Source organism: Phaenicophaeus curvirostris, chromosome 9 (genome assembly GCF_032191515.1).
Source record: "Phaenicophaeus curvirostris isolate KB17595 chromosome 9, BPBGC_Pcur_1.0, whole genome shotgun sequence".
Taxonomy (NCBI): Eukaryota; Metazoa; Chordata; class Aves; order Cuculiformes; family Cuculidae; genus Phaenicophaeus; species Phaenicophaeus curvirostris.
In genome coordinates, this window is record NC_091400.1 from 2,645,635 (window position 1) to 2,789,813 (window position 144,179).

At 38.7% G+C, this 144,179-nt stretch overlaps 2 protein-coding genes across 2 annotated transcripts in view; both read left to right on the plus strand.

Annotated features, from left to right (window-relative positions):
• The window catches only part of LOC138724361 (protein NDNF-like), a 7,010-nt gene extending 5,499 nt beyond the window's left edge, over positions 1 to 1,511 (plus strand). Inside the window, exon 4 of the mRNA XM_069864349.1 lies at positions 1 to 1,511. This exon is cut by the window's left edge and continues 184 nt beyond it. Within this exon, the coding sequence (XP_069720450.1) occupies positions 1 to 1,168 (1,168 nt within the window). The 3' untranslated portion in view covers positions 1,169 to 1,511.
• A 24,760-nt stretch (positions 1,512 to 26,271) lies between these two features.
• BICC1 (BicC family RNA binding protein 1) lies at positions 26,272 to 118,625 on the plus strand. Its single transcript, XM_069864348.1, has 21 exons — positions 26,272 to 26,683; positions 59,727 to 59,773; positions 72,677 to 72,746; positions 93,576 to 93,655; positions 93,947 to 94,105; positions 95,000 to 95,053; positions 96,034 to 96,228; positions 97,186 to 97,437; positions 99,525 to 99,656; positions 100,789 to 100,975; positions 102,372 to 102,530; positions 102,907 to 103,103; positions 103,386 to 103,527; positions 104,633 to 104,789; positions 106,161 to 106,326; positions 107,479 to 107,518; positions 108,192 to 108,346; positions 110,501 to 110,657; positions 113,155 to 113,315; positions 114,473 to 114,572; positions 116,330 to 118,625. Exons 1-21 carry the CDS (start codon positions 26,272 to 26,274, stop codon positions 116,458 to 116,460), a joined length of 3,153 nt encoding a protein of 1,050 aa, XP_069720449.1. The 3' UTR covers positions 116,461 to 118,625.
• The last annotated feature ends 25,554 nt before the right edge of the window (positions 118,626 to 144,179 follow it).

Here is a 144,179-nt window from a genome sequence, read left to right on the forward strand (position 1 = left end):
CACAACATCTGGGCACCTCTTTCCAGAACTTCCATCAGATCCACGCTTAGATGTTATTGGCATTGGGCATACAACAGTGACTCTGACCTGGAAACACAGTCCTTCTGTCTTGCAACACAGAGAAAACATCCAGTACTGTCTTCTAGTTAATGAAAAGCACAACTATAAGAGTTTATGTGCTGCTGAGACAGCAATCAGATCCTCTGGAATGAAGCTGCCACCTACATTAGCTTTGTCTCTCTCCCCATATCTTCTTGAACCACAGCAGGTGATGATATTGTCCAACAGTGAATTGAGCATCATCAGCAAAGCAAATAGTGGGGAAGTCAGGCAGATATGCATGGGTACCAAGAACACCTACACAGTGCCCAGCCTCACTCCCAGCACTCAGTATTATTTTGATGTTTTTGTTGTCAATCTCCTCACAAATGCCAGTGCTGCTTACACCGGGACGTTTGCAAGAACCCTGGATGAACCTGAACCTAAGGTGATGGAGCTGAAAGATGGGAAAGTGATTCAGGTTGTCCTAGATGGGAAAACCCAGAAATTCAGTACCTTGCAGTACCAGGCAAGGCACAAAAAAATACAATTTGCCTTTCAGTTGTGTCGTGGACAAGTACAGGTTCACATAACAAAGAACGGTAAAACAGTGGTGTCGGAAAACATCTCGGGGCTAAAGTACTTCTCACTGAAGGGGAAGTTTCTAGACACGTATTTGGTGCAGCTGAGGTCCACAGAGGAAACTAACTCTTCTGTGAAAGTACAGGTGTCCCCCCCTTTCTACAAGCCCTCATTCCCTCTTCTTCCAGACAGCTTAAAAATTAAGTCCTTCAGTAAACTGAGGACCTGCAACTCTGTTACCATTGCCTGGCTAGGAACACAAGAGGAGAGCAAGTACTGTGTATATAGGAAAAAGATTGAAGAAGAACAGGTCTGGACAGAACTGCGGAGTGTGGACAGGTGCTCTGGACCCGAATCTCGGCACAAGTCAGAAAAAGTGCTGTGCAAATACTTCTTTGATGTGAACCTCCAACGGGCTGTCACCACAGAGACCATCAAAGGACTGGACTCGGGGACGCTTTACTTGTTTGACGTTTATCTCTTTGGACCATCTGGCATCCCTGTCAGATATCACAGCAAAGTTGTGAAGACCAGAAAAAAATGTTGAAGGTTTTTAAAGAAATGTTTTGAAGTGAGTGAATGGACTGTTATCAAACCCAATGCCAATCCATGCCATAGCCCATGCAGTTTAAAATACACTTACTCACAAAAAAATCTAAAGCTGTGAGATGGAGGACATGTCTTAGCTGTCCAGATTGTTATGTTTACATTTGCATCTCCTCTCCTGTACAGGGTGGAATTTTTCCCTTCATCTATCTCATTCGGATATCAAAAACAGATCTGTGAAACTAACCCATGAACATGGAAACAAAATACCTCTAATGGCACCTGGGTGAAACACATTCATTAACTAAAATGCTTCTGAAATCCAATACAGAAGTGATGGGAAATGCCTCTAAAATAATGATGTGTGCTTCTTGGAAGTCCCAGAGAGTTTTCCATTTTGTGCAACTCCATCTGCTAACGAGGAACTGAGAGACCCCACAAGTTAAGCTGTTCTTGAGAAACTGAACTTCCCCACTGTTCAAACAGGGATGGAGGCAAATTTTAAAAAAAGCCAAGACAGTGGAACTGGTGCAAAGCATCACACCTTGAGTGATGCAGGCTGAAATTCACCTTCCCCTACCACCTGCATGTTTGCTTGACTTTCTTTTCTATAGAGGAACTGTGCTTGGTTAGAAACAGACAAAATTCAGACCAGGAACTGGCTCTGCATCCCACTTTTCTAGGGAGTATACAAATACACTGCTGTGCTGCTGTCCGTTGAGGCAAGCAGTAAGTAAGGAATCTTGCCATGGTAAGGAGGGTTTTATCTATAGTTTCTGATACTAAGCCCATGTCTCTCACTGTGTGACTCCTGAGTGTAACAGACTCACTCTTTATTATCCTTAACGCAACCTATATCAATGAATGTTTTGCTTAGGAAAAATTAAATGTGGTTTTCCTATTAAGTATAAAAGAGGGAAAATATTTGTAGTAAAGATCCTGATAAACTTTTTGTTGTCTTGTTCCCATGATTACCTTCTTTAGATCACAAGAGACAGTATAAAAAATAAAGTCTTTATAAAAAAGCCCTTATGCTCAATTTCAGTTATCAGCAGAAAATATTTTGCACGTAGGCTCTTGGCAGGTCTGGAATTTACATATAAAGAGATACCATAGATTCATTGACCCAGAAGTTGCCAGAGAAATCTTGCCTGCTGTATTTTTTTTCCTCTACAATTACACTACGCAGAGTTATAAATGATTCATTCTGTTATTGTATATCTCAGTAGTTCGCTTGTAATTCAGAGTTGTCAAACTTCTAATTTACTTTGAATAATTATTCCCTCTAAGCATGTTTGGAGGCATTTGGTAAGGACTGAATAAGTCCTCTGTGCATTCTGCAATTCTGTGCTTCCTGCTCCAAAGACTTCACAGTGTTGCACACCCTGTTCGATGCTCGCTGTACATCAGCGGACTCATTAGTCCCAGAAGAAGGGTTCTGGCCTTCGCATGGGATCAGCTGCAATATCTGGGCTTTCCATTCCTGCAGGCACTATTCTGGATTGAACAGTGCCATGGCAGAAGCCACATGCTCTATGACCTTCTCCCCACACTCCGGGCCTTTTGGCTAATTACAGGGGCTGGCAGATGCACTGCCTCCTTTCCAAGGGAAGCCTTCTCTTCATTTTGCTCCTGCCAAAAGTAGCTTGAGCTCAAAGAAGAATCGAGGTCATGTCCACCTGGAAATCTTAACGTTTTCTTCTGCCTTCCTCCTCAATTTCAGGTGGTTATATTCTGGATGAACTTCACTTACATGCCCTACAAGTGACTGTAATAACAATTGTAATAATAATAGGGGAGAAACAAGAAGGACCCTTTTAACTGCAGATACAACACACCCTTAATCCACTGCCCTCAGCCTGTCAGAGCATTAACCCTTTTGTCCCCTCTACACCAATGCCACAGAAATGTCACTTGGAAGAGGAAGATACAATGCACCTTACCCAATACTAATGCCTCTACTGAAGAGCATCTCTCACAACAGAACTGGCTTTAAACTTCTCAGCAAAACCTTGGTTTAGGGCTGTAGCCAAGGGTTCTGAGGAAGGGATAGAAGGACAATCTGTGAGAGGGCAGAAAGAGAGCTGAGCTGTCAGAGGTGACAGAAAAGCAAAGGCTCAGCACAGCACTGAGTTGACTGACAGCTAGTCACAATCTGGAGGGAAGGAAGTGCAGGTTTGCGGATCAGCAGATATTTCAGGTAGATTTTGAGAAGAGACAAGAGATCCTCCTCCCCCCAGCAATACCCTCTTGACTCCACCTCCCTCTGACTGTTGCCACATGCAGAATACTGGCTGAAGCTGGGACAAGCAGAGACCTTTGGAGACCACAACTTACTGTGCCTGCAGTGCAGTGTGTAGCACAAGCAACTACTGCTGCTGCTGATGCCAATCTCTCACTCGCAGGAGAAGCTCACCCACGCATCCCAGCCCTTCCATCAGCAACAGCCCTTGTGCACAAAGGGGACAGCTTGGCTATGGAGAAGAACATGTTGATCTGTCAAAATTCATAACCTTGAATACATGCAGGCAGGCAACCTGCCTTCCAGGTAGCAGCCCACTTTGTTTATGTGTGCAACCAGCCATGGTCTGTAACAGATCCTAGGAGCAGGGAACATTCCTCTTGGCTGATTTTTCTTTTCTGCCTGTATGCGCCAGACTGCAAACATGTTTTCAACTCACTCACTACCATAACCTTCTTAGGAGGCAGCCTGTGGGTGCATTGATCTTTAAATTGGGTTTCACTTTACTGACTGCTGTCCTGGGAGTGAAGAGTCAAAGGCTTATCCACAACAAAACCAAAGGTGCTGCATTAGACCCCTGGTGCTCTTCCTACCCCTACAAACTGCTCACATGTACAGCACCCCGTCTTCAACAGTCAGAAGCCCTTCCCTTTCAAAAGTGTTTGGTGTCTTCCCATCTTCTCCTCCGCCCATTTGACTATGCTTGCATACTGCAGCCCAACCATAAACATTTCTCTAGCTACATTTACCTTCTTTCTTTTCTTTATGCTTTCTGTGGTCTTGCTGAATTTCTAGAGAAGCTTAGTTCCTTCAGTCCAGCCTGCCCTAATCTGTCATCAGCTCTTCCCCATCTGCTCCCCATCCCCACTCAATCTGAGCCACGTAGGACATGCAGACATATATCTTTATGAAGAACATTTCAAGAGCATTGTTTTGCTTTTTTTAATCATCTAAAGCGAACTCTTAGTGTTATCAGGCCGAAGTATTTTTCCTAGTGTTCAGTGGTGGTTTCCAGTTTTTGTGGGATTCCAGCTATCATATCTCAAGTCCTGTCACAGTTAAAATAAAAGCCTGAGGCCATGCATCTCTTCCCAGCATTTTTACAGAACTATTCCCATTGCCAAACCATCCCTCCACACAGGAAGCGGAGGTCAGGGATACCAAAATCAGAGAGTGCACATAATAAAAGAAAATAGGTTGCACATACACATCCCCTTCCCTTATGGGCTCAGCCTCACAAATGATCACTTGCATTCTGGAAATGAGGTGCAGGTATCTGAAACAGTAAAATAAAGCATGGGCTTTTAAGTTTGCTGTTGTGTATGCCTGTAAGCTGCAAAACAGTGCAGCAAGGGGCTGATCAGCATCACTTTCCAATATTACATACAAATGCTATGAAAACTTTGAAATGTAACTCAAGACAGTGATAGTTCTCATTTAAGTTATACACTTGAAAGATACTGCTACCTAAAAGCAGCATAGAGGTTTCTGACACTGGGTTCAAGGGCTGATGACCTTTACGAGTTAAATATTAACTGACATTATCTATCTATCAATCATCTATTTTGCCATTCGTTTTTTCCTCCCGTATTTAACAGACCATTTATTGGTTCCCTCTTACCTTGAGTTTCCTAGCAAATGTAGATAGCCTTCAATGTGGATCTGGTAGTCTTCTAAAAATTTTTCCCTATCTGCCCACAAAACCATGAAGGATAAACACCCTGGCCACACGTAGTTTTGCACAAGGCTTAAAACCCAATTTTAAAAGTCAAACAATATTAGCACTGACAGCAAGTCCAAGCCAGTGACCCCAAAATGCCAAAGGCTTTCAGGTGCTGTTAGAGCAACTGAAGCTCTCTGGCATTTAGAGAAAAAACGGATGCCTTGGCAGCTGAGCACTCATTCAGCAAAATAACAAACCCAGGCAAACCAAAATAGATTATTGTATCTTGGGGGATGTAGGCGAAAAATAGACATACGGCTGCTCATTAGTGTTACCTCTTCTACACGTTTGATTAAGAAATCAGTGTAACAAAGCATAGATGGATGAATGTGCTGCTTCCAGCAAAACAACAGGCAAGTCTGTCAAGGAATATTAAGAAATGGGATTGTAAAAAGCAATTACATGTATTAGAGGAGGTAGACAGTATCACAGAATCATAGAATCACCAGGTTGGAAAAGACCCACCAGATCATCGAGTCCAACCGTTCCCATCAATCACTAAACCGTGTCCCTCAGCGTCTCGTCCAGCCGGCCATTAAACCCCTCCAGGGAAGGTGACTCAACCCCCTCCCTGGGCAGCCTGTTCCAGTGCCCAATGACCCTTTCCGTGAAAATTTTTTTCCTAATGTTCAGCCTGACCCTCCCGTGGTGGAGCTTGAGGCCATTCCCTCTCGTCCTGTCCCCTGTCCCTTGGGAGAAGAGGCCAGCTCCCTCCTCTCCACAACCTCCTCTCAGGTAGTTGTAGAGAGCAATGAGGTCTCCCCTCAGCCTCCTCTTCTCCAGGCTAAACACCCCCAGCTCTCTCAGCCGCTCCTCATAAGGCCTGTTCTCCAGCCCCCTCACCAGCTTTGTTGCTCTTCTCTGGACTCTCTCCAGAGCCTCAACATCCTTCTTGTGGTGAGGGGCCCAGAACTGAACACAGGATTCGAGGAGCGGTCTCACCAGTGCCGAGTACAGAGGGAGAAGAACCTCCCTGGACCTGTAGGAGTACGTCACACTCCTACATTGCATTCTTCTGCAAAGAAACACGATAACTCAAGGATGAGCACAGAGGATAGTGGGCTAAGAACCACTGCTGGCATAAGCCTCTCTGGCTCCAGTAGCCAGTGGTGCCGGGGGCTAATGGAGCACAGCAGGCAGCTGCCCTGCCAGCAGGCCTGTGAGCAGCAGAGGGCAGCGACGCTGTACGAGAAGGGATAGAGCTTCCTTGATAAAGCTTATCAGGAGCAAATGCTTCAGCAAATTTAACAAGCCAACTATCTTGCTGAGAAGATTATTAAGGCAGAAAGGATACAAGAACAACAGTGCCGAGAACAGTCGCGGATTTCATGAGGTTAAAGTGGGGAGTGTTAGCTCAGGCATGTGCTGCCTGGCAAGTTGTGATCCCGAGCACCTCCTGACAACTCCCGGAGTTCCCTTTCCCTGAGGTAGGTTCTCTGGAACATTTTTTCCCCCGTCTCGCTGACAACACTTCGCAGTGATTTACCTCCCACAGGAGCTGTATGTCCCACCAACAGGGGCTGACCCCAGTTTGTCAGGGGCTTGCTCTTCAGGAAATTTGGTCACTGATCTCGTGGCCCCTGTCAAAAACTTGAGGATTTGCTTATAGGGACTAAAACCATCCCATAAAAGTATATACCCTGACCTACAATGCCTGTGCTCCGAGGAAAGCCCTCTGCAATTGCTCCATCACCTCAATATGAAGGCATTTGAGGATAAGGATAGCCTCCCCCGGTAGACAGGAGACTAGATGGAGGAGGTAGGCACCACAGTGCTGGTGTCAGTGACACAGGAGAGGCTCCAAGAAGGTGACTTGGGAGCTCAGTCTGAAAAGGGATGTTTCAGACTCCTGTGATAATCTGCTCTGAAAGCACAGCCCAGTAGGAAAGGAGACCTTTGGAGGCCAGGATGGGAGCGGAAGCATGAAGAATCTAAAGCTAAGGAGACAAAATTTGAGTTTGTTAGAAGCTTCAAAGGAAATAAAGGGCCCAACCGGGATCCACATTTTGCATCCAGCTCCCATTTTTCTAAGTTGCCTACGACTCAGGAAGCATCTTTGCCTGGGCAGATTTCATCAGAATGACATTAACCTTCAGCAGGGCTCTTCAGGAGTGATGCCAGTTGGACACATCAGTCCTAGCCCTTCCTGCAGCATTTTCCAGGCACCAGCACCACAGTGGTAACTGATACCAATCACTTTTTCATTCTCTTTCCAGCAGGAGGAAGATTGCGCTTGATTGAGCTTTGCTACCGATTCATTTCTGCCTCTGAGATTCAGTGCCCGCTTGTAAACCCACTAAGCCCCTTGTATTCCTGCAGCTCGTGACTCACACAAACAGAAGTCACCATGCAGTGTTTTGTCTGTACCGAGACCAAGACTCTAAGGAAATACTCAATTTTTTAATCTCCTTTAGAGGCCTCTGAAAATAACCACACACAGCACACTGTTAAAGTAATGTGCTCTAAGACCTGGATCTAATATCTAACAGATCAGCTACATTAAAAAACCCACAGAACCAAAACAGGGACTTGAAGTAAATAGTCAAAGCCTAGCTCTTCTGCTTTTCACTTCCTTCTGAGAGGCCCAAGTCAGAACCAGCCTGGCAACACACAAAGTGGTACTATACAACACAGCTGAGGTGGTACCATTGTTGAGAAAAACATCCAATTTAAAGATGACGAACCTGGTGACAGCTTTAAACAGGTGAAATGCATTTCCACTATGAGCTTAGGGCATGATCTGTCTCTAAGGCCACAGACATCATAACTAGAAATTTTAAGGTCAGCTATTTGAGTGAGTAGATCAGTTACAGGAGTGCAGAAAAGCAGCTTTCCTGCCATGTCCCACTGGGCAGTTTCACAGGTACACCTCGCAGAAATGGCTGAAAAGCATAGTTAGAAACTTGACTGCTTTCCTAGGCCTCATGAATGAGGTAAGGAGGGTTCAAAGCTGTAGAGAATGAGTGCCATCTGGTTGAAAAAAATATTTAAAGGCAACACTTCTGCATGCAAATAACTGACAACACTATGATATACTAAGTACATTTGCAAGATGTATAGGTCGGAATCTGTAATGCTTCCTCCTGAATCCATCTTCATTTTCATAAAAACCGATACTCCAAACAACTTTATGTGAAGTTGCACAGTGGTACGTACAGATAGCAAGCCATCCCTGCATATTTTGTGCTCTAGGCACTACTAAGGGATTAGTGGTGTGGGACAAGCAGAACTAACTCTATTCGCTGCAGTAGTGCCAAGGGTTCATCTCCTAATACTTCACCAACTGAACCCCTGTGATTGGGGGTATTAATTCCTTCTTTCACCTTTCCCATTCTTGATACATAGAAAGTAACATGCATGAGCTATTTGGCTTAACAGTATCTCAGTGTCATGAGTCAGGGCCAGTTTCATGATTTTTAAACATTTGGAGTTGACAATACCCATGAGCACAGATTGTCAGCTGCAGATTCATGAAGGACCATAAAGCAAGAATAGTTTGCTTACAATGACAATCAGGAGGCCTCAGGATGCTTGCTGTAAACGATGGAAAGTTTTAGCTTGGAGGATTCTTTGGCATTTTTTTCCATATAGAAGGATCCCAACTAAAGAGGAAACCAATATTAAGCGCTACTGGCAATGACCTGTGCCTTTGAGGACAGCAGTCATCCACCCACAGAGAAGGATTCCTTTCTTTATCTACAACTCACAGAAGGAAACACAATTTTATTATTGAGTTGACCTAAAAAAAATATTGGAAGATTTGTATTTGTTAGTTTCCTAAGTGGGCCCAAACCTCTGGTTTTGTAATGTGGCACAGCCCTCAAAGCCAGATTTCCAAAAGCATAGTGTGCCAGCTTCTCAGCTCAGACTGAAAACCCACAAACTGGCTAGCTCATCAGAAGTGCTTTGCATGTATTATCTCCTATTGGGACAAAACCTTCTAAAGTCTGTCTGTAACTCAATGAAACCACAACAGTTACATCTGCAAATAATTTGGCCCATAATATTTCCCTCGCTAGTCATGCTTATGCAAAGGAAAAAAATGTGACTTCTGTAGCAACTACTTTATCCATTATGTTCTCATGTACTTATGCTCTATTTTCTAGAATACCTGAAGACAAGCAGATATTTTGTCCCCAAACAGAATTGAATTAGCTACAAAGTCACCCCAAAATACAACTATTCCGTGGCTAAAAGGTAGACAGCTTCACTTTGAAACAAAGCTTCTCTAAAAGTGATTAAGAACTCCTATTCATGCAAATAGTTTGTTTGCAAAGGTAGTTACTCTGGAAAAAAGGAGTTAAGGATTAAATTGAAAAATGATTCAGACCGTGCAAGAAACTGTACACCTGTAGTTCATAACAAGATATTACAGTGGAAGCCAGCAGCTCACGTTTTGTTGGGCACAGTCATTTCTTACTAGAGTAACTGACAATGACATTACTTAACAGCCTTTTGACTCTTATAAATTGGCAACAAACCTAATATTTCAGCTATTTGGATGAAACTGTTCCTTTTCTCTAGGGTATTGCTGTTTATTTGCCTCAACTCTATTAATTCCATCTTAACCAGGTATTCAGAAAATGCGTGATAGCAGAATTGATCAGTCAAAACATACCGAACATTCTTTTCCAGAGGATTGAGAAATAATTCATTTAAGCAGTTCTTTTGCAACATCCTTTGGCTACACTGTCCCTCCCACTAGCTTCTTACATGGATAAAAAGTCACACGCATCCCATTACAGTTTCCTTCTCTACAGACTTCAGCAAAATAGTCACATTTACTTCATTTAGAGCAGGAAGCTACACTTTCTCCCCATAATAGAACAGTGACACACACTCTTTCCAAGAAAGCTACACAAATTGTCATAGCAAGGCACAATGACATCTAAAACTATAAGGATGCTCATTCCCCCACTGCTAAAATGTATTTAAAGGTAAGCAAATAGGATTAAAAAATAATGGAAAGATCAAATTTTGAGTGGCATTATTGCTGTACATCCATACAATATTTCCCACATTCAAAGAGGCATTTTTCTGCGTGCTAGAAATCAGAGAATGAGCAAATTGCAGCATTGTGGTAAGAATACAGAAAAAAAGATCTAGAAACAAGCCTAGGATCCCTATCTGAACTTTTTATCCCCAACAGTATATAAAAGTGAACAGCATATCAAGTTTTTTATTTGGCCTTTTACAAAATTAGGGGTTATTTTCATAATGCAGCTTTGATTTAAGTTCTACTTGGTTTTGTTCAGGCTTGTATCCAAACCTTTTAAAAACCAGATAAAGCAGCTGAAGAAAGCAGTACAGGGTTTACTGTACTTTTTGCTTCCAGTCTAAACATTTCACTGTTAAAGGAACAGTGAAAGGTCGGGGCAATTTTTTTATTATATGCACATTCAGCCCACAGCACCGATTCTGATAGACCTCAGTGCAATAATAAGTGTGGTGGGTACCCATTGTTTATTTTTACCTTAAAGTAACTGACTAACTTCACCATTAGGTGGCACCAGAGAATATTTTAACATTAATGTGAAAGACCATTGGAACTAAAATCTGGAATAATCTTAAATCAGATGCAGCCACTAAATTAATAAAACAGTCATCTTTGCTATGCATATGTGCACTTCAATTACTTGACTATAAGTGACAGCTTTACATAGCTCATCAGAATGCAAGTCACAGCTAAAACTAAGCTTTCTTTATTAGCAAGGTTTTTTTCTATTCTTAATCATACATGAGAAGTATTTATACGAAATTACCATACGGTTTGACTTAAATGAGATGAATTGCTTCACAGAGTTTTGTTTGTCTTACTGAAAAGAGAAATATACCTCTGTGCAGACAATTCCAAATGTATGCTATTTAAAAAGACCCTTTCAAGAGTCCCCATGCATATCTGGTACAATGCCAGGTAGGTCTATGAATAATTTACCAGCTAATGAGCTCTTTTCTGTTTATGAAATAATACTCTTAAAAACAGTAAGGCAGGACATAGGCAGTAGCCATATGTTTCTTCTCGAATTCCAGCTAGACAAATGACCTGAAAATTGCTGTTGCAAGAACTTCTAAAACATATGGCAAAGTACAGGGAATTTGTTAACTTCTTGTATCAGATCCAAGAGTTTCCAATTATCAACAAAAGATGGCATACCAACCCAATTACTCCTGATATATTCCAGTCAAGACAGATTCCAAGTAACCATAGCTGTGTGGGTGTATGTGGTTTGAAGTAACAGGAATCACTGAAAATTTAGTGTAAATAATAAAAAAAAAAAAAGTAGGCCTACATATCACATCCAGACAAATGTGTCCCAGTGTGCTGAATGTGCTTTCAACAGGAAGCAGGAATTTTTCGGCGTTCTACCAATGCTGACTTCAAGCCATCATAAACTGTTAGGGGTACATTTGCTTTCCAGCGTTACAGAAAACTCCTTCAACAGTTTATCTGTATCAGTTGTCAGACCAGAAAAAAAAAAACCAAACACGTTTCTTACATAAGATAGAAAAAGTGTACCAAATAATTTTCAATTATTTTTTAAAAATTTTTAATTGCAGATTGCTTTTTAAGGCAACATTCTTGTACTGCCAGATAAAGACGAGACTACAACTAGGAGTCAGAACACCAGTACATTATGCACATTCCTGATACATCTGACTAAGCAACTGAGTCCAGTCCCATGTTCTCACTCGCAGGAGTACTTAGACCCAGACTGATTCTGGACACAATGTGTTTTCATACCATATGTTAACCATAGAAACTCTAGGCATTCTACTTGGCGACAAGGTGGAAAAATAATGATCTATTCATAACAATGAACCAGAATTCCTAGAACCACTAAGGAGAAAAACCATCAGGAACACATTTGCAAGTGAAACAATATTTCATATTCATATTTTAAAATATCATCTTAAGATGAGCTACATAAACTGTCAATTCCCCACTGTCATTGTGTTGATTCAGGTCAATGACAGCATATACTCCTTGCTAAGTATTTTTCTGGGTTAATTTTTGTTTTAACCAACCATTCACCTTGCAAGGACGATAAAGGTCCACAGGTCACTTGGTGCTGCATTTACATTTGAATTCAGCATGTTGAAAGCCACTGCTAGGTACTTTATATTTAGCTTCCAACTACTGCCACTGTTCTAAGATTTAAGCCACGGGTGGTAGCAAAACATACTAAATGACAATTATCCATAGGCAAAGCCAATTACTGAGATGCTTGCCTTTTGATTCATCACAACCTTGCAGTCACCTCTCAGGCAAAGGTCCCCTTGGGTCAAGTTGTGCAATCCTATTCACTTACTACACCACAAACCTCTGGCTTTGCTCTAGTGGGAGCAGAGCCTTTTAGTTAGGACATTAGGCCGCAGGAACATCCCTACCAGGCTACTTGCCGACGAAAAAAGCCTGAAAAAAATCATGCCACTGGTTAAGTGAGGAGAAAAAGCCCCATAAAGTCCAAGAACGTCCTCGCCATGAATATTTCCATCTAGACAAGCTGATCACGAGTGAGATTGGTCCATTCCAACAAAGTAAACAAGTTTCATGGAAAATTATCCCTAAATACTTCAAACAGGCTAAACGTTGAAGTAACTGTATGGACAAAAGATATTTTAAGAGTTGAGAACTGCAATATTTTCCTATTGGCTCAGTTTTCACTTCCATGAAACAAAGTCACTGATTTAACTAATTCCTCATTTATTGTATTAAGAGTAGTACCTGAGCTAAAAGAAAAAAAGATTCTTTTTAAAACAAAACTTTGGTCTGATTAATGTGTCACGAGGAACTAAAAAAAGAGGTGGAAAACCACATTTTGCACCTGCCTGAAGTCATCTCAAACTACAGTAGGGAGATTAAAAAAAACCTAAAGATCATTTTGAAATAATCTCCATGCTATCTGAGTATAGCTGACTGATGTATTTCTCCCAAACACAAGATAAAAACTAAACTGTTGTTCCTTATCAGAGCAAATAATATCTGGCAATGTTCATAGGAATTTCCAATATTAACCCACCTGTAAACCAAAGAAAACATTTTCTCATAGTTCAGGAATCACAGTGCCATGGCAGCTCATTTGTAAGACACAGGAATGTTCCTCGTGAAACTTAATCTGGTATGAGCACATGGCATTTTTTTCAATGATTAGCTATTCTTTTATCAGCTCCATGTTGCAAAAAGATGAGTTTTTACCAGAATGTTAATAGTATCTAACTGGCAGTATTTCCTCACCACCCGAATAAATATTAGTAGTCAACAGGTTTTCCAACCTGATTTTTATACACCTTTTTTTTCTACTAAAATGTGGAAAAAGTATTCAGAAGACTGTGCCATGAATCAAAATACCTACTTCTAAGTCAGCGACAATCCACCTGCCAAAACACTAGTCCCCACTGCACTATATGCTCCATTTGTCAAACTTGTGCTCTCTCAGGCTTGTGTTATGGCAACAGCCAAATACATATTTTTATCTCCTCCTTTTCATGCTATTAATTTTGTTGGGGATTGTACTTTCTCCCTGAAGCGCATTGTTTCATGTACCAATACCTTAAAAGTATGTGACTCCGTTCCAGCAACACACTAAAGCAGATATGAATTCAACCACATAAGTAAGTCCATTGATTTTGGTGACTCTATTTGCATAAAGCCAGACTTAAAAGGATGATGGCCTTTCTTTATAATCGGATATATTGTCTAGAATCACCTAGTTATCTGAATGCCAAGATTTGTATGGGCAATCAATCAGCTTTAGCTTTTTCTGAACAGTTGAGCCCATGTTTTTTATGGTATTAGCCGAACAGTGATACTGTGGTACCACAGAGCGCCTACCCTAGGGTTCTAAATTCTGCTTGCCCTCCCTCCTGAGGAACATGTTATTACAGGAGAGTCCTTGGCTACCATTCTCTCAAAGAGGATTCAAGAAGTCTGTTTCTCTATATCAATGCTCAGAGTGACTGCACTAATTGTACATCAACCAGCAGAATGTTGTACTGTATTTCTGGATTGTTTCTATATATAAATGATTACACATCTTTCATCTGCTCTCACGTTAAGACCTACACGCCCTTTGCCACTCCAGCACTATTCAGTCTGCTACAAAATGAGTTCAGAAATGGCACAGATTAGTTAAGTGAGCATTTAGTACTCAGAATCTGTGGAGAAGCCCTTGTATTGCAATATTACAACTCATAAATGAAAGTGCCCATCTCCCTGCTTTCTTACATCACCCCCTGAGACTGTACTTCAGTAACTTGGGCAGGAGGGCTGTATGGAAGGGTACTGCTCTTGTCAGTTGGAATCACTGCTGCACCTCTTAAGATTAATTTGGATCAATGCTCTCAGCCAGTAGTTTTGTGCTGGATATCAAGAGATTTGTTTATTTTAAAGATGCCGACAGAGTCAGATAAGACACACTCAGCCCATTTTGGTATAAAATGCATAACATTCTTGGAGCAAAACGTGCAAACCTCCCACAAGTATTTCAGTTAATAATTAAAAGGCCTTCCCCTAGGGTTAACTAAGTCAAGTTAGCAATTCATCTCATTTAAAAGTGCACAGACTGGGACAAAAAAAGAATGGAAGACTAATTATTTTGCATTTCATCCACACATAGCTGCATATTATAACTACATACAAGAGTGCAATATATATCCAGAGAGGTAAAATATTGCTAGATACTTTGGTAGCTGCGAGAGACACATACCTTGAAGCCACCCAAGCCTCTCAGTGCTCCTCAGATTACTATATAAGACATACCTGCATACCTGAAACTATCCTGGTGACTGCACCAGTTCAAACACCATGGCTTTCGCTCAGAATCCAGGCAGATTTGTTCATGTAAGAATACATTTGCAAAGTTACTTGCATTTCATAGCTCCTGAATGGTCCATGGTGTCTTGTAACTGGTAGTCCTAGCCATTCACCACCTCAAACAACGCTTGTAAAGCAAATCTGCTACAATCCCAATATCATATGCAGCTTTGCACAAAGACTAAAACATGGGAGAAGGTAGCAAGTAGATAAAACATTTCCAGGCCATAGAAAGAAACTAGGTACTTGATTTCTATTTTGAATTAATCTGACTGCCTAACTCCATCAGTTTTCTGAGAACTTTTTTAATATACTCAATTACACCAACTAAAGCAGAAAGACAATAATCCCAGCAGCTCCAGTTTAACATCTTGATGAGCAGATCTGTCTCGCCTGCTGCCAGAAAACTGCTCAGCAGAAAAACAATATGAGCGTGGTCAGCCTTACAAAAGATGATGGTTTATTTCCTACCAGCCAATTGTAATATGTAGCTGCAGGGGAAAGCCTAGTTGCCATGTCCATTAGTGCTTTCATGTCAAATCTAACTCTGGCCCCATATCATCCCCATCTATAGGAATAAAAGCATTATGCAGAACAAGAGAAAAGCAGCAGCTCCAGTTATCATAGCAGAGGTGCTGTATTAATTGTTTGCATTTGGAAATAAATATTAAGTTATGACTTAAGTTATTTTTCAGATGAATTCTATGTCAATATGCAATCTTTGTAAGAACAGTGGAAGCCAATGTTTGGCTTTTCTGTTTGCAGTCCATTCACACAGTAAGACAGCAAGCATTCCTATACAATTAATCTTGCTAATAATGGTGTTCAGGTGTATCTTTTTTTTAAAGTAATAAAAACATCCTATAAACAATCAAAACACAGGATTTTTTTTACGTAACATTTAAAAAATTAGTATATTAGCAAACCAAGAGTCAAGCATTTCTTAAGCAAGCTAAAGAACATGCTTCATGGGATTGCCAAAGAGTATTTGTTACGCTAAGATCTCTGGATCACATCTTCATCTATTACGTGTGCAAGTTCATTTACTCCAACATGCCTGTGTAAAAATGTCCAAGAGCAAAATGTACTTCTTCGTGTCCACTGAAGTTCCTGGCCATTTACAGTCACTAACTTGATAAAACACTATTACAGACTTGTTTCAGGAATGTAATTTAGTCATTTTGGTGCTTCCTGTCTCTGCCTCTGTGGGCTAGTAAACTTGACTTCAACAGTTTGGTTACATTAACCTAGCTTTTCTTGCCATTACTATGATGTTTTTCTTTCTTCTGAGTACTATGAGTCATTTCCTTAAATCTTTGCTGGTTTGGCTGCAGTCTTCAGGATAGCAGGAACTGCCAATGCTCCTCTTCCACTTCTGGTTTTAATTCCACTGTGCGCTAGAACCATTTCTCTGGTATATTAGTTCTATCCTAGGTATTTTTGTTGAAACAATTAGATTTTTTACCTAACGTAAAGTAGCTAAGTTCATCTAGCAGCATAGATTCTTTGAAGCCATACAAGTTCTTGAGGGTTCAAGCTCTATGTTCTATTACAGTTCTGATAAAGAACTTGCAGATGAGTAGCTGGTTCCCACGTCTTTAGAAATATGGCTGTATCACTCCACTATTTCATTCCTCAGTTTAGACTGAAGGAGTGAGTGGAAAGAAATCTTTATGCCCAAATATGTAAAGTCTGATGATGCCTCTTCATGGCTATGGTGGTTCTCTATGTATCTATGTATCTCTTCCCCTATTGGACCACACAGAACTCAATTCATAATAAATAAATCCAGACTGAGAACACGAGCTTCTCAACAGATGTAGCTCAAGATGTCTGGTCCAGATGAGACCAGGCAAGATGGTTTGTATCATTTTTCAACTGTTCTGCCTCAAGACTGCTACCCCTACTGAAATGGTTCTTGTTGATAGTGGACTGTGAAAGATTCCATGAAAGCCTAAGATACCAAATGGCATTCCACAGTGTCTCTTTCACCGAAGCGTTAGATAAAGAAGAGAAAAAAAGAATGACTGCACAAACCAACTCTGTATAAGGCAAACATACTGGCAAATGCGGTACTCCAGCCTCTAGTGACCTTCCCACTAGTGCCAACAGGAACGGTGCATATTTCTAGTATCACGGGAGCCAGATGTAGTCACAAAGCCAACCTTGCTCCTTCTCTTCCCGTTCCCCTCCCCTGACTATTTAGATGGTGGCTGCATTTGCCTCAGACAGAAACACACTGAAAAAGTCAAGGCTACTCTTTTCCCAGTCATGGCTCACGTTTAATATGTGCATTAAAATAAACTAGTTCTACCAAAAATTTAGTACAAAATAGCTCCCTGCCCTTGATAGGACCAACACCCCGAAAAAGAAGTGTTTCCCTCTTTCATTCCTAAATTAGATGTTAAAATGATCAAATTTCACAGCATACAATAAAGCACAAGATGTGAAAAAGAAGAAAACAGGATTGCTTTCATGCATCCTTACAATTTGTACAGCTCAGCTCCTGCTTTATACATAGCTATATTTAGCATTCAGAGAGGAGTTATGCTGAATTTATGGTAATGGCTATAAAAATAGGGAATAGAAAATATCAAGAAACATTGTCCAACAAGTCTGTCTGTTCTGAATTGCTATAGCAAAACTAAGCTTCTGCAGCGCAGAAAAAAAAACCACGCAAAAGAAAGATTATTTCAACTATCAGTTCCCTTGTGTTTACAATAAGGCACTCTCCCCGTCTCTTAATGAATGCTGACATGATTTTTCGTAAGTACAAGAAAATCTTTGCTCTCATACCAAGTTATGAGTTACAAGTTCATGGACCCTTTGTTTCTCTTCCTTTACCAGAGGTCACATGATTATTTTGTCTTTGAAAACAAAACAAAAAGTTCTTCAGGAATCACATAAAACCAAAGATATCGAAGTTACTAAGAGTATTAGAAGAGGACTGGAACTGAATGAAAACTATGAAAACTAAGAGAAGTTTTTTTCAAGAGATCTGTTCAAGTTAACAAATATTTTAGATAAATTAAATGTATCATTCAATTTCCAAAGGGAAAATAAAATAAAAATCCTTGGTTTTTTTTTTTTTTTGTTCAGATAAGCCTTTTCTCTCTCTATGTTTTGTTCAGCTACCTGCACCCACATAAAGTAGATATCAGTGTTACTTTGGCAATAAATCATTGGGAATTCTGAAATAGTAGCATTCCATACTGGAGGAATAAGTGACTACACAGATTGAAGGGTATTGGAGAAACAGTTACCTGGAGTTTGGATTACAGTTTATGAGCTTCTTTTTCTCCTGATACCTCGTCCATATTGCTGTGCTACTGAAAAGCCTTATCTAAACCTCAGTGTAGCTCCAACAGCATCACGTCTAACATTTCATTCACAATTAGACAACTGAAGTTTGCAGTATTGACACTTACCCACTCGGGCATCGGGCTCCTTTTCAGAAATCCAGGACAGGCAACTGATCAGGGACGTTCCTGTAATAAGGAGGAAGCTCCTAACAAGCAGCAGCAAGGACAGGGTTGCTCCACAAGGAAGAACAAGCCAAGAACACAGGACAACAGTGCCTCACCAATCCAGGTGGCACCTGTGAAACAATGGCAAGAGGGAAGTTTCAGAACAGGAATAATTTTTCTTAAGCCAGGAAGACGTTTTTCCAGTGGCTTCTAAAAAAAGGAGAGCAACACATTCCCCCTTCCTCCTAATTAAGAGAATAATATGGTTATAATAGCTAGGATTTAGTATGTAGATTCTAATTTGCTAAAAACACTACAAAACAACTTTTCTTTATTTACAGATAAATAATGCTGTTCCTTTGACAGCAACGCAGGGTATTAACTGACATGACAAGCTGATTCCCAGTGCTGTATTCATGTTCTCAGTCTTTTTGGTTCTCTACAGTAACACCTAAAACTACAATATAATTCATGCTATTATTTATTAGCTACTGTCCTTACAAATTAGACAATATCAATATTACTCCTTTCAATTGGTAATTTATAAATTTCTCTTTATAGATGATTTTTAACTAGATTTAGATTGCGAATTAGTTACTTTTCTTCTGAAAGCCAGAAGAAACAAGTTGCATTCTTGGCAGAAATTACCACTGCAATTTCCAAGAGTGAAAATTCCTAGATTTCTGAGTCTCCTACATTTGTTTCTAATTCCCCTAATGTTTAAGCAAAGACAAGATTCACAAAGTCTGTCTGTTGAAGTCTACTGGAGATTAAGATGTTTAACACCGCATGGCTGTAATAAATAACAGTGTATGTGTTACACAGCACATTGACTGTTACCAAATGTTAACACCTTGCGTGTGATCAGTAAGACTATTACAGCTAGGATTTTTTAGATAGTCTGGTTTTCTGTCAGGTTTTCCAAGGCTGTGTTTATTCCCCTGCTCGTTCTCACAACCATTAATGGCTTTCTTTAAAATTCTTTAGTAACCAGTGAGGCGCTAGAAAATGGGAAAAGGCCAAATATAGTGACTTCCTTTAAAAAAAGGAAGGAAAGGAATCAAGAAATTTTAGCTTCAGCTCCCAGAAATATTCTGGAAAAAAAAAAAGGTATCACAAATTGGAACAGGTAACTGGAACAGGTAATTTAATGAAAATATTTATACACAGCCAATATAGATCTGACAAGAGTAAATGTGGTGCTATAATAGACCAGGAACATCAACAGATGGGGAAGTGGCAGTAGAGTCCATACTTCAGGACCTCAGCAGAGTTTAAATCCTGCTTCTTATAGCATTCCCAGAAAGGATACTAAAAATTGTCAGTCAGTCACATAAGCATGGGTGAACGAGCATCTCCACGGAACAGTATTATCATTGTTTCACTGTCAAAATGGAAAGATGTATCAAATAAGATTGTGCTATTCTTTCCCAGAACCATATCTGTTCCATGTTTCATTAACAATTTGGGTGAGGAAACCAGAAGTATGGTTCTTAGAGGCATAAAAAATAAAAGAGCAGAAGTACGGCATTAGTGCAAGTAGATCTTAAAAAATTAGGAAAACAGTCTTTATGGAAAAAAAAAAAGGATGAAATTCCACAAAGACAAGACCAGGAGATTATGCTGAGCAAGAGCAATCAACACCACAAACACACAATAAGGAACAATTAGATAGACAGTAATTTTTCAGAAAAGGACCTAGGGACTAGGGTTCGTCAACACAAGCCATGCCATGGAGTCAAGATAAGCATGACACTGAGATGAATAAACAGGAGTACAGTTTGTGAGACACCTGATAAGATCATGCAGTCTGTTCAGCACCGGTAAGGTCTCAGCTGGGGTACTCCCTCTTTTTTGTGCTTTATTTCAAGGACATGGACTGCTGCGGACAGAGTTTGTTGGAGATCAACAAGAAACATGACCTCTGAGAATGGGATGAGAGACTTAGGAGGAGTGACTAGCTAAACAAAAAGAACACATAGGGGCTGACCCCTGCCTGATAAAAGTCTTAACAAGCAGTGGAGGTTGAGAAAAAGAAGAAATAATGCATTCACTGTGTCCATGGTGGACAGGACAAGAACTAATGGCTTTAAGTTGCATCAAGAATAATTCAAGTTACTCATTAAGGGAAAAAATATTTCTTGATGGTAAGTGAAGCACAGGAATTTCCTGGAGAGGTCACAGAGACTTCATCATTAGGAACAGTAAAGGAGAGGATAAACAAATATCTGTCAGGAATGAACTCAGCATAGTTAGGAGATGAAATAGATGACCTTTTAAAGATGTCTTTCAATCCTTTTTTATGGTCCTGTAATTCAGTATAGCTAAAAGCATGTTTCAGAATCTCTCTGCTCTTATGAATAGAAAAAGAATTTATCTCGGGAATTTCTAGGGGTAGAAAAGTTTTTATAACAAACAGCTGTGGAGGACCTTTTATTTATTTGCTGGGGGGGCTTAAATGCACAGCACTTTAGTACACAGTAGGCTGCATTATATTATTCTAAGAAATTGGATTTAATGGGGTCTACTTGGGGAATATGGCATAGAAACATGAAAGACAAAATATTATGGGCTATTACTTCCGCAGAATAGATGAATGCAATAAAGCTTTTTGAAACACACAACCAGCATTAATTTTAACTGGTAATAAACCTCTCCCAAACAACTAAAGCTCTCACTAGAAACCCATTTCTAGATACCACAGATCATTAAAGATCCTGTATGCCTCCTTCTCCTTCCCCACTCTCACTTGGCAGCTTTCTGAGATGGTCTTTTTGCACATGGTTCCCACCTCAGAAAAATACCAATAACAGCACTTTTCTTCATAACGGTGTGCAGTAAATCCAAGATCAGGAATAATAAATAAATGGAAGCTGTAGAATACAGACTATGCTCTATTAATGATAAGTTACACAGCTTTTGTAGCTTAGCCCTTAGCTGTCTGCAAAACTGTAGGCAGTCACTTTCTCATCTTTCTCCACTTCGGGGGAAGGAAAAGAATTGGGAAGGAAGACTTGTGGACTGAAATAAAAACTGTTTTAATAGAATAATATTTTTTAAAGTATAATAGTAATATTAGTATTAGTAATAACAATAATAAAACCAATAATGAAATACACAAAATGTACAAAACAACACCTAGTCATCCCAGATAATGGTCTCTTAACGTATGCTCCAAGCAGGGATGTCCAGATGGTGGACACAGCAAGCACAGAAGTTCCAGAGAATGCAAAGATCACAGCAGGTACAGGGATCACAGCAGGGATTACAGCTCTATTCAGAGCACCAGGAATGGGACACTAAGAACAGCAGTGCCAGGAGAAAGGGACTGCTGAGAGCAGGGCAGAAGGAGCAAGAGAAGGAGAACTGTTCCCAGAAACCTTCCCACTTTATACTGAGTGTGAAGTTTACAGTACAGAATACTGTGGCCAGTTTGGGTCAGTTGTCCTGGATCTGCTCCTCCCAGCACACTCTGCACCTGCTTTCTCATAAAACATGAGAAATGTCCTTGGTTTCCCGAACAACTATGAACATCAGTGTATTTTTCAGCATTCTTTTCATACCAAAATCTGGAGAAACAGCAGCTGCTGAGAAGAAAGTTAATTCTATCCCAGCCAAGCATTACCTAGCTGAGCACTGTCACAGGCTAGTAACAACTATAAACAATAGGTGTTATCAACACTATTCTCACATTGAACCTAAAATGCTGCAGCTACTGAGAAGTGCAGCTACTGAGAAGAAAATTGACTCTATCCCAGCTGAAACCAGGACAATTGTGTCACTTTTCTATAGATAACTTCTAGATCTTGCACTCGTGGAGTGCAGAGGTAGCCAGCTACCAGGTTCATGGTTTGGTAGCAGCCCTAAGGCAGAGCCGAAGCCAACTAATGGTGCTCCTGCATGGAGATTGTCTAAGGTCCCAAGATCACATTCCTCACAGGAGAGATCCTCTACTGCTCTCATTTGGGGGGATTTATGCAGTCCCAAAGAGATGTAGCTTATTACAATCAACCAATTCATAAAACTCCTTTAAATTCACAAATCTCCTTTAAATCCACAGTATGTCTTTCACCCCAATGAATATTACACAAGAGACTTTGCATAGAGGCTGAGTGGGAGAATAAAACACTTTTCTATTCAGTTAAGCTCTTCCTGAGATTTGCAGATATTATACATGTGAGGTGAGGAAAAGAGACCAGGGTGAAAAAAGGGTAAGAGTATGCAGCAAAATAGACATGGTATGCCAAAATGAGAAAGATCTTGTTATTCTTTCCCTTGATCAAGCTACTGGCCACAGAAAAATGGCCAATATAAATGATATATGCCAAAGTCAACTTCAGCCAATGTTCTTTCTAGCCATCTGATCTTTTATCTGCCAACTTCCACTCATTTTCCCCCAATTGTACCCGTATTTAGTTTTCTTTTAGCCATTAGAAATGTGGTTTTCTACTTGGTTCAAGTTTTCTGGGTAACAGACATTTTATTCTCCCACTTCAAGATACTGGAGAAATCAAATACCATTTATGCGACAGAAATTAAATATTACTGAGTATATGCTACCAATAACTCCCAATCACTAAAACCGGGCGGAGGGTTTGACCATTTATATTGATTTAAATAGGAAATCAAAGAACTTAGAGCTTACTTCTTATTATAAACCCAGACCACAAAAGAGTTATTTTAAATGAATAAAGACTGTATATGTAATTATTTTTAAGATGTCTTTGATTTATTGTATTGTTTACATGACTGCTGAAAAAAATTGCTGCTGAGTTCAACCACTGCTAACTGATGAGAAAGAAGGTTTCTGTGGCTATATTGCAGGAACTCATAAAATGCAAGGAAAGCTTGATAACTATAAACTTCTGAATTGCAAAGATAAAGATTTTCAGTCTTTTCTCACACTTCTGTGCACTCTGAAAATATTATCATGCTACAAGCAAACTATTGAGAAAAATGGAGACACCTGCCTCACTACAGCCTCAAGTAGTTTTTGAGAGTGATGAGGTCTCCCTTCAGCCTCCTCTTCTCTAGACTAAACAGCCCCAGTTATCTCAGCTGTTCCTCATAAGACGTTGTGCACCAGCCCTTTCTCACCAGCTTTGTCGCCCTTCTTTGCACATGCAAATCAAAGAGTCTCTGAACTTTCCAGATAATCTCGATTCAGGTATAAAAAAGCATCGGAAGTAAAACACTCTTGTTTCCTATCCACGTGCTTCTACACAACTTCATGTCAAAGTAAGTAAAATACTCATATGCTTTCCTCAAACTTTTTATGCCAAGTGCCCTTCTTTGGAACCTTATAGGGTTCTATGATTCTATAATTCTGTGACTCTAAGAATCAATAATTCTACGATTCAATGGTTCTATGATTCTATGAATCTAATTCTACGGTTCTCTGTTTCTATGACTCTATGACTCTGATTCTATAATTCTGTGATTCTATTAATCTAATGCTACAGTTCTATGTTTCTACGACTCTACAATTCTATGCCTATTATTCTATGCTTCTATGAATCAATAATTCTATGAATCTAATACTATGGTTCATTTTATCTATGACTATGACTCTTTGATTCTATGAATCTAAGTCTACAGATCTATGTTTCTGTGACTCTGAGGTTCTACAGTTCTATGGTTCCATGATTCTACAGTTCTACAATTGTATAATTCTGTGATTTTATGAATCTAATTGTACAATTCTATGGTTCCATGGTTCTACGGTTCTAGGATTTCATAATCCTGTGATTTTATCAATCTAATTCTACGGTTGAATGTTTCTATGATTCTGTGACTCTTTGATTCTATAATTCTGTGATTCTAGGAATCTAATTCTACGGTTCTATGTTTCTATGACTCTATGACTTTTTGATTCTATAATTCTGTGATTCTAGGTATCTAATTCTACAATTCTATGTTTCTGTGATTCTATGACTCTGACTCTATAATTCTCTGATTCTAGGAATCTAATTCTACAGATCTATGTTTCTGTGAATCCGAAGTTCTACAATTCTATGGTTCCATGATTCTACGGTTCTACGAATCTAACTCTACAGTTCTATATTTCTATGACTCTGTGAGTCTTTGATTCTAGAATTCCGTGATTCTGTTAATGTAATTCTACAGTTCTATGGTTCCATGATTCTGTGGTTCTATGATTCTATGGCTCTATGATTCTACAATTCTGTGACTCTATGAATCAATAAGTCTATAATTCGATGGTTCTATGATTCTATAAATCTAATTCTACGGTTCTATGTTTCTATGACTCTTTGATTCTATAATTCTGTGATTCTATTAATCTAATTCTATGGTTCTATGTTTCTATAACTCTATAATTCTGTGATTCTATGAATCTAATTCTACAGATCTATGTTTCTGTGACTCTGAGGTTCTACAGTTCTATGGTTCCATGATTCTACAGTTCTATGATTCTGTAATTTTGTGATTCTATGAAACTAACTTTACAGTTCTATATTTCTATGAATCTGTGACTCTATAATTCTCTGATTCTATGAATCTAATTCTACAGATCTATGTTTCTGTGATGCTGAAATTCTACAATTCTACGGTTCCATGATTCTACGATTCTATAATCCTTTGATTTTATTAATCTAATTCTACAGTTGTATGTTTCTATGACTCTGTGACTCTTTGATTCTAGAATTCCGTGACTCTATGAATCTAATTCTACGGTTCTGTGTTTCTATGACTCTTTGATTCTATAAGTCCGTGATTCTATGAATCGAATTCTACAGATCTATGATTCTGTGACTCTGAGGTTCTACAGTTCTATGGTTTTATAATTCTGTGACTCTATGAATCTAAGTCTACAGTTCTATGTTTCTATGAGTCTATGACTCTTTGATTCTATAATTCTGTGATTCTATGAATCTAAGTCTAGGGTTCTATGTTTCTATGATTCTATGACTCTGACTCTATAATTCTGTGATTCTAGGAATCTAATTCTACAGATCTATGTTTCTGTGAATCTGAAGTTCTACAATTCTACAGTTCCATGATTCTATGGTTCTACGATTCTATAACCCTTTGATTTTATTAATCTAATTCTATGGTTGAATGTTTCTATGACTCTGTGACTCTTTGATTCTAGAATTCCGTGATTCTATGAATCTAATTCTACGGTTCTATGTTTCTATGACTCTTTGATTCTATAAGTCCATGATTCTATGAATTGAATTCTACAGATCTATGAATCTGTGACTCCAAGGTTCTACAGTTCTATGGTTCTATAATTCTGTGACTCTATGAATCTAAGTCTACAGTTCTATGTTTCTATGAGTCTATGACTCTTTGATTCTATAATTCTGTGATTCCATGAATCTAAGTCTAGGGTTCTATGTTTCTATGATTCTATGACTCTGACTCTATAATTCTGTGATTCTAGGAATCTCATTTTACAGATCTATGTTTCTGCGACTCTGAAGTTCTACAGTTCTATGGTTCCACGATTCTACAGTTCTACGATTCTAAAATCCTTTGATTTTATTAATCTAATTGTACAGTTCTATTTTTGTATGACTCTGTGACTCTTTGATTCTAGAATTCCGTGATTCTATGGATCTAATTCTACGGTTCATTGTTTCTATGACTCTTTTGACGCTATAATTCTGTGATCCTATGAGTCTCACTCTGTGGTTCTCTGTGCCTCTCCCGTTCTGTGACTCCGCGGTTCCGCTCCCCGGCTCCCCTCACCCCTCGCCCCCGGGTCCCTCGGGCGCGCGGCGGGGGCGGCTCCGGGCGGGGGCGGCTCCGGGCGGCGCCGGGCCCGTCCCCCGCTCTCCGCGCCCGCCCCCGGCGCTGCCCGCGGGGCTGCGGGCGGCCCCTCCCGGCGGCGATGGAGGCGGAGCTGCTGTGCGGGCTGCGCGCGGGCTGGGGGCGCCGCCGAGCCGCGGACGGCGGGGCCGGGTCGGGGCCGCGCGCGCTCGGCGGGGCAGGGGCGGGCGATGAGCCGGCGGCGCGGCTGTGGGGGCAGATAGCGACCCGCGGGGAGGCGGCGTGGGGCGCGGAGCGGCGGCGCTGCGGCGCGGCCGGGGGCGCCATGGCGGCGCGGCGGGACCCGCGGGCAGCCTTCCCGCAGCAGCAGCAGCAGCCGCCGCCGCCGCCGCCGCCCGAGCCGGGCTCCAACAGCGAGCGCAGCGCCGACTCCCCCGCGCCCGGCTCCGAGGAGGACGCGGCCGCCCGCGGCCCCGAGTGGGGCGAGGAGCGATTCCGGGTGGACAGGAAGAAACTGGAGGCCATGCTCCAAGGTGAGGGGAGCGCGAGCGGCGCCCCGGCCCCGCGGGGCTTTCGAGGAACGGCGAGCGGAGCGCTGAGGCGCTGCCGCGGCTGCTCGGGGCTCGGGGCCGGGCCCCTCGCTGCGACAAGGGAGCCGAGGGGCTGGAGCGTGGCCGGAGAGGAGCGGCGGAGCTGGGGAACGGGCTGGAGAACGGGTCTTGGAGGGGCGGCTGAGGGAGCTGGGGGGTTTTAGTCTGGAGAGGAGGAGGCTGAGGGGAGACCTCGTTGCTCTCTCCAACTACCTGAAAGGAGGTTGTGGAGAGCAGGGAGCTGGGCTCTTCTCCCAAGTGACAGGGGACAGGACGAGAGGGAATGGCCTCAAGCTCCCCCAGGGGAGGTTTAGGCTTGGTATCAGGAAAAAAAAATTAACAAAAAGGGCTGTCGGGCACTGGAACAGCTGCCTAGGGAGGTGGTTGAGTCCCCATCCCTGGAGGTGTTCAAGAGACGGGTAGAAGATGTGCTCAGGGAGATGGTTTAGGGACAGATAAGAGTGGCTGGACTCAATGATCCAGTGAGTCTTTCCCAGCCTGGCGATTCTGTGATTCTCTTCAGTTCTACGTTGTCCCGGTGTGTTTTGACTTCTCTCAGTGGAAGCGACGTGGGCGCTTCTTGACAAACTAGCCTAAGAGCTGCAGGGGCTGGTTTTGTCGCTCAAAAAAGCAGATAAATAGCTTTAAACCGACCGAGGATGCTGCTGAGCGGAGCGATTCCCGTGGGTGTCGCCCGCTGGCCGCCCCTGAGAACCGAGGTCAGTTTCAGGTCCTCCCCTGTCAAACCTTAACCTGTGTTTGCATCAACAAGGACAGACGATGGTGAGTAGAAGGTCCTCGTCCCAGGGACGACTGTTTTGTAAACATCTAATGTTACACTTAACGTGGTAACTCGTGTATTTACTGACACTTTCAAAACAAATAAACCCGTGTCAAATATTTCACTCTGGAAGGCATTTCATTCCCTTACTGGAAACCCCTTGTCAGAGCTCCAGGGTGCGGGAGCGACCGGAGTGGGTCCTGTTGGTCCCTGAAGAGCTGCGGTTTGACTGGGTGACTACAATGATTGGAATTTTTTTAATTGAGATTCCTTCTCCTGGGGGTGAGTTAATCTTTAAGCAGTTAATACTTTAGTGCTAGTAGAAAAATCTCATTATGTAATGCAGTAAAGAGAAAGGAATTTGGAGAAATAGAAGTCTCATAAGCAACCACTATTTATAAATATGGGTTCATCAGAAGTATCTTAAAGTCAAAAACGTGGGTATTGCAAAGAAAAACTGTGTCTGCGTATGAAGTGGTAGGAGAAAGGGTCAAAACTTGCAAAGTGCTGTAAGGAGATTGAAGGTTGTCGTAACGTTTTCCTCTAGTAGCAAAATAAATTTCCATTATCTCATCCCACACGGAGTCAGTTGTTCCTTCTACCGCTTGAAGTACTAGGCATGTGAGAGTAAACACAGCTCCTGAGCAGAATCTGAATGCTGTGTAGGTTGTGTCATCCAGTGGTAGCCAGTGTCAGCATGGGACTTTTATTTTTTCTCCTCTTAAAATTGTCTTCTTATTCTTGTAAGAGTGTAGTAAAAAGTGTGTGGCTGATAGAGCACGGGGAGTAAAGCAAACAGGATGCTACCTGCTTTTTGATGAGAGGTTGCTCTGTGTCCAGTCTAGAATACACATGCTTCAGATGATGGTTTGAGGAGTATTTGCACTGAATAATTATTGGGTTTTGTGAAGAGAAGTATGTAGTGGGCTTTGTAATTGATTTTGTGTGAAAACCTAACTTTTCTGGCTTATTGTTAATGAAAACCCACTTCTTGAAAGTATGAGGCTGGCTTGATAGCTCTTGCTGTCAGAAAACTATGACCTCTTTGTTAAGCATTATCACTTTAATTCAGTTTCCATTCCACGCTTCACGAGTTTTTATCTCATCTCTTGACTTCCTATAAGAGAAGTTTTAGTTATCCTTTTCTTGTAGGAGAATCCTCAGGCATCCAGCAGCTCTGCCAGGGTGTCACAAAGCGTATCATGAAGCCAGATCCAACCAATGCCCAGAAATTCAATTATACTGGTGATCATAAGCCAAAGTTGATTTTATTTTTTTAACCTCTTCCCCTTCCCACTCTCCCCATGCCCCTTTTTCTGTGGCTATCTTTTGGGAGTTGAAATTTTAACTCCCCTTAGTAGGAAAGGAATAGTGCAAAGGAGGCAGTGTGCCATCTCCAGAAACTAACTTTTGTTGGACAATTCATAGGGTCGTATTTTGTATAGTTTCTGATACCAGATACTTCACTGGAAGTTCTTAAAATGTGCAGGAATTGCATTGTGGAAGGGAACCATTCCTGTGGTCTTAAGTGGTGCTGACCAGATTTCTGATTTCCAGAAGTTAGTAATTTTTTATGCCTTTTTGTTTGGGTTTTTTTTTTAAATCAAGGTGATGTAAATAGGGCTTCTTGTTCATATTGGATGCTTAAAGACTGTTCTTTTGCTTTTGCCAGCTGCTAGAGAGCATGTTTGCACTTCTGAGAGATACTTTTAAAATTATTTAAAAGCTTATGATTTGTTCTGGTGTTCACTATAGCTTTCTTACATTATGGGAAAGGGAGAATATGTGGTCTTTAGTTCAGTTGTCTTTAAAGCCAAGTTTGAAACAGCATCTGTTCAAGAAACCTATCAGGAAATGTTCTCATTCTTGTTCTGGGATCCCTTATTTTTCTGCTAGTCACCATCTGTTGTTTACTGTACTAATGATTAAATGTAAAAAAACAATTGGGTAGAAAGAATATGAAGCAGCTCAGTGTTTGGCTCGGCGCTTCTGTTACATTCTGTGATTGCATTGCTGAATTTTATATGCATTTCTGCCATTTCATCTTTCATGTGCTTCACCTTTTTTGGCTAGTTTCTTGAGGGACAATACTGACTTCAGTGAGACTGACCTGGACACAGCAGACTGTACCGCTCATGTGTGGGAGTGGGATTCCTCACCATCAGATATTGAATCCACAGCTGGAGTAAGTTGTTTAGCTGGCGGGTGGGTAGGTCTCTTTCCAAGAAGAGTTGATGTGGCTGGTTTGCCAGCAGCTGTATCTGAATCTGAAGCCAAATTTGAATTGAGATGTCAGAATTGAGGTGTTTGGAATGTTGGAAAATGCAAACCACAAACATAAAAAACATTATGCTCTTGTTGTGTCCAACAATTTTGCATGACTGTGTTATTGCCTCCTTATAGACGACCAGAATAATGTTCCATAAACAAATCTCAGTCTGTGCAGTGTGTTATAAGCTATTTTATGCTGCATGTCTTCATCAGAGTTAGTTGATGAACAGGTCTCTTTAGAATAAACTTTTGTTTTTTCCAGGAAGCAAACTTCAGGAACACTGACCAGCTATTCTCAGCAGGGACAGATGATATTTCATAGTAGCCCTATTAATTACAGCTGCTCTGCACTAAATTCTGGTAGATGTTCAGGTGACTTAATACTATGGAATGATGTAGTGAATGTTTGAGTGCCTGTTACCATAGCAGCTGAGTACTATCACAAAAAATGCAAAAACTAAACTTAGAAAAGTTGTCCAAAAAAGTATAACCTAATGCCTAATATTGCAGCCATCAATACATTTAGACAAGCTGACTGTGCACCTTAAAAAAAACCCAAACATACCAACAATCGAAAAAAAATATCTCAAGAAGCAACAAAACCCAACAAACAATAACCCCCCCACACCCAAAAAATGCCTAAACAAGCCACTACCACCTTTGCCTTGCATGGTGTACCTTATTCTTGGCTACACGATATTTCAACAGTTTGGATTTCAGATAATCTTTTTTTCTATGTCATATTCTTCAACAGATATTTGGGATTTTGATGGGATGTATCTACAGCACATAGTTAAATACTTCATGGCTTTATAACGCACCATCACACAACAGTACTTGGATAGAAAACAAATCCCCATAGCTGTTTGTTAAAAAGAATCTAGCAGTGGTGTAGTTGCCTTATTATGTACAGCTCTTTCTTTAAGACAACAACTCTCTCTGCCTGTTAGAATTCAGCTTTTAGAGTCTATTCAGTGGGAGGTTTTGTGTTTGTGTTTGGTTTTTCTCTCGTGAGGTAGTTCAGCATTTCTTGTGGTTATTGATAACCAAACCCATGAAGCGAAGCACAGAGCTGCGTGCTCAGGGAACTGGAATACTCAGCACCACAAGCACCCAGTTTGCTGTTGAGCTCGTCTTTCAGAGCAGGTTGTGTTGGTACCGAGTGGTGATTTTGGAAAATACTCTGCCCTGCAGCTGGTCAGAACTCAGAGGGATCATGTCAACCTTAGCTTACATAATGTAGATTTGATTTCTAATTTTTTGTAGTAAGGGTAAAAGTACTCTATTTGCAATTCAGTGTGAGCAGCCAGTGCAAGCAGCTCATTTGGGTTACTATGCATACCTCTCCCTCCTGCCATTGCAGTGCTGGATGAGTCCTCCTTGTCCTGCTCTCGATTCTGATGCCCTTTGCCTGCCATGGGGAGTTGAAGTGCTCCACTAGTGATTTTTTCACCAGAAAGAAGTCCTGCTTTTCGTAGAGGGAAGTGATGTAACTACTTGGGCAACTTTTCTGCACAATTTAATCTAAGTGAAAATTATTAACTGTAAATCTATGGAAAATCAGTTGTTAACTCCTTTGCCTAAAGGTCACCCTTGAGGCCGTTGCCCCATCCTAAGACTGCATTTATGCAATGCCTAGTTCTGATGCTTAGATGATAACCAATTCGTTTTGTTTGCTGATCCATCAGGTGAAACTTTGTATTTAAACAAGTATATTTTCCCTACTTAATGCATAACTATGCAGGAAAACATGCTCTTAATACTTTTAGACTTCTCTGCTAGTTTGTTTCAGCTACAGAGAATGATAAATTGATGTGGAGCAAGTGGAGTTTCAGGGGGACTGGGAGGGAAGGAAAATGCTTGTATTTCAGTGTGTTAAAGAAGATGGAGATGTTCTAAGAAACACGGGCCTCTGCTGAGCCTTTGCTATGAACAATAGTTTTATTAGAGGTTGGGCCCTGAAGACATGAATTAATAGATCTTGTGCAAGTTAGCTGCTTAATAGGCAATTGTGACTTAAATAGAATGGTCCTGACAGCGATGGTTTCTCTGTTGGGATGGCAAGCTCAGTGTTAAATATATGTTGGATTTTTATGTTTTAATGTCTTATCAGGAATTACTCCTTCTCTTCTACATTTTTAAATTTTTTTTTGGCATGTGATGATGGCAGAAATCCATATAATAAAACTATATGTGCAGTGATCCTTCAGTAATTCATGTACCTTCCTTACAACTGAACTCAATGTTGTTGATTTATACTCCTGTACTCTTCTTGGAGTCTTCTCCAAGCTGATCAACCCCAGCTCTCTCAGCCTCTCTTCATATCTTCTCAAACTCTTTATTTTAGTAGGTCCTAAACACAGTTCCTTTTCCTAGAGGAAGAAAATGCTGGGTTTTTTTTCCTACTAAATTGTAAGGTTTCTCTTCGTGTTTTTTATTGGTTTTTTGTTCCTTCCCATGTATCAGCATAACCTAGACGAGGACATAGTTGTAAGGAAACTGGAACTTTTTTAATAGCATTTACATTTGGTGTTTAATTTGCATGTAGCAGAAAAAATATTAAGTTCTTTGTCAGGCTGTCAAATCCCTGAAGTGCTGAATAGTCTATTTCTACAAAAATAAATACATGAAATGAATTTGTGTGACTTGTAGTTTAAAAATGTTCTTGCATTCCGTTGTTAACAATTGTAATAATACCACTTTCTCAAGTTTCAGTGTTTTTTAAGTACTACAACGGACTATCATGGTTTGGCATGAACTGCTAAGTTAAGTATTGCTGGCTTGCACATTCCTGTTGGTTATATTGTAATCTTTACCTCCATTGGAAAATATGTCCTATTTTGAGTACTTATTTCAAGGTCTTGGCTTTATGCCTGTCAAGCAATCAAACATGCTAGTTTTCTTTCATTTCAGACCTCTGTGATGAAAAATTAATAGCTTTTTAATTTTTTTCCAGTAATACCTCTTACTGTGAAGACCCAGTAGTGACTGATGAACTTTAAGCATGAAAACTAATGTGACTAAACATTAGTTGGAGTACCTTTTTATAGCTGAAGAAATGAGTGCTTGATTTAAGAATTTCTTCTTTAAGATGCTACCTGTTAATCACTGGTAGCTTTTAAAATTATTTTGACATAAGCAACTAAAAATATTCCCTGAACATATCTGCAACTTTTGTTCAGTATATTTTTTTGTTTATGGTGAGGCTGTCTTGTCTCTGGTTCAGATCAGTATGACTGTATTGAATGGGGCAGTGTAACTCTTCATGTTTCAGTGGTTTTTATAGCTGATTTATGTAAAGTTGTCTGCATTTTTATCCCCTTTACTGGAATAGGGATACATAGTTTTCAAAAAACCTGTTTCCTGTTAAAGATTCATTGGTATTGTGAGGGAACGCTCATGTGTGGTAGCAGCCCTCTGCCAGGTCACTGTATATGTGGAGCTACAATGTGGAGCTATTTTTCTGCTGCAAACCAGACTTCATGAATCAGAATCATAGAATCACCAGGTTGGAAAAGACCTCTTGGATCATTGAGTCCAACCGTTCCTGTCTGCCCCTAAACCATGTCCCTGAGCACCTCATCTACCCATCTTTTAAATACCTCCAGGGATGGCAACTCAACCACCTCCCTGGGCAGCTTGTTCCAGTGCCTGATGACCCCTTCTGTTAAAAATTTCTTTCTAATATCTAGTGTGAACCTCCCCTGGCACAGCTCGAGGCCATTCCCTCTCGTCCTGTCCCCTGTCACTTGGGAGAAGAGCCCAGCACCCTCCTCTCTCAACCTCCTTTCAGGCAGTTGTAGAGAGCAGTGAGGTCTCCCCTCAACCTCTTCTTCTACAGGCTAAACAACCCCAGTTCCCTCAGCCGCTCCTCATAAGACTTGTTCTCCAGCCCCTTCCCCAGCTTTGTTTCTCTTCTCCGAACACGCTCCAGAGCCTCAACATCCTTCTTGTACCGATGGGCTCAGAACTGAACACGGTATTTGAGGTGCGATCTCACCCGTGCCGAGTACAGAGGGAGAATAACCTCCCTGGACCTGCTGGTCACTCTGTTTATGATACAAGCCAAGATGCCATTGGCCTTCTTGGCCACCTGCACACACTGTTGGCTCATGAAGAGAGGTTGATGGGCAAGTAGCAACGTTGGTCTGTCCTAGTCATTGTCTTGGCTGTGTAGCTCTCGTATAATAGAAACCAGGGCACAGAAATCAGGAAAGCACACGATAGACATGTGCCTGCAGGACAGTTACAGAAGTCCTCATACCTTTTCTGGGAGAACCACAAGTGAGTACCTCCCTGAATTGTCTAATACTAACACGGGCAGCATGGATATCGGACAGGGGAAACATTTGCATGCAGTAAACAGGGCTATGATCTCACTGAGATTGGAGAGGTGTGGTGGGGCAGCTTTTGGGACCGGAGTCCTTCAGTGATTGGACACAGGCTCTTTAGTATGGACAGTCTGACATGCTGAGGAGGAGGTATTGCCCTTCGGGTTTTTTTGAGAGCTCTCCCTTGGGTCAGATGATGAACCAGTTGAGAGTACATGGCCCCAGGATTATTGGGTAGACCAATCTGGTGTTATAGATGTCTGGTACAGACCATCTGATTAAGAAGTAGCAGCAAATGAGGCCTTCGAACAGCTGGAAGAAGTGTCATGTCTCTAAGCCTTGGTCCCTGTGGAGGATTTTAACCACCCTGCTCTCTACTGGAGGAACAGCACAGCTGTACAAGCAATGTAGGAGGCTTCTAAAGTGCGTTCAGGACAATTTTCAAGCATAGGTGATCAGGGTGGTGACAGTAGGAGGGCTCTGCTGGACTTAGCATTTGCAAGCAGGGAGAACCTGGTCAGGGATGTGAAGAGGAAGGGCAGCTCTTCAGAGCCATTTGGAAAAACAGGCCATCAGGAGCAGTCATGAAGTTCTGCACCGGGGGGAGGAATTATCTCACATGGAATCATAGGTTTGGGTCTGCCAAGCTAGAGAGCAGCATCCCAGAAAAGGGCCTGCAGGTCGTAATGGACAATCTGATCAAGAGCAAGTTTGCAGTGTGGCATTGTGACAAGGCCACCCAACAGCATTCCGGGCTTTGTGAGAAAGAGCATTGCCAGCAGGCTGAGAATGGTGATCCTTGCTTGCAACCCAGCTGTGGTGGGACATCAGGAGTGCTACATCCAGACCTGGGCTCCCCAGTACAAGACAAACATGGACATACTAGAACAAGTGCAGCAAAATGCAACAAAGCTATTGAGGGACTGGAGCATCTTATATAGGAGGGGAAGCTGAGAAACTGGGGACTGTGTAGTTTAGTCCTGAGAAGAGAAGACATCAATTTTGTGTATGTGTCAGGGGATACAAGCAGATGGAGCCAGGCTTTTCTCAATGTGCCTTATGACAGGACAAGAGACAAAGTTTCATTTCATGACTTTTGTCCCCTTTCTGGAAAAAAAAACACTTGTACAATCTAGAGACTTGTCAGTTTTGCAGTGTTCAGCACTGAAAGAAGATTGCTAGTGACTGGTTTGGAGAGCAGTCACCTGCTTCTTAACAGTGAAGCTTAACATTATTTTTACATTTTCAATTGTTAGTTAAAATGCTAAGTCTTATAGGACCGTAATATTAGAGCATAATATGTATTAGTGCTATGTATCGACTAATTTAGGGTAAATGCTTGATCAGATATTAATATTAAAAATGGCACTTTACAGCCTGAACTGTACTCCATTGTGACTGAGTATAGGGCCAATTTGTCTTCCCCAAGGCAGTGAGAACCACCTGCTGGGTAAAAATGGTCTGTACATCCCAATTTTAAAAGTCCTGGTAGAATTTAGATTCTTTTTTTAAACTTCAGATGTCTTATGCCCAATTACTGATACTTCAGTGTCATGTCAATCTGACTTAAAATACTGACGGAGCAGTCAAAAGTTATTTAAGTTGCCTTTGTGGTTTTAATGATCATTAAAATGTTTGGGCAGTTGACCCTGGGTCTGCTGTGTGCGTGGGCTGGGTCCAGCTAAGGTGGGTTCAGCTACAGCCCATGCCTGGGAGTCCCCCCAGCACTGGGACGGGCAGTTGCTGTTTCCAGGGCAGGTCTCAGTAGGCACCTTTTAGCCTATTCTCGTCCTTGTGAGGGGAAGCGTGACCAGAGGGTCCCTGGCAGGAGGGGGACCTGCAGCCTGGCAGGACAGGGACCTGCAGCCTGGCAGGACAAATCGGGATACAGGTCTCCTGTGGGAGTGCATTGAGTGCTGCTGTTCCGCTGCCTTCAGGCAACTCTTAAAATCATCATCGCACAATGATGATTACTGGTTAATTATACTGGTTAACTTGTGTGTGCTTCTTAACTGCTTGAGCTTAAACTGGGGCATCAGGGTTCGGGTTCACCTACAGGAACTGGATGAACCAGCTGGAGGTTCAGTGACCAAGCAATGGTTCCAGTGGTGTTCTTTATTGATGTGCTATCTTTACAGTGTCCTACTCGGTTTTGCATTCTTATTGAGCAACTTGGGAAAGCAGATCTTCCTAGAGCAGCTTAGATTGGAGCACAGTCGTATTATCTCTATTGCTTGGATTCTGTTGTATAAACTACAGAAAAACTTGTTTTGAAGGGCTCAATGTGCCCTTCCTAGGAGTCTCCCCCTTGCACATGTGAGTGAGAACAAACAGAAGAGAGCTCATTCTTTAGGGTTTTTTTCTTTCAAGGGCAAAAGTTTTTTGAAAAAATGTTTATAAACATTCCTCTTCTGGCTTTTTGCTTGTTGGGAACACGTGTAGATGCAAGTGAAGCTTGACCCATCCATTTTCCCTGTGCTAAACTTCTGTGCGGGCCAGACCTGGGAGGCTTTGCAGAGTCTTGGTTCCCTTTCTGCTAAAAATGTGATATTAATCAGGTTTGTAAGAATTGTTTTCGAGGAAAAGTAAGCAGTAATCATTGTAGTTGTGTGATTATTGTGAGGTTTGCTATATGTAGGTATTGAAGAATTTGTGTACTGTGACTTTTATAGCATTATTTCCCCCCTGTCCCACAGATAGGCTTTTTTGATGATTTTTTTTTTTTCTCTTGTGGGGCTGCCCAACATTTTACTTAAGAATCTGTGGGATGGTCAGTTATTTTGGTCTTTCAGTCCTTCCCTAAAGCTTCTTAATTCGCAAAGATAGCCTGTAACAGTTACAATGTCACAGGATGTTGTTGCTCTGGGTGCCAGAATATTACAGCACTTTTGAAAAGAAAAACGGAGGTAGAAACTTGTAATACTAATGATTTGTTCTAGTTTTAAGAAGTGTCACTTCAGCCTTTTTGAACATATGTGATATACATGCGTGACATTTTTCTTAATGTAATACTTGCATATACAGTCTGCTGTATGATCTACCCATGCTATTAGTATCTTGCTTTTTATATTTATATCTCCTTAAAGTTTTAAAAATTTTAATAGCATTGATGTTCTAAAGTTTCGTGGTGAGGTTACCAGCTATTTCAATTTTAAATGTATTTTCACTCCTTTTTTTGTTTATAATGTAATTTTTAGTTCTACTTGTTGGTGGTGATGAGTCTGATTTTAAGGATCTGTATTGCCACTCTGAATCAGTGGTTTAAACTAACTTTTAAATTTGCCTTTTTCCCTATTGCCAATAACTTTGTGTGAATGGAGGGCTTTGATTATATCTGTTTTCATTGGCTCTGTTCTGTACAGACTGTGTCCGCAATAAATCTGTGGCAGTTGAATATGAGTTTGGTGATTTAAGTCTTAAGCATCTTGAGAAATGTAAAAAAAATAAATCCGTATTTCCAAAATAAATATTACAGCAATTAAGTGATGCATTTTTATGTTATGGGAAGCTTTAGCAGATTGATGTCTTCTGAAGATATTCACCACATCCTTTATAGTAAGATAATTTAGTTGCTTGAGGGCATATAAACTGGGATTCAGTGTACTCTTTGCAGTACAGTTAAACCAGAAGCTGTGTTGTAAGGTAGTTCCTATAGAGAGCACTAGAAAAGCCATGACAAGAGAAAGGTTAATCACTTAATGGAAAAAAATTCTGTGTTTAAATCCTATCTCTGTGTGTAATACATATATTTAAATAACAAACATGTATTTAGAGTTGTATATAATTCAAATGAAGGGTGCGTATGCACTTAGACCTTACTGGGACTTGGAAATACTTCATTTAATTGTGGTCTGCTTCTAAGATTCTAACACTTGGCCTAAATTTTTCTGGATGTGTTAAGTGCATCCACAGGTGAGAAGTGCTATAGGACAGAGAATTATTAAATTGCTTTAAATCAAGGCTGTTTTAACTGTTCTAACTGCATATAAACAAATGTCATTTAAAGAGTCAGAATATGGAATATTTTTTAAAAAATTGTTTTATGTAGTGGAAAAGAATCTCAATACTTTTTTTACTTCTATAAAACAAACCTAAGCGCTGTTTTTCCTTAGTAAGTCTACTTCTGGAGTGTGTGCATAGTAGTGGATAGGAGAGAATCTGTTTCTAATCTATTCCATGTGCAGAAACAGTGAATAAATTTGATGAAATCTTTAGTCCTTTATAAGCAATTCCTTTTTGAAATATGAACATATCCTGCAGAATTTTCTTTCCCTGCTTGGTGTGGAAGGCATTACCATCATTAGAGTCCAGAATACATGCATTCTCAATATGTGTGAAATTTTTTAATGCATTAAACAATTGAACATGTAAGGATATTTTCTGGGTTGCTTAGCAACACTCAAGGTTTTTTTTTTTTTGCTTTAAGCAGCCTTCAGTAACATCTTTAGATTGCTCAGATATTTGGCAGAAATAGAGTAGTCATTCCAGTATTTGAAACATGAGGAATCACTTAAGCGGTGAAAAAAGTAGGGTTGACTTATTGTAAAGTTTTGTTTATATTTAAATATTTCCAAACATTATATTCTGTGTTCCTGTAAATGTTTGGGAGAAGTGAGTGCAAAAAAGTATTCCGTTCCGTGCTCGATATAGTTTTAGGTGGTTTAGATGCTCGGAGACACAAACTTTTAATACAGATCTATTGTATCTGAATTAAGTTTTTTTAAAATTGGTATATGTATTTCATAGGATCATAGAATCACCAGGTCAGAAGAGACCCACTGGATCATCGAGTCCAACCATTCCTATCAATCGCTAAACCACATCCCTCAGCACCTCGTCCACCCGACCCTTAAACCCCTCCAGGGGAGGTGACTCAACCACCTCCCTGGGCAGCCTCTGCCAGTGCTCAGTGACCCTTCCTGTGAAAAATTTTTTCCTAATGTTCAGCCTAAACCTCCCCTGGTGTGGAGCTTGAGGCCATTCCCTCTCATCCTGTCCCCTGTCACTTCGAAGACGAGGCCAGCACCCTCCTCTCCACCACCTCCTTTCAGGTAGTTGTAGAGAGCAATGAGCAATTTGGAATTACATTTTCTATATTTATATGTGGGCCAGAATATTGTTAGTGGTGTTTTGAGCTGAGAATATAATTTGAACCAACTAAAATGTAAAATATTAAGTATACTTTTTTCCTTCTGTGAAATCAAACACATATTTACAGGAATCTTAATAGGGTGGATCTCCTGTATTGGTGCGGAGCTGGTGTTGGCGCCGCCTTCCACTCTGGGTCGAATAGCCAGCAGAGAGTTTGAGGCTGCTTTTAATACATGTTCAGGCATCACATGCTGCCAGCTCCTTTCTGCGGCTCCCCTCTGACTTACGGGATGCTTTTGGCATCTCTGTACCCCACTGCCTTCCTTCTACATTGTGCAAATTAAAGGGATGTTCATCCTCCCGGCAGTGGCTTGGGTCTAGTGGGAGCATGCTGCTGGGCTAGATGAGGCGTGGGAGATGTGCGTGGCTGAGTTGAAGGAAAGACTGTGCAGGTTAGCCAGACCAGAGTTCTAGCAGAGGGAGGTAAAGGCCAAGTTTTCAGGCAGATAGGAAAGATTTTTTGAAGTGGGAAATCCTGGGACCCAAGAGGCGAACAGAGACGTGACTAAGAGGGTTATAAAAGTCCAGTAGCTTTGGACGCGTACAGGACAGATCTTTCCGTTTGTCGTGTGGTGGCCAGACATGCTGCTCCGAGAGGAGCTGCTCTTGGCGCTTCTCTTCACCTTCTCATCCGCTCCCTTTCTGCTCATACTGTTTTATGAGAGGAGAGGAGGAGAAACCACTCATCAGCTCTGTTCTGCCTCCTTCCAGCAGTGTGATGAATCAAAATCGATTGAAGCACACTCTGGGATGTTTGCAGCTGGTACACAGACTCAGTGCTGTTGCTGCTTTGTGTGAGCTAGAGGAGGCCAAGGGCAGGCATGAGGAGCTGGGAACCTACAGGGGGCAGATAAACATTCAGCTTTCTTCCCTCTTCTCCTACCCTACCCTTTCAGAAAGTGCAGAGCTTTGGTGAACCATTGTAATTTAGTGTAGGCTTTGCTGTAAATACTTTTCTGCTTGCCTTCTTTCCATATGATGTGTTGAGTAGGGAGACCTGGTATGTGTCAGAAGAGAGCTACTCCAGTTGATTGGATCTGCTTTACTGGAATGGAGGTGGTGGTAAGACAGTTGGGTCTAATGCCTTCTCTCTTCGCAGTGGTAAAGTAAGTTCAGATGCCTTAGTGCATATTGACTTCCATATTTAAGGTTTAATTTGGACGACCATGGTATAGAGCTGCTGGTGGTGGGTCAGTCGTCATTGGTTTGCATTGCTGTACTCTAAAGAGAAAAGCAACAACTATAAAATATGTTTTCTAATCTTCTAGATAATGCTAGATATTTTAGGATTATAGCTAACCGGTTTTGAGTGCAGCTCACTATTCACTTTTTAAGGTTTTAGTATTGTGCTGTTTTACCGATTGTCTTAATATCTTGCAAATTATTTTAAAATAATATAGAGAATGTATATATTTTTAAGGCAGACCAATTTCATCTGATAGTGTGATGGGAATGGTAAATTTATAGACTGAGGTTCTTTTTCTGAAACACTTAAGTTCATAGTATTTAGCATTATGTTGTAATTTATCCTTTTACATAATTTTAAGAATCAAAGGATTAAGAATGCATTCTTAACGTGTAAGTAATTGTATATTCTGCAAAGGAGTTTAGTTAGTGTCAGCTAAAGTTAAGACATAACAGTCTTTTTTGATTCTAAAATAGAAAAATCTTTCATTGTGGTCTCTTGTGATTTCCAAATGACGTAATTTTCCCAAACATTCTTTGCTTGGGCTCTGTCTCTTTAGTTCAGGTTCAGAAATACAGAGCTACCTAAAAAGGTAGCTCGTCACTTAAACCTTGTTGAGTTTAAGTGGATAGTATGCCAACGTTTTCGAGGACAGAAAAAATATTGAAGAGGCTTGTTTAGGATGAAAACGACTTTTTAGGCAAGTTATTGTGTGACTTCAAGTTCAGTTTTTCAAATGTCCTCTGATGACTTTAGTACTTCTGTAAATGACGGCTACTCCTCCAGATGGACCACAGGCCCAAACTAGTGTATTACTGGCTGCTTTTGCTCAAATACGGACTGGTTTGTGGCTTTCTAGCAGGAACTAGTTAATTACTGCAAAGTAGAGGTTGGCAGCTGACTGAGCATCCACACTGAATACATTAGAGATCAGTGCCTGCGCTCTCTCCCTGTTGATGTTTCTCTGGCAATGCAAACACAGTTTTCTTTTTTGGAGAAACCTCTAATCTGTGATCGTGGCCTCATGCAGGCACAGTTAGAGCTGGTAAACATTTCTCTGTGACAGCTTAGGCAACAGAAGCCAACTTGTGTTTTTTTCTAGAACAAATGTTTCTTCCGACCCGTCAGGTTTGGTCATTATTTTTCAGCAAGTTAGAGAAATTATTTCTATCATTTTCTGCAAATTGGTTTTGCCAGGGTTGTGGGTTCATAGTAGCCAAGCTGTCTCGTGATTTTGGGGTAGAAACTTAGAGCTGAAAAGTATTTTATGGTTTAAGTCAGTTGGGCTGTAACAGGAAACCTGAATTCAACCAAAATCAAAATAAAAGAAAAAATGCAAACAGGAAATGCTGCTTTTCTTGGCAGTCTTAATAATGGTTTATGAACTCTCGAAATGGAGTAGACCATCCAAGCTTTCTCCTCTAATTCTAGATTATTTTTTTTTTTTTACTATGCATGATTAAGATTTGCAGAGAATTTCACAATCTCCTGAGCTTTTATAACTTTTATTTTGGCCATTGCAGTGTTATGTCCTCTGTCAAGACAGCTTTGGGAGCTTTGCGGTGTCTATGGAAAAAGAATAATTTACAAACATACATGCTTGTCCTTGCAGAAAAGTCTACTAGTCTCCATGCAACTTAATTATTTTAGTAGTTTTTAGTAATGTGCCAAAAAAAATGCGAACAATAGCTAAATTCTGGTTTAAAGAAACAGCTGAAATCGTTGAAGTAGCACTAGTAAAAACAGCACGAGGGAAGAAGCTCAAATGCATGAATAAGTGATAAAGTCATTGTTTGCACAGTGTCGAGAACACGGTACTGTCATGTTTATCTCAAGAACAGGCAGAAGAAATTGTTTTTATCAGATAATGGAGATGTATAAAGTATGAAGAATGAGCTGCATCTGATGTGTTGTACTTATGCTGTGGCCTGCAGTTGATGGTTGCACTGCTGTAAATTCTTGTGCTCTAGAATTAAGTAGTGTTGGTGGTATGTACTGTCTTTAGATTGTAGCCAAATGAATAAATTGTGTATGTTGATATTTTTTTGTTAGAATATCTGGATTTCAGTATTCAGAATCTTGAGTTTGCATTTTTGTGCATATATTGACTTCAGGGTGGGTTTTTTTTAACTGCAAAAATAGACTTGAGATAAAACAGTTCAGAGTCTCCACTGACTGGGAAACTGAGAGAATTCCTACAGATTTTTTTGTGACTCTAGGAAGACCCAGTTAAATAAAGTCAATAGTAGGAGGCTTTGCTTGATACACAACATGTGTGGGCAGGGCTGTGTGTGCTGCTTTTCAGGAGTAGGCATAACGTAGTTGCATGCTTCTTACTCTAAGTGGGCACTTCCACTGCTTCCACTTACAGGAAGATATTTCTGAACTTGAAGTGCTTGCTTCCTGCAGTGCCCATTGCATCAGCAGCGTGACAGCAGAGATGAGCATCTGTTCTGCTGCCAGAGTTCTCTGTGGTAAGCTGTACTTACCCTTTCTCAATGCCTTTCCAGCGTAAGATTACTGAAGGAGGGCTCCTTAAAGTTTGCAAGAGCTATTTCTTATGCAAATACTTCATGTCTGGAAGTGGAAGTATGATACATTTGCAAGCAAGCTCTACTAGTATAACTTACGATATTATTATCCTGCTTTCCTCTTCAAGCGCAGTATTTTGCAGCCTTGATATATTATTTACTCTGCTTAAAGACTCATGAAAAACGAACTTTCCAAACATTCAACTGAGGAACTAGAGCAGCAAGTCCTCAATTTTCTGCCTAGTTTTAAAGGTAATTCATTTTAACTGATTGAAGACTGCACTTTTGCTGTTAGCCGATTTGCACTGCGTGAAGCTGTAGTTCACGTTATTGAACATCTCAGCATCAGTATTACAATGGAAGAAGAATGTTGGGAATCTTCTGTGGACAATTTTTTGCTGCAGAACTTTGTGTCTTTTCTTTGGTGAATAGCAATGGCTGTAATTGCTTGTTAAATTTTTCTGTTCCTTAGTAGTAGGCATTTTCTGATGCAAGGGCTCCATGATCTGTGCTTTCCTTTCTGTCTTGGAAAAAAAAATAGTAAAAATCATAGGATTGGTAATTTTAAATGAGGTACATAACCTTACATTTCCCTTTTTCCGTTAGTGACACAGCCCTACTTTCTGGTCTTCTCTTCCCCTGGATGGCAAGGTGGCATTTATACTCTGGGCTTTGCATAGTCCTTGCAAAGCTGTGAGAGTACTGACCTGGCTTTCTCTGTCCTGAGTGACTGTGTGAATAGGAAGGCTGAAATAGCAATATATTAAGAAGACATAATGAAAGAGACTGGTCAGTGAAGGGTTTTGGTTGTTTGTTTCTTGTTTGGGTTTTTTTTTTCTTGAATTATAAGAGGAAGAAGCATTAGAGGATAAAGTTAGCTTGTAAAAGTTCCCAGAAGTGTAAATTGGACCTAAGGTGAAGGACTTCTGTTGTGAGGGTATTGTGGTTTAACCCCAGCTGGCAAGCAAGCACCATGCAGCTGCTTGCTCACTGCTCCCTTACTTCTCTCCCCTTTGGAGAAGGGGGGAAAGAAAAGTAAAGCTTATGGGTTGAGACGAAGACAGTTTAATAGGAGAGCCAAAAGGAGGTAATAACAAAAATAATAGACTATACAAAACAAGTGACGCACAGTGCGACTGCTCTCAACCTAATGACTAGTACCTATCCCATCCCCAAGCAGCGATCTGCCCCCGCAGCCAACTTCCCAGTTTATATATTGAGCATGACTCTGTATGATGTGGAATATCTCTTCGGCCAGCTTGGGTCAATTGTCCTGTGTATGCCCCCTCCTAGCTTCTTGTGCACCTCCCTGCTGGCAGAGCACGGAAAGCTGAAAAGTCCTTGACTTAGTATAAGCGCTACTTAGGGACAACTGAAAGCATCAATGTGTTATCATCATAATTCTCATACTAAATCCAAAACATAGCACTATACCAGCTACTAGGGTGAAAATTAACTCTTTCCAAGCCAAAACCAGGACAGAGGGCTTGATAAAGCCTGGAGGAAGTAATGGAGGAGTTAATTTTAAGTCTTTTCTGTGATTGTGATACTTGCCTGCATGCCTTGCAAGTTGGGGTTGAAATCATGTGGCTTGAAATAGGCATCAGAGGGAGAGTGAGGCCAAGTGTGTCTACCTCTTTGGTAAACTGTACGCTTTTTAATGGTTTTTCTATATTCTTGCTATTCATTGTTTATATATATATTTATATTTATTACTGCCTTAATACAGACTTTAGTCGAGAGTGAAAACCTAAAGCAATTTTTAACTGGATCCGTCTAGCAACTAGAGCAATGTATTGTTGGTATTAAAAAAAATAATAAAAAAATCAGATGCTAAATTGTGTTTAGAAGAGACAGTAGCCAAAGCTGAGCACATAAGAAGTTTTGACTGACCTGTACTCTATAGTGGTGGTGTGGTGTTCTTTCACTGAAATAAAAACCTGAGATCCCCTAAGCTGTCAAGTGGCAAAGGTGCCATTGTGAATTTAGTCTCCAGCAAAACTGAGTACTCAAACTTTGGCTTGTTGTTTATTCTATTAAACATAAAATGCTAAGCTGCTTCTTTTTTGGCTGAAGAAACTACTGATGGCCAAAGCAAACAAACATATAGTAATTTTTTTATAGATGGGTAACGTCTCCTTCACAGAAGCCTGAGCACGTGCTTATGTCTGAGAGTGTTGACTTTGAGCTACTTTACCCTGCTCTCAAGTGGACTGTATTTCTTTAGGAAAGTTTGCCATTCAAAGACACTTGCCTGTTTATAACAAAACTATTGAATTAGAAATTATGCATTCATACAGTGTTGTTGTTTTTCCCCATATCAGCTGAAGGTATGATTATTGTAACTTAAAAATAACTTATTTCTATACTTGCACTGAAAATAATTTATATGTATATGCACACTTGTCTTTTATATTTTATAAATCGAATGCAGTTAGGTACTTCTCAAGAGCAAATGTGGCTCCATAAATAAAGGAGTCCTTTTTCTTGTGTTGCATGCCTTTCTTATTCCTAGCTAGGATAACTCTCAAGAACCATCTATTTTAGTGTTCCCAGATTGCATCTATTTGTGCTTCTTTTTTGAAAGGCTTTTGGATAATAAATTTCCTTTTGCCAGGCTTACTATAGGCTGTATTTTTCTTGGTCTATTTTGAAGTAACTTTATCAATACTTATATGCCTGTTAAATAAAAACATGCTTTCCTGTAGTTAACAATCTTAACATTATCTGCTGCCATTGCAATCTGATCTTTACATGTTTCTGGATAACACTTTGTTGACATTTTTTTGTCCAACAACTGTCTGTGGTTTTGGTTTATTCACTGAGTGATGTTATGCTCCTTCATTATAGCATATCTTAATTAGGAGTGTCGTACTAGGTCAACTCGGCTTTAACAGTTAGATGTGAGTGTGTGCATTAATTATGTCAGTTAATTATAACTCCTCCAGAGAGCACAAATTGGCAGGTAACAGGGCAAACCCCAGGGTTTTAAAGGAGACTTGACTGATAGGCATTCTTTCCTAATTAGCAAGGTTGCCACGTCACTTAGAAAGTGACTGTTTAGGCAAGAGCTCTGTGCAGGCATGAAACGCATGGACAATATTTATAAAAACTGAGATATTTTGCAAGTACATGTTGAGTGACATTACACAGTGTTCAGTCCCTAGTGCTTTATACTGATGGGTGGTAACATTACCTTGTGTGTAGTGGTAAAGTATTACAGTTTTTGTATTTCTCGCCCCGTTACTTAATCTGCTGTAATTTGAAAGACTCACAAGCCTTGTCAATTATCATGTGGTGTATTGTAGGCTGTCTTTCAGTAATTCTTAGAGAAGCAGGTTGTTATGCTGCGTGAGTAAAGAGGTGCTTACCACAGTGATTCAGGCTCTATAAGCTTTTTCCTTTACTGTTGCATATGCCTATAGAAGAAAATGTGAATATAGACTTTAGGGGCACTGTTTCTGCTCTTAGATATCATGTTGCTAAGTGCTTGCTATGATGCTTACTATTTCATCACTGAGATGTGCTTTGTGCTGATCAGCAAACACCTAAAAATGGCAACTTGAAATACTAAGTCATGTTCAAGGTTGCTTATAAATGTGCATTACAATGTATTAAACTTTCTGCTACAGATTAGGTTTTGATTAACTTATTTATCCTGTGTACAAGTTATTTTATTACTGTATGAACACTGAAAAAGGAGATGATGCTTGACATAACACACAAGAAAACATATTGACGTGAAATTTTACTGAAAGGTTCTGAGTTGAATAATACTGAGCAGAAATGGTAAAAAAATATTTCTAAAATAAGCATCATGTTAAATCAGCTGCACTAATGTCTTGCTATTTAATATGAGTTTTGTTTGCAAAAATACGGTATTTTTTGAGCTAAAGCTCCCACACAGGAACTGGAGACAGAAGCAGGCCAAATATTCCTTACTCTATCGTTTGTTTTTCTAGATTTTGGCAGAAATTGCACATTCTTTGTTTTAATTTTTCACTTCCCCACACTTGACATTTTATATCCTTTAAGTTTACAAGTTTCTTTCCAGTTTATTTTGCATGAACTTAAAGGGTTTTGGTATCATACCAGTTCTTCTAAGCAGGACTTTTGAGTCTTAAAAGTGGAAAAGGGTAACCTTGAGTGGTTCTGCAATTAAAGTTCCTGGATAAATGAGTTGCCTGAATCAGAATTATAGTTGTCTAACCACAAAACAATGTATCCTGGTTTATTTGTTGTCATTTATTTAGCTTAAGCATTTCCTGTGCTGTATCACAAGGTTGTGTAAATGCAGTTTTGTAGAATTTCTCTGGCTTGTATATTTCTTGAAAACAGTTTTAGAAATGAGTTTGTGTCCATAAAAATACAAATTAGCTAGGAGAGGGCTAGATATTGCATGTAAAAGGAGGATTCTTAAGGTTTCAGTAGCATGTTTGGGTCTGTTTTTGTAGGCCACATAACTTAAAAACAACTCTCCACTTCCTGTCTGTTTCTTAAATGCCTTGAACAGTTTAATAAAGATTGTATGAAAGGTTCACCAGTCCACAAAGGCTGGCTTTCAAATTTTTTTTACACGTGCTCATGAGTGATGTTTATTTAGAGCTAGTCCGATACCCATAGCAGTTTGCGTATTTGCTTTGACTGCTCAAACCCTTTAGAGGTTTCGGTCCTCTGCAGGATTGCTTCCTGAATACTGAAAAGTGAAAATTAAGTTTTTTCACATCTTAAGTGTAGCAGTTTAACAGTGTTGCCAAGACTTCGCAGTCTCTTGGGAGCATTTCAGCTCCCCTACGGTAAGACTGTGCCTCTGTGGGGTGGAGATCACAAGGAGTCCGAGGCTTTATAGATCTGACTATCTAAAGACTAGCCCATTAAATGGGTTGGGGTGGCGGAGCTTTGTATTTCTGTACGTCTCCCATGGAGCCAGAATACATAATTTGGAAACCAGGAGAAATTGACTTGGGCACGTTTATGTATATGGAAGTATGGCCTTAAAATACACGTGGAGTTTGATGGTTGACTTACAAAGTTGTTTGTAATCTTTATTACTATAGCATGTTCATATATTTTTATTTGTTCAAGTACTGCAAAATTTTCATCCTTGACTATTTTTATTTCTTCTTAATCAACCTAGATTTTGAGGAGTCCCCATGTGAAAATGGGTGAACTACCTAGATCAGTGCTTTAAGGTGAATGAGGCAATTAAAACTGCTCATCCATAGGTAGTCTTGGTGATGTGTTCCAGTATGTCTGCGTGGTCTTTCTGAGGGAAAAGTTTCGATAGCTTTGAGATATTTTGATATATATCTTTGTATGTTCTGCCAGATAAGGTTTGGTTTTGTTTTGTTTTTTTAACCTTTAGGTGACTAACAGTATCTTTCCTTTGACCCTCTGTAATACGCAGCATGAGCTACTTGAACTATCATGCATTCTTGGGAGGTACTTGGATCCGAGACAATGTGGAAAAGCTTATGGATTTATAGCACTTAGGACTGTAAAGCACTTAACTGAGCAGTTCACAATGAAATGTTAATAAGCATGATGCTTTGCTGTGTACTTACATAAAAGCAGAATTTCAACTTATATGCCACTCCTACAGTTAGCTTCACAAGAATATTTGTGTATTCTGAGACAGTAGTTAGTAACCTGAATATCGTATGCAACTGGTTAGTTTCTCCCCCCAACGAAAAAGACTTATCTCCCTGTCTTTCAGCTCTTCACTCACAGCAGAGAAAATAATTTGTAGTTTATTTCCTAGTTATTGATGAAAAAATGATGAGAAATAGTTTGTGAAAGAATGTAATTATAGCCCACTGAAGTTCACAAGGATTTGATACCACTCTGCAAACGTTTTTTAGAAGATTAATTTGAAAACATGTTGGTAATAAAGAGACTCTACCAGTACAAGTGCAGAATTTCTTGTGGGGCTGCACCTTTTTGTCCAGAAGGCTTTCTCCTGGTGCCAATTTAGAGCACCTTTTTTATGGATGCATGTATCTTCTATGTCTCATTCCAGTATTGTTTGTATCCACTGTGTTGCCTTAGTGAAGAAGCAAGTAGGATTTCCCAAATGGAGTAATTTAAGTTAGAAGAGAAAATTAATATAATTGTTTAAATTTTTTTTGTCTATCTCTCTAAAATCAGATAGCTGTGCTCTTTTCTACTGAACAGTCCACAGCACTAAAGTAAAAGCTAATACATTATGCTTAACAGCAAGTGCAGTAACATGGCATGATTTGAGCTGGTATTGATGCTAGGGTCGTGACAAAATTTTACCACTGCAATGTAAACTAGTGCAGGCTTTTATCTTGCTGTAGACTGCGTCTAGACATCCTAATTATACAACATGGCATTCTTTCTTCACTCTTTGTATATGTTTGTGTGTTCTTGTTTATATGCATACACATAAACATAATCATTTAATGCTTTGTCAGCTGTATATAGCAGTTACGTTTTTTAATATGGGAACAGTTCATAAGAATAAAAAAATCACATGGATGTTGAAAATGTGGACATAACAGCTGTGAAAATAAAACTTCTTCGCCTTTACCAGAAGGCTCTAGACTTCTGTTTGTGCTTTGATCTTCTTACCTAAACAATTACTTCATTTCCTTAGTTTCTTAAAAGCAGATAGATCTTGGTATTGTGAGTAAACTTGAGTTGGGTGATTTACATTGCCATGGTTTTGTGCTGATACATACTTTGGATTTCTTGACTAGATAATGTATGGGAAAGTGGATGATGAGATAGAATCATAGAATCGCTAAGTTGGAAAGGACCCACTGGATCATCGAGTCCAACCATTCCCATCCATCACTAAACCATGCCTCTCAGCACCTCATCCACCCGTCCTTTAAACACCTCCAGGGAAGTAATACATCTATTTTATAATTAACAGGCTTATTTTCATGATGATAATTGCACATAGTGCAACAGGTACTGAATACTTGACCTGAGTACTAAATACTTTGTAAGGAGGCTGAGGATGTGAAGTAAAAAGTATAAAAAGATCTGTGAATGGTAACTGGGAACGAATTTACATCTGAGGTGTTCTATCAGTTTTCAAAGTGATTAACACAAAATAGAAAAAGGCAGACATTCAGAATGCTCAGATTAAAGGGGGAAAAATTAGCTAAGCAGCTTGAATATGTGTATTTGTGAGTGTGGAGGTTTTTTTGTATGAGGTGCTCCAGCTGTGTAGGTGTGTGGAAATAGGAGCTCAGATGCCTGGAAAAGGATTCATAACATGTATCCTTTAAATACTCTGAGGCTGTTGGCTTTTTATTCTGATAAAGAGACAGAAATGAAGAGAAAGTGATTTTTGGATAGAAAAAGGGTTTGTGGTTTGTTGTCCAAATATTGTAGTTGCGTCCAGGAAGCTGGAGAATGTCGGGTTGGTTGGCTTTTAGAAAAGGGACCTCTTAATTCCAAATGTTTTTTGTGCTTGTCCATATGTATTTGCAGAATCTTGTTCAGCATAATGGTTCCAGATATGCGGTGTCTTGTTACTGTTTGAAAAGTCTTTCTTTTCCTTGTAGCTCAGCATGTAACCTGCATTGCAACAGACTTAAACTGGTTTCCTGTATAAAGCTTTGTCTTTGACTTAATGTTGGCTTCTCTTCTGTAACTCCACATCTGTGAATGACTCATAATAAGCGGGGCAATCAGAAAAATATTGTGTACATTTTCATCCAAATCTGTAGGGCTTTTGTTTCTAATTTTTTTATAGTCTTGCTATGTTCTTCCCTCCCATGTAATGAATCATATGGTATCTGTATACACACACCTGACAAGAAAAGTGGTTGCGCATTGAGAGAAGTTCGAATGCTAAATCGGTAGAAAGAATATCCTGGCCATCAATCTGCTGAGAGCAGAGCTTTTGGTATTTGGCAGTTATCCTCTGTCAGCCCCTGGGGCATGTCTGATACTATGATTTTTCTTTCCTCATGTAAACAGCAAGTTCTGTTAGACGGATACTCTTGCTCGGGGGCAGAGTTGCATCTGTCGGGCACTGGCAGCAAGAGGGGTTCTGCCTCCTGAGGATCTCAAGGGTGTTTTGTTTGTTTCTTTTTTTTTAAAGTTTTCACAGCATCAACTGACTTAAGAAGGCAGCCCCACTGCAGAGCTTCTTAGAAAGATGCCAAGCATTATGTCTCTTACTCCTCTTACACTTACATGAATGTTTTGATTCATTTCCAGATGTGTGACAGCGTATGGTGACCTCAGTTAACTGTCCTGTCCATTCTAGAGTGGTTTTGGTGGCTAAGATGCAGGGAAGAGGAAAAATACTAGAGACTAAAAGATGAGTTCTTGTCTTCCGTCTTTTGCTCCCACTAAATACTTCATAGGTGAACTACAGCCCCTATTCAGCATAAATTAAGTGCATGTCAGCTCATGCACCAACAACAAGGGAGTCAACTGAGGTAGGCAAGATGAAAGTATGGCTGGAATGGCTTAACCCTACCACATTATTTTGATCTCTTTTCTTGTGTTGGGGAGTAAGCATATAGTAATGGAATAGTCAGTTGCTGGTGTAAATAAATGTTCATTGCTGTGGTGAGTATTTTGTAAGAGCAGTGGGTCCTTTGGGATATTGGTGAGATTTTCCTACAGCTACCACAGCAGCCCTTCTCCAGCTGTCTTCTCCAAAATGACCTTTCTTTGGATCGTGGGTCAGGGGAATAGATATTATCTAGCTTGTGTTTAATGTGGGAGAGCACTCTTGCTGACTTCATGGCTGGCCACTGACTGCTTCTGTCATTTTTGTTGCATACAAAGGATTTGGAACAAATTAATACAACATGAAATTTGTTTCTGGCCAGCCTCTCACTTTGACCACAGGTTGCAACGTTTCCTGAAAAAACAAAATGTAGAAAGGCCTGTTTGAGGGAAGGCAGACAACTAAGTCCTTGAATAAAATAAGAAGAGCTAACCCACCCCATCTTTCCTCACCATGTCTTAGTGCAGGTGACATTTCTTGGCACGTGACATCACTTTGCATCTTCTGGAGGGCAGCTTTGCCAAGGAGCGTAGGAAGACTGGGCTCATGCATGCTTTGTTCTTACATGTTTAGGTAGGAAAAATGTTTCGTGAATGTTAGAATGAGTCATTATTCTCCCTTTTCAGTAATATATTTCTTTTTCTCCAATATATTCTTGAAAAATGTTTTCTCAGAACTGGGGGGAAATATTGGGGCGAGCTACAGTACCTGAATGTACTTGATAAAATAATCAGATTTCATTCCTGTTAGTAGCCATGGGTCTTAAAGCTGTCTCATTGTGACAGTTTGATACTTTCTCGGTGATTATCAGATTATCTCTTTGATTATCAGTGATTATCAGTAGCACAGATAACTTTCTGTTAACTAGAAATAGGTTGTTAAACTTGGCTACTACTGTATTTAGATCCTGGAAAGCTGCCTTCATCCACTGATTAAAATGGAAGAAAAATATTGCATCTGGTGATAGTAATCTAGGGTTCTCTAGGTGGAAACTATCAGAAGTTACGTCTGTTCGTGAAAAGAAGCCTCTTCACAAAACAAAGAACACCTCAGTTTGCCCACGTCAATTATGTTCTCTAATTTTGTATAGCATATCCTGAACTTCAACAGTTATTTAAGTACTGGTGATAATACAAGCATTAGTTAAAATTATCAGTTTTAAGATTTAAATTTAAGAATGCTTACAATAAAATGCCAACTGTCTTTCTTATTTCAGAAAAATACCCAGCATCTTTTATGACCCGTGGTCCTCCAGCTGGGATGCTCTATGCTGAATTATTTCTTCCTTTAAATTCTTATCTCCTTTCCTACAGCCTAGGAGCTGGCTGAACTTTCTGTATGGGTATCTTTTTCAACCTTTTACAAAACAGTTCAAATGCTTACAAACTTGAAACGGCATCTTTGCATTAGCTTGAAACTCCTTATACTTAAAGGAAGAGCTTAAGGTTTTTTTGCGTTGGGTGAGTCCTTTTCTGACTTCAGTTGAATTTTTATTAGCTGAGGAATTTCCAGGAAGCCCTTTGCTGTCAGAAGCAGGGCCATTGATTTAATATCAATCACGGAACTTAAGAATTTGGAAGGGGCTTCTCAGAAGAAGAGAGGCTTTGTCAAAATTTAGGTTGAAACCAGTGAGAAATAGAAATGTGAGAACAGGCTCTAGAAATGCTATCATCAAACTGAAGAAGTTGGTAAAATTTTGGATGAAGGAAAAGGAAGGTGAATTGAACTGCACAGTATTGGGATAGACCACAAGTAATAATTTTTGTTTTATTGCCTCTTCCTGATCTATGACTGCTGCTCTATCATAACAAACCTAATCAAGCTACTAAGGGGAAAATTTCTTTTACTGGGATTTCCATATGCAAGGAAAGAAAAGCAAAGTAATAGAGATGTCAGTGTGTTTGGGATTTTAATAGCAAACAAGTGTCAGTCTGAGGCAGCTAATAGAGTAATTTTAATCAGGTAAGTACAGTGCTGACAGCTAATCCATCTTCCTGGCTTCATTCTTAAGAATAGCTGGCAGGAAGCAAAGTGTTCGCTTCATTATCTTCATTAAAATCCTCAATCTTGTGCCATGCACTTGACTGCACTCCACATCACATAAGGAAATGTTCTGTGGTTGTGTGGATGAGCTAGACCCATGTGTGCCTTTGAAAGGAGAGATTTCTAACAAGGAAAAAGGGGCTCCCAGTACAACCCCAACTTCACAGTCTGCTTTCAAGCTGTGACTTGGCTATAAAAATAAATAAATAAACAGACTTTGTGCAGAAACTTGGCAGACAGCTTTTTCCCTAGAGATAAATTTGTCTTACGAAATTAGAAAAATCTGTTGGTATATATCTGAAATTTACAGTTGTTTTGTACTAAATTATTGGTTCTGGATGGACTTTTACAGTTATGCAATTCTGAAAATATTGATATAGGGGGAAAAAAACTGCCAAGGCAAGTAGCCTTCAGTGTAACTCAATTCTCCCTCCTGCCCCAATGCTATTAGTCACCAAATCCATGGAGTCCTTAAGGAAACTAGAAAGAAATCTCTAGGAATCTTTGTTGAAAATCAGTGTCTTTGGTCTTTAGTGTGTATATGGTTTTCTTTCTTGCATTCTTTCTTGGCAGTGTATGCAGAAGTAGTGGAAATAAGCATAGTTTAAGCTTTCCCCTTTTCTCTGGGCTGTTCTTTGTTTATCACAGATGATGGATGGATGAGGCTTTATGAATTTTTGTTGTAGGATGGTTTTAGTTATTTGCCAACAATCTTAATTTTAATGTAGTATGCAGAGAAAAAAAAGATTACTGAAAAGCAAATCTTCTAAAGATTCTATGTCTATGGTGAACATCCTCAAAACCTGAAGGTTGCTTTTTATATGAATTAAAGAATGTTTAAATGCCTTTTTTTCATTTGTTGACTGGAAAATGTGGTCATACTTATGAAGCCACTTGAGGCCCTGAAACACTAAGGTTGTTGATAGGTGTTACAGGTTGCTTCATAAAATTTATTACAGTAAATGCTAAAGAATAATATGTAGTTATGTTATTGATAAGCCAACTGAAAAATTTCTTAGGCAAATTTATTTTTTGTTTAGGCCTTGATACCTTTTTCCCAAGCCTTTTCACTTCAACTGTGTTGTCTCTCAAACTTCTTAGTTTCTAAGCTGAAAACTTCAGTTGAGGCTAGCTTCGTAACTACAAGAAGAATAGGAAATTGTTTTGTTTCGTTTGGATTTCAGTAAATTCAACTTAAGGACAGTGTTTTCTTTAAGAATGTGTGCTCTATCGTTTTGTTCCTAAAGGCATATTTTCAGCAATTTGGCTTAACCCTGTGGCTTATTGGGGTGGAATTCTTTATTTTGGCTTGATATATGCAAGCTTTCAGAGTATGTATGGGTTAGTGTCTGACTGTGCACTGGAAACATAATCTTTTTGTCAGGTGGTTTCTAGTTCAATGAAAAACTCTGGTTGGAGAGGTTTTTTTTGTGTATAGTAACCAGTTTGGTAACTTCTGACCAATAGCTCAGGCTTTCAGTATGAATAACTGTCCTTTTCATTTAAAAAATAAAAGTAATTAAAAAACAACACAGCCATGTAGCCTTCATGTTTCAGTGGCAGTTCCAGAAAAAGTCTAACGCAAGGATAATCTCAAAATAAGTGTTCTGTGCTCTTTCTCATTCAGAGGATAGGAAAGGTGAAGGATAATCGAATTACTTAGGTTCAGGTATATTATTTACAGTTTCTCAAAATCCTGTTAAGTTGATTTGTCTTGCTAAAGTAAAAATAGTATATAGTTATCTCTCTTGTTAAGGAGTGTTTTGATGCAAGGAATGATAGATTTTTCTTTTCATCATAGCTGAAAGCTAAAGAGCAGAACAAGCTTTTATGTTCTTATAAATAGTCATTCAGTGTGGACAGAGGAAGAAGCTTTAATACTAATCAGCAAAAAGGCAAATTCACAACTACATATTACATTGTTTTTTCAGTAACAATTAGAAGAGTTTAGACAACGAGATAAAGCTGATGAGAGATCAACACAAAGTTACAGTAATTCATGTAAACAAGAGTTATCTTGGGTTCAGTTCATGTAAAATATGGCCTCTATTGTAACTTCTTTTATAATTAAAATAACATTCAAAGTAGAAATTCAGATTAATTTTTCCATGTGAACTTAGAAATTACAATTGGGCTTTTTTATGATTTGTAGACAAGTGGTGTACTTCATGGGTAACATAATAGTTAACACCTGTTTCAACTGTTTTATATTTGTATTGGATAGAACCTCGGCAATCCAATATATCTTTGAAAGCTAAAACTTGATATAAAATATTTCATGGTATGGAAGAAATTATAATAAACAGAGTACAGCTTAAAATATAAAATGCTTATTATGCACATTTACATAGTCTTTTGTCTCTGTTTCTGACACGAATGTTACCATTTTGTGTGAAAATAAACCTAGTTTTTGTGAAGGTCAGGTGAGTGATTATTCAATACCATAAAATAAATACCGTTTCTAAGAAAACAGTACTTCCCAAGTAGCAGAGGTTGGCAGAAATGGGTAAATTTGGCAGTCAGAAGTTTGTATGCTGTATTAATTACCATCTGGTTTGTGGCTTCTCTCAAATCTGCTCTGGGGATGGGGGCCATTGGCTGAAGGGTGGAATGGTCTCCTGAGGTGGATAACCAGGTGTGGCTTTCCAGAGCTTGTCTGGAAATCCTGTCAAAGCACTGATGGTTTCCTTTTTCTCATTAGAGACACTAAGTAGTTGTCATTGTACACATTTGGTTGACTTCAAGGAGTACTTTCATTGACTTGGTAGCACTTCTGCTGAAAAACACACTGTTAAAGTTAACTGCTGTTCTCCTCCTTGGGTCATATTTGTGGTGTCTGGTCCTGCTGGTGGAAGAGACTAGTTCTGGAGAAGACTTACAAAAAGATAATTTCGTTTTCTACTGCATCTTGAAGCTTTGGTTGCCTGTGCACCTTCAGCTGGCACATGCCAGAGCTGCCAGCTGAGCGAACCCCAAGATCTCCTTCCATCCACCCTTCCAGCTGGGGAAGACCAGGGGGACTATTGCAGTAAAGCCTGCTTTTTCTGCCAACTATAAAGCTAGACCTGGTCACTGCTGTGGCTGCACAGCTGTGCTATCAAGGAAAGGAGAGCAGCACAAGGTGGAAGTGAGCAGCAGAGGCTTTTTCTTCTGGTGGCTGAAAGTGTTCTTATAAAAATGTCTGTTTTCCACAAGTAACTACTTCTCCTATAAAAACATTCCCACAGCAACTGAGGATAGTGGGGCTCTAGTGACTTGTGTCTGTGAGATGAAAGTTTTATAAGTGTTTTTTAATCATTAGTTGAAGTGGAATTTAGCAAGCCATTAAATAACTGAGCTTTACTCATTGACATAATGCTTCCTAAATAGAGATTAAGGTTCATAACTTAGTAAACGCAGGCATTAGTGTCACTTCTTAATGTTGTTTGTTACTGATATGGTGTTTTGACATCATTAATTCTGTTTGCAAAGTCAGAAGATGCAAAACTCCTGTCTATTAAAAACTGAAGGCTTATTTCAAATTTAATGAATGTTGCGGGTCTGTACTGTGCTTGCCGTACAGCACAGGTACAGCACTGCTGGCCCTCTTCGCCCCCCATGAAGGGCCTATTATTCTCTTGTGTGTTTGAGAACTTGAGAACGTAGGGCTTTCTGAAGGAAGCTTGGTTTCATATTCAAATTTTAATATTGCTAAGATTACTAAAATAATCTGTCAGGGTACATCCATCAGATGTAAATTTTGGGAGCTTCTCAATGTAATATTTCAAAGATGAGGTTTATTTTGACTGTTATTTTGAGAGTCGAGGTTAATACTCTCATGATTTATTTAGGAAAAAAACTGGAGGTTAGGATGTAATGACCTAGCAGACTTTTTCTAAACACAAATTAAAGCTTGCTTTTTATCTCAGTTTTTCTGAGGTTGTAGAGAAGTGGGTACTGGTCTCTTCTCCCTCTGATAGGTGATGGGGTGAGAGGGAGTGTCCTCGAGTTGCGCTAGGGGAGGTTCAGACTGGACATTAGGAAAAACTTCTTCACCGAAAGGATTATCAGGCACTGGAACAGGTGCCCAGGGAGATGATTGAGCCACCATTCATGGAGGTGTTTAAAAGATGGGTGGATGAAGTGCTTAGGAATATGGTTTAGTCGTGGACAGATACAGTTGGGCTTGATGATCTCAAAGGTCTTTTCCAACCTAGTGACTCTGTGATTCTGTGATTTGAGGTAAACCTCAGTGGCTTACTGAACTGCAGCTCATTGTAGTGAATGTTGTAAATAGTTTCCACTTGTAATGACTTGTGCATAAATTTTATAACTCTGGAATGCTTCTTTTGCTCATTTCTCTGTCTTTTGATAGATACTTTGAGACCTGACAAATGAGTTATCATAAAATGTATCTTACATATTGAAAAGCTATAATGAAAGACTATATAGTATGATGTAACAACTAAAACAACTGATTAACAGAAGATTTTTTTACAGTGCTGTTTCCTCCAACTTTACTATTCTCTATACTCTTTTTTTTTTTTTCCTCTGTGAACCCAGTTTAGGATATTCTTATTCCCTCTCTTCGTCCACACTTTGTCTGTGTTTGTTGGAGTCCATCTGTTGTGCCATACACGTGTTGGTGGGGCCAAGCTGTAAATCAGGTCACCAGAGTGATTCAGCTTAAAAATAAATCTACAATAAAAAGCTTGGAATTTGCTTTGTCAGCTTTCTTTTTAAATGCCCTGCAGAGCATCACTGCTATTATCTAAGCCATTGCTTGTTTGTGTTCACTTTAGAAATCATTTATTTGCAGCTGGAACAGAATCTGTCTGTTCTCAAAACTGCAGCTTCAGCCTCACATCTGTCATATATATTCTCATCTCCAATTTATCTCCTGTACCCTATGATTAAAAGCACACTGGTCCCATGTTTCAATTGAAATAGTGTGGTGGTACTAATTTTCCAAATATTTCATAGCTATTACTGAATTAATGGAAAACTTGTAGAACAACATGCATCTATGAAGTGGCTGCTGACTAAAGAAAGTCGTGTTTTTGTATGTGAGAAATACAGAAGAATCAAAGTGACAATGAGTTTCTTTAGCAATCCAGTACCGTTCAGAAAATTGTTATTGCATTTGGAGTTCCATTTCGAGGTGTCCATTTCTCTAGGGGAAAAGGACATTCTCCTTTTAATAATTAGCTTGACCTCTGGTGTTTTGAATTGGTTGCTACATCTTGGTTTGCAACATAGATAAGCTACAACATAAGCTATATGTAGTGATACCATTTTAAGTGTAATCTTTTATAGTAAGTAAATATACAATTATCCATTTAAATACATGTGGGGGGTAATCCAGATCTTGCTCTTGGAAGTCAATGAATTATATGATAACTTCTTGTAAGTACCCAAACTTAACAAGCTCCTCTTTGATCACAGTCACCAAGCCCTGCCAGTTTTAGCCTCACATCATCTTGAACATTGTTCTCAAATGTTCAAATGGGCTTATGCCTCTGGTTTGTACAGTGGCACCATTTCCAGTGTAAGTATCTAGGGTTACCTTTTTACTTTCAGCTGCTTTGAATATAGAAGCTCATAAAGATTGGCTGGTGTAAAGTATGTTGCAAAATTTTACTGGATAACAGGAAACTGAGAGGAATATTTAAAGCACTAATAATTGTTTAGATTTTTGTGGCACTTTCTCAAGTTCAATAAACCACATAACTGTAACTCCGTATTTCACTTCAATATAAAAAATTTCAGAATAAAGGCAAAATATTCTTAACAAGCTCCTGGCTTACCATAATGCTTATTCCTGTTTTGGTTTTAATTTAGAATCTTGATATAGCAGATCTTGTGCCCTCTTAGCTTTCTTTTGATCCTCCTAGTAGCAGAATTACATGACGTTACATGTGTGCAGTGTGAATAAATCATTAGTCTTATACAACCATATTTACTTTGTAACTAAAGCATGTCTCAGTATATTGGAGCTTTAGTGTGAAAATACAAGTATCTGCTTAGAACCCATCCTTAGGAAGGGTCTTGTGAAAGGTCATTCTGGGTGTTAGTTGTTGACAAATGTTTATTGAATGAGAAAAAGAGTTACGATTTCACAGTAGTGTGTACTCATTTATAATTTCTATATGTAAACCTGTATTTTTTTTCCTGTGTATTTAGTAACCAGATCCTGCTTTTGTGTTACAGCTGCTGCAGAGGGCAAAGGGAAAAGTGGGGAAGACTTTTTTCAGAAGGTAAGAAAGATATTTTAATTCTATAACATCATTTGACTAGAGGAAAAAATTATGTCTATTGCTCATTCATGAGATAAGCTAAATAAACCTAATGTGCCATTTCGACTGTATTGATCAAATCTTATAAACATGTTTGTAATTTAATGCCTACTAACCATCAGCTGTGCATGGCATGTGATGAGAAGTATGGTCTCTGGTGTACACTGCTGTCATTCGTGCATAACAACTTCATTTTTCTTTAACTGAAAATGTCAAAATATGCATTATGAAAGTATTTGGCTTAATAGCAGGAGGTCAATCCAAAAGTTGCTGTGAGGTGATCGTAAGATTTTTTTTTTTATGTCTATGAGTAAATGCTATATCTTGTTATTGAAAAACTAACATGAAATTTATTGTGATATCATATTGGTTGGACTCAGTGATCCGATGGGTCTCTTCTAACCTAGTTATTCTATGATTCTATGATCATTGAAAGCATAAATACTTGGTTGAGAAATGCAAAGGGCTCTTAAGAAAGCAATGCACAGTCCACAGAGTGATTCAATAAAGTTTGTGGTTAGACAGAGGCATGGAAGGACTGGAAAAAATAGTTCTGCAGCAAATGAACTACAGAGAAACATGGTCAAGAGTGATGACTTTGAAATTACTTTTGCAAAGCGACATGGTTTTTTTTCAAGAATAGTGTGTAAAGATGTATGTATAGCATGCTAATTAAAATAAGCTACTCATTTTCACTTTCTGTACTATAGGGAAGACAGTGTAAATTTTCGTGCTGTATACTGAAATGCATTGAAGCTCCTTTTTGACCGGTTGTCTGTTAAACCTTGCCCCATTTTCCGTGTTTTCTTTGTATTTGAGTGATACTTCCAAAAGGTCTCTTTTTAGGTGTGAAAGAATACTTTAACCTCTACATGGTTGTCAGATGCTTTGGTGAAGGCTGGTGGGGAGGAGTATGTATGCTGCCAAAATGTATTTTTATGGGAGTCTTCAGATTATGTTGCTCTTGACCAACAGTGAGAGTTTCTTCTTTGAATGTGGTGCTTGTGCTTAACTGTCAAATAGTAGTGTGCACAGAGGAGAATGTGTCAATGATTCTTCTTTAGGATTTTATCAAAATGTATGGGCTCTTTTACTTGCTGCAACAACACTGAGCCATAGTAGCGCATACTTCATTCTACACATCATTTGTTTTACAACACAGTGTTTTCTCACGCTTGGGTAAATCTGCTTATAATCCTTGAAGTTGTAGACAAAATATTTCCTCTGAGTGGCTTATATGTATTTGACATGTGTACTTGTGTACCTCATTATTTCCTGTAGATACTAACTAAATAATTGTAAGGTGTCATGTAGTAGCAAAAAAACCCCAACAAAACTTGTTTGAATTTAATTTCAAACAAGGGGAGTGAATTGTGCTAGAACCTCAAGTATATAAAGAAGGGTGAACTACTTATGCATATTGATGATAGCTGTAGTGTCTATTCTGGAATTAGTATATTATCACACTCGTGCTTCATTATTACATAGGCATAGTGTGGATGCTGCGATAGGTTAAAGCTGTTTTTTTCTGACTGCCGTTCTTCTTACAGCCTCATCAGCTCTATAATGTGGATGACTGTCATTTCCAAGTACATACACGTTATACTACAACTAATAAAAACAGATGGAAAGAATCATCTTTGCAAGTTTTCTTTTGTTCAGAAAAATCTTTGGACAGTTGCTCATGGCTTACTCACCATCTTGGTCTGTGCAATTTCCTTTAATCAGTTAAGCTTTTTCCTTTCTCATGTGAAGTGAACAAGACAGTTTCTAGAGGTAAAGTGAAGACTTTCTTCATGTGTTTCAGGTTGTGTAGGGAGGAAGAAAGTGATTTGTAGCATTAGAAACACATTGCAAACTAAGGCGGCAAGATACTTCAGGAACTTAATATAAATGCAAAGCCATAGTAAATGATTTTTTTAAATAGTTTTGAAATGAGACTTTCTTCAGGGCGTTATTGGTAGGATTTTGACTGGAATGGGAAGGGGAAGTGCATCATGTAAGAGGCACATCAAGAACTTAGGGTGTAATTTGCATAAATAATGCCATGTATAGTATTTTCTGATAAACTTTACTCTCAATATGCTGAAGTTATTGTTGGGTGGAAGGGATGTGTGTTCCTGAATTAAAGTGAAAAGTAGAGAAATGGGTTTTAGTAGTGTTACTTTTAAAAAATCAGAAGACTTCAGCATACTTTCTTTTAATATTTCTAAGATTTAGCACTGCCTCAAATGGAGGAAAACATAATATTGTATAATACAAATTTTTCAAAACAGCTGGGAGTTGCTAATAATTTAGCAAGAAGTAAGTAAATGTGATAGCTTTCTCTCTAGAGCTCTCTGATCTGCAGTTCAGTGGCAGGTAAGCTTAAATAAATATGGACTGGATTGCTGTTGTGTTACATGCTATTTATATTAAAGATCTTCGTAGACCTTGCTGTATATATTTTTGTCCTAATTTATTCCATGAGAGTAATTCATAATATGAAATTTTTACTTGTTCTTGAGCCAAAGCCCATTTTCAGTTGATGGTGGAATTTTTCCATTGAGTTCTGTAACATCTGGTTCACGCCTCACAGGCAAGCAAGGCCCTTCCCAGACAAAGCCAGGACATTGTTCCAAGGAACATATAATTTATGTAGCACTATAGATATGCATGGCACTCTTATATAAAATGTAAGAAGGTGGTTGGTCTCTGCCCTGAAGAATTAATAATCTAAAACAGATGAGGGCTGGCTGTGTGGACAACATGGAATTTAATGCATCATCTCTGCTTCTAATTCTTGCTTCAAGGAGTCTTTTTTTCTTAAACGCTTGGAAATCTTAGTGCTGATGATAACCTTTCTTTCTGAAATTTCTCAGGGCTAGAGTGTACAACTAGCCTTAATCATGAGACTGTCAACAGTATGGTGGGAAAGAGGTGAAGGTCGTATGTTTAGTAGAAGTTGGGTGGAGTTTTTGGGCTAACGTGGGGCTGCATGTTCAGAGGTAGTGACTGGAAGTGATGCAAATGTAGTCCTCTGCCCAGTGCTTAACTCTAGCTCAGATGGGAAGCAGCTAATTTCCGCATAATTCATGCATTAGTCATGGGCTTTTGGAGTGTTTCTGAAGGGGCTCCTCAGCTCTTCCTTTCCTGCTTTCAGCAGTTCGTTTGCAGAATTTGGTTTTATGGAAAGCATAATATGCTACCAACTAGCTCTAACTTCTGGGTTTTATTTTTTCTGAATGTTTGAGATTATTTAGGTTTTGTGGGGAGTTTTTTTACTGTGATGGTTTTTGTTTTTTCTTTAATCAAAGAGAAATGGTGTTTATAGGAATAAATTCATTTGCACAGTTGCAGACACTTAAGGTTTTTTTAGGATACCACTGGAGTTAGGCAAAATGTGTTTAGATGCTCTTGCTTCTCTTGACTGCAGACTCTGTTGTTCCCTGATGAGTGTTTAATAATGCTTGGAAGTCTGAAGATGGAAGTGAGCAAATGTTGTATGTGTGTACTAAAATATCATCTGTTCATTGTTAGCAACTTATGAGTGTAAAGGATGACTAGGTGGGTTTTTTCCCCTCTCCTTACTTGCAACATATTTCATCTGTAGCTTTTTATTTCATTACATGAGTAACTTTAAAAGGTACTGAGGGCATTTGGGAAGCAATATTTGGTGAAACCATCCTTTAAAATGAGTTGCTCTTTCAGTATAGTTATTGGAAGCAGTAGCAGTAAGAGATTTTTAAAATATTGGAAGTGAAGCAAAGAAATTGCAGTTATTGGAAGATGTGAAAAATAGCTATATCTAATTGCATCTTTAATCACCCTTCTGTATGCAGAATTTATTAAGGACTGTATATTATCTTTTATTTGTTTAGGAAGGTCTGGCAGCAAAGGCAGTAAGGAAGCTGCCTCAAGCCCTGTTTGTTTATCTAAGACAGTAAAAGAGCTTGTTTTGCAACATCCTGTGTTTTCACTCATATCTTTTAAAAAATATTTTTTACGTTGTTCTGGGGCAAAACTTGTAACTTATAATCACGCATAAGTATTCTGCATAATGATACAGTGGTTTTTTGTATATGTGAATGTTTTCTTAAGTATAGGTAGTAAATACTGATACAAATAAAGTTAAATAAATAAAAATCCATTTTTCTCTCTGCATTAGGTCAGGCTGAAAGTTGGTTGGTATTCCTTTTTAATCTCTGAACATGAAGCATGTCTGTAGGGCTTCAAATGTGAATGGCTTAGGGCATTTTCAGGCATAAAAACTATTAATCATTGACCTGACACTAAGATGAAGGCCTTTCCATGTGTCTTCATCCATGACTTCTCTCAAACTGCATATTTATATCTATAGTTTCCCTAAGGCTATATTCCCATTTCCGATGGCAACTAGTTAGTTATTAGTTTCTTCACTGCTGTTTATCTTTCCAGTGAGACATAGTAAGTTCATGTTGATTATATATTATCATGGATTTTGTCTCTGTTTCAACCACAGGAGCAGATTTGAATTGTAGAAACTGGTTCCATACCTTTTGCTTTTTCTGGGTAGAGATCAGTAGTACCTGCAATAGCATTAAAGTAACCTCTTGATGTAGAGTTTGGCTTACAGCATGTGACAGGGATATATTGAGGCCATACATTTCCAGAATTTGCTTGAAATGCTTGTCTATGCTAGGGTGTGATGGGAACATTGGCATGTGCTTCTCATTTACATTGAGCTTCCTCTGATTTAGCTTCCTGGGAAGAGGAAGTAACTGCTTGGAGAGGGTAGTATGGATTAGAGAGTTGAGAAAAGGCAGTGAGCATTCACAGGATATCTTGAGATGGAGAGGTTCGTCTCCCTTTTGCCAAAACCACACCCAGTGGAAAGACTACAACTGTTTAGGTTGGATCTGTTTCTCTAAAAAGGTAAATCAAGAGTGCTTACTTAACTTCTTGCTTAGTTCAGGCAGAGCAAAGTGGTGAGAAGGCTTCATTCTTGTGGAAAAACTGCATTCATCATGTCTCTTAGTATAGCCATCATCCTGTTAAAGGAACGGAGTAATTACAAGGTTGGGTTGGTTTTTTTTATCTTTGGTATCTTCTGTGTTGCATTTGATATAATGGGGACAATCTTGAGAATTTTTACTTGTAATACAGAAATGGTCTCTGGGCCTAATCCTCTAAGTGTCCACTGCAGGTAGAAGTCTTAAAACAGCAACTGTCCTTGTTAAGTAGCTTGTGAATAATTTCCTTGGCCAGAAACAGTAGGGATTTTGATCCTGCAGTATTACACTGAGTGACTCTCTATATCACTGCTTCGAACACAGTCTTAAGTTCCAAGTAAATCGGGGGTTTAGTTGATGAAGTCCGATTTTGTGCCATCTTATTGCTATATTTAACATTTTGTGCAATATCTCTTGCATTGTAAAGCAAAACAGAAGGAGCAATTTGTGACCACAGTCTTAACTGAAGTGCTTAATTCCTTTCACTCTGAATGCTAAATCCTTTCGTAAGGGAGGGATTTTGGTCCTAAGAAATGCTTGTAATCTTTACTTTCTCTAAAAAAAAAAATAAAAAGGAGGTGAAGTATGAGAATGATACAAATTAATAATACACAGAATTCCTGATTTGTAGGGAGGAGAGTTGCTGCTTCTGGAGAGAAGAGTTGGTTGCACATTGGCATTTCTAACAATGTGCTGTAGGGGTTTCACTGTTAAATAATACTTTTTCTTAGATAAATTCCTCCTTCTGTTACTTGCATATAATTCATCAATGCTGTACGCACACTTGTAGCTGCTTTTTGCTTACTTAGGTAATCCCTCTACATTTTTAACTAGACTTATTTTTATGTTAAGAAAATGACTGAATTACCTGTGACTTTTGATTACTGTTTCCATTGAGGGTGAACAAAACATTCAAGTCAAGTAAATGAAGCACTTCAGCATTTCCCTGTAGGTAGGGGAATTTGATGGATAGGTTTTTTTCTTGTTTAGTTTTATTTACTCTATTTGTAAATTAAGTACAAAGTTCTGTAAATATTATTGTTGCAGAAGGCTCACTTAGTGCATTTGTTGTATGTAACAATAATGCAATGTTTGCTTGCTTAAACAAAGACCCTTGTAAGAATGACATTTTCTAATTCACATCAGGTAAAGTGAAGGTTAAAAAAAGATGCAGTGTGTGTGCATGCAAGCGTTCTCTTCCTTTCTAAGCTAAAAATGCCTTAGTGGAAAATGAAATAATATAAATTCCAGAGACATATACACATAGGTAGCTTCCCCCAATTTTCTCTCTACTGACTGAGAGCTTTTATTCATAGCCAGGAAGTCTGAGAGGCAAAGATGATACTGTTTATACTACTGCCTTTATTGTCTTTAGATATAGTCTGTTAAATTTTTTTTTCTTAAGTATTATCAGCTGATACCTATTGATCAGAACCTTGAATAAATGAATATGTTGCCTATGGTATTAATCTTCTGCTCTAATTTTAGCCTTAGTACCTCATCCTGCATGTGTCTGCCTCTATTCCTGATAACGTCATTAGGAATAGCTGTGAACCCCTAGTGAAGACGGTAAATTGGTTTGCAGTTAATCTGGGCTAGGATATAGCCCTTGACAGCAAACAGCCTGCTTGCTTCTTTGTGGAAGCCTCTAAGTCTGCACATGCAGACCACAAAATTATTGGTACTGAGAAGTTTAAGGAAAGCATACTAGTATTTTGCTAGTTTGACTATATGAAGCTGTGTAGAAGTATGCAGATGGGAAACAGGCACGTTTGCATTTTTATATCTGAATCTATATTAGTTGGAAAGTTCAGAGACATTTTAATTTGCATGTGCAAAAAAGGGCAGCAAATTTGGTGAAGGGTCTGATGCTGAAGTCTTATGATAAGTAGCTGAGGGAATGGGTTGTTGAGCCTGGAGAAAAGGAGGCTGAGGGGAGACCTTATTGCCCTCTAAAACTACCTGAAAGGAAGTTGTAATGAGGTAAGTGCTGGTCTCTTCTCCCAAATAACAGGTGATAGGATGAGAGCCAATGGCCTCAAATTGTGCCAGGTTATACTGGATATTAGGAAAAATTTCTTCACCAAGAGGGTGGGCAAGTATTGGAACTGGGTGCCCGGGGAAGTCAGCCTGTGGCGGTATTTAAAAAAATGTGCAGATGTAGTGCTTAAGGACATGGTTTAACGGCGAACTTGGCAGTGTTAGGTTTACAGTTGGACTTGTCTATCTTAAGTGTCTTTTCCAACATAAATTATTTAGCCATTCTAATTTTTTGGTTAAAGTTATTTTGCCATTTAATAAAGTTAACTTAAAATAAAAATCAGTTTAACCAGGATGGACAAGTTAGTATGGGATGATTGAATTCCTGCAATATTGAAACAAATTACTTGCAGCAGAAATGTGAAAAAAATATCTATTTCAGTATTATTAGCCTTATCCATACTTATTTTTCCATATGATAGTCTCTAAAATAATTTAAATATTACCCTTTTCAAAGGTGAATATAGTTAGGGAAAAAGGACTAGCCAAGCAGTCGCATACAGATACTTTTCTATAACTGTTTGGCATTTCTGATGGCTGCAATTTCAAATAGGAAAATCAGGTATTCCTGCCCTACCAGACACACAGGCACGCGTGTCCTTGCACTTGGGAAGGTGCTCTTTACGGTGCCCCTTTCTGTACAGAAACTTATTCAGCTGGGGCTCAATCTTTGTCCTCCCAAATGCCTCATTTTGTTGTGTATTTTGAAGTTTACACTTGCATGTAAGCTGTCAGTATTGACAACCTAAATTAAGAACAAACTCATTGAAGCGTTTTCTATGTTTTACAGTTTTAAATCTTACTCTGCATACCAGATAGGTTTTTCTGCTAAGCAGAAGCAAAAACTGCAGCCTCTAAATTAGCATTTTAGTCTGGAATGTATGGGTGCCTTGGGGCCATCTGCCACTGCCTCTGCTCTGAAAGAGCCCCTCACCCCTACCTGGAGACAGAGAACACTGATTCTGTGGGGTCAGATGTACTGTAATGCCTTCTCTTTGATTGGTAGTTGTAATATGAACAGTGAATTCTAGTTCTGAATTTCATGTGTAAGACCACCTAGAGGACTAACAACCACAAGAGGACTTGGGATAGGAATCCATTGCTATATGCTGAATGTAGGCCAGACTTGTGAGAGCGCTACGAGTTTGCACTGACCTTTAGGCTAGGTTTTGTCATCTACTCTTTTTTGACTTCTTGTGTGCTCTATATCTCCTCACCAAACCCAGTAGTCCTTGAAGGCGCACCATTGATGTGTTCTGGCATCACAAGCACTTATTCTGGCCTCACCTGTTTTAGGGGCTGAATTCACACTATCAGTTCTTCAGTAATTTTACACATTTCCTTCTTGTGTCTTCTTCTTCTTCCTTCCTATCATTGTTCTTCTGCCTTCTCCTCTCCCTCAACCACCAAAACCAACTATTAAGTATAATACACCTTCTGGTTCCAGCTGTACACATTGTTCTGTTGTTTTAATATTAACAATTTCACTCTTACCTGTTTTTCCGTTCGCTGTGAATAAGAACTGAGGCAGAAATAGCCAAGATGCACAAATCCCAAATGCGGAAAGATCAGAAATAGATCACTTAACAACACTAACTATAAAGAATACTACCTTCATTTAGTGTGCTTGTTTTAAATTAAGGAACGTCTGTTTGATATGTTGTTCTTTTTCATCTACTGCCTGTAAAATACTTCCTTTGAATTCTGAAATGCCTCTGGCCTTTGGGGGAGTTTTGGTTGGTTGTTTTGTTGCATTCGGGGCGTTCCAGGTTCCATCCAAAATCAGCTAAACAAAAATTATAACCTAAGAAAAAATATTTTCTTGCTTTCTTAATGTAAAAACTCCCCAAAGTGTTAAGACTATAAATTTTTCAAGCTGGAATAGAAGGAAGCTGAAAGTTTTGCTTCCAGGTGCCTTACAGCTAGATGCTTTTTTCTTGAAAGCCCTGTGATTTGTGACTGGAGTAATTTTTTTCAGGGTCAGGGCATGGTCTTATTTGTTTTGTTCGTATCTTCCAGTATCTTGTGTCATCTTCTGTATGTATTCCACTGACAACAGCTTACATATTTTGGCTACATAAACACTAGAGCTTCTCTTGAGGAAATTGGAGGAAGGGGAGATAGAAATGCTTTGGTTCCCCTCATTTTGAGAAGAAGCATGAGATTATTTACTACGGGGTTAAATCTTGCTGCCAAATACGTCTACTCCCTTTGGTCAATTGATCCCTCGAGGTGAGGAGAGTACCAGTTAGTATAAATCCTGTTACTTTCTTCATATGAAAAGCAAATTCTAAGCAGAGGTGCTGTTCTGCAGTGATCATGAACTCTCAGTCATTGCTAGGCAGAATTTCCTCTAAATGCTTTGTAAAAAAAGGTTTTCTACAATTAAAATACAAGTATTATAGCTGTATTGCTCGTGAACTGAGTTGTGTTTTCTGTTTTGTTCATTTGAGAGCAGTACTGCTGTTTTCAGGCTATGTAGCATAACACTGCATTTTCACTGATTAAACTATTCCCTTGCAACATGCACTTGAGATTTTTATGGAATGAATCCAAATTTGTTTCGGGGGGGAAAAAAAAATAAATAAATCCTGGCACTTAAAAATGCCTGGGTTAGAATGGTAAAAAAGGACTAAAAGTTGATGCAGCAGTGATCCAAACTATGCAGAATTTTACTGTAACGTAAGTTTCAACGTCAAGTTTACTACAGATGTTAAACTTGAAGGTAAAAGCTGTTTCTTGTTTTCTAGAGCTTTGTGACACTCCTGCTGTTAAAGTAAATACAGTACATAAATAATGAAATAAATACAATAAATAGTTTTGAAAGCAAGCAATTACATAGTTTAAACTCTTAATAATGGTTCATGTGAAAACCCTGATTTCACAAAAATAAAACCAGAACTTACTTAACTTTGCAAACTTTTTAGGCAGTTAAAATTCCCAAATTATATTATGGGCAAGATAAATTATTTTCACTCTTGAAAAAATAAGTGCTGCAGCAAGAACCATTTTATTTATTTCCTAAATAAAATATGGTTTTCAAAATTGTGGAAAAGATGATTTTTGCAATTAGGTTGGAATTTATAATAAAGTTTACTGCTTGGAGTTGAAAGCCAGCACATACACTGAGTATTTTTATGGTTCATTTAACTGAATCCAGACTTTTTTAAACCTAGCTGCCTAAGACAAGATATAAACTTATCTTTGTAGTGACCAAACTGAGTAATCTTTTTGGTTTAATGTGGTAATTTTTAGGATTGCATTCTCTGAAGAGCTTAAGAATATTAAGTGGCCAAATCTCAGTGGCTGGCAGTCAGACTTCTTTTGCTTTGAAGATATCATATGCAGCTTTCTCTTATGTCCCCAGAATATGTGCATCTCTGAAGTTGTGGGGTTTCATTTTGTTCTGGTTTAGCATCAGAAATGAGGATTTAATTTTTTTAGACAGAAATCTCCCAACTTTATTGGAAGGGTAAAGGAATGATCGGATGCAATGCTTGTCTTGAATGGCATTCATTCTCTCTCTCTGTCTCTTTTATTGTGGTTCCTTTTATGTTGTGTCATCTTTAATTCAGGCCTGCACCGTCCTTTGTTTTTTAGCATCTACTTTCTCCTTTTAGGTAATTCCTTCCTATCTTCTGTGTATTTCATTGCCTGTTGCACAGTTAAGAATAACCCTAGCCCAAAGTGCTCTCTCAGGCACAACTGAATTCCTTGAAATACTTTTTTTATTTTATTTTTTTCTTCGTCTGGATTGGAAAATTATGAAAAGTATCTGTATGTTGCTGATAGAATTTCACTTTCCTGGAAATGTCTTATTTCAGCTGTAACTTATTATCCAATAGTTGCTGAAACCAAAAAAACTAGTGTACTGAAGTGTGGTTGACACTTTCAGTTTTTCCACATGGTGTTCTGATCTGGAAGTTGTTGTGGTGTGCTCGGGATTTGGATGTCGAAGATAAGAATTAAGAACTGTTAGAGAAGTCTGTCTTAGTTCTGAATTCTGCTGTTACAGAAAACTTACTGGTTTGGAGCTGTTTTGTTAATACATTCACATTCTTTTTGGAAGTGGCTTTTCTAATTATTTTGAAATTTATTTTTTTTTTGTTTGCAGATGACTACAAGTTCTAAAATGTAGTACTCTGCTTAGTTATCCCTCCTCCCCCCCTCTATTTTGGTGAGCTGATTTTTTTTTTGTTGATGTCCACTTTCTGTTTATTGTATCAGCAATCAAAAGAGCTCAATTTTTTTTTTTTCTTAGTCCTTCTGAGGAAATTGGACAAATATTCTTTTTGCTTTTTTTTTTTAAAGGTTTCTCCTTTTCTGCCTCTTTAAGGAAATCAAATATTCTTTCAAGCTCCTCCTAGGAGTGCACAGGTAACAGTGCCCAAAGTTTGAGCAAAGGAAAAATCAACCAGATATGAGAAAAAAATGCTCACTAAAGTTGGTTATGTACTGGAATAAGTATGCAGAGAGGCTGTGGAATCTTCTTTCTTTGAGGTAATGAGAGCTTGATGGGCAAGGCCTCTGAACAACCTGACCTAACTTTGGACTAGAGCATCAGGTTGGACTTAAATGGTGTCCAGAGGTCCATTTCTTCCAAACTTGTTCTGTGATTCTAGGACCTCTTAGTCAAACTGAGCAAACTGATTGCTCTTCATCACTTTTATAATAAGCTACTGTGGTTTTCAAAGGAGTGAGGACCCTTTTGCTTTTTGCTGTACAAAATCTTGTCGATGTTTTAGGAGAATAGTACAAGTTATTCCAGGTGAAAATTCATCAGGGCTTTCTATAATCAACATCTCTCAATGTCTTGTCTGATGCAGCCTAGCGTGATATTTAATAGATGCATTTTCATGGTATTCTACAACCATGTTGTCGTGGACTAATATGGACAGATCTTTCTTGCTTCTTCAGGTATTCGTGATGATGAGATATTCTCTCCTTACTCACTATGATCAGATAGTCTCATCTCTCAAGTGTAATGAGAGGCATGATCTCGTCGTACTTGCTGATGAGGTCTCAATATGAAGAACAGTCCTTTTAGTCTCAGTAGACGTGACCAGCATTTCTTAGAACTGAATTGCAATTCATTTATGTGAAGACTTCAGTGTCATTCCGTTCCTCTCCTGTGTTTTAATACTAAATGTGTTAGTGGTGCACTGTAAGTCTGTGTCAGCATTAAATTTCAGTATAATATGCTAGTGGACTTAGTAAAACAAAAAGGTGGCAACAGAATAAGAATCTATATTGAGCCATATGACTACACGGATTTCAAAATATAAGAGTGTGTGTGTGTGCAAATGCTGACAAGTTTCTTCTTTGAGCTGCTAAACCAAGGAGTAAAATTTTTGAAGTCTGGATAACCCTGCAAGTACAAGTTGCTTTCAGATAAACATAAGGCAAAAATACCCCAAACCTCTGAAGGCAAACAGATGTATCAACTTATGGAGACTTAAAAGGACTTGATTTGAATTTGATAACCTTCATTTAGAAGCCATTTTAAGATAACTAAAAATATTTTTATCAAATGGTAAAGTTTTCAAATTCCCTTTGAGATGGCCCTAAAGCATGGTGTAGCAAGTAGTGGTCACTTGAACTTCAAGGGAACTGTTGAGCATCTTGGTTTGCTCTTTTCTAGTCTTCAAAACGATCAGAACTCTGCTCTACCTACCACCAGACAAAAATTCTTATCAAGAAAACCAGAAAACTAATTGATGGTTTGTGCTATTTATAAGTAATACTACTGAACAGATTTAGAAATGGTAAACGTAATATTTTCAAAAAGTGAACTTTTGCCTTTGTATTAGAACAATAAAAACATAGTTTTTCATAAAAGTTTTCTTTTTAACAGATTATGGAAGAAACAAATACACAGATTGCTTGGCCGTCGAAGTTGAAGATTGGAGCAAAATCGAAAAAAGGTATTTGTTTTTTTCATTTTATGGAGTGAGGTAAGTTGTGAGAGTAGAAAAAGCAAAGAACAGATCTGTCTGTAGTCACCATATCAGTACTGGACACCTGAAATATTTTTATTTCAGTCTGCTGCTTTTATAAGAATATCTTGTCGAAGTTATCTCAGCGTTGCACATTTGATGTACAAACTCATTTTAAGTAGCTTGCACTTTTGCAAGTACTTTATTAATACTGTTGTACTTAATGTCTTTAATGTGAGTTTTCTTGTGTATAGTTCTGTGTCTAATCTGAAGGTTTCTTTATTTTACAGCAGCCAAAACCAGTTTGTTTTTCTGGCTATGTTGTAGATGAGAGGGTGTTTTATAAGGGATTTTGTTTGTTTCTGTGGCATGCAGAGATGTGTTTTGGTCAAGCCCAGCTGAACACAATGAGTATATATTGGTCTCTGACAGAGACAGTCTGCATGCTTTTTTGATTTCTTTAAGAAACCTGAGTAGAGCTGTTTCTTAGGAATGGCCAATATTATGTGTCATAAATTGTTTCTGTGGAAAGTACAACCCATTAACGTGAACCGAGTGTACAATCTGGAACATCTTTTTGAAAGAAGCCTTCTAGTTTTGTTCTTGAAGAATCATAGCTGTGACCGAATGAAAGTAATACTTAATTCTTCTTCTGCATAAAAAATAAAGTTGGGAGTGATTTCCAAGATTGCATGGATTTCTGTTCAGGCTGATAAAAAAATCAAGACAGTGGAGTTCAAATAATTTCCCTGTGCATTATATTTAAAATGTATAGGTGGAGATGTTGGCTAATGACCTTTGTAAATGAAGGAGGCCTCATGGGAAGAAAAATAATCCCTTTATGAAAGGTGTAGGATTAGTAACACTTCTATGATGTAAGGTGAGAGTCAGTCTTGGGTACTTTCCCACATGGTATTGAAGGACAAATTGATCTAATTTTTTTTTTCCGCTCACTTGCATGGAAAAAGTGTCTCTCTTGAAAGGGGAAAAGCAGGGAAGGAATTCAGACTGGAAAAAACGCAGGTGTCATGTGTCTGTATATATACATATGTGGAACTAGTGTTTATAGTAATGTGAGAGTGACAAGGTCCCTGGGCAAACCTGTGCTTACCCATGTTGTTCTTTGTACTTTCTGCCTGAGGTGCTATGACTTGATACACCGCTAAAACTCCTCAGGAAACTGAGGCAGGAGAATTTGTTTTTCTTTTGAGGGTAAAAAAGAAATAAAGCAGTGCCTGCACTTGTTTTCTTTCAAAATTAAATGAGGATAGTGCTGAAGATGAAAGGTGCGGATGAAAGGCCAGGAAAAGAGGGGAAGAGGTATCTGCTGGGATTCTGGATTGGTACTTAGAGATGCACCTTTATATGAAGATTATTTAACCTCTTTATTAGTGATCTCAATGAGAAGATAATGTTAGATTTGTGGTGATTCCCTGTCACTATAGGGAATGGATTTGAATGCCAGGGGAAATAAAGGAGCTAAAAGTTATGAGCTGATAATAAAACTAAAAATTGAGGAGAGGGCACACATAATACAGCTGGGCATAATGCTTGCATCTGCAGTGGGAATGATTATCCTGGAAAGTCTTTATACCAAAAAGAAACTTTAGGTAGTGCCGGGCTGCAAACTAGGCGTTTTAGCAATAATATATATTATTAAAATAATGTTTCAAATGGCTGTGGACTACAGGGTGGCTCTAGAGTGAAGACTTTGACTCTCTGGCTAGCTTTGCTTTGGCAAGTTACGTGTATATATGTACACTTAAGAAAGCAGAAAAACAAGTGCAAAGACCCCTTAACCTAGTGGTTCCTATTTCTTGTGAAATAGTGTAGTTTATATATTCTGTTGAAGTTTCCTATCAACTGTTTGCAATTTGGTCACTTTCAATATGCAGCTACAGCAGCTGTTTATATAGGGAAAATATTCTAAGTGTTTAACATACTCTAACTTCACTTAATAATGTTTTGTGGTGGAGACTAGAGTCTGCAGCAAATAACTGGCCAGCTTTCCAGGGGCTTGAACTCAGAACACTCTATCTTTCCCTGTCCGCTTGGCTGGGAACAGAGAGCCTGATAAGCAGTTGTTCAGTGAAGGAGAAGAAGTTATAGATGGACAAATTTGTACTCCAGCCATACACTGTGCCCTGTCATAATCAAGTCATATCAGAATTTTCAAATAACTCTCCAATATAATTTGCCTAAAGTTTCAGTAGCTTCTCATTGTGTTGATGTATATTGTGGCCTTCAGTCATTCACAGCTTTCCTCCCAAGGCACTGGGGAAAAAACAATCACTAGGAAGACATCTCTAGCTGTGCTGTTAGTCATGATTTTCAGCCTATAATGAAACATTTAGCACTTAAAGTAGTGTTCTCACTGCTGTCGTTAGCTTTTAATTCGAGATCATTGGTACTAAATCAGTGAGCACAGTACATATTTTTTCTTCTAATTACAACAAATAGGTATTGAAATTTGCAGACAAGGCATGGGTGATAAGGTTCAGCAAGGATCTGAAGGTTAAATTCTGTACAAGACCCAGAATCTTTCTATGATTTTGTGGGAAAAAAAATATTGTGGTGAAGCTGAAGCATTCAGAGTAGATGACCTGTAAGCTGCCAAATTGTTTCTTTTCTGTGTTAAACGGATTACAACTTTGAAATTGGTGATTGCAAAATACTGTATAGAGAGTATCATGATAATTCATTAACTCAAACTTGATTAATAGTTTCTGAATTTTTTTTAATTGCAAGAAGCTAGTGTCTGGATTTAGCATGTGAAAAATTTTTAATATCTGCTATTTAAAATACATCATGTAGTATGAAATTGCTAAAATAGCTCTTTGCAAAGGCTAGAATTAAAAAAAAAATCAGTTATCAATTTTCAACAATTTCATAAAGAACAAAATAGGAATTTCCTGGCTTTAATGAACACCAGATGCTGCAGTCTTGCTCTTGTGATGAAGGGTGATGAAGGTTAAAGTGTTCTGAAATACATGTTCAGAAAACACACAAACAGATATAAATCTTTCAGTAGTATCTTTACACAATCCATTTGTTCAGGTGGACAGAGGTCCCATAATAGTAAGGTTTCAGAGAGGGACGTGAAACAGTTGAAGTACTTCAGTAATGACTGAGTCCTGTCCAGTAGTAATGGAACAATTGGCACTGGCATGCTTGAATCTGCTTTGCATGGGTGCTGAAGCCTTCAGACCATACCAAAATCTTGTGTTCTGGAGGCTTCAGATCATCTGTAGTCCAAAGAAGTAAAGATCAAACTGTTGGCATTTGTTATATACTGTCTTCAGAAACTGTCACCTCTGGCCTGGACAGGCGCACACTCTCCTGGGTGGAAAACTGGTTGGCTGGAGGGCCCAGAGAGTGGTGGGAAATGGTGTGAAATCCAGCTGGAGGCCAGTGACAAGTGGGGTCCCCAGGGCTCAGTGCTGGGTCCAGCCCTGTTCAATGTCTTTATCAATGACCTGGATGAAGGCATTGAGTGCACCCTTAGCAAGTTTGCAGATGACAATAAGCTGGGTGGAAGTGTCGATCTGCTGGAGGGTCGGGAGGCTCTGCAAAGGGATCTGAACAGGCTGGACCACTGGGCTGAGTCCAATGGCATGAGGTTTAACAAGGCCAAGTGCCGGGTCCTGACATGGGGCACAACAACCCTGTGCAGCTACAGACTAGGAGAAGTCTGTCTAGAAAGCTGCCTGGAGGAGAGGGACCTGGGGGTGTTGGTTGACAGCGACTGAACATGAGCCAGCAGTGGCCCAGGTGGCCAAGAAGGCCAATGGCATCTTGGCTTGGATCAGAAACGGCATGACCAGCAGGTCCAGGGAGGTTCTTCTCCCTCTGTACTCGGCACTGGTGAGACCGCTCCTCGAATCCTGTGTTCAGTTCTGGGCCCCTCACCACAAGAAGGATGTTGAGGCTCTGGAGCGAGTCCAGAGAAGAGCAACAAAGCTGGTGAGGGGGCTGGAGAACAGGCCTTATGAGGAACGGCTGAGAGAGCTGGGCGTGTTTAGCCTGGAGAAGAGGAGGCTGAGGGGAGACCTCATTGCTCTCTACAACTCCCTGAAAGGAGGTTGTAGAGAGGAGGGAGCTGGGCTCTTCTCCCAAGTGACAGGGGACAGGACAAGAGGGAATGGCCTCAAGCTCCACCGGGGGGGTTCAGGCTGGACATTAGGAAAAATATTTTCACAGAAAGCATCATTGGGCACTGAAACAGGCTGCCCAGGGAGAGGGTTAATTCACCTTCCCTGGAGGGGTTTAAGGGACGGGTGGATGAGGTGCTGAGGGACATGGTTTAGTGTTTGATAGGAATGGTTGGACTCGGTGATCCGGTGGGTCTCTTCCAACCTGGTTATTCTGTGATTCTATGATCTGCTTGGCAAATTGAGACTTAAATCTCAGGGCAGGAGACATCTACATATAAACTGGAGCTACTACATCAGCGTGTGGGTGTGGTTTTCTTCTTTAACTAAAGGTTGATAATTACAGAGATGGTTTAAGTTGGATAGAAACACTTTCTTACAAGGCAGAATTTCTTAATTACACTTGGTATCATCTTAGTTCTTCGAATATAAAAGTGCATTTTTAAAGAATATGCCCATGTAAGTTGTGTTAAGTCTTCATGTATAAGTTCTAAAAATCCTCCTATAATTTCATTCACTTCTAAAATTACAGTCTCATTCGTAACCAAACATAACTTCTGAGATAACATAAAGATGATGTTGTAAATAATATGAAACAAAACTTTAATGTGCTGGCATTGCTTTTATGCTTGCCAGTATGTATCTGTCTTTATCAGCCTGTAAGCTTAAGACTGCTCTACGTTACTGTAAAAGTATTTCATAGTTTGTGTTTCTGTAAATGCAGTAATGCACTGAGTTTTATTTTGCATGTCAGTCTTAAATACTAAGTCAACCCAACCTAAGGTCACATGGCATTACAGGATTACCAAATACTTCAGACTAGTTAATGAAACAAGTACTGTAATAGTAATTTTTTCATAGTTGTGGTCAAATTTTTTGTTCTTGACCTGCTTTTATCTCCGTGTGCTCTTTCAATTTAAAATAATTGTAGCTTCTGCTAGTCTCACAAAAAAAACCCCAAACAAACAGCCCCAGAACAAATAGAATGGAAGAGGGTAAACATGCCATATTATCAAGCAGTAATTTTCTTACCTTAAACTCAGTGCTATGAATAGAAACTTAATTGGCTTAGAACCTTAAATTTTACTTAGGAAAATAATGGGGGTGAGGAGGAGGGCAAAGAATAAGTTAATTGGGCCCTTGGAGATCTGCAGTGGTATATGACTGTTTCTGATGAACAGCTTTTAATTCACTAAGATGCTTTTCAAAACTGTGCCAACTGTCCAACAAGGCTGTACCCTAACTGTGAAAGGAACTGAAAACATATGAAGTGATGTCCATTTCTGAACAAACCAGCCTGTTTTGTCATATTTAACTAGGGATGTGAAACGATGCAGAAAAGAGTACCTAAGCCTTTGAATTGCTTAGATATGCTTAAACACAAAGGTAACTTTTTTATTTGTTCGTGATCAAGTGTTAATGTCTGTTGTCTTAGTGTTGGCTTCAGTGCAGATGAATGTAAATATGAGTTGAAATTGTCTGATGTCATGATGCTTATTACAAAGCAGATAATGTACTGTATGCCAGCTGAAACCCAGCCAGCAGGTCTGTTTACTGCTGCTGATGTGAGGATTATTTTGTGCTCTCGCAATGCTGTTGGGTGCTTTCCCTTGTTCGTGTGGGTCACCACCTTTACAGGGCAAGGGAAATAGTCCCCTGTCACTAACCAGCCGGGCAGGGTTGGGTGGGGGTGATGGTTTGATGACTGTGCTGTAGGGACCTGTTCCCTCAGGAGAGGACGTTTCCACCTGGTTACATGTAGGCCAGCAAAAAAGTTCTATAAGATGAGGTTTTGAAGTTAATCCACGTGTCTTTCCCATCTCTAAGTGGAAATAAGATCCTAGTACATCAGTTTGAGACAACTTCGTACAATAGCAGTAGTCACAGTAGTTTTTGATAGCTATACTTTTAGGACAGCCTCATTCTGTATGTTATGAATAACAAAGCTACACTCAGTTGTGAGCTTTCCAAGTATTCCTAAATTCAAGACTAGTAATTACTTTTGCTAGAAATGAAATCGGGAGAGACAGAACTGTTTTCACAGCTGCTAAAGAGCACAATTTTGTGGTCTTACCTCTCTTTCCTTACTGCGTGCTTAAGGTCTGTTCCTCTACCTCCCTAGCTACCTGCTAGGCAGCTCAGCCCTCAAGCCTGGCATGCCCTGGTTCCTAACACGCCGATGAAGAGGGCATTCAGGCCCCCTGGTTTATTGAGGCCTTGTACTCTTTTGTCAGCAGTAATTTTCTTAAAAGTGATTTAATTTTGGTTACCAAGGTATAAAGTTGTAGGTCTGACTTTATACCAGTCCAGTAAAGGTTTTCTTAAAAATGTTGGCATTTAAATGCCTTTTCCTTGTTGGTGCCCATGACAACAGGAACTGTTGGTTTGGGTATTCTGTGTCAGCTCTTTATGCGTGGACCAAAATTCCTTTGCAGCCTTTGCTTGACCTCACTAAAAACAAGAAAAAAGATTCATCTTGTTATCAATTATCCAGCTGATAACTGTGTATAAGTAGAGTTATTTTTACATTATTCTCATATATTGGTAACACGTTAATTTCACAACACAACAATTTCTGCATATTGTCACATCAGGAGATAAAAGATGCCCTGTAATGTCTCTTGAACTGACAATTAGATTTCAAGGGGGGTTAAGTGATTGTATCTTTTATCTGTAGTTGCTTCATGTAATAAAATTTCAGTCAGATATGCTGCATAATCTGGGAAATAGTAAATAGTAATGATGTGCTGATATGGTTCAAATATTAATTTTTATTTGGAACAAATTGGCTTCAGAGGAGGAGGCCAGAACCCCAAAACAGCTTTTAAAACCATGCTTCACAGAAATCTGCTTCAGGATCTTGTCACAGTTAAAAAATAATAATAAAAACAAATCATATGCCCACTGGCATTGCTGGGGAGAACACTGCATTGTTATATGCTGAAAGAATAATACCTAATGTTTGATGTTCTGTAGCAAATAAAGTGTTTCTGTAGTCTTTCCAGTTTGTTACCACTGTATTTCTGTAACTGCCATCCAAAGATCATTCTTCCCCGAAGAGAGCCAGTGCCTCACCTGATTCTCCTGGCTTTCCTGCTGATAGTAGCACTTGCAGGTAGGGCTGGCTACTGCATTTCCTTCTTCAAACGTAGGCAACTCCAATAAACTGTCTGGACTTACAACGTAAGTGAATATCCTCCTGTCTTGGCAAATGTTTGTATTATAAATGAAATTCTGATTATTTTGTTTTGGTTTCAAATGTTCTTTATAGCATAAATTCTAAATATAGACTGAGCCGTGCCAAAGACCAAATGCAAGCATAGAAAAACCGTCATTGATAAAAAAAGTCTCTGTAATGACTTCCTATGGAGACTACTATTTGAATCATTTGATTTTTCTGGAGTAGCAGTAGGAGGTAATATCTGAAAAGTAATTATAGTCTGGTTTTCAGAATTTTAAGCTTTTCATCTGTACAAACTTAACTTTGTATAAACACTGCTAGTAATTTCTTCTTCAATTATTTGGCAAGTCTAACATTTCCTGTAAAGCAAGTTTATATCTAAAGAAAACAAAATCTGGGGCATAAATAGTGTGATTTCCACCCCACCTACCACCCGCCCCCAGTTTTTAGCAGTTAGAAAATAATTGTTATTTTATGGTAAATACTCCTCAAGAACTCTGATAGGCTGTAGTTTTGACTGTGTGGCAGCAACTGAAGCTGCTGAAGTGGTTTAGTTTAACTAGCGAGGCTGATACCATCTGGCAGTGTTTTCAACTAAGTCTGGGCACTGAGGACTGTTGGAAACATACTCCCTGTACCATCTCCTATGAAAGGAAAAGGCGAATCATCTCTTATTAATAGGAGGAAAGCTGTGGGAATAGGAAAAAGTTGGGAATGAAGTGGATCTGGGGAACAGAGAGATGCAGAGGGGAAATGAGACTGATGAAGAGACTAAAGACAGTTGCAAAGAGGTAGATGTGATTCAGCAAATGAATGACAGGAAAAGTGAGGTTAGAGTGGGAGTTTTGAGGAAGCGAGGCTTTTGAAAGATCAAAATAATGAAGAGTAAATGCAAAAGTCATATAAATATGATGGGAGTCAAAGAGGAACATATGGGGCAAGGACCAGGTGAAAATGTATCTACCAAGAAGTTGAGAGAAGAAATATAGTGTTTGTAGGTGTCTAGTATGGACTTCCAAAACATATTCTAGTCTTGGAAATGAGATTAGACACAATTCTGAAGTTCATACTTGATGAATATCCTGGGGAAAAGCTGGTAAACACGGCTGTACTGATGCAGACTTTCATTACTGTCCTACACCAGTGATTACATATTGTATGTAACATGTCACTGTTCTCATCTCTAATATCTTTGTGCTATGTCCATAAAGATGCAGTTTGGATGACTGAAATTTCAGTTTGTTAAACATTTAACAGATGTCTTGTCTTGCACCAAAACATATGTATGATTTAAAATACTGGGAAAACAAAACATTAAACTTTAATCCATGAGAGTTGAGAATATTGGCACTTTCCTCTAAAAATCACAGAACAGAATTAGAATGTGTGCAAATAAAACAAGGCAGCAATAAAAAGGATTAAATTTGAGTGCAGCTATCATCCAACTTATTGGATTTGTGTCTAGTGCAATGTCGAATAATGTAAACTGCTTGGTTTCACAATACTGGAGGAGAGTGATGGCCAAGAAAGTAAGCTGAGAAAACACTGGAATTCAAGAAAATGCAAGCTGTTTTGTGGAACTTGCTCAAAATATTTAGATGTCGAACATTTCCCACCAAGATTTTTAGCAATAAATTTGTAGAGTTATGCTAAGCTATACATTCCCATGTATATTTCTCATCTCCTGTTTCTGTTTTAATGGAGTGCAGGCAGAAGTTAAGCTCATGTTAGCTTTTCTGCCTATAGGTACAGTTATGTGGAGAATTAGAAACATGAATTGACTTGCTTATTGATATATGTTTGATCACTTCATAGAAATCCAAACTTTCCTAATGAGTATACACTTTCTGGGAGGGGAAAAAAACACCGAATGTGACTGTTTGCGTGTAGTATTTGTTGTTTTCTTTTCTGCTTGAAGGAAATTTTCCTGAAACCTAAGGAATTCCAGTGACTTCCCATTCCTAAAATGATTTAGCATCTTTCTTTGTTAGATGTTCTGATATACTGTCCCATAGGAGGCAGTGTTTTCATTGCTCATTAATTGATGGGATAGTATAAATACATAAAATACGTAACTGTCATCTAACTGACAGAGAAGATGATTAATACTCAAAACAAATAGGAGAAATGATGCAAAATTAGTAACATCTCTATACGGGTAACTCAGGCTGCTTGGAGAGGAAAGCTGAGGCACACAGTGTTGAAGAAAGGGGTCTGAATGTCATCATGTACCACAGACTGAACAGGCACTGGAGTGTGATGCTATATCCCAGAATAAGCCAAACTGGGACATATATTCAGGCTCATTGTTTGTGAATAAAACAAATATTTATTTTGTGTAACTTAGTACTGCTGAGGTTTTACCAGTGAAATCATACCAGTTACCAGTGACAATCTTCATGCAGGGGAAAGCAAAGGAGATACTTTGGAAACAAGAATTGGGTAGAATTAAAAAAAAACAAAACCAACCAACCTGTGTTGTATGTGACGAAAATAACAATGAAGGCTGTGTGGGAATAGGAAAAAGGTGATTCTTATCAGTGTCAGCTTAAGATGGGATTAAAACCAAACATTTCTGTTGTAGGGCAGCTAATTATTGTATTAAGTTGCATATGCTTCAGGGTCCCTACTAGTGAAGATTTATCAGGACAGATTAAATAACTATCAACAGTGCTCTGATATATTAAATACTGCCACAAAGTAGGATGTTCTTGGCTATTAACTTTTCTTCTTCCCTTGTCTCAAATACATGACAAGGATTTTTTTCGCATATTTTCTTCTTGTTCATCTTTTGTAATTTTAGTAAATAAAACTTGAAGCACAGTCATCACTGGCTTCAGCAGCAGCTGAAAATGTACTCATGCTAGCTTGTATTTCAGTGCCTAAATTTAGGTTCCTAAATCTGTGCATGCAACTGGTGTCATTTGCTGTTGTGTTCTCATCTGCGGACTGAGAAGAGATGTGAGTGCACAACTGCGCTGAGAATTGATGCTGGAGGGGGCATTCCTCGCAATACGACCTCTGCAGAATATTTTGGCTTTTCTTAAGTTCCCGTTTCCCTCTCCTGCCACAGCCATAACCATGTGTAGTTGGATTATTTCACAACCACTATTATGCTATTAGCAGTGCCTAGATATTAGAAACCAAGTGGTGAATATTGTGCTATCTCAGCCAGTTCCCTAGTGGATGGCAGGTTAGCTAGATAAGTTGTGTCTTTTGAACCAAGGCTGCTGTGTGCAGCCTCATCACCCTAATGATACAGCTCTTTCTTTTTTGGCATGGGCAGGCTAAAATTTATCTAGACAATGAGCTATGTAAAGCTGCTAATTAAGATATTGACATAATCCTATGCCTAGCATTGACATTCAAGAACTAAACTGGCATGGCAGCATATGGTAAACAAAAAAAGTATTTACAAAAATTATTTATTTAATTTTGTTTGGAGTTTTTCGCAGTAAAATCAGTTGAAGTTAACTTTTTGAATATAGCATAAATTTATTCTTGATTGAATTATCAGGTTTTAATTTTTTTACTCTGCTTGTTAGCTAGAATTTGACTTTGACTCTTTTACACTTAATGGAAAATGTGGGTTATCCCACATATGTTTAGACAGCTAAACTGTGGGGACAGTTTTCAGCTGTCTTATGTTGCTTGTCCACAGCTGTTGCTGTGTGTTTTTCTGGTTTAAATTCATGGGACATGATGGATTTATAGGAGATGCTGGAAAGGGGCTGTAATTTTATTTTATTTTTTTACTGTAGAAAGAACAACTCCACCCTTATTTTAAGTAGGCATATTCTCTACCTAAAGGTCCAATTTTCATATACTTTACTATCGTGTTAAGTTTTTCTGTAATTTGCCAAGATTGACAGTACTTGCATATTCTGCAATCAGAAATGTGTGCGTGCATACAAAATAGCCTCCTCAGGCATCCTTCCTCAGGCTGAAATACAAAACTGAAAACATTCAGCCGTTGTCTATGTTTTATTGTATTTGGCTTATGAATATATTGAGGAAAGAGTCTTTGTACTTTTGATAGTTCTCCAAATATTTGCTTCTAAGCTTCCTAATGTACCTCAGACTACCTGTTGCCATTTTTAAACTATTACTTATATTAACACAACTTTGCAAATGGTAAATATTTTCTGTAATGTGTTTCTAAGGTGTTCAATACATAGTTGACTTAAAAATTTAAAGCAAGTCTCTTGCTGACATTGTGTTTATTGTTTGGAACGCCAGATTAACTACAGCATCTATTGCAGTCACTGTATTATGAGCTGCATCTGCTTTTTGTTAACTTTCTCTGTAATTGAGAAACAGCCAACAGTTACTCATTCTGAAAAAAAAATCCCCCAAATCCTATAATTGTGTACTTTAAAAATTAAAGAACCGTTGTGCTTAGATCACAAGTCTGTGTATTTCTTTTGTTCCTGGAGGAGCTGATCCAAGCATAGATGACTCCTCCCTGTTTTGTAATAAGTAAATAACAGAAGACTGTCCCAGACCGTTCGAAACTAGGCCGCAGGATATCATGATGATTCTCTTTGATCTGAACAGTTAAGACACACACAGATCCACAGCATCCCTTGTGCTGGCAGCTGGCAGTAAATACTTCATTTACTGGACTTATTTAAATGAGCTTCCAGATTGCTACCATTTCAGAAAACAGCCAGAACAATTAGTTCTCCCCTCTTTGTGTGCAGGGTAGGTGACAGATCAGAGAGTTTTGTGAATTTGTGTCGGCTCAGAGAAAGACACATTTATGGTCACATTTCTGAATGATTTAAGGACGCAAATTCTAAGTAGCAAGGGAGCCAGCAGGTGGACGTGGTACTTTATAGCAGAGTGATTCCAACGGTGCAAGAAGAGTAGGAACGAAGTTTTGGGCTTTTCTGGGTTTGACTAGGGCTTGTTGTACTTGCTGTGAAGAGCAGGAATTTGATTCGGCAGAAAAAGGAGAGCCAAAATGCAAACACAGTTGTCATACAAAGGGAATTATCAAGGGGCTTGACATCTAGTGAGAGTGCTTGGTAATAACTGGTGTAAAAACTGAAATTTCAAGCTCTGGAATATAGTAATTTAAACTTTTATCATTGTAATCAAATTACTTTAATTACTTGATATTACTTGAATTACTTGATATTGACTGGTTTTCTCTAGAGTGACAGGCAATTTGCAGCTGATCTGGGAAAACTTTCATCTCCTGAAGCCCACTAACCTAGCTCGTGCTTTTCTTTTCAGGGAAGGGTTTGTAGCATTGAACAACACTTAGTCACTTTCTTGGTCTCCAAGAGTAATTTCTTTGTGATATACTTAACAACACCCCTGAAAGACGTCTTGTGTTGCCTTTTAAATCAAGAAATCATCCCTATTCTCAGATGAATTTTCTGTGCATCTCTTCTGTCCATCTGTCTTTCTCCAATATTAGACCAATAACAAAACTCACCTCTAGAAAATTAATTGTCTTTTGAATATCTGTGATACAAATGTCAGCAGTGATTCCAATAAATTGCTTTTTGTGTTCCCCAAAATTGAGTAAAATAGAAGGATGGGGATCACAGATTAGGAAACTATCAATCTTTGGTTTACATGTAAGCACAGTGTGGAGCACACTGCAATGTATCTACTAATGGCTAAAAATGAAAAACTAATACATCAGTTAATTTCATTTTTCACTGAAAGATCATGACAAATTTGTATTTGAGAAATTTTCTTTTCCATCTTTCTGATAACATTTCATACTGGTTGTCAAGTTCTGTCTGTCTTGTTCACTCAGGTGTATCTAGCATAATAGTCATGGCTTAAGACTAGCTGCATCCTCCTGTTCCAGCCACAAAATTAATACTTTCCAGTGGCTTTATAAAAACCAGTACTCTCCGTGGAATGCAGTCAGTTAGAGCAATAAGATGTTAAAAGGCACGGCAGTAATCGGGAAGCAAGAAGATGCAAAATAAGTGTCCTTGTGTTTAGATGTGGGAGAATTTGCAAAGAAGATTGAGCCTGAGGCATGCATTTAGCCTCATGAGTCAGATGTTATGATGCTCTTTATTTAGCAAAACACAGTCACTATAATTTTTTTGCAAGTATGTAAGAAACTAAAATTACCTCGAAGCTTATGCGTTAAAATTGTAACCTTGACTATAAGTCTGTGCAGTGAAGATAAAAGGGTGTTGTTTTCAATAGGAACGTTGAGTTGTTTTTTTAAATCCTCTCTTAAGTTGATCTTATAGGGTTTTTTTCCTTTGCTTAATTTCTTTTCTTTCCCAGGCATTGTGGTTCTGTTTGTGCTTTGAGATACAATGGCAACAGTGAATTAAATAATGAACCGTGAGTTAATTGGTTCCATGCTGAAAAAATAAGACAGGACAGACTTTGTGTCCTGCTGAGGTATTGCCTTGGATGGCTCCTTAGGCTAAAGGGTGAAGAACAGCTGCGCAAGAAGTATCTGAATTGCAGCATGGCATGTTTTTGGTGTCTGAATGCATTTATAAAATGACCTTAATGACCCTTTTCTAAAAAATTAAAAACCAGAATTTAAGCTAATTATGGTGGTAAGAAACTGAAATTGTGTAACTGAAATGGAGTCTCTGGGTGATTGCAATTAATTCATTCTCATTTCTTCTTTTCAGGTTTTCTTCTTCTCCACCTTGGCCTTCCCCTTCCTCCCTCAAATCCAGTCACTTTTCTGTTTAAATTGTCATATGTTCTGTTATCTCTTCCTTGTCCTTAGCTCTTTGTTTATGCTTTGAGAAGTCTTTTCAACTTCATTTCTTCTGTCACTGGGTCCGAATTCCAATCATCAGTAGTTTATTTCTCCAAAAATAATATGTTGTACAGGTAATCTACTTTACTTAAAGCTTATATGATGTTTCTGGATAATTTTCACTTAATTCTGGGCATTCTGAACATGAATTTTATATGTTCTTCTGGGACATTTCAAGACTGCTAGGAGACCCTAATGTGGGGTTCGGCTGTGTTTGATATAGAAGTTCTCCTAATTTTATTTTGTTTCATTTGTGTGGCTGTGTCAAACAGTTGCTTCGCTTGAAGAAGCTGTTTTATTTAAAGTAGCCTGTTACAAATTTTAAAGTTTTCTTTTGACCTACACTACGAAATCTTTGAGGAACAAGATTCTTTGCTCTACCAGCTGTTGCACAGCATTTCTTTTGTTTTGTGTGTGTGTAAGGTCAGTATTTACCCAGTCTCTCCTTCATGAATCTCAATGTATACACGTGTCTGTATGTATGTGTGTATATACATGTATTTTTAGAAATGGTGGAGAGAAGTAAGGAGGTGATAGTAGGTTTCACCATTATGCAGTTGTTACGGTGCAGGATTGAGAAGCCATGCTCTGATATTTAATGTTCTTCAGGTAACTGCGTAAGAGCAACCAAAATGTAAAAAGAGCAAAGGATTGCATGAAAACTGCTTTCCCTGGAGCTGTGGCAAAAGCAGTGCAACAAGTATTTATTTTTTCTCAGCTTCCTTCTCCTATGCTTATTAGAATTAAAGTTCTTCTCAAGATGATCTAGAGTCAGGTGCCAGTATGGGAGAAAGCTAAGAGTCAAAACTCTGAGAAAACAGTGTCTTTCAAGTATGTGCATGCATATAGGCGGTGGCTCCAGTGTTTACCAAGGACATTTTGTAATCAGTTGTTTGTCCGCAGCAAATAGATCCCCTAGAATGCCCAGAGCCTCAGGATATGTCTACTCTAAAGACACTATTAATTGCTTGTGGCCCCTGTTGATTTGTGTGATGCTTTGGCTAGGCTTTTGATCATGCCCAAGTTTGCTGGTTGAAATCTCGTTCAGAGATGGTGATGATACAGTCTAATTTAAACTACAAAAAAAACCCAAAAGAAAACAAAAAACCCCTGTGCTCTTGAGTAATAGGTCTGAGGATACCTGGGGAGTCTGTAGTAGGAAATGGCTCATTATGTTCTGCCTTAATACATGAGTAGCTTTCTTCCTTCTGTGCTTTAGATACCACAGGTGAAATAAGTGCACTGAGGTGCGTTGGAGAGAGGGTGAGAAATCTTTTAAACTGATAAGCCAACAGCAAGCACTGTCCAAGTGACAAATTTCCTTTCATATTCAATCAATTTACTTGCATATACCTTTAATTGTGAGCACTTTTCTGCATGCTTTTAGCCTTAATTTTACCTTCTCCATGGGAAAATATTGAGCCTATTTCAAGTCTGTCTTGGCTGTCATCATTCCATCTAATTTGGTCAGTGAATATCCACTCTAATGACTGAACATACAGTATTTCTTAATTTATTTAAAAGCATCAAATAAATTGTTTCTAGTCAGTTATGCCTTTTTCTGAACTAACAGGAGGTTCTACTTGCCTTTTTTGATTGGTTTGCTTGTTTTATAGACCTATGTTTCATCTTGTAGGGTGAATAATGTACTCGCTCTTCCAGTTGAACATACCAACTTAACATGTTTATTTGGCTTTTTCTTTCTTTTAACTTTTTGTATAGCTTAGTGTGGTTTTGCTAGTAATTTTGGGGGCAGATATTTTCAGAACTTGTCCTTAAAATTGTTAGGTCTCTTTTGTCTTTTGTTTTTTCTTTGAATGGCTCAAGTTCAGCAATACTCATGCGCTATTCAGATCCTCATCAGCTACTTATTGTAATGACTGCCATCTGCCCTGGTGCTGCCCAGTTGCCTAGCTATTTTTAGAACAGTGATGTTTCTGTAATTTAAGTGAAGTCTGTTCATCCTGCAAACAGGCTAGATGCATACCTGTGGTCTGAAGAGGTTGCACGGACGTTAAATGTAACGTCTGATTTGCAGGAGATGCCTGCACAGTTAAATGTTCTAGTTATTTGAAGTGTCCTTGTCTGGCAAAAGTTGGTGTAACTGGCACAAATGTATTTTTCCTTGGAGGAATTTTATTTTGTTTACTGAAATGTTGCAGACAATAGTAGCTAAAAGGCTGGAGGCTCCTGGTATAGCTGTGGACAAAGACCAAGGAGGCTGAAACTCTGCCAAAGTATGGAGTGAGGAATTTGAGGATAGGAGCAATAAAAGACCACTTCAGGGCAGAAGTCTGAAGACTGATGAGAAAAATTTCCAGCATTTTCTGTTGTGTAACTGTAGCTTTCTATTTTAGGTAAATATTCCCCCTTTCTTGAGAGTGAGGGGAACTTGTTAAAATTAAATTTCTTTCCTGTCTGTCCTTCAGGCAAAAAGATACTGCTCATCAAAATTGATTAAAAGATAGATTACCATACAATTTTTTTGTTGTTGTTTTGATAGACACTAATCACATTGTGTCTTATGAGTCAAAATCTTCTTACAGTTTGTGATACCACACTTGTATTTAAAGCATTAGAGCCCTATATGCTTTTAGCACACAGACTTCTTCTGAAGAGCTGGTCCTGTGCACATAGATAGTTTTTAGATCTTTAGTATATCATTTCTTCATTTATGATAGACATCTGCTCTTTGCTCTGATTCTACTTTTATTTAAAGTATCCTTGCAGTTGTGTTCAGAAGCTTAAAAAACCAAAACCAACCCCCCATAAAAAAAAAAAAACAAACAACCCGGAACTAGAAACAACAGGGGAATGGGACTTTTTATTTTTTTCCTCAATAAAAAATAGGTTCCAAACCCAGTGTCCCTCACGGTTGAAATATGGCATAGCATCTCGATGATCTGATCCAGTTGACATCTTGACAAAAATGGCATTTTTATGGCCCTGATCTCTGTAAGAGTCATTTCTGTGGGAATCGGTTGCTCTTGTTCAGTGAATGAGAAGATCTCATTCCCGTACTCATTCTAGGTACTGACTGGGAGGTGATTTTATGCTTATCTTTACTGATAAAACTACATGAATTACACCTGCTATACCTTCATGCCTGACAGTCCTCCTCATGCTCTTGAGAGTCCCTTCTCTCTTGTTTTTTGACCTTGTCTGTTGAGAATGCTACAGTCACGCCCAGCATATGTTTCAAATCTAAACTTTAGAGCTTTATCTAACAAGCATTTTTGCCTTGGTACTAAGGCAAGGTAGTAATTTTTTTCTAAAACAAAAGACATAACTGTAAAAATGGAACAAATGGTTGTGTGTGGAAAATAGGTGGCACGTAAAGTTCAGCCCAGTCTAATGTGAATATAATAGCAAACAAACATCACTTGATATATGCTAGTACCAGACACCCTAAGTTTGTGGTGCCAAGAAGTAATAAATTGCCTGGAACCATTTTTGATGTATTTGGTTACTTATTGGTGGCAACAGCTTCAGAAAGCATTTAGAAATCTTAAGTCAACTGTTCTAATTACTCCCTTGTATGGATGCACAAAGACCTTACACGGTCTATTCACATAGAGATCATGAAAACAATTTTCAGATACTATCCAGTTTCAGTCTTTTCCACAAAATAATTTGGATTAACCAGAAAGCTGGAACTGAATGTAAATGCTGTTCAATTAGTGACAGGATTTCTCTATTTAGAAGACAGTCGTTTGAGGTCAAATGCAGCCTCATCTGCACTGGGCTTCCAAGATATTTCAGAGGAGTTACCTTTGAGTATCTCCCAGTAGACTGGCCTGTGGTGTAGCATTTAAAAACAGGAACAGGGATGTCTTTACTTTGACAATTAATTCAACCAGGAGAAAATGGGCAGCTTCTCTATCTTATTTTTCTTAATTGCTCAAAATGTGGCATTTAGGGTTGGACTCAGAAGAATTTAATAAACAGGCGTGAATCTCCAAAACAAGTTGGTGTAATGATAAGTGATTTGATTAGCATCTGTAGCTAATGGAGACAAGGAGGGGGTAGAACAAGAGCTTAAGTGCAAAACTTGTCACAATCTGGTACAGATCTGGGAGGCTGAAAGTGATGAACTATTAGAGTTTTCCCCTTTTCCATGTTTTCCAGAGGGACTGCAATGCAAACAAGCTCGTTAATTCCATAAAGAGGTACATTGAAGAAATGTAAGGGTCTGTAATATGCAGAAAATTGGGTTATAAGATCTGCTTGCCCCTCTGAGTTGTTAAATAATTCCTGAAGTTCTTTTTGTTGATTGATTCAGTATTATTTGGATACCTGTTGACTTCCCAGCAGATCATACATAATTTCGATGTACTTTCAACTCTTGCAAAGCCAGTTCTAAGAGTTAAAGTGACTCCTCTTATGCAAAATTTGGTATGGATGTCATATCTAAATCGTATTTCCTTGAAGGAAAGATTGAGCGATTGTCAAAGATTCTCTTAAATTAAAAATGAGCTGTTTCATGTCTGTTACCAACCACCGTGCCAAGTAAGGAGAAGGTACGTAAGACCAGTTTTGAAAGATTTCATAGCATATTTTAGAATTGTCACTGGTGTCACTGGATTACTTTCTGCTTTGGGGATTCCAATTTGCTTTTGTTTTTAAAGTGAGTAATTGAGCTGTTTTTCCCCTAAAAAGACCAAAGAAAGATTTTATTGTAGAAATATGTGAGGGTTTTTTTTTTTTTGCTGAAGCTGTCAGTATCAACAGAAACATGAGTGAAGCTGAGATGGGAAATGGAAAAAATAAGTGTTCTAAAATGTATTTTCAACCATGGCTAAATAATATTACAGGGTGGTAGTAATCTTCTTTGGTACCAATAGGATGCCAGGCTTGATTTCATATATTTTTCATATTTGTAACAAAATGTGTATTAAAATATAATGTTTACAAATATGTGAAAATCAGCCCTCAAAGAGTGGTGGTCTGGTTTTGTGTTTTTCCTGCTTGCCTCTAAAGAGCACTTGGAGCATACATAGTGTGCTAGAATGTGCTTCTGGGAATTTTTGCCTGTGACATCCATTTCAAATATCATTCAGCTTAAACACATTAGAACCACATGGCTTACTGTCAACTTAAAAAAAGAAAAGAAAAAATTCCCTTAAGACTATTTTGTTGTGGTTTTTTCTTTTTATTTCTTTTTTTTTTTTGCTTTGCCCCATTGTGAAAAGTCTGAAGCAGCAGATTTTTTTGAGCTTCTGTAGATTCTGTGTGCACGCCATGTTTTTGTGACTATAGATATTCCATTTTTAAAAATGAAATATATGCTTCTCAGAACTCAGAATGCTGCATTTTTCTTGACTTTCATGAAACTTGGCATTGAATCCTGCATTCCGAACTTCTGCTTTTCTGTATCCCCAGCTGAATGTGCTCAAAACCTTTGCAGAGGTGTTTTATTGTTGGAACAAAAAGAGGATCTATGCATGGCTTAAACAGTTTAAATTTTCAACTGGGTGAAACGAGTTTTCAAACTGAAGATGTATTATTTGGCATTAGTAGTGAGTTCAATCATTGAGATGATGAGAAAGGCAGAAATGTTGTGGTAGGGCTATGTTTTCTCATGCCATTGAGAATGTATTTACTTTTACATACCCTAAAATGTATGTATCTGTCTAGCATAATTAAATTCACTAGCTGGAAGAGGGTTTACAATTTTTTTTTTTTAGAACAGTTCATCCTACCACAGGAGAAGTAGCACTGGTATGCTGTAAAAGGGCAGAGGAATCAAGAACTGGGAAAAGGCAAAGTCATCACCTGTAAAATCATATCTTTGTTTCTAATACTTAGAAATTTGGATGGTAGTTGGGTATTTTATGTTTTGGTTTAATTGAACCTATACCTAATGTTTCGACAACAAATTTGCATTGTGGCACTTTATGCTTTTGGACACCAGATGGTGCTACTAAACTATCTAATGTGTAATTTTCACACGTTTTTGAGTAATTGACACTTGTTTTAGTTCCATAATCAGTTCTGTACTTTCTGACCAGATGTATGCTCCAGAATGCAGAACCTTACCTGATAGCTCAGCACAGCATCTTCTGCTGTTTAAGGACAATGACTGGAAAATTAAAATGCAAACTGAACTGTATTGCAGAATTGATATTTTAGATCTCACTGGGCCATCAGCTGGTGTTCCCTCTGGATATATACCTTGACAAATCTTGGTTTATGTACTTGACACTTCAGAGATTTGAGTTCTTAAAGTGTCATTTACATTTGAATTAATAACTTCAGTCAGAGAACTTGTGGTGGAGGCACCATTATTGTCAAGTTGAAAGTGCAGAGGATGGTTCTGGAGACAAATATAATGAAGTGATGATGAGGGTATGTTCGAGATTGGTGTGAGTTTCTTAGACATTGTCTTAATTTTGAATAAGGCTGTCCAAAAGCTTTTAGTTGTCCTCTTAATATTTGATTGAGAAGAAATGATGGTGTAGCTATGTAATTGTATTGCAGATAATCTTTATAATGCTGTGATGTACATTTAGCATTTGGCTTCTTTATATTTCAAGTTTGGTTATCATGTATAATAGACTCATCTGGTAATCCAAATTGTGGGGCTGAAGGGATGGGACAATGGATTTGGTTTTTAGCTGAATCCCAAAGGTTGGTGGTACAGTCCATCACTGAAATATATTTAAGCAACGAGGGGATTTTCGATACTTTATTTTTCTTACCAGTCTCTTTTTCTTTTATAGATCCCCATATTAAAGTTTCTGGAAAAAAGGAGAATGTTAAAGAAGCGAAAGAAAAAATCATGTCTGTCTTGGACACAAAAGTAAGAAAGAACTTAATTTGAATATCACCATGATGTCTTGATCTTGTGACAGTGATCTTTTTAAATCTGCTCAGTTAAAGAGAGAGCTCCGAAGCAATGCCTGCAATATATTCCTTCTGGATGTTGGCATTTGTTGTATACACATGTATGTAAACATGCTACAAGAAAATATTTGCTTAAACTGCATTTTCTGTATCTGAACTGTATAGAAATAATATTTTCCAGTGTATAGCTAGAAATGTGTATAGTTTGTTAACTGGATTGGTCTAATCGTGAGTGCTTGATTTCCAGAGCAATCGGGTAACCCTGAAGATGGATGTTTCACATACAGAACATTCTCATGTGATAGGTAAAGGTGGCAATAATATTAAAAAGGTGATGGAGGAAACGGGATGCCATATCCATTTTCCAGACTCAAACAGGAATAATCAAGCAGAGAAAAGCAACCAAGTAAGTACTGATTAGTATTTAACTCGTTTTGGGGAGGGTTGTGGAATCATGTTCAGGGAGATTGGGGATTGGTATTTACACAACGTGGAAAGCATGGGACTTCCTAAGTCAACAGTTATTTAAAACCAGATGGAAATAATTTGTAATGGCTCATGAATCTTTTTAATTTTTTAAAACTAAAATTATTTGGAGCATACAAGGTCAACAACTTACTGTGAATAGTAGAGAAGCGGTATGAAAGCACTGCTTTTGTAAATTTTTTCCTGTTCAACACATGACTTATTGAGCTTATTGATTAATTTCTTGATGGTTTTGGCTTATGTTGTAACTTAGTTGAAAGCTGAACTCATTGGATAGCTAGCAAAAATGAATGTCCTATTATGAGAGTTCAGCTTTATTAGAATAAGTCATTGAACCTGAACTGTACCTCTTTTGTAATGCTAATGTTACCAGAATGTTTACTTTCAAGTCTTTCATCACTGTATTCAGAATTCGCTCTTTGCATTTTAGGGGCTGCTGAGCAAACTGTAGTAATTTCAAAATGTTCAAGAAAACCTACTTTTGTTCAATATTAGCACTGAGCTGAGAAGTGCAGTAGTAATTCCATCATTTGATTGAAACAACTGTATTGTTTGATGTATCCATTTTTTCTAGTTGTTTAACCCTATTTATGTTAAAATGCTATAATATTCATAGGTGGTTTTTTTATTGTTATTATTTATTTTTAAACTGGTTTTAGGTTCAGCTACTGTTTAGAGAACACTTAGCTTGTCACTAGGTGTAAGATAAGTGTTAATTTTCGGAAAAAAAAATTTGAAAAGACAGCACAAGCACCTGAATAAAGTCTTCATTTGAAAATGTGATATTATGTTTTCTATATTCTTCCTCTTCCAGGTGTCTATTGCAGGACAGCCAGCTGGAGTGGAGTCTGCAAGAGTTAGAATTCGGGTAATAGTCTATTTCAGTATAGTATTCCCTTGAAAACACCTGAAAGTAAAAAAAAAATAAAATATAGTTTTGAAAACTCTAGGATTTTCTGGCTCTGTCTTATGACAGCAGAAATGTAAGAACAAATGTGAGTATCCATATAAGTAAAATGCAAAGGGTATCATAATAACAGTGGTTTCCATTCTGGCCATATTCTTAATTAGCCCAATATGTGGACCTTGAATGTGAAGTCTACAGGACACACGAGACATAAAGCATCACATATTGTGTTTAATCTTAACTTACCCTCTGCAAGATGGCCTGTAGAAGCTCAGGCATCGTATGTGAATCTATGACTTAGGAAAGGCAATTGCCTTTTTAATTTTAACCATCTTCGCATACAATTTGCGTAAATAATTTCATGGAATTTGGTTCTCCTCTCATAGCACTTTACTTTCTAGATTTGATTTGTATGTGTATTCCCGCATGGATAATTATAAATCTAATAAATTACGAGAACTTTTTTGCAGTTGCTGTCAAAGTGACAACACTTTGGTCACTGTCACTTACACGAACTTGGTCTTGACAGTCATAAAAGAAGCTGATGTTTATGTAGCTTTGTAGCTGATTTCAGAGCTCCAATTAATCCGTGACGGAAAAGACTTTTCTAGGAAATTGTACAAACATTCACCTGTTTGTGGATGTGTACCTGGCCTTGTTTTTCCTACATAGTTGCAAGATATCCTGCCATTTGGAAAGGAGGGGTCAGAAACCACAAACAAAAAAGCCTATGCAAATAAAGTACGTTTCATGTCCCTGGAAAAATCTGTGCCTTTTTCCAGCTCAAGGTATAGTATTTTTATCAATGGACCCTGAGCAGAGGATGTATTATGTCAGTTTAATCATTGTTGACCAATACATTATGACTCAATAATATAATGATTGTAGTCTTAGTGAGTATGATTTCAGTTTTCAATATGTGCTCTTCAATGTTGTTATAGGAGCTGCTTCCATTGGTACTTATGTTTGAATTGCCTATTGCTGGAATTCTTCAACCAATCCCAGATCCTAATTCTCCCACAATTCAACATATATCTCAGACATATAATATTTCAGTTTCCTTTAAACAACGCTCCCGTATGTATGGTGCTACAGTCATTGTCAGAGGGTCACAAAATAATACTAGTGCTGTGAAGGTATGTGTTTTTTGAAGTAGATTTCTGCATGTCATAAATATATTCATAATTTAGATACTTAAGAACTATGTTAATATTATATCCTGCCTCATCAATACACTTTATTATTGTATAATCACTTTTGAAGCTTGAGGGCTTGGGCTTTTTTAAACTTAACTGATATAAATGAAATGTAAAATGCATAGGAAATAGTTTTAAATGTACAATTTAGCATTGATTGTGCTAAGTTTTTAATCTGGATTTTGTCCCTTGTACATCTGTTTGGGTTTCCAGTGGTTCTAGAAGATGTGCTAAGCTTGCCCATCTTTTACTTTAAAAAGAAAAAAACAACACCCCCACAAAATTAAAGACAAACAAACAAACAAAAAAAAACCCAGCCCCATCCGCCCCCATAACTTCTTCATGCTTTGATCTTCTCAACATGCACTCAAATACCTAATGTTGAAAGTTAAGCTAGCAGTCAATAAAACTGGTCTTGCAAAACCAGCATGGGAGATGTGAATTTGACAGTCAAGTAAAGGAGCTGCCATGAGCCTATTGAAGTTAAAAATTAAAAAGCTTCCTTTTTAACTACGTGACAGTCCGATAACAGTCTTGGATGTATATATCTCAAGCCAGTAAGAACATCTTTGGTCAAAATTGAAAGATGTTTTTGCAAGTGTGCCTACCCAAATAAATGTCTATTGACTTTTGTTGCTGTATATAGGCACCAAAAGTTTGTTTGGATCAAATTTCTTGACAATCTTGCAACTTTACAACAGCAATTAAACAATGCATTTAGTCATAAAATGAAGATAGTAGCTTAGTCCATCTGTTACCTTTGACAAATCAGGCAGGTTTTCACACAAACCAGAATTTTCTTTATATTGAATGTGGAACGCATGAAATGAAACCGTCTAAAATGTCTTTTTATGCCTGTGAGCACTGTTTCACTCGTTTCCTGCATCTCCCCTGCAGGAAGGAACAGCCATGCTTTTAGAACACCTAGCTGGGAGCCTGGCTTCTGCAATCCCTGTGAGCACACAACTAGACATCGCAGCGCAGCATCATCTCTTTATGATGGGTCGAAATGGCAGTAACATCAAACATATCATGCAGAGGACTGGTGCTCAGATCCACTTCCCTGACCCTAGTAACCCACAGAAGAAATCCACTGTCTACCTCCAAGGCACAATTGAGTCTGTCTGTCTTGCCAGGCAATATCTCATGGTAAATACTTTCAGTGAAACTTGCTTGATAAAAATGCCATATTCATTCTGCATATATTTATGAGCGAAAAGCAAGTTAGCCTTAGCAAGGAAGGATTAGTACTCACATAGCAAAAACCTGATTGATTTGAGTGCTCTATTTTTGTCAGTGTTAAGTGTTTGTAGTTATCTAAAATAATATCTGGTATCATGATTTGAAAAATAACCTTGGTAATGCAAGTGCTGCATAAGCAATTTAAATTTATGGTAACAGTGTGCTTCTGAGTGGAAGACAGATTTTTGGAGGGTTTTGTTCCTGGGTGGTGGGTTGTCTGGTTTGCTTTGCCAACCTTCTTTTTCCATGTTTATAAGGTAAGGAGGTTTCTTTTGGAAGGAAGTGGCAGAAATTCCTTGGCTCCAGTTTAGGCAAGTTTTTAAGGAATCTGGGGGACCATAGGAAATACTCAATCTGCAGTCTAACATTCTTTCTAATACCACAGCCTCAGAACTATATGACCTATTATAAAAAAAGCTCAGGTAATAAATATTATTATTGTTTGTACATGTTGCATTGATCTTTAAGCCTTACAGGAGCCTTCAAGCATTGTTGTAGTACTAATGCTGGTACACAAACTTTTATATATATGGATACTTAAGAACAACACATGGGAGAATTTGACTCAAATCCAATTCAAATGTCCAGAAGTCGACATCTCTCTCCCCATCTCTCCTACATTGCGCTGTGCCGAGCTGTGCAGTGGAAAACAAAAACATGGTGCCTTTCTGTTTATGCAGTTATATTGATGGTTATATCCCTTCAAGTGCTCTGCTGCTGACGTACGACCCTTCTTCAGGCTCTTGCATCTATTGCTAGAATTGACATCGAGCTGGTAGGAGTGGGGTGGATTGAGGTTGCTTTCCCTTGGCAACTTCAGTTTAAAGCCCTTTCCACCAGGTTGGCAAGCCTGTGACCAAAGATGCTCTTCCCCTTCTCTGACAGATAGACTGACCCCATCAGCCACCAGTAGACCAGGTTTCTCAAGTCAAGTCCCACGGTCTAAGTAGCCAAAGCAGTTCTGCAGCCGTTTGTTGATTTGCCAGACTCGATTGACCCCTTCAAACCCCAGTTTTCATTTTTAAATAGACTTGATTCATAATTGTTCTTTTCAGGCAAATTCACTTTGTGAAGTAAGCTGTGTTTGTTCAGTCTCCCTTCAAAATACTTAAGATGCTTTGCTTTAAATTTCGGTAACTTAAAATTACTTTAATGTAGGTTTGGAAAGTATAGTGTTGCTGTAGGTGGTACTGTTGAGAAGTACTATTTAAGTATAAAATTATACTGAACTACTGATCTGAAGAATAAATATACCAATTTGCTGCTTTTCATTCTGAAGCAAAAGCTGGGAACTCATTAAGCAAGATCACTTTCTTGAATAGATTTTATTGTGGCTTTTTTCCCTGAGACATATGATTATGCTTATTTTATTGTGAATCTAAATTCACAAAAAGTATGATTTGTTTTTTACCAAGATTGTGCCCTCTATTTTTGTTACTTTATGAGAAGTAGCGGTCTAATAATTTCTAGGCATTCTGTGACTGCTGAGTTTGTTTCTTGGGTTTGGGCTTTTATTAGGAGTGCTTTACCTTTTCACTTAAAGTTGCCTTATTTCAAGTGTTTCAGAGATGTCATCCATAGCTGATGTAGGACAAGGAAAGAGAAAAGTAAAAATTAAGACTTAGGTAATTGTCACTTACAGAGAATTTTTTTCAAAATTGATTCCTTTTCTCAACTGTAGTTTAATGTGAGAGTCCTGCTATCAGTTTCTGACAATATCTTGTTCTGATTTAATAGGTAATAGTAGTTTCCAAATCTGAATCATCCAAACACCTCTGGGTCTCTATAAATAGCTGATGCGGGGTGCGTACGTGCTGATTGGAACGTCATATATTCAACAAATCATTTCACTGTTATACCACCAGATGTTTGTTCTGAACTGGCTTTGTTGTGATGTACAAGTTACAGTCTCTGTATTTCAGTTTATTGCTAACATTTTCATGGGAAAAGGGTAGATTATAAGTCCTATTAATTTTTGCATTTTGTCTTCTCAGGGTTGCCTTCCTCTTGTGCTCATGTTTGATATGAAGGAAGAAATTGAAGTAGAACCACAGTTTATAACACAGCTAATGGAACAGTTAGATGTCTTTATAAGCATTAAACCGAAGCCAAAGCAACCAAGCAAGGTTGGTGAAAAGCTAATCTATTCTTTTTAGGTTTTCATCACAACTTGACAGAGCTGATGAGTTGACATGTCTGCTCCTCCTCCCTAGCTTAACGGATTCATGAGCTTGTTAAGGGAATATATATCTTCTACTTGATATATCAATTTATATGTTACAAAAGCTCTCTTTTATGGTAATTTGACTTTTTTATTAAACAATTAACAATATAGAGATTAGCTTTTGTATGGGAGATGCTGATAAAAAAAATAAACTATGAGGAGATAAATTGTATCTGACTAGAACTACTCTGGATTTGTTTTTAAAGACATTAAGCTTAAATTGCAGGTCCCCCACATCACTGCAGAGTTCTTTAGCAATCAGAATTAAACAAAAAGAAACCTGAAAAAACAAATATGACTGAGAGAAGTCTGATTGTGTTCTACACAAGATGTTGAAAGGAACCACAAAAAACAGATTACAAAATACCTCACATGGGAAATGCTAATTGTGAAATATTCAGACAAGTGTGGATAGGAGACTCCTAGTTATCTGCATTGTTATATTGAATGCCGTAACAGGCAAAAATTTCAAATCATTAAATGACCATTCCGTTATATCAATAAGCAGCCTTCTGTGGATAGGTGTTTATAAAATCAATACGTGTAGAGAATGTACAAGAAACAAATGATGGGTTTTGTAATTTTATTTTCCAGCCATTTGTTACCTTATTCTCAGACAGCTATGAATTTAATAGCTGGATTTAGTATGAACAACTTTTTTGTCCACTTTGAGGTATAAAGCTATGATATGTGCCAAGACCAGATTTTAATTATGGGTTGTCTTCTCTAAATCTTGGGGCACTTAGGATTTAATCCACCGAATAGCACCAAGGAACAATAATAATTGGTTTTCTTAGACGGAAAGGACTTGCAGTATTCTCATTGTCAAATGCACAGAATCCCTAAATGTACAACTGAGGCCAGTGAGTTTGAGTAGCTGCTAATGGACATTATCTCATGCTGTTTCACACTGCTTTGTTACTAATAGCCATGAGGTAGTATTAAGAAGAGTTGTGTGTTGCAGATCCATGTTGTATAGTTGTGGTTTTCATTGGTTTTATTTTTTGTTGTTTTTTTGTTTTCTTTCTCTACAGTCTGTGATTGTAAAAAGCGTTGAACGAAATGCCTTAAATATGTATGAGGCACGGAAATGTCTCTTGGGACTTGAAAGTAGCGGAGTTACCGTAGCGTCAAATCCCTCTACTGTCTCGTGCCCTGTTGGTCTGTCTTGTCCTGGGTTGGATATCTTGTCCTCAGCAGGACTAGGACTCACTGGGCTTGGTATGCGTTCTGTTCTAAATATATCTTTATTTATTGTTATAGATATGTTTGTTTAAATCTTAATTCACTTGCATGAGAAAAAAAGCACCAGATGTGTGTTTTGCTTAAGGAATTACATTAAAGCATTAGAGAATTCCAGAAGTATCTGCCCTTTCAAGGGGTTGTTACTGTAAAACTTTTCAAGGCTTTTGTAATCAGCTGTGTGACTCATCTCTGTAGAACTTTCTCCTGGAGCTCGCAGACCACTCAGCTGAAAGTGAAAGGGAAGGAAGTATAGGTGAAGTAGGACATTGCTTTTACAACCTGCAGAAGAACCTTTTCAAATGAAGTTTTTCTTTCACAGTATTGTGATGTCTCAGGCTGTACTGAGTTTGGGTAGCTATTTAAGCCTGTTGACAATACCATGAATTGTAACATAGCTAATGCCACGTTTCAGTTCTGGCTATATCTCGCTGTAATTGAAGGGTGCATGTCCTAATAGTTTAGATCTTAATTATCAGGATGAAATTTAGGACAGAAATATGTAAGTTTTGTGTCTTAATGTAATTCCATAGAAGAAGCATGTAGTCCAGACTGGAATTACTAGTTTATTTTCAAGCTTGGCAAATACCTTATCATCAGAAGTGTATAGAAAATCAAACAGTCTCAGAAGGATTTAGTGATAAATATTAACACTGGTTCTTGAAACTCGCAGTTCCCATGTAACCACCAGGCTCCCTTGTAACTTGCCATCCAGGAGTGCTGTGTAGTTCTATGTCACATGCTTTCTTGGGGGGGGTCACAAAGGAGTAAGTGTTTGTGCCATTTGACTGTGGTTTTTAACGCTGCTTTTGTTACCATTCTTCTCATGCCTACTTGTTGGGGTTGGTGTAGTGCTTGACTGCCTTGTGAATACTCATACGTGAAGGGCTGGTTTGAGGGAATGCTTTGGGAAATAAATAGACAATGGAATTGGGGGATGAGTCAGTATTGAAGGTGAAAAAAAAACTAAGTAGTTCTTAGTTGGAAGTGGTGAGTCATTCATATGAGCTGAGAGAAAGGTTATTGTCTGAAATGAAAGCAAGGTTATGAGGTGCAGTTGCTTTCCTCTTCTCTAGAGATGCTTCTCTGATACAAACTGACGGAAGCAGTGGAGGGGCAGGTGAGTCTGAAAAGCTGCCAGCACAGACTTTGTTATGGCAGTAGTTAGAGTCCAGTAGAAGGACATAAAAGGTTCTCCAGTTCTTCTGGATATATGATTCCTAGTTTCAGAGCAAGCATTCTTAATGTGCTCTGTTTAAATTTTTGAAATACATACTGGTGCAGTTTAGCAGGAGTTTATTTTTAATCGCTACTTTTGTGGGAAAAGGGTTTCTGTAAGTCTTATCAAAATATTCACTTGCATTATCTTTTGCAGGCCTTTTAGGTCCAACAGCCCTGTCAGTCAACACCTCAACTGCTCCAAACTCTCTGTTGAATGCCCTTAATAGCTCTGTGAGTCCCTTGCAGAGTCCAAGTTCAGGCACACCGAGTCCCACGTTATGGGCAACATCTATTGCTAACACAAATGCCACAGGTTGGTAGAAGCTAAATCTGAGTTAATTGAACTATGTAATAGTAAATTATTAGTAAGACTATTGAAAAGTCCAGGATAACTCATTCTTTAGAACCTTAATAATAAATTGTATAAATTGTACTCAAATCTAAAGTTATAACTTTATATAAAGTTATGACATGCTGTCACATGCAATGTTTTAATCTGCTGTATATAGAAAACCATTAACCTACAAAGTAATGGTTAGATAAAGCATTAAATTTGTGGCAAGCTGTTCTAGTGGAAACTTTAGTGATGTATCGAAGTTACATCAAGGTAGAGCTTTATGTAAGGTACTACAATGCCTGAAAAAGTTAAATGAGAAACTTAATCAGAACGCAACCAAATTTTATTACAGGTTTTTCTGCTATTCCACACCTAATGATACCATCTACTGCTCAAGCAACCTTAACTAGTATTCTGTTGTCTGGAGTACCTAATTATAGTCAAAACACTCCATCTCCACCACCAGGCTTGACTCCTGTTGAAGTCCATGTTAATGGCATGCAATCGGAGAGTAAAAAAGGCTCGCCTTCTTTAAATGGTCATGTAAAGGTAAGTGAAATGATCTCTAGAGAATCAGATCTGTTTGTCATAGACCTCTGCTAAGTAAAGCTGAAAGCTAAATTAGTAGATTCTTAAAGCTGCTAAGTTTAGAAATAGAATAGTGGTGTTTTCAAAATATTACTCAGACTGAAAAATGGAACATTCAAATCATTTTGTTCTCCTAGATCAGGAATGAATTGCTTGTTCCCCTGTACAGACAGAAAAAGGAAATTCTTTCAATATTTCCTTAAGCATGACAATCACTTCAGTGATTTTTCACAATCATTTCAGACCTCAAATATCAAGTATGCTGCACTGTCTGCCACATCACTAGGAGAAAATGTGTTGAGCACAAACCACAGTGATTCGGTAAGACAAACAGGTACTCATGGTGCCTCAGAACAAGTAGCTGCCAAATCAAATAGTACAGAAGGTAAGATTTTGACATTTCATTCTTTTGTCTGGTAGTGTTTGTACAGTCTGTGTTTTCTAATGAAACCAAAATGTAAATTTATTGCTCATGTATTTGTGTTGCAGGCATGTTGAAGGAAAATATTGCTGAATCTCCCAGATTTGTTGTCAAAGAAAGTAAATACAAGCTGAACTGTCTGAGCTGTACTGTTGATAGAAGCACCTTAAGTCAACATAAATACTCTTGTAACTTTTATTTATTTCCCTAGGCGCAGAGGGAAATAACCTATGAAAATGCATGTTTTACAGCAGCTTAGCTTCATTGCTTGAAGCAATCTCTGCTGGTTTAAACAAAGTTATGTTTTGACTTTTAATGAAAGGAAAGAATTAATGCCTTTGAGAAGGTTATTGCAGAAAATTTTGTAGATCAAACCTGAATGGAACTGACAAACAGATTATTTTAAATGTTGTTTTATAACGACATTTTAGTGATGTACCCCTTAGAAGCTAAAGGAACTACTGAACTGTTCCTGCCATTCTTGGAGGAAGGGAAAGCCAGTTCCACTTTAAATTTGAATAAATATGCATAAAGGCTTTGATTCCCTTGTGAATATTGATCAACAAGGAGATGCTCTTATATTAAGATTTGTGGTTATTTGAAATGCTGATTTGAATTAAAAGTACATTACCTAATTAAGGTGACAAATATTTGTAAAAACACATTCTAAAGATATTTGAATATCTAGTGGGGAGCTTTTATTTCAGCAAAAGTTATCTGAACACTTGGCAAGGTTTATTACAACTGCATATAAAATCATATTTGTTTGAAATACTTAGTCACATCTAAGTCTCAGTCTTCAAATTTAATATTAATGAATATTACTTAAAATAGTTTACTTTAGAGACACTTTTTGTATCTACTATATATGTGAATACTAACACCTTTTCATATGCGTTTGAACTTAAATTTCTGACTTCTTAACCTTGACCAAGTTGCTATCCCTGAAGACTAGAGCGATTCTGTGAGGAGGAAGGGCAGGTTTTGTTCTATAGTTTTCATTTTTTCAGTAAGTTCACTAAAAGACAAGAGTGTTTTTGTTTAACTATTCTCTTTATTGCTCTTGTAGGTTGCAATGATGCTTTTGTAGAAGTCGGCATGCCAAGAAGTCCGTCCCATTCAGCAAACACTAGTGATCTGAAGCAAATGATGAACTCTTCCAAACAGGCCTGTGCTAAGAGGCAAACGGTTGAATTACTGCAAGGCACCAAAAACTCTCACTTACAGTAAGTTAAATGTACAAATGCAGATTAATGGAATTTTTGAACATACAAAAGTCTTCACATGTTTTGGGAGGTAGAAGGTGTGGTTCAATTGTAAGATATTTAAAGCTTATTTAAACTGTCTTGATTTTTTAAAATTATTTTGGGCTTCAATATACCAAAGGATATTTGGGCTTTAATATACCAAACTAGGAGTTTGTATGATAACTGGAAACTTTGAATGCTTTTTCTACGTATGTACTAAGTATCTTTCTATGGTTTGAAAAAAAAAATATGCTGCTTTCTCCCACAAAAGAATTGGGTGTTTTTTCAGAGGAACTGTCATTACCTATTTCTAAAGGATGCATTTTTGCACTTTTTTCTTTATTGATTGCTTTGAGAAGAATTCCTTACTGACAACCTTTTTACTTGTGTGTATCTGAAGCTGTTTTCTTCTTAGAAAAATGATACTCAGGGCATAACAGCATGTTCTCAAACACTTGTCTCAATGATTTTTTTTGTTTATTTGGTTTTTCTAATGAGCCAGCAGTGGGGAAAGGCTCTTTTGAGTCATAATATGTCTTGGCAACTTAGGTTTCGTGCTTAACGCAATGTTTTGTCTGATCTACTTTTAGTGTTTGCACTATTCCTTTTGGGAACTGTTTATCATCACTCTTTTGAGATGCATATTTTCCCCTACCTCATTTATTTACACTGTTAAAGCTGTAATATGTATTTTATTAATTCTGCTCTCATAATTTAGAAATCTAAAGCTTCCTGCTAACCAGTCTCAGTTGTTTGTATATCTTGTTCTTTTTGTTGAGGATATAGTGCTCACAGTTTCCTTGAGGCTTTTTTCAGGGGTCATCACAGCATCTAAGCTACAGTCACTTTGTTGTAACAGTTCGTACTGTTCTAGAGTACGTGGCTTATTTTTACAAAGAAATGATCATGTTAAGAGATTGTTTTGGCATGTAGGACAGCAATTATTGAAACTTTAAAAGCAAGTAGGACCCATATTAACTTTCTAAGTCCCCATTATGCATTTCTCCTTATCCTGGTACTATCAATCTGCTAAATCGTATAAAGTTACACTCTGCAAGGATTACATGTGATAATTCCAGGTAACAGATAGCCATAGGTTATAGATTCAGATTTGAGCTCATACTTGGTAATATAGGAAGCAGCAATACATGCTTTGTTTCACTGACAGAGAAACAGGAGAAAGAAAGCTGAGATTTTAGAAGTATTGCTGAAAACAGAGATGTTTGTGTATTGGCATTTCTTGAATTTTGTTGCTAAACTTCTCTGGGTAAAGCTTAGTTATGAAAATGGCATTGAATGTTCACCTCTGTGGAAAAAAAACTGGAATTAATACTGACTTTGATCCCACAGTGCTGCAGAGAGGTTGCTCTCGGATGCAGAGTTAAGTGCTTCTGAAAGTCCTGTGGCTGATAAAAAGGCTCCTGGAAGTGAACGTGCAGCAGAGCGAGCAGCAGCTGCCCAGCAGAACTCTGAAAGAGCACGTCTAGCTCCACAGCCGTCATATGTAAATATACGGGTACATTTCTCTGAATAAACCCAAATCTATTACAAAATTTGATAATTGCAAAGCAGATGACTGTTGACTAGCAAACTGACTTGCTGTTATCATTGCAGTAAAAGCAGCAAAGTCATTAACTCTTTCAGCTGAAGAGTGCATTGTTAGCTCAATGTCTTGAACACAAAAAAGCCCTTATGCTTCTGTTGAATAAGAAAAATTGAACTACAGAATGAATTGGATGGCTGAATTAGTCTAGGCAAGCATCATTTGTGTGCAAAAAAAAAAAAATATTGTTGCTTTGAGAAGAGAGTTATGTACGCAAAAGATATCTTGCAACTTTTTATAAGCAGCGTCAACAGAATTTTTTGCTTTAACTTCAGATTCATATACAGGGCAATTTACTGGAGTAACTACACTGGTTTTGCTTTATAAATATAGTCTGTACACACATACTTTTTGTTTCTTGTACAGTTCCTATTCAGTAAACTACAGCCTACTGCTATATTATAAACTACTTCCACGTTATTGCAAATCTCCCCAGTGAGAAAAAATAGCCCTTTGTCAAGCAGTTGTAACAGTTAGCGTTTTGCAGCCCTTTTTCTTATCAGAGCTCTAGTTATTTCTAGCAGTGAATTTGACGCTTCAGGATAAATACGGCTTTTTTGTAGATTTGTGTGTATGCTTAGACTTGCTAATCCTTGTTGAAAGAAGTGTAACTCATTTAACCAGGGATATTTAAACGTCAAACCTTTCATTGTCATAGGTTGTATTTTGTTTTTTTCTTAATTCTCTCAAAATTTAGATTAATGTCCTTTCGGAAGATGAGTGCATGGAAAAGAGCTAAACTTAAAAGAATAGTATTAAAAATAACTTTGTTGCTAAGTTGTATATTATCTTTTTGTATCATTGATGAATGTTTTAACTGCAAAGAACAGGTGATTAAGGAATAGAAACTGTGCATATCAGTTATTTAAAATCTTGGTTGTCAGTGTGTGAGTGAACGCTTTAACTAAGGCTCTAATCAGTCTACTGGCAAATGATTGTGCAGTTATTCAGTTTTCTTCTAGATTCCTAGATGTAGTCACTGACCAGTATCAAAACCTTTGTTTTTATAAAGAGCTGAGTGCTAGAATGGCAATAAAGCTATCTTCTGTGTGTTTATTTTTTTAGGCATTTGACTACGAACAGAAGAAGCTCCTAGCAACCAAAGGTATGTGGCTAACCAGTGGCTTCTGAAAATTTGTTAGTACACTGCTGCAAGAATTTTTTTAAGTTTGTTTTCTAATTGATTTTTTTAATCAAATTTAAAGCCGATGGTGAAACATTTGTATATTAGTTTTCACTTTCCAAAAATTTCTTAATGGCAATGTGGCATAAAATATCACATAAACAACTTTGCAGATGGGATATTCTCTGTGTTAATATTTCCATATGTAAATGATCCGTTTTGTTTTCAGAGGCCTCATGGCTGTAGTAGCTAAAGCTTAATTTGCCTCCAAATAAAATAAGGATGTTTGTCATATTGGCAAAGTTGATCCTTATTTCAGGGATTAATTATGTTACAAAATTGATAAGGGACTTGACCGTATCTTTGACCCTGTTAAACAGAAACCAGATACCCTCACAACAAAAGAAAACCAGAAACCTCTCTTTTTGAAACAGATATTATTCTTTTGGCTTTTTTTTTTTTTTGCAACCCTATGGGTTTAACTATCTTCTGACAGTTAACTGCCTTAAGGAAGGGTAGAATTTGAGTTGTGTAGCAGGAGGGGGTATTCAGAATTTACTGTTTGATAGGTTGAAGTCTGTTAGTGTATGGGGTTATCGTCCCAGTACTTTTACTAAGGTTGAGATTTACTAATTTGTCTGTATTTTTTTTTCAGCTATGTTAAAAAAACCAGTTGTTACAGAAGTGAGAACTCCAACAAATACATGGAGTGGTTTAGGGTTTTCTAAATCTATGCCTGCAGAAACTATCAAGGAACTAAGAAGAGCAAATCATGTATCATACAAGCCATCTATGACAACTACATATGAGGTATAAAAAAAACCCCTATACTGGAATGGAAATTTGGTTTTAATGAATGATAGAGTTTCTCTTGAGAAATGTTTATAACTTTTTTTGTAAAAAGAAGTCTGGCAGATACATTTTTTGCTTTCCTCTTAGGGTTCTAAATATTTTTTTACTGTTAAAAAATTATCTTCTCTAAATATTAAGGTCTATGGAATATATTCAGCCTGACTCTCAAAATTATGTCTGCTTCATAGAAGTTTACTCCTGAAAATGTATGTTTAAAGCAACTTAAAACAACTCACAGGACCGAATGTCTCAATAGTTGTTCACAAGTGGTAGAAATTCTTTAACCCAACTAAAACAATGTGTGATAATGTATAATGTAAATCATTACATGATGGAACAGAATATTAAAACAAGAAATGGCTGCAGCTCATCTTATTTTCTGTTGAGAAAGCTGTAGAACAGAAGAGCTTGCTCTATTTGCACTATTCACTTTATTCCTGTCCTACTTAGATAAAATGGTGTGTTCCTTCCGGAATGGGACTTCATGCAGCTTTTCTCTAGGATATGAGTGTCTTTTAATGCAAAAGAAGTATTCAACCATGGTAAATGTGCCTTGTTGTTCCTCACTTGACGTGTGAACTTCTTGTCATTCAACTATGTGTAATAGATTTGGATACACGTAATGAGCTTGAAGCTGTAACTGTAGGGATCAAAAAAAAGCTACAACCAAAATCTGTGAAATTTAATTTTTTACCTACATTTCTATCCTGATGGAGCTGGAGTGGAGATTTCCCCCAAAACATCATGCAGTACTAAAAGCCTCTGACTAGGCATGTCATTCTAATCAAAAACAATTTATCTTAGTGCCTTGGAGTCTGCCTGTGTGCAAACCGCAGGCTTAGCGCTCTGCAGTGAAATGTTAGCATCTTAGGACTCCAGTTTCCGTTATTTGGTATGAGTTATTGTGGAAGCATCTGGGGAAGCTAAACATCTTGTATTCCTTGTATCTTTTTTCTGTTTAGTAGTCTTCAATATCATTGGTATTAGAGGAAGTCCTGCCACTCTTCCTGTGTGTGTGTGCACATCTGATGAGGCTCATGGTCTGAAGTCTTTGGGTAGATGTAGTATTGGTATTACAGTCTAAGGTCTTGGAAGTTAATTTGTAAAATTACCTCACCAAATATATTTCATCGCACTGATATTTTTGCTGTGTGTTGAGTTTTCCAGAAACAGCAGATGACATCTCTTTTACTTCACAACTTTTAGCCATCATTACTGTTTAACATAATGTAGAGGCCCTATCTCTTGCTTTTCTGTAAGATTTGTAGTAAATTCCTGCATTTCTTCATTTGTTGTAGCAATACTAACCATAGCTCACACCTTCCTGATTATGCCAATGACAAGAAGCCTTTCAGTGGTGTCAATTTTTCCAAATAGCAGAGAAGACTACTGCCTCTTAATTTAATTTATGGTTTTCGAGTGATTGAAGTCTATGGAATTAAATAGTTCATTTGATTCAAGAATTTTTAATTCATGTAAGTGTGTGGTGTCAGTAATGTCCATCTTCTATGGGCTACGTCTCAACCCAATTCTGTAGTTAACTGCTGCTTTCAGGGAATACTGCTGCCTAGCTTTGGAGCATTCTGACCCACAGTGAGGAGAATTCACAATACTTTACAGGAATATGAAAATCTTTTTATTGAAAAAAGTATATCTGCAAATTCACAAATTATTGCAGAATTATTGATGTTGTATTATGCACAAAATTGCCAATTATTGTGTACTTGATCCACATATCTTCAGATAAATGTCATGTTCTGTTGTTTTCCCTTGGAGGAATGTAGTGAATAAACTGCTTTGTCTAGAATTTGTGTAGGAATTTGAAACCATGGAATGTTTTGGAAGCAAACTTGGAAATACAGAGCTATTTATTTTGAAGCATGGTTTTAAAATAACTTCTGCTTAAAATCTGTAAACTGCATATGTTTTAAGCACACCTGTTGTTTTTCTGTCCAGTTTACAATTATTTTTGTCTGTTGGTCAACTCTCAAAAGACTGTTTGCAAGCAGTGTTTTAAAGCTGTTTTTTTCCTTAACTGAGCTGCTTCAAAAAAGAATATTTGAGTCACAATGAAACTTCTGTTTTCTGCCCAAATTTTCTTGTGATTTGCAGGGTTCATCGATGTCTCTGTCTCGGTCCAACAGTCGGGAGCACCTGGGAAGTGGCAGTGAATCTGACAACTGGAGAGATCATAATGGGCTTGGACCTACAGCTCATAATGAATTTGTCTCCTCAATTGGCAGTCCCAAACGGAAGCAAAATAAATCAGGTTAATAATTTCTTTATATCTGATATTTTCGATATGTATAGGGATATAAATGAATCTTTATTTTAAATGTTTCCTGACATCACTAGGGATTTAAATCTCCCACCTCTGTAAACTTTCACAAATTGAAAAGTGAAAGCATATGCAAGATTGTGTAACATGATATATGAATAATGGTCCAAAAGGAAAAGTTTAAGAACATTCAAAAAATGCGAGACATTCTTGATGAAAGCTTTTTGCAGTCTTGGAAGGTTTTTTTTCAAGGTATGCTGAAAACAGACTTACATAAAAACTTATTTCTAGACTACCATCGTTCTACTCTGTTATCATTGCAGCAACAACAGCAACGTCTTTATTGGGTTACTTGCTCCCTGATGGAGATGTCATAATCTGTGTTAATGGTAAATTTTAAAGCACAGTTCTCTGTGATGATAGAAGGCTGTGCATGTCTGGTGTGGCCTGGCACATGATTTTAAACACTGGTTTCTGTGGATACAGGCTAGAAATGTTGCAGTTACTTTTTAAACAATGTTTGAAAATTGCCAATTAAAATTTTACTTCAGTTGAACTCCTTGAAACTTAGTTTTGGTTGTGTTTTTTTTAATTACTTAATATATTGCATTTCTGAAAAGTGACAAGTGGAGGTAGAGAATACTGATCCATACTAACTAGCTGCATTACGGGGAAATAACCACCATGGCTGTTTCTGCTTTTTCTGTTGCATTTTTCTTAAAAAGGTGAATAAAAGCTAAATACTGGATTAACTGCAAAGTACATAGATAGCAGAAGCTGGGCATCCTAAGGAAGCATAACTTCAATTAGAGAAAATACTCATGGTTGGTATACTTGTAATTATTCATGATTTTAAAAAGCACATTACTTCAGTTGTAAATGGCCACATACCATATTCTAAGTACTTACTCAAGAGAGATGAGAAGTTTATCAAGCCATTGATGTTTCCAAGGTAATTGGACAAAAATGGAAGCTCTAGTTTAATCCAAATAAATAAGGATTAAAAATGTATTTTCATATTCCTTAGAAGTAAATTAGAAACATGAATACACTGTGGGAGGAACAGTTCTATAGCAGCTGCAGCTTTCCCAGAGAATGAAATATGTGGAGGAGGGACTAAAGAAATAGCTGTGAGTTGGCTGGACAAATGTATTTACCTTAATGTATAGGTGCTGGAGTACTAACACGTAAGTCTTCATTGACACACTTGTATAGTAGTGGTGGATTTCTTCTTTCTTTTGAAGTAAGAAGTATTTGTAATACTCAGTTTTCAGTACAGGACCTTGCATCGTCCGCCCTGAGTGTAGGATCATGAATTTCTCTTTGGGTCTTTTTAATGTTACCATACTCTGATAGTGAAGACGTTGAAGCACCACCTTTTGTAGTGTAGAAAAATCAAGTTAGGTGTTGCTTCATTTGTCAAACTTCGTGTTCACATTTTCAACTTTGAACAATTTACTGTATTCTAAAACTCTTTTCAAAAAGGTTTTTAGGAATACTCCAACTGTGTAAATCTGATCCCAAATGCTTCTAACTAGTCCGTGGCCAGAAAATAGGAAAAGTAGCATAGCCTGTTGTGGAAAATAGTGCTTTTCACGTGCTATTGGCCAAAGGGCAATTGTAATTTTACTCAGCAAGGAAAGTACCCTTTACCTTCTGCAATCCTCTTATGCATTCACTGTTATTTTCCTGTGTTTGTAACAAGGGAGGAAGCACTCTCAGTGGCCCCATTTACACAAATGCCTGATGTGCTCCCTGGGAGTTATCCTTTTCTCACACAGCATGAGGAAAAGTAATTATAAACTATTTGGTTACACGCTATCAGGATGCATACAAGGAGCAAAAGGATTGCACTGCTAAATCAGTTTTTCTTGGTTTTTTTTAAGAAGCTCTCCCTACAAACGTGTTTGGGGTTGTTTTTTTTAATACACCATTTAAGAATGTAATTTCAAATTGTGTAGGGAGTGTATTTCCAGTTTTAGACTTTTATAGAACTGTTGTATTTCTGTATTTATTTTGTCTGTATTGTACTAAAATAATAACCAAATCGTGTCACTACTGAGTAGTTCCTTTACTAGGAATGGCTCCAGCATGGTTTTCTCCCCGTCCAGACCAAAAAGGGCTGCTTGCATTTGTGTGAAATAGTATTTTCCAAAATATTCGCCAGAGAAAAGAGGAGAGGGCTTAACTGGAGGAGAAGCAAAAGGATCTTGCAGTTCTTGCCCTTGTATGAGTTCCTGATTTCTATCCATGTGACATTTCACATAATGAGATTTTATTCTTTCTATAGAAAACAAACGCTGGAACTTAATTAACAAAAAACTGGCTTTATGCTCTTCATTCTCGCAGACAACTTAGAGACTTTTTCTGCTGCATAATGAAAGATTTAAAATATTTTGTTAAATGGTCTAGTTGTAAACAGTGTTGATATGACAGAAAATTGTGCATTTCTGTGACATGACTAAAAAGTGCTCTTCTTGCCTTTCAGCTGAACACTATCTCAGTAGCAGTAATTACATGGACTGCATTTCCTCGCTGACGGGAAGCAATGGCTGTAGCCTGAACAGTTTGTTTAAGGGATCTGATCTTCCTGAGCTTTTCAGCAAACTTGGTTTGGGCAAATACACAGATGTATTCCAACAGCAAGAGGTTAGTATGGCTTTGAAATACACCTTTGTGTCTGTAGTATGTTTTCCAGCGGTAGTTGTTCTCTCTTGATCAAAGCCACTGAGAAGTCTCACTTTGTGACAGGGTTTTGACACCCTGTTCTTTCAAAGCTGTATTATTCATCTTTCAGTTTCCAGGTAGCCACCATAGGTGTGAGTACTATTTTGCCCTGTGTCTTTCATTTATACTTAATAAAGAATTAAACTATATTTGAGAGGGAGGGGATATTTAAGAAAGTTTTGAACCTTGGCTCCTACACTAAGTAGAATTTAATAGCTTTTGGTGAATTTCGTATGTAGGTAATGGAAATCCGGTCTGCATTCAGAAATAACATCTTGTCTCAGCCAGTGCATATATTCATCCCTTGCCTCTTCCTCTGTGTGCCGGTTGACTTCCTTTATCTCCCTGTCTGTCATCTGTGTGAACTTTCCACTTCCACACCAACTAATCTCAGTTTAGTCCAAGTGGTAGTATTTCATACCCATAGAGTACTACATAGGCAGAGTCAGCTTGGTTATCTTTGGAAAGGTTTTTCTGGTGATGGATTTCACTGTGCCACCAAAGTTCAGTGTTTCTTACCTTACGAGTTGCTGATGGAGTGTAATGAGCCAAGTGATTTAGCTAGAGTGAAAGCTAAATGATTTTCCACTACATTTCTGTGAATTGTATTGGGAGCAAAAAGCCACGAATGTAGATGGTGGCACACACTTCGGAATGCTATGAAGTACTCAGCACTTTAACTCAAATGCAGTAGTTGAGCAATCATCCTCAGATAACCTACTACAGTCTGAAGCACCTACTGTACCTACCGACATATAAACCTGGCAATTCCCAAGTGCATTGTAACAATTATGGTAAATAATCTCAAAGTCACAAATAAATAAAATTAATCTCTATGCTTTTCTAAAACTGCTTGCTCATTAGTTATCTGTCAAAAATAGAGTAGTATATTGAGCAACTGTGTGAAGAAGCCATTGGAAAGCAATGGCTGCTGTTTACATGCCAAGAATAGGTTGGTGGAGTAACTGTAAAGTGCAGGAGGAAGAAAAACTGTGAAGCTATTCTGGACTACATATATGGCTTAATGGTTTTGGGAGGAGACTTATTTTTTGTAATTTTCCTATTTATTTTTGCTCTAGATTGATCTGCAAACATTCCTTACTCTTACTGATCAAGATTTGAAAGAGTTGGGAATTACCACTTTTGGTGCCAGAAGAAAAATGCTGCTTGCAATCTCAGGTAGATAATACAGATTATAATTTGTAGCTTGTGTGTATTGTTGGCATCCTCACTTTAGTCGTGTGTTTGTAGTTGACAAAGGATCTCAGAAAGACTGAGAATCAAGAATCTAATTCACAGTGGTCATATTGGCTTGCCCCCCTCATCAAAATGCACATGAACCCAGGGCTTAGAGCTTTGACATTAGTAAATAAGATTTGTATAGTCCTGTATCCCCTTCTAAAGTTGAGGCTTGGTGCGAAGTTTGTTTCACAGTAGATTGTGACCTTTGGTTTATGCTCCAAAACTGTGGGTCCAAGAAGCTCTGAGATTACAGGCTCTGCAGAGTCTGAACAGGACAGCATACCAGGCAGAATGGACATCTTCAGGCTTTTGATTCCTGTTCTCTACTTTATTGGCTAGCAGAGCAAACATTCTACTAGGAAAAAATGCCTGATTTTTGGCAGCGTTTGGTTTGGGTTTTTTGATTGCTTTTTTGTTTTTTTCCCTAAGACCAATCTGCAAAATATGTAGGTTTGAAAAGGAACATATAACTCTTGTAATTTTTCCAGTTCACTTTAAAAGCTTATGCTGTACCATACATGCAGAAAGATGAAGGTATTATAATATATAATGCCTAATTATTTTTTTCCTAACTAGAATAAATAGTATGACATTTTCTGTTACATAGGAGTGCTGTGTCATCTTTGTCTAGGCAATGGATCTGTATCAGAAGAAGAGGCTTTTTCAGGTGCTTAATTGAAACACTAGATCACTTTTCTCCTAATTTCATCTCTTCTGCTGATGCCATTAGTGAATGTGCTTTATGAATTTAACATTGGTAGCATAAAGAGGTTAAAAACTCCGTGTGCTTAGTTCAGTGGAGGTCATGAAAATATGTGTAATCTTTCAGTGATTTGCATCTATGATATTTTTTTTTTACAATAATAAAAAAGTGAGGAAAGGTAAAACATTTTGGATGAGCAATTGTTAATACCAGCTTAGGGTGCATGTTTGAATGAGAGCTGAGAATCTGTTTTTTCTGAAAGTCCTTGTTAAAATATTGCTTCAGTGTTGCATTTAAACTAAAGAATTGTGCATTGAGAAATTACCAAGATGCTAATAAGCTTTCCTACCCTCTTGGTTTACGTTGCATTGTTTTGCCACAGTCGTACACTCTGTGTGCGTGCACCTTCAGGAAGATTGCAGCCTTCGGGTATTGTAACAGAACCTTTTTAAAGCTATGCCAACTTGATCTAAATCAATACTGCAAAATATTATCATCTCCACATTCTGCAAGTGCCAAATAAGAATTGCACCAAATAGATGCCTGCCTCTCAAGCAGCCTCTGAGTCTTAACTTGGCGCTCTGTTAACTGTTAAATTGAATGAGTACTTCACAGACATTTTGCAGGTCAAACTGTTCTGTCTAAGATATTTTGTGTAAATAGAAGTTTTGCTTTTGGTTTAGATCACAGTATTAAAATTAATTTCTGATGAGAGACAGGTGACGGGACAAGAGAGAATGGCCTCAAGCTGCACCAGGGGAGGTTTAGGCTGAACATTAGGAAAAAAAAATTCACAGAAGGGGTCACTGGGCACTGGAACAGGCTGCCCAGGGAGGGGGTTGAGTCACCTTCCCTGGAGGTATTTAAAGGACAGGTGGATGAGGTGCTGAGGGGCATGGTTTAGTGATGGATAGGAATGGTTGGACTTAATGATCCAGTGGGTCTTTTCCAACCTAGTGATTCTATGATTTTTTTTTTGTGACCTGTACAGAACTGAATAAAAACCGAAGAAAGCTCTTTGACCCATCAAACTTACGTGCCTCGTTCCTGGAAGGGGGAGCTAGTGGAAGACTGCCACGTCAGTATCATTCGGACATTGCTAGTGTCAGCGGTCGCTGGTAGCAGCACGTTGAGACTCAGTCACCTGTAAAGATGGACATGGCAATCCTGTGGACAGCCTTCACTGCACACCACCCTCTGCACTTTGGGAGTTTGGGTGTCAAGGACCAAAGCATTTTGTCTGCACAATACTGTGCCAAAAAAAAGAGAGAACACATTTTGTCTGTTGTCTTTCAAAACACCAAATGTGGGTTACGTTTTACTCGTGTAGATTGGACAGAATTTGCAATAATAATAATAATATAGGGTTCTCTGTTTAGTATTTTATTACCTATAACTCTAATGTATGCACTGAATTTTTACCTTGTTGGATGAAGGAGGAATGAAGAGCTGGGATGCCAGAGAGCATAGATTTTTGGTTTTATCAAGATGGATTTTTTTCTGGTACTGCTTAAAATAATTATTGAGGTCTTTCTGCACTTTACATGTTCTGATTTCTTGTCCTGTGGAAATTTCTCTCTTTCATTTCCATATCAATTTTTATATTGGCACTAATCAAAATTTTTTTTTTTCAGGTGTCTCTACTTTAGGTCACATCTCACTATAATGGTACTAGAAACTGGTTCTTATGCAGACTTTTCCCTCTCTCTGTCTCCCCACTACTTATCTGAAGAGATTGTTCCAAAATCAAGCCACTTGGTAGTGGACCAGTACTATTATGCTCTTATGAAGCAGTCTAACTCTGTTTGCAATACTCACTCATTGTAACAGATGCAATGAAAGACCAAAATGGCCCTTGCAATATTAACCCTTTGCAGTCATCATAGTTAACTGCGGCCCGTTATGCTAAAACTGGTTTTAATGATTGTCTCAAAGCAAAGGGCTATTTTTAGTACCCTGCCACCGAAAGACACTTATTTATATCAGACTTTTATTTGTAGATTCTATACACCTACAATAGATAAGATTAAACTGATCTACTGCAGATTTATGGTAGAGAATGAAAGGCATTCATCAAACTAGAGCTCTGGGCTGTCAGTTTGATTAAACAGACAACTAATCTAATTTGACAAGACAGCACTGTTGCCATGTAATAAATGACACATGTTACTACATGACTATGCATGCAGCAATTAAGCGACCTACATAAAATAGGTGTAATAGCATCTGTTTTGTTCAATCTAGATTTGTAATTTTCAGCTGCAGAAGTGTTTGAAACTCTGGAGATGAACTATTTCTGAAACAAGTTATGTTCAACAGAAAGAGTCCATATTATAAGTGGCTAGAGCTAACTATTGCGTTCTTATACTGTGAAAGTCCAAATAATTCGGCAATATTATTCCTCTGTCTTTACATGTGTCTTGTTATGGGTTTATGAAGGGTTCTTATATAATGAAGGAATTCATAAAGTGCCTCTTTCTGCAATGCAATATGAAGTTTTCAAGCATTAAGTTTCTGAAAAGCATTCCCGTAAGAATTATTGTGAATTACCTCTACTGTAATGTATTATTTATGTTCAGCGTACAAGCCTTTTGAAATGGACATAAACCACTGTCAAGTGCTCTTAACAGAAGGCATTAGAATAACATTTACAGTAGTTGGTTTTTATGCAAAAATGGGTGAGAAATAGTTTTGACACTTTCCATGGAAAATTCTTTTGAGGTTCGAATGCAAAATTATGTATATAGAAATTTGCACACACAAAGGGAATTTTTAAAAAACTATTACTTGAGGGCATGTATGATCAAGGAGTGATACAAAGTCTTGTTGCAGTTAGCAACAAAATAACTGCTCAGTGCTCATTTCAGCCATATCTACTTAATGGTGTATAGCTGGGTGACTTCCCCTGTAGATCAAGTAGCAGTTAGATTCCTCTGGTTTTAAAGTTGTACTGCAGATCCGGATGGATAAAACTGTATCTTGTACGCGCACAGTTGTTCACAACAAAGCTACTATCTCAAATGCCAGAAGTCCCTATCCACGTATCTTAGATATTTGTGTGCATGTGTTACACAGGCAAGAGAGGCTTCATGGAAATCCTTGTGGAAGCCACAACTTCTATTTCTAAGACTATTTACACTAGTTCTTACTTCTAAGCATGCAGTTAGCTTCATTAACATGGTCTACTTGCATGCTTACAGGTAAGCTCTCATTTAAATGTTTGCATTTGCAATATCAGTGTTTGCAAATCAAATTGTATTCAGTCATGTTAATTTTATAAAATATTTTTAATTAAATACTCAGCAACACTGTACAGATTTTTTACAACCCCTTCTTGCTTATTTTGCCTAAACTTAAAAGCATCGACAAACCTTTATGCTCTTAGATTTTTTTAGTCTTTCAGAAGTACATACTATATATCTAGACGGTACTATACTTGGAAACTGATTTTATTACAGTATTAAGTTGATGTGGTCTTTTGCTGAGCAGTGCTTATATCATCTACACCAAAGTGATGAATTTCCCATTAACAACATTATTTTTCAATAGGGCTTCACACAAAAAGGAACACACTGGAAGGAAAAAATTTCTCACTTGTTTTGATTCCACAAAGGGAATATGACAGTACATTGTACCATGTTGTTAGTGTTGTATTATGCACAAATATTTGACATGCTACATAAAAATGTTAGTTTTAAATCTGTGCCTTAATAGTGACCAGTTATCTGTAAATATAGAGCAGATACAGATTGTATTTTTGTGGGTTGTGTCCTTTTAGTGATCTTTTTTTAAATAAAAGATGAAATTAAAACATTAAAAATGGGAATTTTCAAAACTAATCAATGTTGCATAAAAATAAATTTATGTAACTCCCTTGTATTCTGATTGGTTAATGAAGTATTTTTATATGGACCTAGTTCCAGGGATGCTTGCTTGTTAATAAAATATAAAAAGCAGTATTTGACACAATTGCAACATTTCTTTCACATGCTGATGCTCTGTGTGGTTTTTTTTTTATTCTTTTTATATCAGATACAGTGTGTTTATGACTTTTAAATGAGAATGCGTTTTTGAGATACCTCTTCTTATAAACAAATATGAAAGGAGTTTGATTATCTCAGGTTCAGTTCATAGTGGGTTTTAATGGTTTGGTTTATGTGAGTTTTATTCTTTCTTTGGTCTTCCCATTTAAGTGACTATATGCGTTCTGGCGCAGTTAGCAGGGCAGCTGTATCTACTCATTTGTAGTGGTCATACTACCACTTCCAGTGTAAAAGTGGAAAGAAAACAATCGGGATTCTTGGATTCTTTCCTTGGGATGCTGGCCATGTAACCAGTCAGAATCTAGAGAGAGGCATCACTTTCATTCTGAGGTAATATGTGCATGACATTACATCAGTGTTGTTGGTTTGTTTGATGTGTTGTGATACAAGTTTAATCTTACTTGCCTCACTTGGTGCATTCAGGCATTTCATTATTGCAGCCTAATGTGTTTTCTTTAACTGTTTTATACACACAGGTTTCCACTTAAATTATCATATTCCTGGTTTGCTGACCTTTTAAAAATCTGAGTTACTTTTCTGAATACCTGCTGGGAATTGCAGATGTGAGAACAAGTCTGGGAAGGGCACAGATCAACAAACCCAACAAACCCTTCTGTTGAGGACAACTGAAGAGTATGGTGCTTAGTACAACTCACAAGGCACTGGCACAAACTACATGGAAACTGCACAGGCAGGCGGATTTGCAAATTGCAGAGTATTTCTGTTGCCTGCACAACAACGAACTACAGAGGTCTAAAACAAGATAGTTTCCTTTGTGGACCATTCATCTGGGAGAATTGCTTTTAATGGACAACCATGTGTCTTCAGTCAGCAAAAAGGTAAAGATGGTGTGAGAAAGGAGTGGTGATGGAGCATCAGAGCTAGATGGACCCTTTCATTGCAGTGTGGGCAGTGTTCCCAGCAGCTGGCATGGCATGGCACGAGCAGGATTGCTTCATGAACTAAGAGGCTTCACAGTCTTCACCATCCCAATGTTCATCACTTCTCTCTGCTACCTCTCAGAAGAGCAAAATGTGATTTCCACTCTCACAAGGAAGACGCCTGCTAAGAAATGTTGTTAATGCACAGGTGAAAAGAGATGGATTCTCCATGCTGTGTAGAGGTTAACAGAGAGACATCTTACTGTTTGACCCCACTGCAGTCAAATGCTTTGTAGAAGAGACCTATGTTTCCAAAGCCCCGGAAAACACAATTACAAAAGGTCTATTAGTAGTGTTGCAGGCTCTTCAGGAAAGGTGTGGTAGGCAAATTCAGAAATTTGTACTTGTACTCAAGTAAGCCAAGAAGTATTTGATTCCAGACAGTTCTGGATGCTGCTGGAGTAACCTTTTGTACCTGAAGAACCGACTTGTGTTGTGTCACAGACACCTGAGCAAAAGAAAGGCTTGGGCATTACTTGGAGTTGCTGCAAAGTTCTTGAGGATTTGGGAAGATGGAAAAGCAAATGAACGTCTAGAAAACTTTTGGAATGTCTACAATATTTTCAACAGCTTCTCTGAAAGCGGAGAACTGTAATGATATGTAGCAGTTAGGAAAAGTGTTTACAGAATGCCTGAAATGGTTAAAAGATAAATGAGTTTTTATTTTTAGTTGAGGCTGATTGTTAGTGAGGAAAACCTGAAGGCTGAAAAGCACTGCACAATGAACTCGTGCTTTTGGTATAAATTGCCTTTATTTTACTTTTGGCATATGATACTATTTGGGGCATTTATGTATCTCAAAACTAAATCTGAGAATTACAAGATATTTTGTAGATTATGATTTGCCATTGTGCTAAGGAAAATTGGGACTTTATCTTTTTCTGTGCTACAGACATACATAAGTTTGTTTTTATTGTCTTATGTGTTTTTATGAATCAACAAAGCAAGTGTTACAGATTTTATAAATGTCATAAATTATGCAGCTTCATTAGGAGCCAGCAGTGCACCCTGGCAGCTGAGAGAGTAAACTGCATCCTGGGGTGCATCAAACGGTAGAACCAGCCAGGCAAAAGAGGTGATTGTCCTGCTGTGTTCAGTCTTGGCGTGGCCTCTCCTGGATTGCTGTGCGCAGTGCTGGGCCGCGCAGTTTAATAAGGATGTGAAGGTCCTTGAATGTGCCTAGAGGAGGGTAACAAAGCTGATGAAAGGGCTGGAAGGCATGTTCTCCAAGGAATGGCTAAGGACTCTGGGTTTGTCTAGTTTGGAGAAAAGGAGGCTGAGAAGTGACATCACTGCTCTCAGCATCTTCCTGAGGACGGGAAGTGGAGAGGGAAGTGCTGAACTCTTCTCCCTGGTGTCCAGTGATAGGATGCATGGGAATGGTTCCAAGTTATTCTGGGGAAGGTTTAGCTTGGATGTTAGGAAGTATTTCTTTACTGAGAGGCTGGTCAAACCCTGCGAGGGGCTTCCTAGGGAGGTAATCAATGCCCCAAGCCTGTCAGTGTTTAAGAAGCATTCGGATGATGCCCTTAATGACAAACTTTAACTTCTGGACCAGTCCTGAGTTGGTCAGACAGTTGGACGAGGTGATTATTGCAGGTCCCTTCCAACTGAAATATTCTATTCTGTAAATCAAAATAAAGTAGTAGAAGACTCATATTTGCTACTTTGAATATTGACACAACTATTAGGAGGAGTTAATGGTTGTTAATTAGATTTTTTTCCTCTTACATTGAAGAAAATGTACTATTAAAGACTCAAATGTTAACAAGCTGCTTAGTGTAATAAGGTTTATTAGCAAAACAACCACAAGGAAAACCAAAACCACTTAACTCATAACTTCTTATGAAAAAGCTAGTTGGAAAAGCCTTGAAGAAAAAAAAGTGTTTTCAAACTCTCAAGTTGTCAAGTTTTTTTTTAATAGTCCAGGGTATACTCTGAAATTTTTGGAATTACATTGTAAACATACTTAATTATATTGGGTTTTTTTATTCCCAGCCCTCTTTAGAGTATCTTGAGCTAAGAAGTATTCTGTTAATTTCTTTGGATATTTAATTGAATCAGAGTAGATCTGAATTATGTTGGGAGATGAAAATACTTGGTTATGAAGGTGCAGAAACTTATGTGCTCGTCAAAGCATCATCTACTGTCAAGTTTCTCCACTCTGCCCAAATTTTACTCTTCAGAAATATTTGCTCTACTGAGAAATGTAGAAAGACTCCAGATGTTTGACAAAAATGTGAAGATGAATACATTGTGATGGAAATTGCCTAGCTGGTGCCAAAAACTGTGTTGCAACTTCATGGAAACTAACAGATGGAAAAAGCAAAACATAATATCAGAAAAAGAACCAATTATGTAATGAAGTAAAAATTTGTTACTTCTAACAATGGGTGATGAATTTTTCAAGAAAAGAGACAAAAAGATGACAAACCTAGGACCATTAGTTGATATGGATGGTGTTACCCCTTCTTGCTGTGGTGAAAATCACAGTTCGTTGTCTCTGAAGGACAGAAAATTTCAAGAGAAATGCGCATGGCATTAAATTATGGCTCCCAAAATTAGAACTATCTACAGAAAATGTAATTTCATGCTTTACGTGGACCATAGAGAAGTGGAAATGATCTAAGATTTTGAGGGGGGAAGGCTGGCACAAGAAACCTTGAGCAGACAGTAAATCTTGCTGTCTGTGACACGTGAACATACTAACAAAAAAGGAAGAATGGAACCCAAGTATGAATGAATCTGTTTTAAAGCAAATGAAAATTCAAGTTCAGATGCAATAAAACATTTACAGCCTTCTTCTCTAGCAGGAATCTGTGCCATGAATTAGAACAGTTCTTGGTTTCTCAAGAGTAAGCCTTTATTTTCATGCCTAAGCTTACCTCAGTGTGAAGTTGCCGTGCCAAGACCCTTACTCTGAAATAGTTTTAATGTAGTATTGGATGCTTAACATTGACAGTTCAGTACTAAAAAATGCTGATCTTGGTACTGAAAGAGATTTATTTATGTCCAACATCTAGAAATCAGTGCAAAACTAAAATGCTAAGCAAGGCTAAATTGCTGATAAATTTGAATCTTGATTGGAAGCTGGAAGAGAGACAACTAGCTAAGTAGTTCCTGTGGGCCAATAGACATTTTCGTGCAGCTGCATTAAAATTATCTTTGTCCCAGCAGTGTTTCTCCTTGCACTGAACGGTGACAATAGTCAGCAAACTGGAATGCTGAAGGCATCTGTCATGTAGGAAGGCTCAGCCTGAGCATTCCTCTGGCAGTGGTTTATCTTCCATCTTTCTGAAAGTGGTCACAGATGCTCCACTCAGTGCTTTCTTTCCATGATACTTGAGGGCTCCGAATGCTAGAACAGGCTAATTTAAAAAAAATTGCATGCAGTTTCATGAGGTTTTGCTTGCACAGGCACGATGTTCACTTCTTTTCCTTGGAGTGATTAATGTGGAGAGTATCCAGAACCACTAATATGGATGAGAGCTTTGAAGGATTTTTTTGAGATTTAGAAGCAATCATTGGAGACTGGAAATAAGACTTCTGGCATCGCTGCCTTCCTTGGCTGGTGGTGGTGTCTGTCCACCTCTCCTAGATCTTGGCTGTCCCGTACTTGGCTCTGGTTTCTGCTCTCTTCTGGTGAGCACTCAAGTTTCAACAAATACTGTTGGGAAGTTTGAAGCATTTTCAATTTTCAGGCAGACCTGTGTTCCATTTGCTTTTTGTGTTGGCCTTAAACTATGGCAGTGAAAGTCGTTATTGGCGAGTTTGAGAAATGAAATTTGTAAGCACAACATAAACAGCACATTGCGATTACAATATCAGTTTAGATGAGGGCATAATTTCTTCAGATCATGAGAAATAAGTAAAGGAAACATTAACTTGTTTGGTTGGCTTTTTGTTTCGTTTTATTTATATATATAGTTTCACAGAAAGGAGCATCTGTCCATTTGCATGGTGTTATTACAGTTTAGAAACAATTTTGCATGTGACTCGATAGGCTACTTCCTGTAACCAATAATAAATACATAATTATTCATAGACAGAAGGATTATTTAGTGTCTGCCCATTTTCTCTTTAACAATACGTATTGGAGTGAAACAGCACATTTCTTCCTTGCTTCCCATCTGCAATGTTTCTGCTGGAGCCAATGGCCAAAGGTGTTCTTCAGTTGCATAATAATATGTGGTTGTTCTCTGTCCTGGAGCTACTGCAGAGACAAGATAATGAAACCCCAAACCCAGAATAACTTATGATCTAGTTCCGAGTGCATCGTATTGTGGTGTAAACATGTCAGATGGTATTAAAGAATTTCTGGACTGAACAGATCTATGTTGATCTGCTGAAATGAAAACTTTGATACTGAATATCTTCCAGTCCTCTCTGCTTGGTTATTATGTGACACATTTGGAAGCTTCAAAACATTTTACATCTGGTTCTGTTTGTCAAATCACTTTAAAGTGTTCAAATTTTGTGATTATACTAACTGAGATGAAATAGATACTAAATAATGTATGAAAATGCATTGTATTTTCAAGACTGTACTGGAAACTGAATATTGGAGGGGCTTTGTATCCTTGGTCTATTTGGAGTTTTAGTGAAATTTTATGGGCATTTTGGAATTTGTGTGTACACATGAAAACCCAGAATGTTATGTCACTGAGACACTGTCACTTCTGCTTCCCAAAACCAGGTAACAATTCAGTGTTTTGTCTTAAAGCATTTTTTAATCTAATTAAGATATTCCAAGCTCACAATATTACAGGAGACAAATGAAGTTCTTTATGGTTCTTGAAAGCAAATAATGTCCTCATAAACTTTCTGATGTGTTTCCATGTGCTATTCAATGTGGGAGGTGTGCGGAAATATCAAAAATATGTTGAAAGCTTTCTTGCTTGACCTCTAACTCTTCACCAGGTCACCTTCTCCTTTTGCTTTGATCTAGTGAAGTTGTTCTGTGTTTAAGCACAGAAAAATCCATGGTAGAGAAATACTTCCTCTATGCATGCTGTGATCTTGCCTACATTTTTTTGAAAACAAGCTCTTCAGCCTCCTACACCTGCTACACATTCACTTACTCAGAGATTAGAAGCTTGTGCTCCATGATCAACGGGCTCTGAATTTGTGTACCCAAGGGAACCAATTTATGCCCGTGTTTCATGCTCAAGCATGAAAAACCAGGACTCCAAGACAATATAAATTTTCAGGTCTTTGTTTTCCCATAAAAGCTGTCTTTTGCTAAACTGCTTTTTTGAAAGTACAATTCTTTCAATTCCTGTTAAATGAAGTAGACTGCTTGTTTTAGGTAGTTATTTGTCAAAACAAATGTTATGGTCTATCTCCTGGTGGCTACTCAAGTCTGTGTAAATGTGAGGTTTACTCCATAGGGACCCATAACTGAAACCAACAGTGGCAAATTCTTGCTTAATGGTTTCTTTTCCTTTGCAGCATTCACAAGTTTCATTAATATACTAATGGGGAACTCCTCCAGTACGATGTTATTCTTATTTGCAAGGTGATATATTGTCATGTTACAAACGAAGTGAGGAGCTGGATGGTCCAAAATTATCATGAACAGCTGTTCAGAAAACTGTGGATGAAAGTGTCCGTATTTGACTTTGTGAAGACTTGCTACAAGTCGTGAAGGAACAGGGAATATTGCAAACCTTCACTTTGCAGTTGCTTATTAGCAGGAGTGGTAATAAATGATGAGAGGAGGAAACCAACTGTGCGGCGTACTGTGAGGGAGCTTTATCTCAATTGAAAATGTGCAAAGAGAGTGTCTGCTTAGAAGTATGATGCATCTTTTAAGCATCACCAAATTACCTCTCTGAAGGGAAAGCAGTAATGTTTTATGAGTGTTTTTAATATCATTAAGTACTGAGCCTAATTTTGATAAATGTGGGTTCATACCTCTACTGAGAAAGTAAAAGGTTTCAATTAATGGCAACAACAGAAAAATGCACTCTTCATTTTCAATGATTTGCCAGTTTTAGTAAGTATCTGAATGGGCAGTTTCCCTTCTAAGCAAAAAATCTAAGTCAAGATGAAATCAGAATCTGTTTCTACCCACTTATAACCATTATTTGTATAAATTAAATGAAATCATACCTCACATTTCCACAAGGGTCTGGGTTGCAATAAAGTCACGCTTTGATTTTTGCCCCTGCGAGTTAGCCAGATGGAGTTCCACATAACCTTTACCAAAAGTTTTTGGATCTTTGTAACCCATTCTCCCTCCTATCTGTGCTCTGCAATTTAGTTTTTCATCATCCCCCCGCAATGGACACAGCAGCCCAGACACTACCTAAGACAATAACATTCAGCCAGCTCTGACTTTGGCTTTGATGGTATAAGTGTCAGAGGACTTCTCCACAAAGCATCACCAAGGAGTTCCTGGTTGGCTGATTTACCTCTCTTCTCACTGCTCACTGTTATTGATCGCTTCCAGTTAATCTGTCCATGCCACAGTCCCAAGCTGGGTACCATAGGGTGCTGCTACGCACAGGTTTTATTCCTGTAATTGGTACGAGGTGGCCAAGAGGGCACCTGAACCCTGTGAACAGCTGTCGGGGGTGCTCCCTGCTGACCTCTCACTCCCCAACCTCAGCAGGGGGGAGGAAATAAAGTGAAAAGGTTTATGGGTGGAGATAAGGACAGGGACATCTCTTACTGATTACTGTGACACGTGAAACACTCAGCTTGGGAAAATTAATTTGATTTCATGAAAACAGGTTAGGAAGGTGAGAAACAAAGACAAACCCACCACCACGCATTTTCCACACCTAAGCCTCCCTCCTTTATTCCTCCCTCCTCTGCCTCTCCCTGCTCTGTGTAGCCAGGTGAAATTGTTCTGCCCCTTACCTCGGTACCACCTGAGGCACTCAGCAACACCTCCAGAACTGCCCCTGTCCCACCTGAGGCAGCCCTGACCTCTCCTTGCAGAGAACCCAAAGCCCTCCTTGGCCCCTCTGAGCTCCCTCTCCCCAAGGTGGGTTTGGAAGCCACCCTGGCCATCTCTGACACAGAAGATGCTGCCCCTGGTGTCACCTCCAACCAAAGAGAGATGGTGTCTGCAGCTGCCTCTCCCCCTCACCTCAACGCCTAAGGCGAAGGAAACGAGGATAGCCACGCTGGTTAGTTACATGAAGGTAAAGTTCTCCCAGCTGCAAGGAGCTGTTTGGAAGTGCTGGTTTTGATGCACAATGAGGTGCAGCTGTGGCCAGGCCAGGTGTTGCCCATTGCTGGTGATGAGCTGCCCTCAGAGCCCTTCCCACCTCAGAGCCCTTCCCACCTGCCTCAGGTGTTGCCCAGAGCAGGGCAGGATGGGGCTTCTCAGCAACGTGGTTTGTGGTTGTGAGCAGCGTGCGAAGAAGATGCCTTCGTTGCCACGAGCTCCTGCCTGAGTTATCCTGAAATGAGGAATTCCAGCCCTGCGGAGCAGAGAGAGATGTGGCAAGACAGGAGCAGTGGTGCACCAGGAGCACCCGCAAAGGTAAGTCCTCTCTTAAAATCCTGTAGAAGAAACACGTTGATTGTGAAGCTGCCTGAGGCACAGCTGGGGCTGGGCAGTGTGTTACTTAGTTTTGGTGTTTGTTATGTGTGTGATGTGGTGCTTTGTAGCTGGGGGTCAGACCTGCTGTGCCTGTAGGAAATCTATTGTCCATTTTTTAGGTCATCATTCAAGGTTTTGCTGTCTGGATGCTTTAGTTTCTAAATGCTTGTCTTAACTTTCTAGCCAGGCATGTTTTCAGCTGCAGATCTAGCCTCATCCAGGGTATGGATTTGTCAGGTGTGGGTATAAATATCTATGTTATATCAAATTGTAGCACCCTGAGGAAGGTTCCCTCCACCCCTGCGTGCTTGGTCTTCTGCTCTGGTGCTGTAGGGGCAGAAGCATTTTGTTTTTGTGTATGACACTGCTTGGTTTTAAAATGCATTCCAGGGTGATAAGTTGTGTAATGAATTTAGGTCTTGGTTTTGGGAGAGAATCGTGTAATTCACACAGGTCAAAATCACCTATGTCATAGTTTACAAGAGCTATTTTTTTCTGAAAAATAAGTTAGGGGTAGACTGTTGACTATATTTAGTAATTTAAATCCATACAAACCTAACCCTGCATCCTTTTTCCTTAGTCAGCACTGATTTGTTGTGTTCGTATGAATACGAGTGCAACCAAAAAGTAGTCATGATTCAAATTAACGGTATTTTTTAAAACCTGATGAAGAAATTGCTTTCCGTTTAGAGTCCCTGACATTTTCATGAGGCATGGGAGTAAAAGCAATAGCAGATGGCAAAAATTTCCAGCAACAGGCAGTATGACATCTAAGCAGAGCTTTCCCAACACCCCTGCTGTGGCAGCAGATGGAGGGATTGGCAAGCAGGGAGAACCTTAATTTTACAGCGTGCAGTGCTTCGAAAGACGAGCTTTGCTGGGTGAGCTGAGGTTGGCAGAGCTGAGTGCGTTGCAGTAGTCAGGGCTTAGGGAAGAGTAACAAATGTTGAGAAAAGGGATGCCAAAGACACCGCAAAAATGCAGCAGAACTCCTAATAGTGTTTTGAGGTTTTCCTTACTTTTGACCTTTTATGACTTTTTCCAAGGCAAAATATCAGAATTGTGGCTTTCTATAAATCTGTGCACACACGCAGAGAGAGGCAGAGCAGCATTTTTGTAGACCTCTGCAAAACCTTCAGAAAGTTCTAAACCTTTCTGTTGTTTCTGGGACAGATCGAACTTCAATAACTGAGTGTTATCATTCAGACAACTTGCTATCAGAAGTGTTTCAAATAATCTTTAAGTGTGCTAGAAAATGAACCCATCTTCCAAACCATTCTATGATATCCTTGTCAACTAAGAAGCACAAATTAGAAGAGTCCTGTATAAATTAGTTTTAAAAATCGAGGGGTTTAAAAGAGTTGTTGATTGGTTGTATTGCTGAGTAAAGAACATGTTGAAAGGGAAGGCATTTACAGTGTTTTTTTCCCTACTTCTTAGGCTTTACTATTAGCATGTGGAAATAAAAAGTGTTTCTTGAGGCAGCTATGGGGCTGGCTTGTTGGAGATGAATCTTCTAATGCAGCTGCAGAGCATTGTGCTTGGACTTCACGATTGTCCTGGTATAATGTAGTGAGAAATGTCCATCCACTGTGCTGTTAGACTGGTATGTGGGAGGCTAAAGACTTTCTGGTGTCAAAGAGGAACACAAAGGTGCTTGCAGCTCTAATTTAGGTCAGAAGAGATAGAAGAAAACTCCCTGTGAATATCGTTGATCTGTCATTAAAGCGAAATATTTTCTTCATTTGCATGTAAAGATGCAGTAGGTTAAAATTACTCTCAGTGGGTTGCTAGCTCGATACACTTACACCTAGCTGAAGCTTTTTCTGAGGACAGTGACCTGTGAATTGTATTTTTAATTCTGTCGCTGAGCTTTGAGGTGCCCAGAGGCACCGTCTGGGCTTGTCAGGAATTGTGAAGCAGCTGTATTTCATAAGAGTCTGGAAACTCGCCTGGTAATAGCCTCACAAAACAACATCGTTCTGGCTGAAACGATAAACTTCATTAGGTCAATATAGCTACACACATACTGAAGAATTTAAAACATACTTTTACAAGATTACATAAAACCATCACATGCTTACAGGCCTTAGAACTAGTGAAGTCTGAAGAAAAATACCTAGTGCTTATTAAACTTTCTTCCATCCTCTGAGTTCTGTAGTCAACAACACTGAAACACATCAGCTATTGCTCTATTTAACCAAATGGAAGAAAAGAAGTTAAACATTTCCATATTTTAAACATTTGAATACTAAATAGCTCTCTATTTCGTCCTGTTTGTGGAATTGCAGTGTCTTCCACTTCATTTTCTTTTATTTGAGCATACGATTTATGTAACTTGAGGAAGGCAGGTAGAAGACTTGAGATGAGGTTAGGGAGCCAGTGACCAATGTTTTCTTTCTGTGAATGTTGTATTGTAATCTAAATAACTTTAACTTTTGGGAAGCTGCTTTCTGAGAAGTCACAGGGATTTGGTGTTAGATTTCTGAGTATGTTTACTGCTACTGTTCTCAGAGGTTAATACTGAATCAAACATAGTACCAGAAATGGGAGATTTAGTGAATCTCCTAGTGTTTGCACTGAAGTTTAAGGTAGATGAAGGTTTTACATTTTTAAAAAAACTATGGAAAGGTATTTTCTCATGCATCTGTGAATTTTGGCTCCTTTTGTCTTGTTTAAATTGGAAGATTAGCTGATGACTTATTTGTAGAGGTCCTGAAGTTGTACAGAGGGAGATCTTCCTGGTAATAAATGAGAAACACATTTGTGCTCTCCAAGCAACAGAAAGAGGAGAGGTAAAGCTTATAACTGCAGTGTGCTGCTCAAGTATTTCAGCCGTATGTACTAAAAAACCAACTCTGTAAAGCCCTGCTTCATCGAAGTAGACAATGTCATACCTGGGAATGGCTGTGCTGGGGCAGGTCAGGGTCTGTGCTGCTAAGGGCGATGAATATTCCTTAGGATATCCTCTTGGGCTCAGGAGATTACTCAGAGGCATCCACACAACAGAATCAGCTTTCATTTTGATAGTTATATTGAGAACATGGAAAAAAGGTGCAATTTTTAAATTTCTAAATGGTTTGGGGGGGTTGTGGTTTTGGGGTTTGGTTTTTTTTTTCCTGAAGGTTTGTGAGGAGCACAAAGCCTGGGTGCCTGCTTGGGGTCGGCTGCCCCTTTCTGGGGTGTCCATCCTCCTCTGGCTGCTTTTTTTGGGTAGGGGCAAATTTGCGTTGTTTTGCAACATTAACCTAGCTTCTTCAGGCAAATGTGCAACTTCTTGGGGTTTGGGGGTTGTGGTTTTGAGGGTTTTTCCGTGTTTTAAAGCGTTAGCATCATTTCTTGATCTACCCTAACACTGCTTGAGTAAATAGATGGATGGAGAGGAGGGGTGGGGAGCAGCGGGCAGTGTTATCTACATATTCCTATACTACCCACACAGTAAAGAAGAGGTGAAACAAGTACTTCAGTGACTCAAACCAGGCCCATTCCTCAGTTACACAGGTTGCAACACTCTCCCCATGAGTGATGCTCTCATGGTACAATGCTGGGAAAATGTTCTCTTTATTTTTTTTACAAGAAAAATGTTGGGTTTGTTATTAAACACTACGTGTTTCTTTTCAAGTTCTCCAAGAAATCTCCAGAGCTTCTCTTTCCCAACCAATGCTGCTCTCGATTTGCAGTTAACCTCTGTGGGATGAAGTCATCAAGAGAAAGTTCTTGTTTTCTTGTATCTGTTTTCCTACCCAGCCTTGTTGCTTTATTATTTTCGCCAGAGTAGGCATGTGTTTTAAGTTTGATGACTTGTATTACATTAGGAAATCCTTCCACAGCACAGACCTTTCTAAATATTGTTTGTTGACTTTCGGGAACAAGATAATTCCTGTTGTTCCATGCTGGCCTTTGGAAACAGGCTGACATTTGTGTGTTGCAGCCACATGCTCTGGGAGATGGGGACAACCTCAGGCCCCTTCCTGTTTGCAGAGTCAAATGAGTAAGAGTGAGAGCAAAATAAAAAAGCTGTTGTCTGAAAGGGGCCTTTCTGTGTTAAAATGCATGGTAAGGCAGCTTTGAAGAGGCATCAATTTTATTAAACACAGTTGCTTGCTGTCAGGAGGCTCCCGAGAGCCTCACGCGCAGGCACTTTGAGGGTAGGTAGTATATCTTATGGTTGGACTCGATTATCTGGTGGGTCTCTTCCAACCTGGTGATTCTATGATCTGTATCCATCAGCCTGCCTGAAGGAATCGAGGCAGGACCATCCAGTTGTAAAACAAACAGGCACCAACTTCCTCTCATCTTAATCCCTACCCACCAAAAAAAAGAATTAAAAGACTAAGGGGGGGGGTGGATTATTTGGCATGTCCCTGAGGAATGCAGTAATCCCAAACATGGTGTGAGAGCACTTCATGATCACACACTGGCACTTGCTCGCTGTGGTTGCTGCCAGTTTCCCTCCCACGCTTGCTCATTCTTGGAGGGAATGTGAGTCTAGATGCTGGGCAGTTAATCAACTGCAGGAAAACTAACGTTTTGGAGACTGTTCTTTGGTTGTGAGGTGCTTGCTGTTTAATAAAATGCAGCAAACAGTCACGTATCGCATACTTAGGTGACCCTGCTGGCTGCCTGCTCCGTTGGCTTTTAGTTTTGGCTGGGGTTTAGCATTTCTCGGTGTTGAATTCTCTCTCCTGTTGCCAAGAGGATGCTGGGCTGCACTGTGCTGGTGAAGGCAGCTCAAGTCCAACCCTAACTACCCTGTGTTTTCTTCAGGGCTGCACGCCCTCAAGAAAGCAGCTTCCCCTTGTCCCTGTGTAGCTGTGTGCAATGGGGAGAAACACTCACAATGTGGAAATTGCATTTTGAACAGCCCTTGGGAGACTATTGTGTGGAGAGGGTGATGAAGGGGAGGTGAAGGGCCATCTGCTAAGGGGCTCGCAGGTGTTTCTTATGGAGAGTCTTGTGCAAATTAGGGCCTGCACATCTTTTTACTAGCAGTGATGATGGGACTGCAGGTGTGGAGACAAAATCCCCTCCTATAGCAGATCCTTTCTCCCTTAAGGACACGGATCCCTGAACAGTGAGGGGAGGCTTTCCAGCAAGAGACTGATGGCAGTGGTGGAATTGTTCCCATGAGCACAGAGCTGTGGGACAACCACATAGCAACAATGCAGGAGGAGAGGAGAGGAGGTTGGCAGGTAAATCCAGCACCTTAGGTTTTTCAAACCTGACCCTGGCAGATGAAAGCCAACCCATCGCTAAAAAAACCTCTCAGTCATTATTTTACTATGATAAAATATATGAAAAATATTTACTATGAGAAATAACTCCATAGAGACGCATGTGAAATTTTGTGCTGTGTGGAGCCTGGATAACAGCAGCGCCGTCTCCTTCTAGTGAGGGGGATTTAGGGAGTGCTGTGTAAGTGATGTATGTAAATCCCAGATAAACATCATGGGCCTTTGGGACGTGTTGCCCAGCGTGGCCCAATACGTGGACCCCGTGCTCTGGTCCAGTTCACATGTTTTGCTCTAGAAGCGAAGTGTACAGCTGCTGCTGTAAATTTTTGGCTTGAGCTTTCTCTTGGGTTCATTTTTATCATTTAAATAAATGTATGGAATGTGATATAGAACAATGAATGTCCTGTGTTACAGCATCCAAAAGAGACTGCAAATGATACACCCTGACTCTTAAGGAGGATTTTACACCTTAGCTTCGCTCAGATATAAATCTCCATCGCTTTACCTTTTTCTAAGTCACTTAAATACTCCATTTGCTAGCTCTGTGACATTTGAGAAATGTTAACGGTAATCTTGTTTGCTCATTTGCAGTTTCTAACAGGGCTTGGCAGCTCTGGCAGCCTTCCTTCTCTCAAAAACTGATCTCTGTCTTGATTAAACACCCACAAATTCAGTATTGGAAATGTAATGGACTGATGTTGCTCTCATCTTAGGAACATAAGGAAAAAATATTCATGTACAATATCATTTAACCGTCAGAACGATCCTTCTTGTGCATGGTGGGGAAATGGCTGGAGAATTTCTCTCCAGCCCAGAAAAAAACTGGTTGATGTCAGGCAGCTGGGACGGTGCGGGCAGCACGTTGTGCTCTGGGGTTATGCTCACAGACCAGAAAATGAAGCCACAGCTCGAAAACAGCAGAGGCATGTGGCTGGAAGAGGTACACAATTTTAGGTTTGTCCAGAAACAACTGAGGTAAGGATTTAGAAGGATAACTTAGCAAAAGGAAATTGCTCTCCTCCCACTCATCACATGCAGGCGGGCAGGCAGATGCAGGGAGGGTTGGCCAGACAGAGACAGAGGAGGGAGGGAGGGATGTTTTGTACTGACATGGCAGCAGTCTTTGTCTGGAGAGCAGCAGAGACTTTGTCGCTGTTTCAAAATAAACTGATGACTTTGGACACGGGAAGAAATACAGCAGCTCCTCCAGAAGATGCTGACTGCTGCCATCAGCAGAGCTGTACTCTCTTGCCACAGGAAAAGCAAAGATTTACCCTGTCTTTAAGTGAGGGCTGTAAAGAGAAACTCTGTTTTCTGGCATTGATTTGCTGGCCAGGCATGAGAGGAGCCTCCAGAGTCCAAGCTACTGCCCATCTGGGTCTGTTTAGCCTCTGGGGACCACTTGCCTTTCCAGACAAAAACATCATGATGTCTTTGAGGAAGGCTAGCACGTGACTTCTCATTCCTATCCTCTAGGAGTAGAAAGAGTATAAAGTCAGTATGATTATTTCAACCACTGAGGAACGAATGGAAAATATCAGCATGGGAAAAACTTTTAATTGTCAGGGTGTTAACCTTTCCTCGCCGATGAAACTGGTCCTGGCATGCATCTGCTCTTGTTAGGGAGCCAAAATACAGTTCCCATTCAATTTAAACTCTAACGCTTTATTAGGTACTTTTACATCTTAATATTTTTCTTAGGTGCCTCTCTAAAGTCCTGTCAGTAAAGTAGACATTATTGCAGCCAGCTGAGAAGTACCAGATCTCAAGTGTGTTCCCATAAATTTATCAGGGTTGCTCCTGTCTTGTCACCTCAGCAGTGCTGGTCTGTGACAGCTTCCCTGGTGGTGGGTGCTGAGAAGATTCGCAGATGTTTCACTTTGCTTAAAGCAAGACTCCACATTGAACCAGCCTGCTGCTCTGTTTGTTGCAAAAATGCTAATTTTGCACTGTGGGTCCCCTGTGCTTGAGCTCTTCTCTCTGCCTCGATTCTCCAGCAGACTGGCCAGGACCTGTTAAGATATTGATTTTTATTTTTTTTTTAAATTAATTTTCCATTGTAAGGCTGCAGGCACAGCATTGCTCGGTATTGATTTCTGACAGCATTGCAAAGGGTGCACAAGGCATCGCGTTTGCAGAGCCAACTCATGCGTGGAGGAGAGCTGAGCCTCTTTGCTGCAGAGACACACACCTGTGTGTCCCCAGTCCCAAAGGAAAGCACAGGGGGAGAGGGCTCATGTGGAAGGGAAAGAGCAGCACCCATCAGGTGACTGATACAAACATGCCCCTGGGTTTGTCTGTGGGGCTGTGTTGGGCTCCGACTTCAGAAAGTTGAAGTTTTCAAAATCTGAGAAAACCCACACCATTTCTCAATCTGCTCCAAGAAAAATACTCTGCTGCTTCCAGTACACAACAGGGGCTGGATGGTTTCAGTACCTAAATAAAGGCAAAGCAGAAGTGAATTGTTCTGCACACCAATAATGCTTGTTGTTTGCCCCCAGACTGTTTGGGTCTTGCAAGGGTCTGTTCCCCTTTGACCATTACAGTCCATCTAGATAAAAGGAAATCACAATTTTTAGTATTTGTCTGCCCGTTTCTAATGGGCCCAGGAACTAGAACTGATGCTCAGACTGCAGTGCTATGTGCTCCTGCTGTCCACGTTTGAACTGGAGATGATTACAGCAAAGCACTTGATCTAGATCTGGACGTGAAATTTAGCATTTGAGAGTTTTTGTAGCCTATTGGGATATGTGGAACATAACATTGATGCAGGATTTTGACTGACCCAGAGTTGAAGAAATGTGGGAGTTCAGTCCTGTGAGCTCTCTGGAATGTTTTCAGTTCCAGTTGCATCTCAGGGCTGTAGATGGAAGTTGTGACTCGCAGACAGTGCGGGACCAAGAGCCAGAACCAGAAGGCCTGGTTTGCTTACAGCAGGTAACAGAGGTGCAGACAGAGCTTGCCAGCATCTTTTGTGTTGCCAGCAAATACAAAGTTTTGGTCTTAGGATGACGTTGTGGCAATGCTAATGTCAAAAATAAGACTCCCTCTGCTGCTCTCCTCTCCCTTCTTTCCTTGTGCCATTCTCACATGCTCCCACAGCTGTTATTTTGCAGAATTGCAAGGCAATTTCTTTTGTTACAGGGCTTGTTGCTTTGTTGAAGCACAGAGGCTGCCAGGAACCAAAGGCTGCTCTTCACCTGGGAGCAGGGCAAATACTCCACTGCTCTTTAAATCCCATGCTGCAATGGGTCCCCTTCCAGCTGGAAGAAAGATTAAAAACTTGGACCTATTCAAGTCCTTCCAGCAAAAGTAAATGTGTGCTTCCTTCCTTCTTACATCCCTATTTCAGCAATTTGGGCTTCCTATATACTAAAAGACAAAATAGTTCACTTGGTGAAGACCCAGAAAACATCCATCTGTAAAAAAAAACCCCACATCTTTACTAATATCTCATATAGCACTTACAACACTGTTTTTTCCATCTTCCTTAGTGGCCTTCTTACAAGGTGAAATTGCCTGAAAATAAAAAAGACAAAATGTGTGACTTGTGGCTGTAAGGATAGGGTTTTATTCCTGTAAAGCAGGAAATAAAAAGAAATCTGTTCTTAGTTCCTCTGCTTAGGTGTGAAACTTGCCAGACAGCTTTCAATCCATGTAGGTGCTTAATTCCCAGGAAAAAGTGGGATCGTCTCCACAGTAACGAAGTCACTCTTTTTAGAAGATGTTGGTGCTATAAGATATAAGGTTTTTCTCATCCAAGTTAACTTTTCCATTGCTTTATTATCCTTATCGTAATGTAAGAGGCAACAGAAGGAAATTTAATGTAATAAATTGATGCATTTAATAAGCTGCCAAAAGTCTTTATGTTTAAAATAGCCCAACAAACAAAACCTAAACCCATCACCCTCAGTAAATCCAAAAGCAGCTTGAACTTTTTTCCTCCCTTCAGCTCAGCCTGAGCTTCTTTTTGTCCATTCCCAAGACAGCTTGGTCAGCGCATGTTTGAAGAATGACAGTTTGGCTCAACCATTGATTTGAAATTTTGGCAGCCCTATATGTTACTGCTGCTTATGAAGTTATTTTGTACTTATAAATATTGCAGAAACATGACTGGTGCTTTGTGTTTGCTTATTAATGGAGACTTTTCAAACTGGCACGCACGCGAGTAGGTGTTGTTTTGAAATTAAAATGAAACAAAACTTGGGAACTGGGGTATGTAGAAGCTTTTCTCTGCTTAAAACCTCTATCAAATACCTCTTTGCTGATTTCTGTCTACATATGAGCTGTGAATGGGCTCTTACTAGGCAGATTTTTTTGCCTAAGGAGCAATATCATCAAAATATTTGCATTCGCCTTTCAGTCTGAGGCACTTGGATAAATAGCATCTTGATTAACTGAGACTACTTGTTCCTTGTGCAACCATTTCAAGGACACTAGGGCCTCTGAAGACCCAGCAAGTTCTGAAAAGGCTTTTTGACTGACAGAGTAAGGATGCAAAGAACATAAATCTGGTTATGCAGACATCAGTGGCGCATTTTGTTGGAGCAGCGCTTGCTGCAGGTGTGCCTGTGCTTTCTGCCCCAGCCCCAGCAGTGGCAATTCCTGAGGAGAGGCGTGTTTACTAGCTGCTAAAATTACTTGCTTATAAAGCAGATATGCTTTGGAGGACCTGCATCCAACATAGTATCACTGGATGTGAGTCAGTGTAAGCTATGGTGCAGGACCAAGGGCTGGGGACATCCCTCAACCCATCCCTGAGAGCAACACTGTGGTGTTTGTAAAGCCTCAAAACAGCTCTGAGGCTTGAGAGCTACTCTTGCTTGAGATTTTTGTGAATTGTGTACTGCAGTAATGCATTAATCTCTCAGCTTCTAAAAACATTGACTGTTAACAACGCAAACATGTTGGTCTTTGTGGGAAACTTGTTGCACATCCAGAAATTATGTCAAGGATGGAACAAATTCCCATGTTATCAGCCAGAACAGTTTTGTTGTCGTTCATAATATAACTCGGAGTGAAAAATGGTGTGTTTCATCAGAACTTTGGTATAAGCTTCTGTAGTGCATTTTCCTTCCTTTCAAATATCCTGCATAATTGAAATGGCACAAGTCTTTTTATTTTTAAATAAAAAAGGGGAAAAACCCAATTCTGCAAATAAAAGCTAAGTGTGACTACTGTATGAACTCTTTTTCACACACAAAAATGTCTCTGGTCCATTTGGTTTTGATCTAGTTTTCCTTATACAGTGGAAAGCTTTCGGAGACCTGAAGCACATTGCTGCGTGGGCTAGGAAGAAATTGCATCCCCAGGTTAAGGAATAAGCTATGTATGGATGTCTTAACAGCAGTTGTTTCTCTGTTCTGATGAAAGCCTGTTAGAGACATGGGTTTTTTTAAAAAAAAAAGTGTTTTGAACACTATAAAGTGTTCTGGTTTACATAGAGTACTCAGGCAGCTGCAGGCATCTGGACAGTTTTTCAGGTCAGACAATTTTTTCTTTAACTGTAAAGTGAAAAATCCCACTATAATCCTTGCACAGATCAGGAGTGCTACACTTTACAGAAAGGCCCTTTCTGTGAAATATGGAAACTAGCCCAGATTTCTCTATGGCTTTGGACTCTGGGTACGGCACCGCGCGGGGCTGTTTGGGAGCAGAAGGGTCCAGTGGTCCAGAGCGATAATTTCAGGCCAAAGATTCATTCAGGTGAGAAGTCCCATGCGTAGTTGGATGAGGTCTGGGGAGAGGCAGAAGGCATTTGCCATGTGTATTTCTGTGTCAAAGGTGCTGCACATTCCTGTTGTGCTGCTGATGCGCTCTGAATCGGATGTCAAAGGCTCTGGAGCACAGATCATAGGTTGGGAATGCAAAAAAACATCATTAAGAGCAGAATTGCGCAATTCCTTCACCCAGGAAAAAGTATTTGTGTTAAATGCATGTTAAGCCATTAACGTTGAAATGGATTATAAACCAGTGCCAGCCTTCCTTGCAACCATATAAAATATATTCTAAAGCCACAAGAAAAATGCAGCATTCATTTCCCATTTACCAGTTTCAGTATTTCCTCTTTTTTTTTGACATTGAAAATAAAGTCCCCAAATGCAGAAAATATTTTTTTTCACCTCCTGTTTTTGCTGTGAGCCCAAACAGAAGTTCTGTGGCTCTGCTATCTGTATCCAGCTCTGGCATGGACTCGTGTTTATTTCAAAAGTAAAGCAGCTCCCAGATGTTTGGGGCTGGTACTAATAGCTGAGATCCCCCATTTGTTCTCTAGTTATGTGCCTTTTGGGCTGCAGTGAATGCTCTTTGACAGCTAGATGAATATTGGCAGCCTGATTGCTGACTGTGAGGTTGATGACAGTTGCACGGGCTCAAACTCATAAATCCATTTTTCAGAGATATGCGTGTATGTACTAGAGAAACTGTTAGACCTCAGATACACAAATCAGTAAAATTCAGAAGCATCAGCTGGTGAAGTTGGATGCACAAATCTTTAAAAAAAGGCTACAGTAGCTGCCCAGTTTCTGAGTTACTCGGCTATCGCATCACCCTGTGCACTGGGATGTAGTTTGCTCTCTGCTGTCTTTGCTGTCACTGCTTTTAAAGTTTGACAGAGCACTGGTTAGTTGCCTTGTTTCCCAGGAATATTAGTGTAGGCAATATCCCAATGAAACTTTGCTTCATTAGTCCTGGCATCTTGAAGTCTCTCTCCTTTTGTGCAGTGCCTTGAGCATTTAGCGCTGTCTCTCTACTTCAAAACAGAAGCTTCACCCAACTTGTCTTTTCAGGCCCCTTATGCAGAGTCAGAAGGACTTAATCGTGCTCTGTCAAAGCTTTGGTAGGTGATAGGAGGACTTCAGTTTAAAATTACACTTTTTTTCTGAAGCTCTGTGGCCTACTTTGTATCAATTTAACTGGATTTCAGAGCAAGCCAACTTAATTACTTGTTTCCCTAAGGATATCAAACAGCAGTATATCAGATTTCTTACTGAAATCTGTAAACATCAAATTGTCTCCAATTAATTTCTTCAGTCTTTAATTTTTCTTTTAACAAAATACAATCAAACTTGTTTGGCAATATTTTCCATTAAGGAACATATGTTGTTTGATCATCGAGATGTGAGTCACCTTGACCTTGTTTTCAATTAGCATTTTGTGCTCTGTAATGAAGAAGATTGCATGTCATCTGTTGAAAATCTGCTTTTCATGTGAGGCTTTGGAAACTTTAATTCCAAATTGCCAAATAACCAGTTTTTCTCCTTCCACACAGACAACCCTCTGTCAAAGCGTGTACTAAGCAGAGAAGGGTTAGCTTTAGACTCCTTAAAAATAATGATTTACTGCTGAAAAATATTCTACTCTGATTTTCCTCTCTGCTGTTGCTATGACAGCGGTTTCCTAGATAAAGGAGGCTTCATCTATTCTTGTTTGTTTGTTTGTTTTGAACCTCGCAGTTATGAAAACATCTAAGGGTTTGGTGTCAGTCTGTACGAATTGTGGGGCTGAAGTGGAGGTGGGATTTGCTCAGGAGCACAGGGGAAAGAGAAGGGCCGTGCGTGTGTGTTGTGTTGATGCTGCCCTGTCGTGCCAAGGGGGCTTCTGAAGAGACACACAGGATGCAAACAACTGCAAAGTCATGGGTAAGAAGTAAATGGAGGGACCTACTTGGAAAGGTAGCACTAGGATGGAGACTTTAGGTTTCTTAGGAAGTGGGACAGCTTTTAGATTAAATATATGCAAGAAAAATGGGCTTCACCTCAGCCAGGTCCAATTGGTTATAGTTATTCCAGTGGCATTATAAAAAAACATGGTGTATGTGCCTTTTTTATTTTTTCTTTTCCAAACTGGAAAAGTCATTTTACATGGAAGGATGCACAAATCTGGACAATACATCACAAGCAGATGAAATAATGAAAATCCTCTAATCCAGGACTAAAAATGATAGTGTATAATAACATTTGTGAAGGAATAACAAAGAATATTACAAGTAAATAGCCCCTGCTAATTATGCACATTAAAAAAAAAGACAAGAAACAAATGTAGAAGCATTTTGTACAGAAATGCTGCAGATTGAAACAAACAAAAAAGGAACAAACAAACCTACAGTGCATGAAAATAAATTGTTAGTTTAAATCAGAATATGGATGTGCCAAAGGGAGGTGTTGGAACTAGATGATCTTTAAGGTCCCTTCTCCCCCCAAACCATTCTATGATTCTAAGGTTTCCACTGAGAATCTACTACATCCCTCTGTTCAATGAACTCGTAGCTATGTGGGAAAACAGGTGACTAGTTTGCTGAATATGTCAAATCATTCAGAATAGTTCAAGGAGATGTCACTCAGTATTATTCAGGATGGTAGGAATGTGGCTCATAAAATTCTGAGTAGCTAGATGAGGAAACGGTGAGGAGTTTGTATTGATAAAAACTGAATTTTAAGGTCGGTAGTGGTAGGAAACAGTTCCAGTGGTGCTAACACATGTGCAGGCTCCAAATGAAGGAGTTTAGGAAGGAGTTGCTAAAATCTTTATGGAAATTTGAAAATGTTTGCTCAGTGCCACTAATGAATATACCTAATGAAAGTTTCATCCTCGGTGACCAGCAGGTAGGATTTTCCTCATAATACATCTTATTTTCAAGCAAAGCATCCTCCTCTTGCTATCGCGTTAAGGAAATGAAATGTTTTATCTATCCCTTTCAACTTCCCAATTTAATCATGTGGTATTTGGGAGTGAGTGTGTGCTTTCCTATTTTAAAATTCCTTGTTTCAGGTCCAACCTGGTTTCTAGTATAAAGTTTGTGCTCTGAATTTTCTCAAAAGCTTTCTGTCAGTATTTTCTTGCAATCTGTTCATATAGAGTTTTCTCAGAGATAGAAACCTTTGCTTCCTCTATACCAGGGATTTTCTTAATTCAGTGGAGATCTACCACTGGTTAGGATTTTATGCAGTTGAGGTGATCTACAGTTTGCAGAGTTGGTGGCATTTACAGATTTTCTTGAAAGAATTTGTCTTTTTGTAGGCACTGGTTATCTATAGAACATATTCACAGCTACTTCTGTTTGCTCAGTTTTCTCTTGATGATAGTCAGCTAGGTGCGGTTTGAGAATTATACTGGAAACAGTTATTTAATAAGAACAGCAAACTGATTTCATGAAAGTTTAATTTCTGAAGGATTAGGTCTTCTGAGCTTTCATTCAGAGGTTGACTGCACAGTGTTTAAAATAAGCTTCACTTAAATAATCAGAAAAGAACCTTCTGGTATAAAAGCTTCTTGAAATCTCCCCTGTGGTTTTCACCATTTTAAAAAAAAAAAAAACAAAACACATTTTAGTTTTTGCGGCGTTATAACATGGACAAGAATATTGAAACTGTGTTTGTATTGCTGACCAGAGCAGAAGCTTTTGCAGAAGTCTTTTGAATTCACTGACTTGAGAGCAACCAAAACATGGTAAATCTCCATCTTCCATTTCTGGATCATTACACACAGAGAAATTTGCTAACTCCACATCCAAGCTCGGTTTTGCGAACTCAGACTGCTGGGTGGGTGAAATTTATCTCCTCAAGGAACTGCTTTTGGGATTCGTGCCCAGGAGCAACCGACCAGGTGCCTGAGAAGCGGGGCCACCACAGTGCAGAGAGCATGAGGGAGTAGATTGTTTGCTTTATGAAATCTGAGCAGCAAAATGAACTCTAAAACAGTGTTTTCATGACTGAAAGAAGGATTTATCTGCGTATAGAAATATTAATGCTCTAATGTATTTCATACAGAAATATGACACAATATACAAGCTTTTCCTTCTTCGTGCCGAGATACTCGTTCAGCAGATTTGTTTCCTGCAAATTTGTTCACTCCAATGACCACACAGATGCATTTGCTATTTTGTACTGTGCTGATCCACATTAAAAAACCCTCAGAGGGTTTTTCACTGGAATTGCTTTTCATTAATGCTTTGCTGATAATAGATGCAGGAAGATGGAAATAAGTCATTTATTGTTTCATTTGAAGAAGTCACTTAGGATTAATAAGATTATTCCTCTTTTAATGGAAAGTGCAATAGCTGACCTTTGAAAGAATGGATTTGTTGTTCTGATGAGACATTGGAGTTCATTTTTAAATGAAAATATTTTTTCTAAGCTTCATGTTCTTGCATGAGAAAATATAAATTATATCATTGCTTGTGGTTACTTATGCTGCACCACTGAAATCATAAACAAGAATATAATGAGAAGAAAGACTAGCAGCTTCTTTTCTGTTTTTATCTTCTTTCCCTTCCCCCCCACCCCCCCCACCCAAGTCTAGTACAACTATAAATGCAAGTTGTAAATAAGACATTTTAGAAACAAGTGTTTCATGGTTGCTTTGGATCTCTATCAGACTTTCAAATCTAGAAGACAAATATAGAATTATGGCTGTATGTTAATGGCTAATATTTAGACCTAAGCTATAGAATGGTTTCAAGTGTCACAAATATTTTCTCTAATATCTTTTAAAATGAAATCTTATAGAATGTATAAATACTTCTGAGCATCACATTAGTTCAGTTGAATTACAGACAGCTCAGAAAGATGAGCTCAATACTCTGCAGCAATTTATTTTTCTTTAATTAAGAAAGTAATATATTGTCCTTTCATCATCTTCTGAAAATATCTCAATATCGCCAAGTAGTATCCTCCATTAAGTGAGAGCTAATCTGAGCTGATATCCACTCTCTCTTTCGCTGTTACTTAGATGAGAAAATTAATGTTATGTCTTGCTTTCAAGTAGGAATCCTTTCATAGGATCTTGAATATGATCAGATAGGAGAATTTAGACTTTCATGTTATCTAGTGCACCTTCCTTCATCTGGGGTACTTTCAAATATTGTCCCCATTCCCTCCTGGCTCCACAAAACAGCAAGGAAAGAAAATGCCTTTTCCCTGCACGGTTGTTGCACAGAAATCCAGAGGCTCTTGTAGGTGGTGGGTCTGTAATCCCATTGCAAAGATCCCTGTTTTTTCAGAGCCAGGGGAGGGACGTGCTTCCCCACCTTGGTCTGTGATCCTCATCTCCTTGCTCTCTGTGCTGT

Excerpts from the sequence above, each read along its gene's own strand:
- BICC1 (XM_069864348.1), top strand. The coding sequence starts at position 26,272 with ATGGAGGCGGAGCTGCTGTGCGGGCTGCGCGCGGGCTGGGGGCGCCGC. Across the intron at positions 96,229-97,185 it reads ATAATACTAGTGCTGTGAAG|GAAGGAACAGCCATGCTTTT; the intron begins GTATGTGTTTTT and ends TCTCCCCTGCAG. Across the intron at positions 103,528-104,632 it reads CAAATCAAATAGTACAGAAG|GTTGCAATGATGCTTTTGTA; the intron begins GTAAGATTTTGA and ends TTGCTCTTGTAG.